Source organism: Balaenoptera musculus, chromosome 11 (assembly GCF_009873245.2).
Source record: "Balaenoptera musculus isolate JJ_BM4_2016_0621 chromosome 11, mBalMus1.pri.v3, whole genome shotgun sequence".
Taxonomy (NCBI): Eukaryota; Metazoa; Chordata; class Mammalia; order Artiodactyla; family Balaenopteridae; genus Balaenoptera; species Balaenoptera musculus.
The window spans coordinates 11,236,414-11,380,592 of NC_045795.1; positions in this window are offsets into that span (position 1 = coordinate 11,236,414).

A 144,179-nucleotide genomic window follows, 5' to 3' on the forward strand; every position below is an offset into this window, starting at 1 on the left:
CTAGTCTTTGAGATCTTACACGTGTATAAAGGACTAGGCTAGAAAGCAGAGAGAAGTGTGGTAACAGACATTCAGGAGGCAGACGTGCTTCAGGATGTGGAACGGGAGGAAGCTTCTCTAAGTAAGGGAGTTTCCAACAGGCAGGCCGAAGCGGAGGACAGGAGAAGCCTCAGGGGAAGGGCAAAGTCTGTGCATTTGGACACCAAGCACCAATCCCTGTACGAAGACCCTCTTATGGCAAAACAGGGTCACACAGAGAACAGGAAATAAACTCTTCTAGTGCAGCTCCCTTTGGACCACTGCCAGCTTCCTAAAAGGAGAAGAGGAACTAAAAAACAGTCGAAAAGCTCTGTCACTGTCCTGGCAGGGTGTGTCCTGGTATGGGGAGATGGGAGATTGGTAATTCCCCACCCACTCGCCCGCCCGCTCTAAGCCAGAGCCTCAGGGAACAGCATGAAGGGGAAACCACACAGGCTCTTCATTCACGAGGCCACCTTGAAGGAGACAGAATACACCTAGAGCAGCTAGATCAGCTGTGAAGGTGCTGGCTTTGGTAGCCGCGTCACTGTCAAGGCCGCTGACAAACACTGAGGGACTCCCCATTGGTCCCCACCCCTCCTACCAGAAGAGCCCACAGCACGGGAGTCCCAGGTATGAGATGCTGGGTGAATCAGGCAGCCACTGCGGGTCCTCCCCCGGGGAGAGCCTCACAGCCCAGCTGGATGGCTTGGAGAAAACCCAGTTACCCCTTCATCAGCCGGTTAACTACAGCCTACGTGAAGGGTTGGGGAAGGACGGCATTTGGACTCCTGGATCAAGGAGACGCATGCATCCAGAGGTTTCACACAAAAGCATTCAGCGAGGAAAAATATCAAGGAGGAGAAGAAAAGGGGCATTTCTGGGAATAAAAGCCAATTAGATCACAAATACACACACGCACCCTCATTGTTTTTTCCCTTCCTTCCTGCAATTTTCCATACTTTTTATCAGCTCAGGGACAGAGCCTTGTCGGCCCTCCAATTTTTTTTTCCACAGCCCAGCTCTCTAGGGCTCATTCATCACAAATTTCAAAAGACTGTTGAAGTTCTTAAGTCATTCTAAATAGATGTAGCAACCCTCAAATACCTGCTCCTGCGGAATACCTGTTCCTGCGTCTGTCCCGTTCACCGTCCCTATTTTAAATTCACCACCACACACAGCCGAGTTTCCTTTCTTCCTCTGCAAAGGGTTTCTCCTTGTTGTTAGTCCCCTGGGCTATGAAAGCTGGGGACAGATCTCCTGTCAGGGCAGGACGGAGAGGCGGGGAGGGCAGACCAGGGGTCTCTGGCCTGAAGTAAGGGCCTCCTTCTGGGATAAGGCAGGTGTTAGAGGCTGCAGGCGCTTAGAAGGGAGTCAATGTCATGTCCTGCTCTTCGAAGTGTGGTCTGGGGCCCAGCAGTGTCCGCATCACCTGGGAGCTGGTTAAACAGGCAGGATCTCAGGCCCAGCCCCAGAGTGACTGAACCAGGATCTGCATTTGAACGACACCTGGGTGAGTGGATCTGAGAGCATAGTATTAAATTACAGACCCTCCACCTAAACTCTCTCTTTTAATCCTTAGAACAACCTGATGTCTTATCTCCTTTGTACAGATTAAGAAACTGTGGCTCAGAGAGGTTAAATAATTTGCCCAAGACCACACAGATACTTTGTGACAAATCATAAGTTTGAGCCCCAGTCTGGTGGATTTCAAAGTTATTGTCTTTTCCACCTCATACTTGAAGTTCAATTCAGAGGGAAGAAAGGGAAAATCTAGCAACAGGCCACACTGGGAGATGTGGGAAGGCATGCAGCTAGGCCATTATCTGCCCATCTGTCAGCAGGTAACCAAGGCTGTGGGCTAGGGACCAGGGGCAGGAATCCGTTTCTGCAAGCCACAAAGAGACCGGCATGAAGAAATCCAAACCCCAGTTCTCCGGGGTCTGGAGCACTGAGTAGGGCCGCCGGGGACAGACCTGTTCCATCTGGCATCAGGAGAAAGCACAAGCCCAGTAACCAGTACTGGACCCAACTCAGCAGGCAGGAAGCAAACTGAGGTCTGGTGGCTTCGTGCCAGAGCATCAAACCAGAGCTCCTTAAATCCTTCCTGCCTTCAATCAACCTGGGCCCAGAAGGAAGAGGCAAGGGATGGATGCTCCCAGTGGGGAAGGGGCTCTGAATAGATGCTGGTTGAAGTCACTTCCTTGCTGGGGTGAGGGGGGTGGTGACAGGTTCTCAAAGTCACGGGCAGCTATTGGGTCTTTGCTACACTGTGGGAAACGGCCTCAGCATCTGCCCTCACAGGCCAGGAGGGCCGGGCAGAGGTTGCAGGGCTCTGCGAGGGGTGAACCCAAGGTGTTATGGGAGCACCCCCCTCATATAGTCTCCAGGGAGCCCCTAGCCTTCCCAACTTACTGCAAATGCACAGTCTCGGTTTTAAAGTGAGACCCTCCATGCATATCTGTTTGTGGTTGAGCAAAAGTTACTGAAAAACTATTTCTTCCTTTCTACTAAACATCTAGAAAGCAACAGAGGGATGGTAGAAAGCCACATGACAGCCATTTGGAAAAGCTTTTCAGAACTGCTTTTCTATTTTTCTGTTTTGCAGGCTCTGGGGGTCCACTGAGACTTCCACAAACAAGCAAGGATCCCATTTCTTAACCTTTGGCCAGTCTTCCTTTCAAATGCCAGAACACACGCCTTGGGCAGAGCCATCATGTTCTGAGGCTTTTTCTAAGGCATAGATTGCAACAGCCCCCAGCTGGTCTTCTGCCCTATGTGTCCCTCATGTTGTCGCCAGATACGTCTTCTTAAATCAGCACGTTCACCCTGTCACTCCCTTGCATAAGGACTTCTACCGCTGGTGGGAGCAAGTCCGAACTTGGATTTGCTTTTGAGGCCCTCCATCAGCAGGCCAGCAGGTCCACTTCACCCGGGAATGCTTGGCACTCGCCGTTCCCTCGCCCAGAGCAGATTTTAGCTTGGCCAAGCTCCTTGGTGCCCCTGAGCTTTTCTACCACAATTGCTCCCACCATCAGTGCCCTTCTAGACAAGCCAGATCTACACAGGAGTGAAACCAAGCCAAGGCCAAAGTCATATGGCAACACACCCACAAACTGGGTAGCCTCTACTCAGCTGCGAGTGTTGCATGGAGGTTGGGGGCATGGCGTGCTGGTAAATGTTCAACAACAGGCTCTCCAGGGGACATGGGTATGTGTATATGTATATATACATAGGTCTGTTATAAATACACACAAATAAATTCCCTATAGCCAGCTGATTCTCACAGATGCTTCCACTGATTTTCCACAAACTCTCATGTCTGTTGCCAACCCTACGGTCGTCACTGACGAACAAGGATATTTCTGACACATATGCTGAACAAGAGGAGAGCAAAATGACAAAGATCTATGTCAGAACTTCACTCGTTTGTCCATGATAAGAGCAACTTCTCTGCAGAATCAGATAATAGTTTTCCAATACTGGAAGCATATTTTCTCAATTTTCTGTGCTATCACAACGTAATGGCTACACAGAGGCACACTTTAAAGTTTTATCTGTGTTTTTAACATTGTCCACATCACTTTCTTAACTGTAGGCCAAAGGTCAGCAGACTTTTCCTCTAAAGGGACAGATAATAAATATTGCCAACTTTGTGAGCCCCTTTGCCCTTTTAGTGTGAAAGCAGCCACGGACAGTACATAAACGAGTGAGCGTAGCCACGTTCCAATAAAACTTTTACAAAAACAGGAGGGGGCCCAGGTTTGGCCCACAGGCTGTACTTTGCCTACCCCTTGTCTAGACAGCCAAGGAAACATGAATCAAGCCCTTATTTGCGGGGTTTGTTTACAAATCAGCCTACTCTGGTAGATTTCAAGCTCTCAACATGAAGTCAAAGAATGAGGAGCTGGGGGAGGGGGAGCGGCAGGGAGCGATGGGAGTGGCACATCCTTCGTTACATAGCACAGCGTTTCCACCTGGATTCGCTTCCTGGGGCTATCTCACAGAGCACCACAGATGGGGCGCCTTCAATGACAGAAACTTATTCTCTCAGAGTTCTGGAGGCTGGAAGTCTCAGACCAAGGTGTCAGTTGGGTTGGATCCTTCCGAGGGCTGGGAAGGGTAATCAGTTCCAGGCCTCTTTCCTACCTTCTGGGGATTCGCTGCCCATCTTTGGCATTTCTTGGCTTCTGCAGCATTGCCCTGATCTCTCCATATTCACATGGTGTTCTCTCTGTATGTATGCCTGCGTCCAAATTTTCCCTTTTTATAAGGACATCAGGCGTATTGGATGAAGGGACCACCCTAATGATCTCATCTTAACTAATTACCTCTGCAAAACCCTACTTCCATATAAGGTCACATTCTGAGACTGGGGGATTAGAACATCACATATAAATTTGGGGGGACATAATTCAGCCCATAAGACCACCAAACAGCTACAACAGTTGTAAGTAACCTGCAAAGCATAGATAATAGAAAAATGTAGCAAATACCAGGGAAGTGATGAGTTTCAGTTTTGATTATCTTTGTTTTAATAGAGTTTGTTAAATTGTAAGTTTATATAAGACTTACACCGTTTAATTTATAATCCTAATAGATGGGTTTAACAGCTGGCTACAACATTCCTGAAAACGTGTCCATCAACCCTCTCAAGCCAATACAAGTTGACTGCAGCACACCACTGGTAGAGGGGAATGTGTGCTATGGACAGAGACCCCCAGAGGGGTTATGTCCCCTCCAAGGCCTAGAACAAGGGAAACCAACCCTCAGGCTCTTCCCGCTCCGTCCTGCATTCCTCTCCCAGGAGGAACCCAGTGAGAACAGAGTGTAAATACCAGTCAGTGATTTTCCCCACCCCTCTGGCCTTCTCCAGTCACCTCAAATCCTCAGCTTTGCTTGGCCAAACCTAACTCCCTTGCTCCAGAGAGAAGAGGATGGGTTCCTTTTGTGCTAAGCAGGGCATATGAGACTTCACATCACTCTGGTGCCCAGACTCCCTTCTAGGCCACACAGAACCCTTCCATCTGCTAATAGCTTCTCCGACCAAGGCACAGTCCACATGAATCTTTCCCTTTGCTGAATTCCTACAGAATATGTTTACATATGGCATCATATTATCCTCTAGTTGATTTCTGTATGGATCTCTTGATTCTCTATTTAATTTATAAAATTTGAGAAGAAAAACTGGATTCTTTGCTATTTCTCTTAGTCCCGGCCCAGGGCTAGACAGACAGCAGGGACTTAATTAACGTTCGTCACTTACATAGAGAACAGCAAATGGTGGTCAAAAAGCAAGTTTATCTTAGGCCCGGGTTGGAAAGAACCAGCCTTTGGTTCAGGGAAAGGCAGAAATGAAACTCAAGGGTATCAAGCATTTCTACTCACACGCTTCAGCAAGTTTGAAGAGGAATGAACAGCTGAGACCAATGAGAGGTCTCCTGACTTTTCCTCACGGAGGGGTAAGCCCAAGGTGGAAGTAGTGGTCAGCAGCCCGTGAAAGACTAGAAATGCCCTGAGTATGAGTTCAGCTAACACTCCCTGTCATAAGCAACGTGCTACAATTTCTCAGAGCCTTAACAAAATATAGAGTTGTTGAATTTTTCTTACATAAGCTCCGTGGTAGAACTAGTGGTGGGGGGCAGGGGACACAGTGGGAAACAGAGGAGTCAGACCTCGGCTCACACAGCCACCGTGGACACAGTTCTCAGGGGCTCTTTCACACCTGGGTCCCATCCCCTGGCCCTGGGAGTTGACATCAGCCAGCATTCTGAGAGAGAATGCACACACGGGATCACTCAGCAGGGGCTGGGGGACAGATCTGGAAGTGGTTTCATCACTTCTGCCCATATTCCATTGGCTAGAACTCAAATGGTCGGTCTGATGATTCCAGCTAGATCTATACGGACCGGGAAAGCAACAACTCTACACTGTAGGATGGGCACACAAATCACTGAGGGGCTGGTGCAAAATCCTCCCTAAAAATGGGCCTGGTTAGGGCTTCCCACAACCCCTAACAAGGAGAGACCAAGGTGGAGGTTTAATCAGCTCTGATACATAGGGTTTGGCTTAGAGTTCAAAAAGGGGACCAAAGTCAGAAATCATCCACGGAAATTGTCCTAAGCCAGGAAAGAGCCTTATTTAGCTGGAAAAGGTCATTTAATAAATGACAATAGACTTGATATCTCAGATTCCTTTCAGCCCTGGAAGAATCCATATCTTACTTCCATGTGGCTGGAACACCCTTCAGTTCAAGTGAAGTGGCAAGAACTGTAAATAATCTCACAGCTTCATGTGATCTCCCTTCAGATGGTTCTCAGTTGCACTGAGCCAGAAACCAACATCCTACTGAGGTTGGTAGCAGTATACAGGCTCAGTCTTTAATGAACGCTCAGGAAATTCATCCCGCAGACCCAGAGATGCCAAAAGCTATCGGTATTCTAAGGGCATTCTCCACGCTTCAGCATCTCAAAAAGGGAAACTGATACCCAATTTTGATTTTCTGGACTAGGATGGAAATTTGACTCACTCTTTGCAAATAGTCTGGAAACCCACTGGACGGAGCCATCATATGACTTCAAAACATTTACCACCGAGAGTCCCCAGGAATGCGATGCTCTCAAATTGTTTCTTCTTTATGAGCCATGAAACCAGAGTTAGAAAAACAGCTAAAGTGGGGTGGACACATCAATAGAATAAGTTCTTCCAAAAATGCCAAGCTAGGAGATAAAAGAGCAATGAGAGGAGATAATAAAATACTAAGCTTTAAACAGCATCCATATGTGGAAAGAAGTGGAACTGAATTAAGAAAACTGTTGCACCATGTCCCTTGAAGGGAAACAGAAAATAAAAATAAACATTCGCACACACCCTCAAAAAAAAAAAATGTATATGATAAGAATATTGGGCTTGGGGCTTCCCTGGTGGTGCAGTGGTTGAGAATCTGCCTGCTAATGCAGGGGACACGGGTTCGAGCCCTGGTCTGGGAAGATCCCACATGCCGCGGAGCAACTAGGCCTGTGAGCCACAGCTACTGAGCCTACGCGTCTGGAGCCTGTGCTCCACAACAAGAGAGGCCAAGATAGTGAGAGGCCCATGCACCGCGATGAAGAGTGGCCCCCACTTGCCGTTAACTGGAGAAAGCCCTCGCACAGAAACGAAGACCCAACACAGCCAAAAATAAAATAAATTAATTAAAAAAAAAAAAAAAACAGAATATTGGGCTTGACAAATCCTAAGCCTGCAGTTTAGAAACTTGCATATATTCAAACTGGTTTTACATTAGAAGGGGAGAAGGAAAGAGATAGAATCAGGAAGACAAGCTTTATAGGAAAAAGATACCAATTTTAAAGCTGCTTTATTTACCAACAGAAGAAGTGGAATGCCTGCAACCAGCTCAAAGCAGACAGATCACCCAGGTCCTTGGGAAAGCAGAGATTAGATATTTATTAGTTGAACAACACACAACAGCCTTATAGGAGACCACTGGGTGGGTGACAAACGGCCTCCCTTCTGAAATACTCTCCTCTTTTTGTCCCAGCAGAATGCCAAAAGTAAAACATATGCTTTGGGTGTCTGAAAAAGATGATGAACGGTATGGCATCCTACCATGGCTTTACTTTAGACATATGAAGCTCTCAAAACAAAACCTAAGGGGGAGAAACCAAATCAAACAACTCAAAGTTCAGCCTATGTTTAAAAAATAAAACCAAATAAAAATAAAACTCTGGGGCTTCCCTGGTGGTGCAGTGGTTAAGAATCCACCTGCCAATGCAGGGGACATGGGTTCGAGCCCTGGTCTGGGAAGATCCCACATGCCGTGGAGCAACTAAGCCCGTGCGCCACAACTACTGAGCCTGCGCTCTAGAGCCCGCAAGCCACAACTACTGAGCCTGCGAGCCACAACTACTGAGCCTGCGTGCTGCAACTACTGAAGCCTGCGCGCCTAGAGCCCGTGCTCCGCAACAAGAGAAGCACCGCAACGAGAAGCCTGCGCACCGCAACCAGAAGCCCGCACACCGCAACGAAGAGAAGCCCCCGCTCACTGCAACTAGAGAAAGCCCATGTGCAGCAACTAGAGAAAGCCCATGTGCAGCAACGAAGACCCAATGCAGCCAAAAATAAAGAAATAAATTTTAAAAATGAATAAATGAATAAAATGAATATTAAAAAAAACAAGAAAAGAGGCTTCTGCTCCTTGCCTTAGGACAGAATAGTTTCTACATTGGAAGGAGACAAAAGTACGCCACTGGGGTCATTACATTGGTTGGTCTCCAATAACCTAAGCCTTCTGATATTCACAACCTCGTGTAGATTCCTCCCACATTGATGCTGGGCATGGCCATGTGACTTGTTTTGGCCAGTGAAAATGGGCAAGGATGGCATAAGCAGAGGCTTATCCTTTTGGAAGGAATGCTTATCCTTGGAAGCCTGCGCCACCATGTGAAAAAGTCCATCTAGCCTACTGGTGAGCCCGGTGGAGAGAGAAATGCCTAAAAACACCCAGCTCTTCCAGCCACCCCAACGGAGGCACCAGACCTGTGAATGAAAAAGCCATCTTGGATGATCCAGCCCCATGGAACAGAATTAATGCCCAGATGAGCTCAGCCCAGATTGCAGAATTGTGAGAAATCATAATTTGTTACTGTTTTAAGTACTATTTGAAGTAGTGTGTAATGCAGCAATAGAGAACAGGAACGGCTTCATATGACAGGAATTCTAGTCAAATGCTTATGATCTTGGGGATTAAGTGGACTTTAGCTCACTTTAGCTCAAATCTTATAACTACCATTTACTAGGTGTGTGGTCTGGGTAATTTCTTTAACCTATCTTTGCCTTCTTAATGATAAAGTGGGTCCCTGTGGCTTGCTCTCCAACCCTAGCATCCATGCTTCTCTCTGCTAGGGCAGCCAACTCTACCATAGCTCCAGAGGTGGACCAAGGACCTAGGAAAAGCCAACTAGTGTATTCCATTACTTGACCACAACAAGATGGGCCAGGGCGAGATTTGTGACCTAACCCAGTCCAATCAGAATGAATCTTGGGACTTCAGTGGATGACATGAATACTTTTTGTCCTGGAAGCTAGCCTGAGGATGAAACTAACACTCACAGCAGGAAATATCTAACAAAAGGAAATAACAGAGAAAAGGGGCTTGAATCTAATCAAAATGTTCCTGAAGCTAGGTTCCTTGAACCTAATCAGAATGTTGAAATTTTTAAGTCATGTGAGCCAACAAATTGCCCTTACTGTTAGGATTTGTTACTTGCAATCCAAAGCATCTTACCTGAAACCATGGATACCTAGTGCTTTTCCTGCCTGGCCCCCCTTGCTTCTTCCAGAAATACTACTCCCCTTCTTTGGGGGAACTGTTCCTCCCCAAAAAACACATATTTCTAAAGGAGGCTGCCAATTAAAGCATACCCCAGCATTCCTTCCCAAGCCACAAGGGGAAGTATAAGCCCCCACAAGACCAATCAGAGCCTCCCCCTAATTTTAGGGACTGAGGAAGTGAGATGGCCCCTCTCTGGTAGTGAAGCTGAGATGCCTACTTCCGCTTTGGGAAGCAAGTCTTCTGAGAGGAAAAAACCAACTAAGAGATGAGTAGAGAGTCCTGGAACATTCCAGACCAGGTTTCCAAATGATCTTAAGGCTATCTGCCGCCTAACCTTCAACAAATCGACTTTGTAAACCAATGAATTCCCCCGCGCCTCATCCCTGCATCTTTGGGTGAGGTGTACTTCTTTCTCTACTTTGACCAGGACTCCTGGTTCTGCCTTTACAAGCTGAAGTAGTCACGCAGAGGCTCCCAGGGACAAGTCACAGAACTCTCTACCTTCTGTGTGCTAAATGAAGGGATTGAATGGAATTTTCTAGGGTTCCTTTTGGCTGTATTCTGTGCCTGAAGCCCTCCCAGTCTGCTGTTAGGCCTCTGTGGCCTCCAGGGAGGATGAAAACAGTACCCACTTGGACTACGTTCAACTTTTCACACACCTTTCTCTTTCTTATTAGCATATCCCATTTTTGTTACACATAAATATTGATTCATAAAGTTAACAGTGACTATTCAGTGTGTGCATAATAATATCCCCCGCTTCCATTTATTGGGTGCCTATTTGGTGCCAAGTTAGGTGTTTCATGTATTGTTTCCAATCCTCATAACCCATGCATAACAGGCTTCTCCAGGTGGTGACTACAAATGAAGGCAAATGTACAGGCAACCCCTCACACTTCAGGACTCAGGTCCCTGTTCATTCCTCATCTCCAAATATTTCTGAGAATCCCCTGTTGTGAGTCCTACGACAATTACCATAAGAATTTGCCCCTAGTTCCCTCCCATGAAAGAGTCTCAAACTTACCCCTTCTTGTGTCTTTCCATGGATCCTCAAAAGGGGAGGGGGCCCCCAATTGGAAACTATGCCCCAATGCCCATGAACAGAGTGGATGAAAATGTTGTGCTATGCAATACATTTACTCAATGGAATATTAAGCCACAACGAGAGTGAATGAGCAACTTGCACCCACAACAGTATGGATAAAGAGCACAGACACACAGCTGTGCAGAAGGAGGAGGACATAAAAGAAAACACAGGAATGATCCCATTAATATAAAGATCAAAACTGATACGCTTTAGCAATCTCACTTCACTTCCAAAGGAAATGAAATTACTGTCTTGAAGATATACATGCATCCTTATGTTCATTGCAGCATTATTCACAATAGCCAAGACATGGGAACAACCTAACTGTCCATCAACGGATGCATGGATAAAGAAGATGTGGGGTGTGTGTATGTATACATATATATGTGTGTGTATATGTATATATATATATACATACATGTACACCATGGAATATTATTCAGCCATAAAAAAGAAGGGAATCCTGCCATCTGCAGCAACGTTTGATGAACCTTGAAGGCATTACACTAAGTGAAATAAGTCAGACAGAGAAAGACAAATACTGTATGATCTCTTTTAGATGTGGAATCTAAAAAAGCCAAAATCATAGAACAGAGAATAAATGGTAGTGGCCAGAGGCTGGCGGGGATTGTGGGTGGGGGTGGTAATGGGGCCATGTAATGGTATACCCCATAATGGTAATGGGGCCAGAGCAATGGGTACAAACTTCCAGTTACAAGAGGAAGAAGTTCCCAGGATCTAATGTACAGCATGGTCACTACTTCTAACAATACTATATCATGTACTTGAAAGTTCTTATCAGAGTAGGTACCAAATCTCCTCACCCTAACAATAGCAACAAAACGGCACTTATGTGAGGGGAAGGATGGGTTAACTAACCTTACTGTGGTAAGCATTTCACAATATATATGTGTACCAAACCATCACATTGTACACCTTAAATTTACACAATGTTATATGTCAATTATATCTCAAAGCTAGAGAGGGAAAAAAGCCCATTAAAGTGGGGAATCTTTAAAAATGATATGCACATTAACATTTTATATTAAACCCTAAAAATGTACTTACATACACCAGTATTTTGATGTTGGGCTAAGCCTTATTTACTTTTTTAAATGTGGATCCCCTCGTTGGTGCTCTAAGTTGGGTTTTTTTGCTTCAACCATAACCATAATGCATTATCTATGATTTCTAGTGTTAGCTTCTTGAAAGCCAAACAAAAGTTTAAGGCTACTTGCAAAGCAATCTCAGTGTAGTATCCCTTGAGATTTTTATTCTTTTCCCCAATCTTTTATGCTTGTCTCACCCACACTAACTTTGACAGCAATTTTTTGCAACCACCTTTGTCTTTACCAAAGCAGTCAGTTTAAATTTCATTATACTATACATAGAAAATCGTAAAGATGCCACCAGAAAACTACTAGAGCTAATCAATGAATCTGGTAAAGTAGCAGGATACAAAATTAATGCACAGGAATCTCTTGCATTCCTATACACTAACAATGAAAAATCAGAAAGAGAAATCAAGGAAACACTCCCATTTACCACTGCAGCAAAAAGAATAAAATACCTAGGAATAAACCTACCTAAGGAGGTAAAAGACTTGTATGCAGAAAACTATAAGGCACTGATGAAAGAAATCAAAGACAACACAAACAGATGGAAAGATATACCATGTTCTTGGATTGGAAGAATCAACATTGTGAAAATGACAATATTACCCAAAGCAATCTACAGATTTGATGCAATCCCTATCAAATTACCAATGGCATTTTTCACAGAACTAGAACAAAAGATTTTACAATTTCTGTGGAAACACAGAAGACCCCGAATAGCCAAAGCAATCTTGAGAAAGAAAAACGGAGCTGGAGGAACCAGGCTCCCTGACTTCAGACTATACTACAAAGCTACAGTAATCAAGATAGTATGGTACTGGCACAAAAACAGAAATATAGATCAATGGAACAGGATAGAAAGCCCAGAGAGAAACCCAGGCACATATGGTCACCTCATCTTTGACAAAGGAGGCAAGAATATAATATACAATGGAGAAAAGACAGCCTCTTCAATAAATGGAGCTGGGAAAACTGGACAGCTACATGTAAAAGGCTGAAAGTAGAACACTCCCTAACACCATACACAAAAATAAACTCAAAATGGATTAAAGACCTAAATGTAAGGCCAGACACTATAAAACTCTTAGAGGAAAACATAGGCAGAACACCCTTTGACATAAATCACAGCAAGATCTTTTTTGACCCACCTCCTAGAGTAAGGGAAATAATCAAAAATAAACAAATGGGACCTAATGAAACTTAAAAGCTTTTGCACAGCAAAGGAAACCTTAAGCAAGACAAAGACAACCCTCAGAATGGGAGAAAATATTTGCAAACAAAACAACTGACAAAGGATTAATCCCCAGAATATACAAGCAGCTCATGCAGCTCAATATGAAAACAACAACAACAACAACAACCCAATCCAAAAATGGGCAGAAGACCTAAATAGACATTTATCCAAAGAAGACATACAGATTGCTAACAAACACATGAAAAGATGCTCAACATCACTAATCATTAGAGAAATGCAAATCAAAACCACAGTGAGGTACCACCTCACACCGGTCAGAATGGCCATCATCAAGAAATCTAGAAACAATAAATGCTGGAGAGGGTGTGGAGAAAAGGGAACCCTCTTGCACTGTTGGTGGGAATGTAAATTGATACAGCCACTATGGAGAACAGTATGGAGGTTCCTTAAAAAACCAAAAATAGAACTACCATATGACCCAGCAATCCCACTACTGGGCATCTACCCTGAGAAAACCATAATTCAAACAGACACATGAACCGCAATGTTCACTGCAGCACTATTTACAATAGTCAGGACATGGAAGCAACCTAAATGTCCATCAACAGATAAATGGATAAAGATGTGGCACATATATACAATGGAATATTACTCAGCCATAAAAAGGAACGAAACTGAGTTATTTGTAATGAGGTGGATGGACCTAGGGTCTGTCATACAGAGTGAAGTAAGTCAGAAAGAGAAAAACGAATACTGTATGCTAACGCACATATATGGAATCTAAGAAATAGTATTGATGAACCTAGTGGCAGGGCAGGAATAAAGACGCAGATGTAGAGAATGGAGTTGAGGACACAGGGTGGGAAGGGGAAGCTGGGATTAAGTGAGAGAGCAGCATTAACATATATACACTACCAAGTGTAAAATGGATGGCTAGTGGGAAGCTGCTGCATAGCACTGGGAGAGCAGCTCAATGCTTTGTGACGACCTAGAGAGGTGGGATAGGGAGGATGGGAGGGAGGTGCAAGAGCGAGGGGATATGGGGATATATGCATACTTATAGCTGATTCACTTTGTTGTACAACAGAAACTAACACGACATTGTAAAGCAATTCTATTCCAATAAAGATATAAAAAAGAAAAAGAACTACATCTCTCTCTTTTCTCACACATATTTCATCAGTTTACAAAAATTTTAACTCAATAAGGCAATTAGAATAAGAGGGAGGAAAAAAGATAAAAATTAGGCAAAATGAACCAAAGGCTTTAGATGTCAGGATAGTGGTGTCCTTGGGGAGGGATGACAGGGGGCTTGAAGTTACCACTTGTACTTGAAGTACAAGTGGTACTTCTGGGTGTTGGTTACATTGTGATTCTTGATCCTGGTCACAGGCTGGGATCAGTCTATAAATGTTCATTGAACTGGACACATGGTGTGTGCATTTCCCGTTTCTTTCATATACTCCGATAAGAAGTCTTAAAAAGAGGAAAAGGGAATGTGTTATTCTGGTATCTGGCTATAGATCTGGGCTGCCAGCACCCTGATTCCTCACTGTCATCTACAGACCTTTAATAAGGAGCCAACACTGCATTTGGGCCACCTGGTCTACCCAGCCCACAGAGGTCCTGGCTGCCATGCCTGGTCCCTCCGCTGTGGCTGCTTTCTGAAAGCCTTACACTCCCAGCCTGCCAGTGTCCAGGATTTACCTCTCTCTCTCAATAGGGAGAAGCCCTTTCCTCCTCAGATGTCTAACTCTTTTGATGCAGGGGCAGGGGATCTCTCATGCTATAGTGACTTCTGTTTTATCACCCAACTCTCTGAGAAAGCTTTCCCCAAGAGAGTTATGTTTCCAGTAATAAAGAGTCCCGATTTTCACCACTGCTTCTCCTGCTCTGGGTGTGCTGGCACTGTGGAAGGCAGTTAGTTCAATGAGAGCCATGTGGTGTAAAGTTTAAGAGCCTGGCTCTCAAGCCCAGCTCTGCCCCTTACCAGCTGTGTCACCTTGGACAAGTTACTTACATTCTCTGGACCTCAGTTTCCAAATTCAAAAACTGGCCTCCTTCATCGGGGTTAGGAAGATTAAAAGAGCCCTTACGCTTTAATTGCTTAGAATGGAATCTGACATATAGCAAGATGATTTCAGCCAGTCTTCAATAAGTAATCATTTGTCCCTACCTGCAAACTGGCTTTTATTGCTTGTCCTGCCCTGCAGTCCATCAGCAGTGTCTGTTTATTTCTGAGCCCTGGTTATAGGTGAAGTTCATGTTCGTTCATAAGAAACTCCAGGGGCCCATGCAAACCAGAGGATGGAGCTGAAACTCCATCTAAGGGTCCCCTAACATTCTATGCCAGTTAGAGAAGTTTTATCTACACAAAGTGCACAAACAACCTTCCTGAGTGGGCCACCTAACTCTAAATGCTGGTATTGCTATGTCTTAAGTCTGAGCCAGGCAGGACACCATCAAACTCCTAATAACCCTGTGGAATAGGTAATGTGATCCTATGGTGCAAATGTATCGACCTCGGAGAGGTTGAACAACTTGTCCAAGTTGACGTGGCAGGTAAAGAGCTGAGTTGCATTTGAGCCCAGCTTTTTCTGACTCTAAAACCCAGCCTTCCCATTAGGCCATGCTGTCACCTCAGGCACCAGGCACTGTGCATGGCAAGGAAATGAAAAGCACTATTTACTTCCCATGAATTATAATCCAGTAGGGGAGGTAAGACACAGACCTGCATCAGAAGTTAAACATCAGTGCAGGCCATAGATTATTAGGCCTAAACACGCAGGGACCCTTGTTTAGTAATGTTGTCATCAGTCAACCATCTGAGGTTGGATATTTTCCTCGCCAGAACAAAGTCTCCAGAAAACAATCTTTAGATCAAGCAGAGAAAGCAACATCAGTCATTGGATCCAAAGGGTCATAACAGGGCTGTTAAGGATGGACAAGCCAAGAATCAGAAGTTGAGTAAAGATGGAACCAAATTTACTCTAAGCCAGGCACTGAGCAAAGTACCTTATACTCTTTATCCCTGTTTTGGGGGTCCTCACAACCACCCTAAGATTCAATGATTTGCCAGAAGGACTCATACAATTTGGAAAAACTGTTTTAGTCACAGTCACCATTTATTCTAGAAAAAGGATACAGATTAAAATAAGCAAAGGTAAGAGGCGTATAGGGCAGAGTGCAGGACAGACCGGGCACGAGCCGCCAGTTGTCCTCCCCCATTGAGGCTGCACAGACAGAGCTTAATCATCCCAGCGACAATGCATGACACGCACAGAGTATCGTCAACCAGGGAAGTCACCGAGCCTTGGTGTCCAGGGTTTTATTGGTGGTCAATCATGTAGGCATGAAGTGCCAGCATGGCTCAACCTAGTTGCTCAGTCTCCAGCCCCTCCAGCATTCAAACAGGAATGGTGTGACCCACGGCCTCCATCATAAATCATACTGTTAGCTTGAACTATCTGGCGTGGCCTAAGGTCCCAAGTAAACAGACACTCTCAATTGCCAGGATATTCCAAGTGTTTAGGGGTCATCTCCCAGGAGCCGGTCAAGGGCCAGTTTCTTTGGAACAAGGTTTGAACACTCCAAACCTGCTGAGTGAAACTTTTACTGCAAGTCCCATTTCATCTTTACAGTAATCCTATATATCAGTACTATTATCCTCATTTGACAGATGAGAAAACTGAGGCTTAGACAGTTGAACCCAATTCCAAGGTCACACACTAGTTCACGGAGGAGCCAGGGGTGCATTCCAAGTCCATCTGGCTTCAGAGCCCATGTCATGCACTTTACTCTGCCGCTGCCCTGTTCATGTCTTACTGGTCTCAAGAGGGACTAAATAAAGCTTGTGAATAATTCTGTGCTCTCCCTTCCAGTGAAGAAAGAACTTAAAGCCAGGCTTAGTTCCATAGGCCTGGACTGTCTGCCTGGAACAAATCTCTGTCCTAGCACTCAGCACATGGCATTGCTTATCTGTCCCTCCCACCAAACCCTGGAGGCTCCAGAGGAAGGCTGTGGCATGAGTCACTTACTTGCCTCAGTGTCCCCTATACCTGGCACATGTACTGTGAACACAACAATTATTTTCTAGCTAAACTAAATGTCTTCCTGATGGTCACTTTGAAAAACTATCTTCACAGGTTACAGACAGAATATTTAATTCATATGATTGACAATTACAATTATAAAAGAGCAAAATTTAGGACCAAAAGTCATCGATATAAGAAAATAATACGACTAACTTTGGACCACTAAAGAAAAAATAAGATAGATGATTTTCAAAAAGTGAAAGACATGCAACTTTGACACATGTAAAACATGTATCAAAAACTTATGTAATCCAATCATGAGGGACGATTAGAATAGAAGAGCTAGTTCAGAGGAGAATTCAAGGAACAGAGGTTTACACGGTCAGTTTAAAAAGGCCTGCCAAAATTACTTTCTTGAGTTAGAGGCCAAACTGGTTAATGACCTATGGGACAATAAAACTGTAAGCATCGGGGTTATCTTCTCTGTCATTCAGAAACCATCTGTACTCGAATGAACAAAAGTCTCTAGGTTAACATGTAACGTCACAATGTCTGAGCCCTAAGCAAGAGAAAGTAATAATTCAAGCAAAAGTACATTCTCTAGTGAATTAAATACCCCTTGGATGGGCTTGTTGGACAATGTTCCAGGATGACATTGAAAGTCTTAGATAATTTTTCTTAATAATTGATATAATTTTTAACATAAAAATAGCTTAGAGTTTCACATCAACAAATCACAATTAGATTGATATCTTCAGATTCTCTATCTTAGGTCTAAAGCAATTTGCAAACAACTATTTTGTCATTTCCCAAGCTTACCTGATACACTTTTGCATGGCAAACAGAATTTCATATTCTGTACTCCGGGTATAATGTTAAAATGCAACACATTAAAAGACTATTGCCAAAGCAAACAGAGGCATCAACTGCCAAGGAAAAACAGGGATTATCAAAAGAATATCAGCTAAAGCCCCATCAAAAATAGAGCCCTCCAAAAATACTAATCCTCTAGTATTATAGTTAACTATTTGTTTAAACACATTTAATCCATCAAAGATACTGTTTTGATTGTCACTTGTCCTTATGAATAAATGGTAATGGGCTTGAATTTCCACTACACTTTTTAGACTCTTTAGAGTCCAATAATTGCTATTTTTTGAAAATCCAGCAGAGGCTGTTCTGAAGTTTGTTTTTCACTATGCATGAAAAAATAGTTTGATAAGAAGCTCAGTAGTGGCAATCAAGTTTAGAGAGCAGGCTTAGGAAAGAGTACTTTAACTACTTATTAACTTTTAAAATATTGCAAACCCTTTAGAAGAATCTATTTACATAAAATCAATGCAGTAATTAGAGATTATCCTTATCTTTTCATTAAGATAAGTCCCTGAGAATCTCAATTCTTCACTTTGTGCCAGTCCCTCATCTGGCTTCATCTGGAACACCTGGAAAATGCTTTAAAAATAGAAACACACGGAACTCAACCCACTCCTGAGATTCTGTTTCAGTAGAAGAGCCCAGGAACACACAGAGGAAAACTCCGCCAATGAGTATGACGCACACCCAAGTATGGGGACGACTAACAAGAAAGAACATTTTCCTCTGGTGGCCTTTTCCATATGAAAGGGCATCCTTGGCAATACTGGCTCCCGGAGACTAAAAATAACTTAGAAAACATGTAGCCTGATATACTTGTAGAAATTCTCTCTGTATGTTCTACAATTCTGACTTTTAAATGAAGTGGGCTGGACTTAGCCCCCAGATAGTTCTACTTAATGAGCTTTTACTCTATATTTTAACCTTGCATTTCACAGAAGGAACTCAGGTTCAGTCAACCCTATCAAATGTTGGACACTGGAGCCTAAGTCAAGGGTTGGAAAATGATGGTCCATGGACCAAATTCATCCCTCTGCCTGTTTTTTGAAAATAAAGTTTTATTGGAACATAGCCACGCTCATTCATTTATATATCATCGTATACCTCCAATGCAAAACACTAAGAAGGACACAGTATCACTTCTGTGGTTTTCCTACCAGATATGCAGAATCCAAATGGAAGCATGAGAAAATACCAGATAAAAATTAAGAACATTCTATGAAATAACTGGCCTGTACTCTTCAAAAAATGTCAGAGTAGTAAAAGATTTTTTTTTTTTTAATGAAAAACGATTCCAGATTAAAGGACATAAGATGACATAAGAACTTAATGCAATGAGTGATTATGGACTACATCCTGAGCAAAAAAGGACATTATTGCAACAATTAGCAAATCTTGAATAAGATCAGTAGATTACATAGTAGTATTATTAATGTTCATTTTCCAGTTTTGATGACTTACTGCAGTTGTGTATGACAATGTCCTTATTTTTTAGGAAATTTATTCTGAGGTATTTAGTGATAATGGAGCAATATATTTGTACCTTATTCTCAGAAAAAAATAAAAACATGTATTCAATAGATGTAGTAGTGTGCTGGTGTTCAATAACCAGCTTGCCAAAAATATGTGCAGTATACACAAAAGTTCAGTATAAATTTTACTGATAAAGAATGTGTAGTATACAATTTACAAAAAAAGTTAAATATGCAGTATACTTTGTTGTCAATTCTATACAGCCAGTTGATTCTCACAGAATGCTTTTGGTGATTTTTGCCAAACTCTTACACCTGTAACTAACTTGAGGTTGCTACTCATATTCAGCTGCAGACACACTACACATTAACCTGCATTATCATCAGCGTCTCAACACTTTCTTAAATCCAGATAAACAAACAAAAAAGTAACTCAAGCCCTGTTTGTCTCTACGAGAGCTCACTAGATGCAGTTGGGATGAGATGAACAGTAACACTCCACGATATCATATTTCTACTATAAATAAAAGAAAATCACCTCCAGAACACAGACGGTAGTAAAATAATCAGAAAAAGATGTTTTGAGTATGGATCTATTGTGTATTTATTTGAGTTTGGAATGTGGAGGAGGCATTGGTCACTACAACATCTGCCTCTTTACTTTTACTCTTTGTTTTTAATACTGAATTGTAAGCTAAAATAATTTAATGTTTAACAACGGCCATGTTAAACAACTAGCTCACAAAGGTCCAGAAATTTTATCGACGGGCTTTTTCAAGCCAGAAAAAACTGGTCCCAGAACACCACTGTGAGAGAGAGCGATGAAGCAAACATGGTAAAATTTCAATATTCAGGAGATATGGGTAGAGGGTATATAGGAATTCTTTCTACCATTGCTACAACTTTTCTAAAATCTGGAATCATTTCAAAACTCAAAAGCTTAAAAAATCAATCAACAGAACCAATTCATGGAGGTATGCTGGTTCTCTCCTCATATAGACATGACACAAATTACATCATTATGGCACTGCTAAAAAATGAAAGGGAAAAAGTGCATTCAGGGAAAGGTGAGAACCGACTTTGCAGGGACCATCCTCAAGTCCCTCAGCCGCTTCGTTAACGGCCCATTATTTTACAGCGAGGTCAGTTCAACTTGTCTATGTTTATGTTTTCCCGCAATGCAAGCAAAGTATGATAAAGCAGGTATATACGAGGTACCGTGGGAGCATGGTGATTTCTGACCTTTCCTCCCCTTCTCCTTCACATACCTTCACCTGTTCATCCCTGTCCTCTATTTATGAAAGAAGCAAAATGACAAGAAAGCATGCGTGATAAATGACAGTGGGTTAGCATGCAGCGAGGAGGTCTCATCGCCCTGTGGGGCATCTGTGTTTCCTCTGTAAAATTGGAATGGTGGGTCTGGTCTCTTCCCAGTCTGACATTTTAATGTCCTGTTTTAGACATTAGTGTCCAGACAGCTTGGGAGTGGAGACTTGGCATCTATACCACCTACGATAGTTGCCCCCACATCACGGTGGCACGCCAGACTTCACCCCTCCTTCCTCGGCTGGAACATGGCCATGCCTTGATGTGAAGCAGCTGTCCCATGGCGCAACAATGCAAGGCAGTTTGGGACAGGAAGTGAAAGATACCACATCCTCTTGAAACTGCAAGGAAAATTTATTAGGCCTATTATCATGGCTTCACAGTTGTTAAGAAGTAGCAGTTGGGCTCTCCTATTACGAGGCAGTTAGAGGGAGGCCTTGGTTTCTGTGGTGTCTGCCTCTTGACTTTCATCTGGAGAGGAATGTCATCACCCACCCCAAAGCTTGACCGGAAAACTTCTAAGACAATCACTCCGAAAGCCCCCAGAGGGTGGTCATTGTAAATATGTATTGAATGCTTGCTATGCCACTAGGGGCTTGGGTGCACATTAAGATGAAGTCACTAAGATTCTGCCAGAGCTCTTAAAATACATAGAATCTGAGGACTTCCCTCGTGGCGCAGTAGTTACGAATCCGCCTGCCAATGCAGGGGACACGGGTTCGAGCCCTGGTCCGGGAAGATCTCACATGCCGCGGAGCAGCTAAGCCCATGCGCCACAACTACTGAACTTACGCTGTAGAGCCCGCGAGCCACAACTACTGAGCCCGCGAGCCACAACTACTGAAGCCCGTGCGCCTAGAGCCCGTGCTCCGCAACGAGAGAAGCCACCGCAGTGAGAAGCCCGCACACCGCAACGAAGAGTAGCCCATGCTCACCGCAACTACAGAAAGCCCGGGCACAGCAATGAAGACCCAACACAGCCATAAACAAATAAATAAATAAATAAATTTTTTAAAAAATAAATAAGATACATAGAATCAGAGAATTCTAGTAGCCTTGGAGCTCATTTCACCCAATCTGACAACTTGGTTGGAGACAAAATACACACACTGGCCAAGATCCCTTGCAGTTCAAGGCTATAAATTAAAGGCGTCAGATGCATGCTAGGGATAATAGTGCAGGAGGGCATAGGGAAGGGGTGATTATGGAAGTCTTCAGGACACCCTGCCCTACCCAAAGAGAGGAAGCTGAGGAACCTTGCCTTCAAAACCTTAATTTCTAGAACAAGTCTTTCACCTGATGAAACAAGAATTAACAGGCAACAAAGATAAAAGGAGAAATGGGCTCAGGGTCTTAGGGCCAGGGAAGGAGAGGAACAGGTGGAAGTTAAGGGGGAAGGTTTAATAACATGAGATTCCATTGGCTCAATGAAGAAGGTCCTAATCTTAGAGCTGACTCTCTACACATACAGGTTTATAATCAGAGTCCCCAAAACAGTAATCAGTCTTCAGCCTGCAGCAACACAGACTTGGTGCATTGGAAGAAGGAAGTAGGGAAGAAGTGTCTGCCTTTGTTTTTGGTTTCTGGGTTTTGTTTCCTTCTGGCCTCCCTACATCTGTTTGTGTGCTTAGCCCAGCGCCCATTGCCTGCCAGACTGTTGGCCCCTCTTCCTCCTCTGGTTTCTCCCCACTACACTCACCTTCCTTTTGCATCCAGAGCTCTGGATGTAGGCTTCAATAGGTGCATGGCAACCAACAGCACTTACACTACATCAGACATAAGGAGGAGAGCCTGTTTGGCAAGCCACCAAGCTTGGCTCTCTCGGAGGTTCTGGAAAGGGAGATAAAATGTGCCTTTGCAGTGAAATGTTTGCGGACTTTGTATCAAATTCAAGTCGTAGACAGCCGGACACAAAGCAGAATCCTGAGTCCTGCTCGCTGCCAAGGCTGGCCTCCCACTGTGGAGGTGAGGAATTGTGCAGCCCTGGCCTCCGGGGGTCTACAGAGAAAGAAGGAGTCGCCAGGAGGTCTGGAGATGGGGGCCTGTTACCCACCCACAGTGGTCACACAGATGACATCTGACAGAAGTCCACGGGTGCTGCCTGGCGGCCCCCCCACCTCTGCACTAACCCGTCCTGGGGTAACTGGCCAGTCCAAGCAGGTCGGGGCCCTCCAGTTTTCAGTCGGCAGTGACTTGTTTACAAATCTTCCCCATTTCTGAAGTTTAGTTAACAGACTCCCGCTGGAGCACCATGAGGGTCTCCCAACCGCATAGACCAAGGTTAAAGCCCTCCCAACCTCAAGCTTGAAGGAAGCTCTCAGGTCAGAAATGAGTCATGGAGAGACCAATAGCAATCACAGCTCCAGGCTCCCTGAGACCTTGTGACAGTCCACTCGAAGGCAGGGCTGAGGTTGACCTCAGGCACCTCTAGTAGAGCAGCTGCTCTGCCTCAAAGGCCAGCATGTCATCTTGCCTCCAAGTCATCTGATGCTGGCTTCTCTTTCCCCTGTCAGATCAGGTCCAGGTCTAGACAAAACCCAAATATCCCTTTCCCTCCCAGTTTTTGAGCTCCTGTAGTTACCAGGGATTAAACCAATTCATGTCACCTCGCTCAGATTAAGATGTCACCCTGTAAAACTGCAAAGACGTTACCTGTTCTTGCTCTGCAAGCTAATTTCTCAGGAAGAGCTTGCTTATGCCCAGCAAAGAAAGATCTGAGGGAATCACAGTGGGAAAGGTACGTTATGTTAAGGAAGCTGAGGAAAGGGAACTTCAGCTAAAAAAGAGTGAGACAGGGAGACAACTGGATAACAGGGAAACAGGATAAAAGAAGAGAAAGATCAAAGCAGAATTAGCGTGAAAAAGTGGCACAGCAAAGGACATACTGTTTACCTCTTGCAATTTTTGCTGGAGTCAAACTTTAAAAACTGAATAGCCTCCCAACAGCTGCTACGTCTCTCTTCCCTTTGCTTGAAGTAGCATTTGGAAGAGACTTATTCGCACTGTGCTCTCAATAAAGCATATGAGGTGATGTATCTGTAAGGCTCAGACCTTGAACCGCCTCAAGTCTACACTAAATCAGCCCTGACTCACTCCTTCTGCAGATTCAGAGTTGCAGCCACTTCCTAGGGCAAAGGTGACCCTCTGGGTGGCCTGCACTCTCATCCTAATTGGTATCAGCCGGCCTTTGGGGAAAGAGAGTGGAATGGAGGCATAGGAACACTATGGATGGCAAAAACTATCTGCTCTGATTAAGAAAACAATTCTATTTACAATAGCCTCAAAAAGAATAAACTATTTAGGAAAAAGATTAACCGAAGAGGTGAATGACTTGTAAAACCACAAAATGTCACTGAAAGAAATTAAAGACACAAGTAGAAAGACATCTTGTGTTCATGAATTAGAAGACTTAATATTGTTACAGTGCCAATACTACCCAAAGCAGTCTGTAGATTCAATGCAATCCCTATCGAATCCCAATGACATTTTTTGCAGAAAAAGAAAACTCCACCCTAAAATATATACAGAATCTCAAGGGACCCCAAATAGTCAAAACAATCTTGAAAAAAAGAACAAAGTGGGAGGTCTCACAATTCCTGATTTCAAAATGTATTACAAAGCTACAAAATCAAAACAATGTGGTACTGGCATAAAGACAGACTTATAAACCAGTACAACAGAATAGAGAACCCAGAAGTAAACCTATATTGCTTATGTGGTTAATTATCTTCAGCAAGGGTGCCAATACCATTCAAAAGGGAAAAGACAGCAATTGATGGGAAAACTGGATATCCACATGCAAAAGAATAAAGTTGAACCCTTACCTTACATCAAATACAAAAATGAACACAAAATGGATGAAACACTCAAATGTAGGACTTAAAACTATAAAACTCTTAGAAGAAAACATAGGAGAAAAACTTCATGACTTGATTTGGCAATGATTTCTTGAATACGACACCAAAGACAGACAAAATTTTAAAAAGACATATTGGACATATTTTTGCATCAAAGGGCACTATCAAAGACTAAAAAGGCAACCCCCAGAACGGGAGAAAATATTTACAAATCATATATCTGATAAGGGTCTAGTTTCCAGAATGTATAAAGAACTCAGAACTCAACAACAGAAAACAACGTGATTCAAAAATGGGCAAAGGACTTGAATATTTGCAAATCACATAACTGATGAGATTAGTATCCAGAATATTTCCTCAAAATATAGAATTATCATATGATCCAGCAATTCCACTTCTGGGTGTATATCCAGAAGAATTGAAGGCAGGGTCTCAAGAGATATTCATAGCAGCATTATTCACAATAGCCAATAAGTAGGAAGCAACCCAAATGTCCACTAACAGATGAATGAATAAACAAGATGTGGCATATATGTACAATGGAATACTATTATGCAGTCTTAAACAGGAAAAAAATTCTGACACAAGCTACAGTGTGAATGAACCTGAGGATATCATGCTAAATGAAATAAGCCAGTCACAAAAAGACAAATACTGTGTGATCCTACTCACATGAGGTAGCTAGAGTAGCAAAAATTCATAGAAACAGAAAGTAGAATTGTGGTTGCCTGAGTCTAGGGGAGGGGAAATGGGAGTTGTTTAATGGTTATAGAGTCGCAGTTTGGGAAAATGAAATGAACTCTGGAGACAGAGGGCAATGACGACTGCACAACATGAATATTCACGTTACTGAACTGTACACTTAAAAATCATTAAGATGGTAAATTTTATGTTATGTGTATTTTACCACAATTAAATATTTTTAAGTTTAAAACTTTTCATTAAAAAAACTTTAACTGTCTGTCTTGCTACATTTGATTCAGGGGAATGAGTTTTAGTTCATCCTAAGAAACTTACTCTAAGCTTGTCACTCCCTCCAAACCCACAATCGATCACTCACAGCTTTATCAACTTGGCTTGATCCAAGTCTCATCACCAGCTGATCTCCAATCCCTTCCACAGGTAATCTTGTCTCATCTCTTCCTGGTCCTCATACAGGGCATATCCTTTGGTCCAACCAAGGCACTGTTCCCTGGTCTTTCCTCCAGTTGTGCCAACTACCTAATATACCCTCCTTCTAACCCATTCAACCTCTTTCCACCCTCCTTCCTGACCAGGCTCATGTCCCCACCTCCTGCACAAAGACTACACCAACTATTGGCAACACACATCTCCCCATCCTCTGAGGTCCAACTGCACCATCGTCTGAACGCCACTTTATTTGTCTAAGAGCGATCAAGTTCTTTTCACACTAGACTAGAGATTAGGTCCATCAGCTACTGCTCTCCAGTTGACTCATTCATAAATCTTGCCTGGACCACCAGAGGGTGAGTTTCTTACGGATGATTCTACACATATCTTCCCATGCTTCCGCACATGAGATAGTGCCAGGGCCAACATAAGGAATTCATTGGTTTTCATTGCAAATTTAATAGCAAAGTGGGTATACTAATGAAAGGACTTTAAAGTCTTAGAGTCTGAACAAAAGTTCAAGAGTTGGAAAGTTTGCCAGATGTTAACTAGACATCGTCGTGGTCATTTCACAATATAATCAAATATCAAATCATTGTACACCTGAAACTAATATAATGTTATATGTCAATTATATCTCAATTTTTTTAAAAAAAGCTTTTGAGAATTTGAACATAAGCATTTATTTATGCAAAATTCCTCCTGGTACTCCTTCCATCCCCCATTCTAAAAAACAAAATCAAACTCTCATAAAGTGAGTAATAGAAAGGGAGAGGCATGGAATCAAGACAGGTGTTTTGAAGGAAAAACTGCTTGGAGTTTGTCATATTTCATTTGAATTTAGTCTGAAGGCAGTACATTAACAGTGTTAGCAAAGGAAGAGAGTTTAAGGACAGAAAAAATGGGCTAAGAATCCTTCCTTACAATTTGAGTTAGCAAACTTCAGCTTCATCTCCTGCGACAGTAACTAGACATACTGTTTTTAATCCAACCATCCTCCAAACAGCTCACAAGCACAACTGGGAAACCACACCCTGGACTCAGTGGGCTTCTACTTCTGACATAGCCCGTTTGGAACATTTGATTGAATTTGGGATTTCCAAGTGGAGCGGTCCCCTCTCCGATCCAGTGAGTTCATACTGAGTAAATATAATTATGTGTGATTTAAGATTTCTTTTTTCGGGCCTCCCTGGTGGCGCAGTGGTTGAGAATCTGCCTGCCAATGCAGGGGACACGGGTTCGATCCCTGGTCTGGGGAGATCCCACATGCCACGGAGCAACTGGGCCCGTGAGCCACAACTACTGAGCCTGCGCGTCTGGAGCCTGTGCTCCGCAACAAGAGAGGCCGCGATAGTGAGAGGCCCGCGCACTGCGATGAAGAGTGGCCCCCGCTTGCCACAACTAGAGGAAGCCCTCGCAAAGAAACGAAGACCCAACACAGCCATAAATAAATAAATAAATAAAATTTAAAAAAAAAAAAGAGTGTTTGCAACTTCCTATACAATAAAAAAAAAAAAAAAAGATTTCTTTTTTCAAAAGGAACCAACTCATGAAAATTTCATAGAAAGGAAATAGAAAATCAAGGACAGGATGTAAAAAAATGTGAACAATCATAGAAGCAAATGTGTTAAGTGGGAACTTCCTAAAGGGTTTTTACTGTCTCTGGTTATATATTCTACTTATCGCCAAAATTGAGACTAACAAGCTTCTGTTTTCCTTAGCAGATTTCCTGAAGGAAGCAACCAAAGGAAGCGGTGTTCAGCGTGTCCCTTGTGGAAGCTGCTCCGGGCATATTTACCCCTGTCCAGCCCACCTCAAAGTACGGCTAATACTGGATCAATCCTGAAGGGTCTGGCAGCAACAAAAGGTGTTGACTACTGCAATGAAAGACCTACTTAACCCAAGCGCTCTGCACATAGACATGCTTTTGCCCCTGCTTCTGTTTGCCCGGCATCCATGCCAGGTCAGGCCCTTCAAACAAGCCCCTAATATCCCCAGGAAAAAGGCAGGGCAGGCCCAGGTGGGAAAGGGCCCATGTTTAGACATCCACAATCTATCATGCCAAAGGGAAAACAAGGAAAATATTTAACCGACAACCACACCAGGGCAACTGGGCCAGAAGGCAAGCAGCTGAGGTGTGCTGAGGGATCCAAGGGGCTTTCTCCACTCCAGTCGCTGTCGGAAGATTAACTTTCCCTTGCTGTCTTTCCTCCTTCAGAGTCCTGCCTCGCTAACACTGGCTCAGAGGGTTCTTCTGAAGGCTGTGGTACTGAGGACACTGGGTCTGCACAGAGCTCAGAGCTGGTGTACACTGTTGAAAGGCAAATGATCGGAACGTGAGAGGTAGACCAGGCAGTTTTTACAGCACAGCCAGCTTCCGTGGTTTCTACTTTATCTCCCAGGATTTTTGTTCAATTAAAAGAAAAGATTTTTTTAACAGGATGCATGTTCCTATTTTATTTCCTAAAGATGAGTGAACTTTTCAACCATAAGAATCCCTTTTAGGTCAGATAATGTCCTCAACTACCACGTGCTAGTAATTGCATTTTAATTTCCTTTGATGGAGAAAACACGCTGACAAAGGCTATTATAGATTATGTAACTCTATAAATATGTATAATATCACAACAGCCTCTACAGACATTTGAAAAACTCACGTAGAAGACGTTTTCATTCGCCATCCCCGGTCTCCACCCTGCCAATGCTGTCCCTCTGTTCCTGGACCTCCTCTTCAAGGATTAACCTCACAGGTTGTCCTAGGCCAGAGCTCACAAATCCCCGAACTAGCTCTCAAGGCAGACAGAGATTTAAGGGAGGAGAATATTATTTTGCCCGTAACTCATCTCCTCCCCTCTTCTTAACAGCAGAGACCAGAAATACAGCAGACACTAGAGGCAGTCAGTCTCGAATGCACATGGCTTCCCAGTGCCCACGGAGGGAGCAACGGCTAAAAGGCCTAGGAGATAAAAGGGCTAAATTTTCAACGTTGGTTTCTCAAGAAGAGAGTGACCAACTGAAATCCAAGACTCTCCATTTATAAAACTGGGAATAGATGGCATCATCTGTTGAAAAAGCCAAAGCCTGGAGCTGGATGTTAGCTACCCCAATGGGTAAAGTAAGACAAAAAAAAAAAAAAAGGTTCCCTTCTTTTCTCCAGAGCCAAGCATTCTTTCTGACATCTATCAGCACAAATGTTGGCTATTGAAATAAAAAAGGCAAAAATGTTGGTGATGCAGTCTCTTGTCCGGTCTTAAGCAGGCAATCAATTAATATTTAACGACTGAATGGAGGAGAAAAAAGTAGCCGTGGCCGCCACGCAGGGGACAACACAGGCTGTCTGAGTCTCCTCACACAGGTTCTGTACCTCGGGGCCTCTGGACAAATTAGGTCTGCAGGTTGGGCGAGTCGGGGCCACGCCTACGCTCACTTCCCATCTTTCATCCAGGCAGGTCCCAAAACACTTGTCTGGCCCAGCTGATGGATGGGCCTGGAATGGCCTTGTTTGCCGTCCGGGTGAGGCGCGGCAGCTGTTTAACAGCCCGGCAAGTGACCCTGGTCAGGACTTTCAAGGCAGGAAGTGCAGAAGAATAGAGTGTCCACTTAATGTGACCACAAAGGCAGTGGGAGGAGGGACTTCCTCCCCTTGGAAGTGGCCGGCAGCCGGGCACTCTAATTACATACACACAAACTGGGGAGGGGGAGCACGGGGAAGGGAGGGGGAAGGGATCAGAATTGCTCCCTGGGCATCCTAGCTTGGCCCTCGTTCCCCTAGAAGACATAGGAGCATGGGGCCCCTGTGAATTGCACGCAGATCAGGAACACTGAACCTCCACCGGTGAGGCGTGTAACAACATCCCAGTCTTGGCTACTCTCTGGCTCTTCCTCATGGCTCCTTCAATTGTGCCTCTTCTGAGGAACTATCGTGTTATGTATCTCCATAGTCCATGGAAGCCTCACACAGGCTGGAGTCTCTTCCTGGGCCCTGCTCCCCCTGGATGCCCCACTACTCATTGGCTTCTCACCCCACTTCCCAGATGTCACCACTGAAAGAAGGAAAAAAAGGAAGTGAAAACACTGATTCTAAAAGATACATGCACCCCAATGTTCATAGCAGCTTTATTTACCATTGCCAAGATACTGAAGCAACCTAAGTGTTCACCAACGGATGTATGGATAAAGATGTGGCGTGTTTATAGATACACATCAAACAGAAAGAAATTCTGCCATTTGCAACAGCATGGATGGACTTGGAGGGCAGTGTGCTTAGTGAAATAAGCCAGGAAAAGAAAGACAAATACTGTATGATATCACTTATATGTGGAATCTAAAAAATAAAACAAGCTAGCGAATAAAACAAAAAGAAACAGACTCACATATATAGAGAACAAATAAGTGATTACTATTGGGAAGAGGGAATGGGGGAGAGGAAGACAGGGGTAGGGGATTAAGAGGTGTAAACTATTATGTATAAAGTAAATAAGGATATATTGAACAACACAGGGAATATAGCCAACATTTTATAATAACTATAAGTGGCATATAACCTTTAAAAATTGTGAATCACTATATTGTACACCTGAAACTTATATAATATTGTACATCAACTATACCTCAATAAAAAATAAAACAAATTAAACATAAAACACACACACACAAAAAAAGAAAGAAAAACGGAAGCCCACTTCCAGTGGCCTCTCATTGCCCTCACTGGTAGCACTGACATTTGTTTAAGCGTGGTGGGCAGCAGGAAGGTTCCATGTAGGACTTCTCCTATTGGTGCACATTTTCTGTTCCCTCTTCCTCCAGCCACCTGCGCCATGAGGCACCCCCTAGCTTTGTGCCTTTTCCCAGCCAGGTTTAATGAAAACCTAGGAGATACTCGTCTACCAAGGGCTATGGTTTCTTGTTGCAGAGGCAGATGGAGGAGGGTCCACATTTTGCAAGACCTGAAGCTGGTATAATTTTTTAAATGCAAAACATATAGAAAATTATAAAAACATATTAGGGGGCTTCCCTGGTGGCGCAGTGGTTGAGAATCTGCCTGCCAATGCAGGGGACACGGGTTCGAGCCCTGGTCTGGGAGGATCCCACATGCCGCGGAGCAACTGGGCCCGTGAGCCACAATTGCTGAGCCTGCGCGTCTGGAGCCTGTGCTCGGCAACGAGAGGCCGCGATAGTGAGAGGCCCGCGCACCACGATGAAGAGTGGCCCCCACTTGCTGCAACTAGAGAAAGCCCTCGCACAGAAACGAAGACCCAACACAGCCATAAATAAATAAAAATTAAATTAAAAAAAAAAAAAGTAACCTACCCATTAAAAAAAAAAACAGGGCTTCCCTGGTGGCGCAGTGGTTGAGAGTCTGCCTGCCGGTGCGGGAGACGTGGGTTTGAGCCCAGGTCTGGGAGGATCCCACATGCCGCGGAGCGGCTAGGCCCGTGAGCCACGATTGCTGAGCCTGTGCGTCTGGAGCCTGTGCTCCGCAACAAGAGAGGCCGCGATGGTGAGGGGCCCGCGCACCGCGATGAGGAGTGGCCCCCGCTTGCCACAACTGGAGAAGGCCCTCGCGCAGAAACGAGGACCCAACACAGCCAAAAATAAATAAATACATAAATGTAAAAAAAAAATAATCTGTTAAAAAATATATTAAAACAAACAAACAAACAAACAAACAAAACAAAAAACATATTAGGTGAAGGGTCTGGAAAGAGGCTAATGCAAGTGATGGGCCCCAAAGCTTAAGTTTCCTTAGCTTCCTAGTAAATCTGCATCTGGGTAGATGTAAGTACATAAATGCTCTTCTCAAGTTTCAGCTTCCTGAGAAGGTGCCAAGTCAATCTAACCCAAATCCCTAGTAGGTACTAAGGAACCACTTACAGGGTCAGGAGGAGCCACCCTCTATGTATCTTTCTTCTTTATTTTGCTTCCTCACTCCCACTTAAAAGCTGTACAAATGGATGCAGATAGGTACTGAGTCTGAGCCCTCCTAGGAGAAGCTGTAATGGGTCCACCTTGACTGATTGGCAAATGAACCCAGCCTCCTGATGAGCTCCTGGCTGGAGCAGGCAGCCTACCGCTGAGTCACCAGCCCAGGCAGCCTTGGACAAGCACGTATCCGGGGCCTCCTGAATGCACTGCGCCCAGTGAGGAGCTATGAAAGGACAGTAAAAGCGGAAATAGTAGCTAGTCCTTTCCTCCACGTAGGAGCTAAAACTCTTGGCCCAGGGACCATGGAACTTGGCAACCCTTGGTCATGCAGCATTGTGCTGGGATAATTTAGCATGGCCTAATGGGCTTAGGCCACAGAAGAATTCAGTGCCCGGTGCTGGAAGTAACTGTGTGATGTGGATAAGCCAGAACCGTGTGCTCTGGGCCTTGATTGCTTCCTCTATGAAGCTACAGAAGCAAGCTTGCCTGAGGTCCCCTCTCATCCTGTGAATTCACACGATTTCCATCTTGGGATTTGCTCTATTTATTTGAGCCATCATATTCCTCATACAGTCACCAAGACCTGTACCTCACTTGTCCCGTCTTCCCAGGCTACCCCTGCCCTGTCCCCGCTCCTGCCCTAAACAAGACTTCTAGCCCATCAAATTGCAAACAAACAATTGTGTACGGAAATGGGAAGACGGCTTTCAGTGCTCCAGTATGCAAAAGGGCATATGGAGACATGATAGAGAAGCAGGGACGAGGGAACAGGTGAGAAAAAAAAAAGACCAAGGGCCCTCCTCTTTTGAGGAATGTGTCCTGTTGGTTCCATGATAGCTATTGCACCCAAAAAAAAAAAAAAAAAAAAGCAAAGGAACCAACGCCCTTTGCAGAGGCCAGTGCCAGGGGTAAGAGGAGGTGCCCAGGGAGTGATAACTTCTACCAAACCGGATGGGCAGGCTCCTGTGATACCAACCAGCCAAGGGAAATAGTCCAGGGCAGGGTCAGCCTTAGCTAGTTTCCTCCAAACTATAGTGAACTCAGGTTGTTCCCGGGCCCCCAGGGAGTCCCCAGTTGCCCCTAGAATTGCGTCCGTGCTTCACCACCGCTCATTAGTCGTAAAGCAAGTAAGGAGGGCCCAGTTCATTTCTGCTCCAAGACCCCTACAGTCAGGCTGCCTTCCAGCAGGCCTGTTCTTCCTCATGCCCCCTTGCATCTCACGAGATCCTTTCCCCTCTTGCCCTCAGTTTCAGGACGATCCTTGTCTCTTATGGTCCAGTGGAAGCCTTCCTGTCCCACAGCCGGAGCCTGTAACGCTGTCCGGCCGCAATCTCCTCTCCAGCGTCCTCATTCTCAGGTTCCCTCTGGCTCCTTCTCTGGCTCTCCTCCCCTCGCCCCTACCCAGCCACCTCCAATAATGCAACTCCTTGCAGGGGGAACTTCAGGGTGTTTAATAAACAATATGGATCATGACCCTGTCCTGAGGCCCCCGGTGACCGAGCTTCATACGGAGCTGATTTCAGGGGCTAATATTAGGTTGAACCATATGAAATTGACGTTATTCAACCATGTTGACATCCAAAGAGAACGACAATTTCGTGAGCTTCAATCTAATAAAGGAGGCTGGTATTCAAATATTAAACACATCTTCTCTGACTTCCCACCTGCTCTCTTCCTGAACGGTACATACAAATTTGGAGGTGGGATGGGCGAGCGGTGTTTACTGCTCTCTGCGAAATGCAGTGCTTCCCAATGGCGGGTAATTCCGCCCCAGCAGGGGATGTCTGGCAAGGTCTGTTGTCACCATGGGGTGGGGGACCGTTAGTGGCATCTAGGAGGCAGAGGCCTGGGAAGCTGCTAAACAGCCTCTAATGCATAGAACAGCCCCCACCATAAAGAATGGTCCTGCCCAAATGTCAACAGCACTTACCGAGGTCGAGAAACTATGCCACCAAGTGTCACTGGGGACCTAGAGCCTTAGCTGTGCGGTGAAGCAACTGCGTTGAAAATATAGCTTTATATGCCATAAAGGGCGGGGTCAGCATCCTCTGTTCTGAGGTAGTCAGAGCTGCAGCCTCCGGCTCCTACAACCTGCCTCTGGTCTATAACTGCCCTCCCAGCCCCTGGCCAGGACCAGCCACCTCTCAGCTCTGCTCCGTAGCCTGACATGATAGGCGTTTTCTGAGGATCCCCAATCCACAGTCCAAGCCCCTGCGTTAGAAACTGGACTCAATTCCCGAGCTCTTGGAGTTTCCCTGCAAAGGACAGGCGGTCGACCCATTCCTCCCGCCGGCTTCACCCAGCAGCATGCAGAACTTACCACAGGGCTGCTGCAGCCGGACTGCTGAGACCACTGCCCAACCTTCCAGACCAGAAGAGAAAGCTCCCCGTGGCCAGCTGTGGTGGGCTCACGTTGTTTCCTGGAAGAGATCGTGTGTCGCTCTCGGTGACGGAGAAGAGGCTCCCCAGCGCAGTATCACTTACCTACCCCAGCTGCCGCTGCCCACCATTAGGCAATGCGCTGAAGTCGAAAGAGGCTGAGTAAATACAGCTCGTTTTCACTGTTCGTGAAGCTATATTTGCTCTTAACGTGCAACCGCCCAGCTCTTTCCAGCTCTTTCTGCTTGCTGAAAATCTATACAAGGCTGAAGCACACTCACATTTATTTGTGAACTTGAACCCAAGGTACAGCCACAAAAATCACCTACTCAAAGAAATGGAAGGAATGGCGAGAGTCATCTAAACAAGGCTAAATCGGAATTTCCAAAAATAACACAGTTGGAATATTTTGCTCCAGAAGATTCCTGATGAAAGACATTCCTTAACCTCCTTGGAAAACCCACCCCGGCATCATGTGAAGCTCTGAGGCAGAGCCCTCTTCCTCCTGTCTCAGCCTCCGTGGCCAGCTGCAACTCAACACTCAGCAATAAAATGGGGGGAATATTTTTGAAAATAAAAACAGGAGACATGTGATCCTGTTCCAATACTTAGCCTGTTCTCTGCTTTTCGGAATTTAAACCCTGCCTGCCGTTCACCAAATGACAGAGAGTGCTGGCAGATGGGGCTGAGCGAGACGGCTGAGTGTATTTTAATGGGACCATTAGGATTATGTCAAAAGGTGAGAAAAAAAAAGCATTCGCCAGGTGAGGAAAAAAAAGCATTCGCCAGCCGAGAAAATAAGCATTCTGCCTAAAAGAAATATAACGTGATCCATCTCTCTTCCTTCCACTCCCTTTTCTGCTTCCTATGAGAAACTCATTCAGCAGGAGAGTCCCTGTTTCGTGCATGACAGGCAAATGCACGGTTTCTTAAACCAAGAGTTGTGGGCAGAAATATCTGTAGGCAAGAAAAGGATAGCCCATTGGAACAGGGGAAGCCAGACAGGATCAGTGCAAGTTTCAGACAAATGCAGATTTACACTTCGACCTTACTTTTGACAAACAAACCAACCATCATATCCTCAATGCCAGCATTAATAAATAATCTTTTCTCCGTGCTTCCTAATTCTGGCTATTAAACCTTGGGACTACACGTAAACCTCAGAGCAGAACAGAGACCTTCACTTGAACCAGAAAATGTTCTATTTCTGATTACTTTCTAAGACCTTGCTCAACACCGCTGAGGGAAAGACAGGAAGGACTAAATTCGCTCTGTGATTTTAGCAGGTACAGGTGATTTAGTCATCCATCCCAGGAAGAGACAGTTCCCAACAGCCTTTGCTTCTATTTGGGCCTTTGTCGTAATAACAGCAAAAGCAGCTGGCATTTCTATGGCTTTTCACAGCTTACATGGCAATTTAACACACGTTTTTTCCATGGGCTCCTCAAGGGGAGAAGAAAACCCACAATTTAAGTGAGCTTACAAGCCCCATTTTACAGATAAGAAAACAATCCAAGAAATTAATGAGGAGAGCCTGTCTGTGACTGGCTAGGCTGGCACAAGTCATGATAGCAATATTGTGAGGACACCAAGCCACCAGGAAAGTGGCTTCTCCTTCTCCCTCTGGGGGTCAGGGACCTGGAGCAACAGCTAAAACCCAGACGTCTGCCTCTGCTGACGATATTCCTCAATTCCAGAAATATTACACTGCCCGTGTGGTGATTTACTCTAAAACATGTCAGTATCAACAGTGTGATATTTGTGTGTGTGCGTTCATTGTAGGCTAGCGGTGGTTAGATCAAGAGTCCACCAAAGTTGCTGCAAGTGTGCATCAAAAAGCCTAAAGAAAATGTACACCAGAGGACTCATGATTAGCACCAAGGATTAAAATTTGTCTTTCTGTTGCTGAAGCATTTAGTGTGCAATATATTGCTTGAAAGGAAAACTGCTCAGATACTACCAACCAGTATGAAGAAGGCAAAAAAACCCGTAAACCCTAATCTTAATATTTTAGAGGCAGCACAATGAGTCTTCAACTCTGCTTTGGCCTGCATCTATCTATTCACTGGGGACACTGTCACCTGACCCCAAATCAGGGCAACTGTGTCACTTCAGAGTGAACCTGGGATGTGAGGTGCTTGTCCACGTGCCTGAGGACAGAGGGGACCACTTCACCCACCTATGGGAACTTGCTATCAAGTGTTCTGTCTTAGACTTGGCTTTCAACTTGGCGATGAGGCCAAGGGGAACAAGCTATCCAACCCCCGACCCGTCGCTAATTCCAAAGGCAGCCAATATCGCCCGAGTGACTCTGACAGTGGCTGAGCTTCCATACTGACCAGCTCACCTCCACTGTTAGGGACCATCCTGTGTGCTAACCGTGGGCCCGGGCTCTGTCCATGATGCAGGGATGAGTAGCACAGGCCCAAACCTGTATGGCCTGGCTCCCCCGGAGAGAGGATAAGGCAGATAGGTGATCAGTGCCTGAGGGGAGGTGCAAACACATGTTAAAAATGTTCAGATGCTGGAGAGAACACGCCTGCCCCCCACCTACATTCCTGGCCCCGGTGCCCCGTCCAGCACTCCACAGCAAACTGCAGAGACAGCGGGCATAGGCTGTGAAAGGAAGCAAGAGGAACTTTCTCATGAAGTAATATTTCATCACCTGAAGAAAGAAAATCTCCCAGCCACAGAGACTGGTGGTGGAGGAGAAGCTGGTAGCAGTAGAAAATACCCCTCAAGAACAGGAGGGGTTAAGAGACGATCAGGAAAGGAAAGAAACAACCGCAGCCACCGTTCCCCATCTACAGTGCCCCGCACACCTCCTCCAGAATTCACGTCACATCCAAGGGCTACCTACCTGCCACGTAATATCTTTCTTTAAAATCAAGTCACATTTTATCTTTATTCTCACGTTAAATAAAATTTTGACACCAACTGTGAATTGAAAACCAGTATCACTTGCCATAAACAGAAGAGAATCATGAGAATAAACACAGCAAATACAATGTTATGAATTCCAGTTGATGATACAAAAGGCTGGGAGCCTGGGCCTTGTTCCCTCTTTGTTTCACGCTGATAATGAAGAAGAGAAAGAGGAATAAAACTGAGAAGGAGAAGAACTGCAGGGAGAGAGTGTTCAAGACATTTTAGGACCAAATTGAGACTCTTTTGCTGCATCAGTGGGCATTAAACAGCTATGAAAAGGTAATGCTTTCTCGCCATGCAATTCAATACATCATTTAATGCCAAGTGTGGGTACCACCTACAACCACCTCCCACTCTTCAGGAAACACGTTGTCCCCCCAGTGCTGTCAGGCAGGATGACCTTGAACTGATCTCAGAGGACCACCACTCAGAGAGGTAGAGTTCATCATTACCCACAATAACCACTATCAAGTTTTGTTTTCTTATGAAATGAAAGGACAATTTCGATATAATGACATTCATTCTTTAAAATAAGTACGAAGTCAACTTTTAACCCCGGAAGTCTCCCTTTAAGATGATCTCCAACCCCTTGCAGCTGTAAACTCTTTGATAATATATAAACTGATTATATATCAATGGGGGCAGGAGAGGAGAAACCCCCATGAAAGTGTCATTTTTCAAAATATCTGAAAACAGGCATTATCAACAGGAGTTGACACTGGCAGGCAGTTAAGCACAACAAACCCACAAGGAAGAATTGACAGAATGAGGACAAACGCTTACCTTCTGGGCATGGCCAGTGGCAGAACCAATCACAGGTCAGAGGTAAGATTCAAATCACCGTCTCCCAGAGGTAACTGGATGCCCAAACACTGGAAACTTTGCACTTGGCTTTGAAACCTTACAACTCCCTGGTGCCCACTACAGATAAGGGAAAGGTCTGATTGCCCTCTGGTCAGCCCGCTGAGTGCTGGGCCAAGAAACTCCAGGTGAGAAGGAACACACCTAGAATTACAAAGTGAGGTGTGCCTCAGCTAAATTGCTAACATACCGAATAGGCACACAACCTCATCTCACATCCCATCTCATACCCAAACTCAGGACCTGCACACAGAGACTCACCCCCCTCCCTCCAAACTGCATCTCACCCTCTTCAAAACCCCACCACTCAGACTTCCCTGGTGGCGCAGTGGTTAAGAATCCGCCTGCCAACGTAGGGGACACGGGCTCGAGCTCTGGTCCGGGAAGATCCCACATGCCGCGGAGCAACTAAGCCCGTGAGCCACAACTACTGAGCCTGCGCTCTAGAGCCCGTGAGCCACAACTACTGAGCCTGCGTGCCACAACTATTGAAGCCCACACGCCTACAGCCCGTGCTCCGCAACAAGAGAAGCCACTGCAATGAGAAGTCCGCTCGCCGCAACTAGAGAAAGCCTGCTCACAGCAACGAAGACCCAACGCAGCCATACATACATAAATAAATAAATAAATAAATAAAACCCCACCCCCACCCCCCTGCAGCTCTCAGCTGAAGTCGTGTGTGACTAAGACACAAATTGGTTAGGACCACTTGTATTCATTTAAATGCTTTTACTCAGAGTGACATATTCAGCTTTCATTTACCAGATCTTTTTGGCAGACCTAGTGGGAGCCAGGGGCTGTGTTTAGGGCTGCCTGGTGTCCTCAAAGACTTCCCAAGCTACAGAGAGGTCTTGGTAAGGTGAAGGGGTCTAGAATAAGCCACGGTGGCATTAAAAATTACTTTGAGCTGAAGTCATTTGAGTTCCTGAAATCCCTTATCTGCCTAAAAGCAGAGCCTTCCAAAGAATTCAATTGTCATAAATTCCCTCCCCAGAGCAAACCTAATCTTCTGTTCTCCAGAGAAGTCTGTATCACACCTAGACAGACACTGTCACAAACTATGATACCTCCTGCCTATTCTCCTAAGGGCTCGTTTATCTTTCCAAAAAGTCATTTGCTTTCCCATAAGTGACCTTTCTCCCCGCTCCCTTCCAAGAAGTCCTCCAGAAGTGCTCCTCTGCCCCTCCCTATCCCGTATTAAGATGGTATGTAAGCCCCAAATTCTAACCTCCTCCTTAAGTCCCATTTCTTTGTGAATTCTCATGCTTATATATATAATTAAATGTCTTTTTCCCCCTCTTGCTAATCTGTCTTTTGTCAGTTTAATTTGCAGGCCCCCAACGCTGAATATAACAGGGCAGAGGAAAAGTTTTTCCTCCCCAACACAGGCAATAACCACACAGGGCAGTTGGCGCAGGGAAGGCCAGACACTGGCCACCTTCAGCCTTCTCACAAACACCTCCCTGGCTATTGCACACGGGAGAGCACTGCAGGTCACAGCACTTTACAGTAACTGCAGGCTCACGGGGGCCTCCAGGACCACAACCTTAACTGAACACAGGCAGGGAAGGCTGGAGGTGACAGAAAGGAAACGGCTCCACTTGAAACAGATGGACAGCACGTTGGGAGAGCCTTCTCTCCCCAGAGGGGGTGCCACGCTTCCACCTCAGAGGCACACATGACCAGCCAGCCCAGTGGGCCTCTTGTCTGGGGCCGTAAACAGAGAATTTCTGCCCTCCAGTCTGTCAGGCCAGTACTTTTTGCCCACATGAGTTTAATAGACTTTAAAAAAGAAAAGAAAACCGGAAGGGGCCACATGCGTGCCCTCCCCGCCCAGCCTAGGAAAAGCGGGAGTCCCTTCTTCTCCTTATGCCAAAAGTTGTTTTGCTGGGAGAAGCTTCTTTTCACCAAGCCTCTAGGCTCTTTAGCAGCCAGGGTCACACAAAGAGAACCACAGAACAAATAAACCAAAACAGCCCACAGAGAACAAGGAGAGGAAAGCCCCCAGCTGCAGATGGAGCCAACTTCCCTCCTAACCCCCCATCCCTCCCCCACCGACCCGGCTCCTCTGCTCAGCCCAACGCAGCCCCTAGTGAAGCCGGTGAGGACAGCTTCCTCCACCACCAGCCCCTGCGTCAGGACGGCGAGTGTCAGGCAAAAGAATAAATCCAGAGAGCTTGTCTCTTTTCGCCCCCTACTCCTTCTTAAAATTATTAACATCCACTTAAAAGAAAGGGGGCGGGAGTGGGGTGCGGAGCTCGCCCTCTTTGCAAATTGCTTGTGAAGCGAGCGTTGCTTATCACAACAGGTGCACCGGCCACTCACAAAAAACAGAGGCAGAGTGGAGCTGAAAGGCTAAGAAATTACTTGTTCCCTTTGTCAGCTGCTCCTACAGGCTGTGCAGAGCCTGCTTAGGAGGGAGATATTGTGTCCCTGTTTAAAAAAAAAATAGGCGGGAGAAAGGTTTAAGGTTGCCAAGAGCTAAGAGAAGGGGAGAACAGTGTTGGAGGTGGGGGAGGCCACGAGGGGTGGGGGGGGAGGGCTCCTTTCGGAAAGGCAACGGAGCCTGAGGCTGCATTTTAAAAGTCTGTCCCAAACTTTCCGGAAAACTCTGGCGGCATATTCCAGACCCCCTCAGCAGGATGGAGACAAAAATGACACCCAGGCTGGTTAAAACACATATCAGGGTGACCAGAGAGCAATGTATGTAGATGATGTATATAGTATGCCATAATATATTACATATATTAAATAAAAAGTATTGCTCAGAAACCACCTTGTACAGCAGGCAAGACAGAGCTGGTTTAGTCACTCCTTAGGAGGGACTATGTCTTCGAAGCTATGCTCCTCAACCAACCCTTCAGACAAGCAATTTACTTTTAAATTAGAGAGTTGCCTGCGTGGTCCTGGCCAAGCGACCTCCAGCACCCAAGTCCTCTAGCGTTCTCGTCCTTTGCTCCCAAAGCTGTAGAAGAGCCCCAGTCAGCTTCCCCCAAGCTGAGTCCTGATCGATCCAAGATCTGTAAGATTTGGATAAACTGAAATTTCTTCCCCTTGCGAAAGTTGCCATTATCATCTGGGAGATTTATTTGTTTTGCTTAAAAATAAAGATAGGGCAGTGGAGATGACGACAAAAGAATCTGTCCCATTGTTCCATGTAAGTGATCAGAAGACAGGGCCACAAAACCAGCTGGGTCTCTAAGTCTTGCAATGATTCTGCCATTAAAAGGAATGACGTAGATCTGAATATAGGACTTGGAAAGGCAGCCACGATAGATCATTAAGTTAAAAAGAAAGCAGGACTTCCCTGGTGGCACAGTGCTTAAGAATCCGTCTGCCAATGCAGGGGACACGGGTTCTATCCCTGGTCCGGGAAGATCCCACATGCTGCGGAGCAACTAAGCTCGTGTGCCACAACTACTGAGCCTGCGCTCTAGAGCCCGTGAGCCACAACTACTGAGCCCGCATGCCACAACTACTGAAGCCCGTGGGCCTAGAACCCATGCTCCGCAACAAGAGAAGCCCCTGCTCGCCGCAACTAGAGAAAGCCCATGTGCAGCAATGAAGGCCCAACACAGCCAAAAATTAATTAATTAGTTTTTTTAAAAAAGCAGCAGGAGCAAGCATGAATCCCATTTTTGTTTACTATATGTCAATCATATTTTCCTTTAATCTTGCGGTGAATTCTGAGAACCAGAACCCCTACACACAGGCTTTGGACACTGAGGACACACACCCACCAACCCCTACCGAACATTCTCCATTAACTTGCCTTGACTATTCCACTGGCTCCATTAGCGTAATGTCACTATTTCTGCAGACTCTAGTCAGGAACTTCCTGAAAACCCTATTAACTCTTCAGTGGAAAACAGACAGTATGAGCCCTAAAGTGTCAGAATCCCTCACCTCGAAATCCTCACCTTGCTGTTTCCACCAATCCTGGACTGTGGGATCGTGATCCTTAGCCAATCTCAATCAAGTCTCTGCACTGAAAGACATGCCTTAAACTAAATTTCCAATTCTCTGTCCATTTCAACCTTGCCATTCCCTCTGGAGACACTGCCAAAGTTCTGAATGGTGTTTCGCTCACCTCGGGAAACACAGGATGGGGGTGACATTTGGGAAGCCTGCATTCAACTGAAGGAATCCAGAATATAGCACTGAGAAGAGAGGTTTGGAGTTTTTGTTGTCCCACTCCCCCCCACTCCCAACTCCACTTATCTGCCTAAAAGCAGAGCCTCCCAAAAGAATTCAACTGTCTTAAATCCCCTCCTTGGGAGTTTCAAAACCAGTGAAAATTGACTCTTATCACTAGAGACAAGAAGCCCAATGCTGGGATAAGAAATTACCTGAACAGACATTATCACAAAACTATCATATCTTCCATCTATTCTCTTAAGGGCCCCTTTCTCTTTCCTAAAATTCATTTGTTTTCTCATAAATGCCTTTCTCCCCCCTCCCCTTCTCCTATTAAGATGGTATGTAAGCCCCAAATTATAACTGCCATTTTGAGTCACATTTTTCTGTAAACACCCTCTTATGTGAATAAAAATCTGTCTTTTCTCTTGCTAGTCTGTCTTTTGTCAGTTTAATTTGCAGACCTCCAAGCACTGAACCTAAGAGGGTAGAGGAAATGTTTTTCCTGACATGACAAATCAGAGAAACGACATGCAGAAAAAGCCTCTATCCACAATGACAGTTAGTAAGATACTAGTACATATCAACTCACTAAAGTCAAATTTACTGAACTCTAACTGAAAACAGTAAACGCTTGACATTCACAAGGGACATATATTCCCAGATCTCCATGACCCAAATATAATTTCGCCCAGGAGAAATTATGTCTGCTTAAGAACCATATTCCTTAGACCTCTTGGTCTAGTGCTACCACCCCACTGGTAACACTAGCAATTACATTTCTTTCCAGAAGCTTTCCTTCTAATTAATAGACTTTGTTTTAGAACAGTTTAGATTTATAGAAAAATTGAGCAAATGTTACAAAGAATTCCATTTGTCCTCCACCCTCACCCCACAGACAATTTCCCCTATTATTAACATCTTGCATTGGATGGTATATTTGTTACAATTAATGAACCAAGATTGATACATTAATATTAACTAAAGTCCATACTTTAGTCAAATTTCCTTAGTTTTTACCAAGTGTCCTTTTTCTGTCCCAGGATTCCATCCAAGAAACCACATTACATTTAGTTGTCATGTCTCCTTAGGGTTCTCTTGACAGTTTCTCACATTTACCTTGTTTGTGATACCTTAATAGTTTTCGAGAGTGCCCGTCAGGTATTTTGTAAGACATCCTTTTGTGGGAATTTGTTGGCATTTTTGCTCAAGATGACTAGAGTTATGAGTTTTGTGGAAGAAGATCACAAAGGTGAAGTGCCATTTTCATCACGTCATGTCATGGTACATACGATCAACATCACTTAGCACTGTTGATGTTGATCTTGATCACCTGACTGAGATGGTGTTTGTCAGATTTCTCCACTGTAAAGTTACTCTTTTCTTCCCCTTTTCCAGACTGTACTCTTTGGAAGGAGGTCGCCATGTCCAGCCCACATTTACAGAGTGAAGAGTTAAGATCTTCTTCCTTGAAGGCACAGAACTTACATGAATTATTGGGAATTTTTCTGCACAGGTGATTTGTCCCTTCTCCCCCATTCATTGATTCAATCATGTATTTCATGTATTTATATCCAGATGGACTCATTGATATTTATTTTATCCTTTAAGTTAGAATCCAATACTCCTTGATGTATTTTGTGGCTCATTATGTATTTTGTGGCTCAAATGTTCCCGCTTTGGCCATTGGGAGCTCCCTTGTCCCTCTCACACACCCCCATCATTGTAGTGGGTTTTCTCGTGTGTTTTGTCGTGTTTTGTCTAGCACTTCCTTACTTACTGGCACTACAAGATGCTCCTGGTTCACCTTGTACATTTTCTGTTCCAGCCCTAGAACCAGCCCCTTCTCCAAGGAGCTCCAGGGCCATTTTTCACAAAGAAATTGAGTTTCTGTCACAATTCAAAAGAGTTAGAGTGCAGACAAGACGAGCAGAGAACAAAGCTGAATGGAGAGGCTGATGGAAGCTGGCTGACGGATCCACAGGGCACCCTCCTTTGCGCTGCCTATTGCTGCCCACACCCCTGGCCCCCCAGACTGATGACACGCGAGTCACGTTCATGCCTCAATTTTTATCTTATGTTAGTATTTTTCAGATGAATGCATTTGTACAGAATTATTTTAAAAATTTATGCCTCAGTAAAACTACAACACGCTATGGGGTCATGGTTTGTCTAGAATTGTTTGGGAATAGCTAAAGCCGCAAATGTTAAATTCAGAGACCCCAAAAAATCACGACCTCCCAGCCATTCTAGCCTGTGGTCATGGTCTGCATCTCACTGCGGCAACATCCTTCGGCGTGAGGGCAGCACCTCGCCTCTCCTCTGACGAACCGTTCAGTCTGCATCACAGATACTGTCCTGCTCTCACTTATCTCATCTCCAAGTTCAAAGCCACTTTCCCAATTGATGGGTTTTCAACATTTTAGCAGCAGAGCCCTTTTTTCATATGAAATCATCATACAGAAAATTTTAACACGTGAAAGTAACAAAGGTGATTTTATTAATACGCTTTTCTTTTATAAACTCAAAATAACGATATTTACCTAGTATAAAGTCAGTAGGAACAACGGTGTTTTGATGAACATATTTTTAAATTGTGAGTCATGGAAAATGGTGGCAATCTTCCATCGACCTTATTATCCAGTTTATTTCTGTATTTAGTTTTAGATAGCAAATATCAAGAAATTTTTGATTACCGAGGATTTCTGTAAAAACAGACCCCAGGCTTCCCTGGTGGCGCAGTGGTTGAGAGTCTGCCTGCCAATGCAGGGGACATGGGTTCGAGCCCTGGTCTGGGAAGATCCCACATGCCGCGGAGCGGCTAGGCCCGTGAGCCACAATTACTGAGCCTGCGCGTCTGGAGCCTGTGCTCCACAACGGCAGAGGCCGCGACAGTGAGAGGCCCGCGCACCGCGATGAAGAGTGGCCCCCGCTCTCCGCAACTGGAGAAAGCCCTCACACAGAAACGAAGACCCAACACAGCCAAAAATAAATAAATAAATTAATTAATTAAAAAAAAATTAAAAAAAAAAAAAAAAAACAGACCCCATTTGCAACTACTTCCCAGTTTGCCTTACAGTCTAAAGATATTCTTCAATTAAATAGAGGATGCAGAAGAAGCTGCATTATAAAGTCCACACAAAAATGCATTCATTTGAAAAGAATGCTCAGCATCACTAATCATTAGAGAAATGCAAATCAAAACTACAATGAGGGGGGCTTCCCTGGTGGCGCAGTGGTTGAGAATCTGCCTGCTAATGCAGGGGACACAGGTTCGAGCCCTGGTCTGGGAAGATCCCACATGCCGCGGAGCAACTAGGCCCATGAGCCACAACTACTGAGCCTGTGCGTCTGGAGCCTGTGCTCCGCAACAAGAGAGGCCGCGATGGTGAGAGGCCCGCGCACCGCGATGAAGAGTGGCCCCCACTCGCCACAACTAGAGAAAGCCCTCGCACAGAAACGAAGACCCAACACAGCCAAAAATAAATATAAAAAATTAATTAATTAATTAATTAAAAAGATTACTATTAAAAAAAAAAAACTACAATGAGGTATCACCTCACACCAGTCAGAATGGCCATCATCAAAAATTCTACAAACAACAAATGCTGGAGAGGGTGTAGAGAAAAGGGAATCCTCCTGCACTGTTGGTGGGAATGTAAATTGATACAGCCACTATGGAGAACAGTATGGAGGTTCCTTAAGAAACTAAAAATAGAACTACCATATGACCCAGCAATCCCACTACTGGGCACATACCCGGAGAAAACGGTAATTCAAAGAGTCATGCACCACAATGTTAATTGCAGCTCTATTTACAATAGCCAGGACATGGAAGCAACCTAAGTGTCCATCGACAGATGCATTGATAAAGAAGATGTGGCACATATATACAATGGAATATTACTCAGCCATAAAAAGAAACAAAATTGAGTTATTTGTAGTGGCGTGGATGGACCTAGAGTCTGTCATACAGAGTGAAGTAAGTCAGAAAAACAAATACCGTATGCTAACACATATATATGGAATATAAAAAAAAAAATGGTTCTGAAGAACCTAGGGGCAAGACAGGAATAAAGACGCAGACGTAGAGAATGGACTTGATGGGGAAGGGTAAGCTGGGACAAAATGAGAGAGTGGCATGGACTTATATATACTACCAAATGTAAAATAGATAGCTAGTGGGAAGCAGCCGCATAGCACAGGGAGATCAGCTCGGTGCTTTGTGACCACCTAGAGGGGTGGGATAGGGAGGGTGGGAGGGAGAGGCAAGAGGGAGGGGATATGGGGATATATGTATATGTATAGCTGATTCACTTCGTTATAAAGCAGAAACTATCACACCATTGTAAAGCAATTATACTCCAATAAAGATGTTAAAAAAAAAGGTAAGAACATTGATAGCTACAAAAAAAAAAGCATTCATTTGACAACAAATGATAACATGTTGGTACTCCAATTTTTTAAAATTTGGCATTGTATACATATTGTTTTTCAGCACATATTTTTAATAGCTTATAGTATTTTTAAATGAAATGTTATAAAACATTTATGGACCCCTTAAGTGCCTTCCCAGAACATTAAGTTTGTAAAACACTGCTAGAGTCTGGCAACTGTATTTTCCGAAAGTCCCTCCCCCTCCAGATAAGTGACTTAAGTCCCTCCCCCTCCAGATAAGTGACTTAGCTGTACTATTACTAATTCTCCTTATTTGGCATTATATAGCCCATTTCCTCAGGCTCTGTTAGGTAACGGAATTCTTGCTAAAGCGTTAATGACTGATATCCTATAACTGGCTTCTAATTACACCTGTGTTTTAGTAATGGCCTTTGAATTTTTAAAGAAAGCCTTATGGAAGAATTTCAGACAGTAGGGCATGCAATGGGAGACATTTTCGAAAAGACTGGCTTTTCCCTACTATGATGATATACAAAGCCAGTAATAATTATTATAATAACACAAATAATTAAGAAATATAGTGCTGACTACAAAACAGGCACTACTCTAAATTATTAGTGTTTTGCATATGTTAACCCACCTAATTTAATCATTGTAACAAACCTGTGAGGCAGGTATTATTATCATCTACATTTTGCAGATAAGAAAATTGAGGTCCAGGAGAAGTTAAAAACCTTTCCCAGGTTGCACAGCTTGTATGTAGGAAAGCTAGGATTTAAACCAAATCCATGCTCTTAAACAATATACCGCCTCTGGACACCATAATTTCTGTAGTCAGTGGACCCACAGCACACTTACGAATTGATTCTACAAATTTATTCTGCCTGTTTGCAGAGTGCCTGTTCACGGCCACGTTCTCTCTTAGATGGTAGAGGAATGCATCAAAGCACCACTCCAGGGCTTCCCAGGTGGCGCAGTGGTTGAGGATCTGCCTGCCAATGCGGGGGACATGGGTTCGAGCCCTGGTCTGGGAGGATCCCACATGCCGCGGAGCGGCTAGGCCCGTGAGCCACAACTACTGAGCCTGCTCATTTGGAGCCTGTGCTCCGCAGCCGGAGAGGCCGCGATAGTGAGGGGCCCGCGCACCGCGATGAGGAGTGGCCCCCACTTGCCGCAACTGGAGAAAGCCCTCGCACAGCAACGAAGACCCAACACAGCAAAAATAAATAAATAAATTAATTAATTAATTAATTAATTTAAAAAAACTAGTAAAAAAAAGCACCACTCCATAGGTGATCAAAGCCCTCTACCTTGCTTTTCAACCTTAAGCCTCCCATCTGCAGCTCCCACATTTCAGCTGCAGTGGCCTGTGGGCCATTCCTCATCATACCCTTATGCTCTCCAGCCTCTACGTGTTCACTCAGGCTGCAACTAACACGCCTCTGCCTCTCCCGCTACTCTGGTGAAATTCTTCTTCTTTAAGGCCCGGCCCCAACCCTATTTTGTCCATAAAGTTTCCAGAGCCCCTGGATGAATTTCTCTCTCCTTCCCTTGCGTGTATATATACTTTTCTCAGTACTTCTATTACAGCAGCTCTCATGGATGGTGAGCTTCTTAAGAAAAGAAAGTACGTCTTTTTCATCTTCTACATCCCCAGCATTTATTTATATGTATATATTTTTAATTAAATATATATTTAAATTCATATATATCATTATATTCACATATATATGTAAAATATAACGCTCGAATATAATGAGTGCTCTAAAAATGTCTGTTGAAATGCATGAACAACATATGCTGGGTGCCCACTGGGAAACTAACCACAGCCTAGAGAAGACATAGTTCCTGTTTTCAAGGAGCTTATGGTCTAACTGCAGAGACCCTGGAGAAAAGAACAGCCACAAATCACTGATAGGTAGACAGTGAGATGGGGTTGAAACATAGCAACTAGACTTTAGAAGACCCGAAATGTAGTCCTGGCTCCAACACCACCTGTGTGAACTTGGGCATGTCGTTTTATTCTTCTGACCTTCAGTTTCATCCTCAGAAAAAGGCAGATGGATGGTGTAAAGGTTCCTCCTGGTTCTAGTAGCTATAGCAAGTCTACGAGCAGACTAGTGATCACCAGGAATGCTTTCTGAAGGAGTGCATCCTATAAGACAGGTGGCAAACCCTAATCTGCGAAATGAAGGTGCCTCTCTCTTTGGCATCAAGAAGCAACCAACTGTGATACACGATGAAATCAGTAAAATCCGGAAGAGGACTCTATTGGGAAAGTATTGAAGTAACAAAGTGTTGTGATGACAGATCAAAGAGAGACGGGAAGGTCTGAATGGAGTGCAGAGGGAGAGCTGGGAAGGAAGAGATGGTTAGGGTTTACCCATCTGTGAATCTGGCCACAGTCACATCATCATTAAAACGACACACTGCGGCATAGCAGAGAAAGTGCCAGGCCTGCCTTTCACTTAGACTGAAATCTCCCCCAGAGCCATCCAACTACTTTCACTCTGATTCCCTGAATACCAGCTGAGCAACGTTCTAATGACTGGTTTTGCTTTCCAGTTTCTGGTGTAATGAGATGGAGGAAATTTTCCTTCTTTAGCCGCTGGAATAAGGCTTCCTCTTGGGGACAGTCCTATATTTACCAGGAAGAAATCCATTGATTAACCACATGGGTTGCGGTATGAGACCACAAGCAGTAATAATAGTGCTGATCTGCCTTCTAAAGAAGTTGGGTCTTACCACCTTAAGGTCCTTTATTTTGTGAGCACCTCAATGGGTTTGGGTCCGTAAACTTGACTGTGAGTTTGGTTACAAATGAATTGCTCTGCTTGACAAAAATGTGAAGAACTTGAAAATTACAGGAATATCCAGGTGAGGGGCTGGGAGACCAGCCAAAGAGCTTGGGCAGTGGGGTGGATTAAAGGGACTTTGGAGAGAACAGAATACTTAATGGGAATTTTAAGTTGTTTGCTGTTGAGTATACGATTTAAGTCTCCTCCTCCATCTCCCTTACAGAGAATTCAATAACGTCTTTACTGCTCTTTTGAAGAAACCTGAAGAGGTTCTAAACTCTGCATCCAGCTTGGTGCAGAGGCTGCATATAGAGCCATGTAATCGAGAGCAGAGGGCAAGAGGAGATGCCTGTGTTTCCCCAGGAGGAGAGAGGCTGGGGCAGAGAAGCCCTGGGTCATCGTCACAAATATAGCCCCAACGTAAAGTAGCTCCTCAGCTCTCTGCGGCATACATCACCCTGGTGGGAGTGAGGTTAAATTGCATCAGCCTCTCAGAGGATGATCACCGCTGGTGAAGTCATGAAACAGAGTTTCTAAACTCACCCAGCTGGGGAACAGGCAGAAAAACCCAATGGCCTTACCATCCTCAGTGCAGTCTTATTCATTATCCGCTGAAAGACTCCAGGGATCTAAAGTCTTGTCAACAGGTGCCACACTCATACTCCTGAATTGTGACCTTGGTATACTGAACCACAAGGCTAGTAGAAGACGGTAACTGATGTAACACCCCGTAACAACACCCCATAACACCCCGTTCAAAACTTTTATGTTCCCCCAACACTGTTCTTCTCATAACACTTGCCCATCTTTTTCAGAGCAAGTCCCCTACTGTAGCTTTCTAACTGGTACTAACTTGATCAGTTCAACAATCCCCTCCCCCCACCGGCATCACCAGCAGCAAAAGGAGAGTAATCACTCCCCAAAGTAATCGATCTGTCCCCAGAAGTCACCTCAGAATCCAGGAGTCTGCTCTCGAGTTTTGCACGTAGACAAGAACATCAAAGCACAGAAGGCAGAGAAAGAGATCAGAGCTGGAATGCCCCCACCTGCACACCCTCACATCCTGTCCCATCTAAATTACTAATTACCTTAAGAGAGTAAATGAAATGGCACAGGGGAGGGAGTAAAGGCCAAGAGAAGACGGTAGACACTGGATACCTCAGAAGATCTAAGCCTCTGGCTCTGTGTGTCCCTTTGGCAAGGGAGGACCACACCGGCCCAGGCCAACAGCAACAGCAGCTGTAAAGAGAGAAGCCGACTTCAAGGAACTACAACAGGAAAGAAAAAAAAGGGAAGCATAAATCAAAAAATCCCCAGGAAGGATCAGATAGTGCTTTCCTGAGCATGCTCGATCCCCTGCCCAACTGCCTGCAAACTAGCCTTAAAGACAAGTCACGATAATAGAAACCAGGTGTTTTAACTTCCTACCATAATGGCTGGCAAGACCGTCAGTGGAGAATAATAATAACAACAACAACATCTGAAGTGCATCTGGGTTTAAACACATAGCAGGCATCTTTTTTTCTTTCTTCTCCAAGTAGGTGTCTGTTCTGCATTTATATTGTGATAGCATCAAGGAGACAAGGGACCAAAGGACCAAGGGACCTTCTTAGAAACAGCTCCCCCAGACTTGAGAGTAACACTGGTGTTTTGTTTTGTTTTGTTTTTCGTTTTAAAAGAAAGAAAATACTGATGACAGGAGATGCTGCTTCAGGGAGGCAACTGGAAGTCTTAAATTCTGGGAGACAGGGATGCTTGGAGGTGACCCCAGGCAAACATAAAAACTAGAAACTTAGGAAGCACCAAAAATAACCTTTCCCTGATACAGCCTCTCAGGCTGCCCTCTTCCATAAAAAAAGAGCCCCCAAAGATGTCCTCGGGAACACAGGCAACATTTTTTCCGAAGTAATACCTCAGGATTGAATAAAAACCCCTTCTCTTTTTTGGAGCAGTGTCTCCGATTAACCTGTTTGAGGCTGCAAACTGAGATTCTTCAAAGAAAAGAGGAAAGGGTATGGTAAGAATTCACCAGGGAATCACAGCGCCTCACATAATTCAACTAAGGCTCAATCAGGCTTCAGAGGGACCCAAACTGGGAACTGGAGAATAGAGTCACACTTTTAGTCCCTCAGCCCATCTCTGTCTCTTTCCATTTCTCTCTCTCTGCATCTCTGTTCTCGTCTCTTCTCTTCAAACAAGTTTCCTCTGCTCGCTCATCTGAATCCTAATCCAGAATGTCGACCCCTGGCCTGTGTCTCCAGAACCTTTCAGTCCCAGGCCCTATAGCCAATGGGAACATCTCAGCACAAATTTCCAGGAGACGACCTGACTATGGTTTGGTTCACTTGTTTGGACCAAGCCATACAAGTCACAGGGGGCAGGCCAGGCCTTCCAGCCAGGGGTCCCCCCCCCCTGGATCCAATCAGCCGTGGCCTATTCCAGTCGAGTGGTCCTCGGTAGGGACTGCTTCCTCAGAAGCAGACATGAGAGGAGGAAAAAGATCACACTGAGCAAGTGCCTTCCTTTTTATTTACTTGACCACTTCCCTATTTATATCATCTGCGTGATACTATCTCGTTACTAGTTACAAGCCCCATAACAAGACCACAGGATGTAGGGCTGGGCTGGGTTTTTGAAAGAGACCCTTTTGTAATTTCAAGGCCTAGGACACAAGCCTGAGACCCACAGCCCCGAGCTTACCTGGCCAAAAAGCAGGAACACTTTCTGCAAGAGTGGGAGCCTCTGCCCCATCTCCTGAGGGTGGCCACAAAGCTGAGAGCGCTTCTGGGTAAGAGGCCCAATGGCTCTGGGGAACTGAAAAGGCTCAAGGGGTCCCACAGCCCAGAGACAGGGAGGCATGGGGAAGTGTAGCTCACTAGGGCTGTTCCTGGCCCGCGGGGCGGAACCACATTCGTGAACTGGGACAGAACCACACAGGTTTAGCAGCCCCAGCAGCAGCCTAGCAAGTGCCCACAACGCCCAGACACCGCGACGATGACAACAACGAATGACAACCGTCCCCCACGTGCTTCTGAATGCCCTCCTGTGGGAGTACCACCCCTGGAAGAAGCCTGGAACCAGATGCCACAGGGCAATTCTCTAGCTTGAGAATAGCTGTTCTCCGGGAGAAAGAGAAGGAACAGATTTACGCCCATCAAAAAAATTCAGGTTTGACCTGGGCAGAAACCTTTTTGGAGTCAATTGTAAAACACTATAGGAAACTGCAAAACATGGGTTAGACTTTTTGGAGTTACGAGGGTGTGTGTGTGTCTGGGTATGTCTTTAATAAATAAGACAACCAACCATCTTCCTAAAACAGTTTAAGTACAACCCCACTCAGACATAAGAGAATAGATGAATTGACTGCTGGGGGCTTAAGGTTCTACCCGGAGAATTGTTAGTGAAGAGTCTAAGAGACCAGAATTAATGTCCCATATTCTGTTAAAAGACATGTAAAAATATCATTACTGACAGACACAATTACACATTCTGATGAGGCACTGTCACATGTTAATAGTAGTTATGGTCACTTTAAAATAATTAGCAGTAAGGCATAGACAATACATCATTACAGTATGCAAATACATTACTGTCCTGTAAGCAGGCATGCAACGTTGCTGCAGACTCGCTTAGAGGAATCTCACGTTCAGAGCCAGCTTTGCCCACAGCATTCCTCAGCTCCCTATTGATTTTTCCTTCCGCATAGGCCAAGCCACAATTCCCCATGATAAGAATAACCAGTAGCCTTCTCAATTTCCCCAGAAACATGGTCGGTTGGATTTTGCACAGCTATGAGGAGGAAATTAATATAGGAGCCAAACAGGTCTTGTTCTGTTTGCTCACCCACTCCATCCCGACCTGACACTTTAATCAACTCAACCTGTTTAAAAATAAATTTGATTATATCAGGAAAGAGAAGCAGCCCAGGCCTCCATGGTCACTCAGAGCAGAAACTCCAAGGCATTGCCTCATTTTTCAGGAGTTTGCTTCTTGCATGTATTATTTCTCTGTATTCCCAGTCCCAAAACAAAGCCCAGGGGGTAGCGGGAAGTACCTTGCCACTAGCCAAGTGGGTTTGCTTCCTAATTCCTTCAACGGCTAGTTTGTGAATTGGGGCAAATATTTAACTTTCCTGAGGATTCTGCAAGGCAGTAGAATGGGCCTAGTAAAACCTTGCTTGCGTACTTTGTGAAGCTGTAACGAGGAGATCAAAAGAGCGTATGTATGAGACAGAAAGGGTGCTGATCACTGCAAACATAAAACATAGTAAGATGGCTGCTGGTGACAGAGCAACACTGAGCCCACAGTTTTACTGAGGGCACCCCGAAGGTGAGGCTGCTTCCTGGGTTTGAGGAAGCTGGGATCTTTGGGGCAATATGGTGATTCTGACCTAAATCCTCCCACATTTAGCAGGCACTCATGACATGCACTCAGTCAGGGCTGGGGGAACACAGCAATGATTGGGTGCAAATGGAGGGGTCCCAGAATATGCCAACTCAAAATATGCCCAACTATGTCTCTTTGGCATATGGGTTCTTTTGAGCTAAAGGCCTTTGAGAACTAACAGACTCAGAAAAAGCTCTAAAAACAGGGCATAGTTTTCCTTTTGTAAAGGAAATTTACAGTTATGAAGGAATTTTCCTTCTGTAAAGATGCCTACCTCTCCTATACCAGGAAGAGGACTCTGATCAAATTTTATGGTGAAGAAGGAACCAACTTACACCTGCACAGCAAACCTCACTAAACAACTTGTTTAGGGGACTTCCCTGGTGGTCCAGTGGCTAAGACTCTGGGCTCCCAGTGCAGGGGGCCCAGGTTCGATCCCTGGTCAGGGAACTAGATCCTGCATGCCACAACTAAGACCCGGCGCAGACAAATAAATAAATAAATATTTTTTAAAAAGAGAGAGAGGGCTTCCCTGGTGGCGCAGTGGTTGGGAGTCTGCCTGCCAATGCAGGGGACGCGGGTTCGAGCCCTGGTCTGGGAAGATCCCACATGCCGCGGAGCAGCTAGGCCCGTGAGCCACAACCACTGAGCCTGCGCGTCTGGAGCCTGTGCTCCGCAACAAGAGAGGCCGCGATAGTGAGAGGCCTGCGCACCGCTATGGAGAGGGGCCCCCGCTTGCCGCAACTGGAGGAAGCCCTCGCACAGAAACGAAGACCCAACACAGCCATACATACATACATACATAAATAAAAAGAATGTAAGCAGACAAAAATAGCATTAAAAAAAATTAAAATTTAAAAATTTAAAAAAAAAAAAAAAAAAGAGAGACAAATCTGATTACAAAAAATAAAAAAAAAAAAAAAAAAGCAACCTTGTTTACCTTACTTTTCCTGGTCACCGTCCCATAACTTGCCTCTCCCACCCAGAAGCCCAAAACCACTTTTTCTTTGTTTCTTTGTTTTAGCATAGAAACCTCCCCTTTGGGTTACTCACCACCAGGTGCTCCTATGTGTACACGCACGCTGCAAATGTTAATAAACTTCAGTTTGTTTTTCTCTTGTTAATCTATCTTTGGCCAGTGTCATTTACAGAAACCCAGCTGGAGAATCTCTAGAAATTCTAATCTGAAGCACTCTGCCTGCTGCAGTTTGGGGTGTTTAGTCTGATCATTCAGGGAATCCCAGAAAACCATAACACTTGCCACTGCTGGGACACTAGTTGCTCTGAGTCATTCACATGGATGCACAGACTGTCGGAGCTAGAAAAAGAATCCAGATTTCTCATTTTAGAGATAATAAAACTGAGGTCCAGATAAGTGAAGAATCTCATTCCTCAAATAAGAAAGCTTTCTCCTGAAAATTGCCTCCTTTATAAATCCTCAAATGAGCAGGTGATATTCGAATGCCGAATGATACCGCAAGACAGATGAGCACTGATTTAAACGCTGCTATCTGACAGATCTGGCCATCAATCATAACACGACATCCCAGGAGAGTCATCCTTTAGAAAAGGACTTGGGAATAACACGACCAGAATTTGCAGCTGAACCAACTGTGCGTCATAGCTGTCCTTTCTCCAACTGCTAAGGTACTGGGTCTCAATCCGAAGCCTCTGTCAGAATCACCTGAAGGGTTTACTGGGTCCACCCCACAGTTTCTAACTGAGAAGGGTCTGGGGTGGGGAGCGAGAATTTGCATTTGTAACCAGTTCATGCTGGCGCTGGGGAGCTGGTGCCATACTTTGAGAACTCCGTGCTAAGACAAAGAGGGCCCCTACACGTTTAATTTATAGAAATTTTAAGAAATGGGTCATTGCATTCGTCAGTCTTTTATATAGTGCTATGGGCTGAAATGTGCCCCCTACCCACATGCCACCCAAAAAATTTCACATGTTGAAGCCCTAACCCCTAGTACCTCAGAATGGGACTCTATTTGGAGATAAAGCCTTTACAGAGGAAATTAAATTAAAATGAAGCTATTTGGTATGCCCTAATCTGATACGACTGGTGTCATTACAAAAAGAGATTAGGACACAGACACAAGAGCGTGTGAGGACCCAGCAAGAAGGCAGCATCTACAAGCCAAGGAGAGAAGCTTCGGAAGAAAGCAGTCCTGCTAAGACCTTGATCTTGGACTTCTAGCCTCCAGAACTGTCGGGGGATACATTTCTGTTGTTGAAGCCCCCCAGTCTGCAATATTTTGTTATGGCAGCCCTAGCAAACCAATACACAGGAGAGGCAGGATGGCATGAAGGCATATATTATACTAGGAACCGAGAGATGTGGGTTCCAGTGTCAGCCCTGCCTTTAGGGAGAAAGATTCTTCCCCTAGACTCTCCGGACCTCCACCTCAGCTAGTAAACACCCTGTCGAACGGGAATAGTGACCTGTGCCCTTTCTCCCACACGGGGTTTTTGTGAAGATTAAAAAATGGGAACTTATGAGAAAGTGTTTTCTAAACTGCAAATTTTTCGGCTCTGGCTCTGAACAATTAAAAAAAAATCCAAAAACTAATTATCTGTTTGCAGACACTGGAGAGCTGCTGAACTCTCCAGAAGTGCCAGGATCCAGAGAGAAAGGAAGCTCGTAGAAGTGAACCAACACTTCATTTGCTGGTTTTTAAGTAGTTTTGAGCTAGAGGCTGAGAATCATTGCAGAGCTTTTGGCAACCCCTCAGGACTAAGGCAACACAAAGTGGAGTTGGAGCCAAAATGCCAGAGAGAAGAGAGGAGCAGAGCAGTGAGCCTGACTGAGCCTCTTCACTGGTTTTGCCCTCCAGTCGTTTGATAATTCTTAAACTGTGAAGGCAAGAAGCTCAGAGACCCAGCTAAACGCAGCTGGAAAGCTCAGTGGAGCTGTCAAGTCTCCAGGTGCTGGGAAGACAAAGATTCGAGTTTGGGATCCACCAAGAGGGGGGCACTGACAAAATTCCAGGCTGTCAGTGGGATCTGTGTGCGCTGGGAGGACCCAGAGGCAGGATGAACCTTGCAAAGAATGCAGCCCAGCCCGAAATCTGTTTGGACACTGACTGATTAAAGTAACATGACACCTCTAGCTGCCTCCAAGAGGAATGGGTGAATCCTCTTTGGAAGAAGGGAATATTATTCAGAACCTCTACAGTATTTTATCCATAGTGTCTGGCAATCAAAAGATGACCAGGGGAAACCGTGGGTAATTATGAGTCACGTCCATTTCACCTACCTTCGCTAATCAAGGTCGTTTCATGGCTTGCACGTGGCCTGAACAATCAATAAGATGTTTGCCGGAGGTGTTTTCCAGGAACTTGGAGTCAGCTGTGTCCTGTTCCAGCGAGCTGGTCAAGACTGAGTAGGACCGCCGACCCTCCAACTGGGCATGCGTGAGTGTCCGCCCGGTGACATGGTGACGTCAGAGGGCCCAACACTCTGCCCTCAGCTCGTGCTAAGGCCTCCATATTCCAACGTGGGGAGGCCCATAGCTCATTACGCCTGCGCAGAACGTGGATTACGCACCTTTTCTCACGCTCCCGTCGCTCGCCTCGCGTCAGAGCGCCCTGCTTCTTTGTTCTTTATCCCAAAATGCCTGCAGCCCCTTGCCTAGCGGGAGGCGGCGGAAGGTATATCTGAGACTTGTTTTCCCATCTCCTTGGTTGGCTGCCCTGTGAGTAAACCCTCTCTTTGCTGCGAACCTCGGCGTCTCAGCATTTTTGCTTGCTGCGCATCGGGCAAAAGGAACCTAGTTCCGTAACCCGGGCATAGCAAAATCCAGGACCAAGAGAGAAAAACAGACAATAGAAGCAGTCCCCCAGGTGGCTCATTTATGACCCTGTTCATCTGTGTGATGACCAGACACGAACTTTTAAAGAGCAGTGGCAATGTATTCAAGAAAAGACAGGCGTAAACCAACTCTACTTCAGTGATTTTTTAAAAAGAGAGACTTAAGAACTGGACTCAACAAAAGAGAAACTAATGGAAATTATAGAACTAAAAGATACAACTGAAATTAGGAACTCGATAGGTAAGTTTAACAGCAGATTGTACACAGCTCTAGAGGGTACTAGTGAGGAGGAATATGTCAGTAGAAAACATCTAGCCTCAAGTTTAGGGGGCAGAAGGGGTGAAAACACAGAAAAAGAGCATACGAGACATATGGAGCATATGTCCCCTAAAAAGACTTAACCACCAATGTAAGGTGATTAAGGTCAATGTCATTGGAATCCCAAAAAGGACGAAAATGGGGTAGCAGCAATAGTGGAAGAGATAATGGCAAAGAATTCTCCAAAACTATCAATAAACATCGTCACAGAATCCAAAAAATAAAAGCACTACAAATCCTGACAAGGATGTGGAGAAAAGGGAACCCATGTGCACTGTTGGTGGGAATGTAAATTGGTGCAGCCATTGTGGAAAACAGCATGGATGTTTCTTAAAAAACTAAAAATAGAACTACCATATGACTTAGCAATTCCACTCCTGGGTATATATCCTAAAAAAAAAACCAAAACATTAATTCAAAAAGATATACACACCCCAATATTCATAGCAGCATTATTTACAAATGCCAGCGTATGGAAATGACCTAAGTGTCCATCAGCAGATGAAGGGATAAAGAAGATGTGGTATATATACATATATATATATATATATATATATATGTATATATACCCAATGGAATACTATTTAGCCATAAAAAGAATAAAATAATGCCACTTGCAGCAACATGGATGGACTTGGAAGGCGTTATGCTAAGTGAAATAAGTCAGAGAAAGACAAATGCTATATGATATCACTTAATGTGAAATCTAAAAATTACAATAAACTAGTGAATAAAACAAAAAAGCAGACTCACAGATATAGAGAACAGACTAGTGATTATCAGTGGGAAGAGGGAAAGGGGGGAAGTGGGAAAGGGGGGGAAGAGGGGAGGGAGGAAAAGAGAGAGAGGGAATGGGGGAGAGAGAAAAGGGGGAAGGGGGAAGGGAAAGAGGGAGGGGGAGAGGGGAAAGGGAGAGGGGAAGAAGGGTTATTATGGGATTATATGCAATCGTGTGTGTGAAACTTTTGAAGATTGTGAAGCACTATAGAATTTAAAGAATCATTCAATTAAAAAAATTTTTTTTAAGCACTATGAATCCCAAGTAGAATAACTATAACACAAAGAAAATAGTGAAAAGCTATACAAGTACATATAAAGTTTTGTTGTGTCCTAATTACACATACAGACTGGTGAAAAAAGAAGAAAGTGTTGGGATTGTTTGTTAAATCCAAAGGGTGAAAAAGAGCCAAGGAGTAACAGCCCCCAAGAAAAGGATGTCACAACCAACTGAGTAACAAGCTAATACTAAGTTATTCTTTGTAGATATTAATTCCGTTTTACTCATAAATAGTTGTAAACAATTAATTAGTATACATAAGGTACTTGGAGCAGTACCTGACACATAGTAAAAGATATATGTCTTTTTTAAAAAAATAGTAAAAGTAAAGTAAATAAATAGAGTTCAATGTATGTTTAAGACACTCTGCTTAGGACCTCAGAGAAATACCAAGATAAGAAGCAGATATTTTAATCAAAACAGGATTTAACAATCTAAGAATCTACAATTTTCTAAAGCAAGGGTTCTCAACCTGGGGTCCTTGGACCCTCAAGGGGCCCATAGACAGAGCTCAGGGGATTCAAAAATTGGCGGAAAAGAAGATTTTTTATTCTTATTTTCACTCGCTTCTAACTGAAATTTAGCATTTTCTTCTATTCTGAATGTAAGCAACAGACCACAGTAGTATGAGCAGTAATGATGACTTTGTCACCAATAAAAATCACATATCACATACAGTTTTTTTAGATATCACAAAATATTGTTTACACATTACTATTTTGGAATCATGGTGGGTGTTAGATCTGCCACTAGGTCTTGTCTGATGCACTAATAGAGGAGCACATATATTACTATGTGGTAATTTTGGTTTTTAAAAATATTTTTATAAAAGTAGTTTAATATAATTGGTTTCCTTTGTAATTCGGTATTTTTTTTAATTTTATGCACTTAAAGACATTATACTGAGAAGGAGTGCAAACATTTCAATCACCTGGCAAAGGGTCCATGACGTTTAAAAAAAAAGGTTAAGAACCCGGCTCTAAAGGAACATTGATCAGTTTCTCAAATTCTCAAGATCAGTTTCTCAGAGTAATTTTACTTTATGGAATGTGAAAAAGGAGAGACTCTAATTCCATAGAAGGGAGAGGGTCAAAAGCCCCCAAGATAATTAGGAGTGATTGTACTTACCAATTAAAGGATCAAGACAAGGTAAATGTAAAAGAAGTTTTTGTTTTTCGGCTCATAATTTCTGAATGATTCATGAAACTGGGTCCCTTGATTTACACTTTTAATGCTATTTCCCCCTCTCATTTCCCCTTTCCTCCTCCTTGGTGTGCCTTTTGTGGAAAGCACCTCCTGCAAGCAACCACCAAGACAAGCTTCAGCAATCAAAACCAGGTGTTTCCAGCTCTCAACACGGCCCCCCTTGTCTGAGGATCCTCGCACTGAAAGAATGTTATCCAACCAGGAAGACCCACTGATAGGCATATACTTGGGATTTCCAACACCTTATCAGTCCCTCACGCCCACCCCAACCAAGCCTAACTAAGACCTCAGGATAATTACCCAGTTCAAAGCAAAGAGCTCATCCACCCTATAATTGAGGCTTCTCTGCTTTACGTACCTCGAGTTGGCTTCAAGTTTGGGCTCTAAAATATATATATATATGTAATTTCTAATCAGGAAAAATTCAACTGATCAAAAAAATGTATGAGGAATAGAAAGAAAGCAATACCTTTTCACCACTGTCCCTTTATGTCAGCTTCTGAATATGAAGGTTGTATTAAAATTAAATTTTTCCTCATAAATGAAATAAGCTCTTCTGCATCCAATAAGACACTAATTCCTAATTCCTAAGTACACACAAATTCGTAGCCATGTTTAAAGTGTCTATATGAAGAGATTATACTGTGACATAGAGAATAAAATATAATGGAATAGTAATATTTATTTGAGTTGAAGATTCGATTGTATGTGTTATTATGTGGGGAAGAGGGAAGAACTGACCTTTTATGAACACATCAACCTAAGGCCAAAGAAACCCAGAAGCATGCTGAATTTGGGGGAAAATCAGCCAAAAACCATCCTCTGAGATGTATCCATCCATCCTTCTTTGGTGACGGCCCTCAAAATCGTCCCCTCTCCATTCCCTTACCATTGCCATGGTGTATGCCCATCGCTTCAGCCGTGGACCCCAGCATCAGGCTCCTACGCAGTCTTCCTGCCACACCCCTCCTCATCGTCATCCTTCCCCAGAAGGAGTAGTGCTGTATGCACCCAGTGACAGGGCCTCCCAGAAGTGGAGAGAAGCCTGGGCTGCTTTCATTCTTTGCAACTTCCAATATATTATTAAAAAGAGGAAGAACAAGAAGGAGGAGATAAGAAAGAAAAGGAGGAGAATGTACAGCAAAAAATTAACAAAGAAAGCTTGACTGCTGTCTTTTTTTTTTTTAACTATTGAGGGTTTTTTTAAATTAATTAATTTATTTATTAGCTGCGTTGGGTCTTCATTGCTGTGCACGGGCTTTCTCTAGTTGCAGCGAGCGGAGGCTACTCTTCATCAAGGTGCACGGGCTTCTCATTGTGGTGGCTTCTCTTTGTTGCAGAGCACAGGCTCTAGGCACACGGGCTTCAGTAGCTGTGGCACGCAGGCTCGGTAGTTGCGGCGCACGGGCTTAGTTTTTCCGTGGCATGTGAGATCTTCCCAAACCAGGGCTCGAACCAGTGTCCCCTGCATTGGCAGGCATGATCTTAACCACTGTGCCACCAGGGAAGTCCCTTGACTGCTATCTTTAGAAAGATCTGCTTGCAGGGTTGGTCCCTGGCTGGCATCTGGGAACTTGGATTTCTGGGGATTCCCACCAGTCCCTGAGAAGAGTGGCTCATAATGCCTGTCAACATGGTTTATGCTTTCCTTCTGGGGGTCTGGAATTTGGGAACATACCAGTCAAAGGTGCCTACATGACCAATCCCCAGTGAAAACCCTGGACTCTGGGTCTCTGATGAGCTTCCCTGACAGATGCCATTTCACACATCTTGTCACTTTTTGCTGGGGGAATTAAGTGCATTCTGTGTGACTCCACAGGGAGAGGACTCTTGGAAGCTGGCGCCTGGTTTCCCCCAGACTTTATTCCATGCACCTTTTCCTTTTGCCAAGTTTGCTTTGTAGCCTTTCACTGAAATAAACCATAGCCATGAGTATGACTATATGCTGAGTCCCGTGAGTCCTCTTAGGGAATCACTGAACCTGGGATGGTCTTGGGTACCCCTGGCACAGAGAAGAAGCAGGAAAGTAATACTGAAAAAGGGAAGCCACATTGCGGGTTATCTTCAAATGTTTGGTAATGGTTTTTATTTTTATTTTATTTATTTACTTTTTTTTTAATAAATTTACTTTTTTATTTATTTATTTTTGGCTGCACTGGGTCTTCATTGCTGCTCGCGGGCTTTCTCTAGTTGCAGCAAGTGGGGGCTACTCTTCTTTGCAGTGTGCAGGCTTCTCATTGCTGTGGCTTCTCTTGTTGCGGAGCACGGGCTCTAGGCGTGCGGGCTTCCGTAGTTGTGGCTCATGGTCTCAGTAGTTGTGGCTCGCAGGCTCCAGAGCGCAGGCTCAGCAGCTGTGGCGCACGGGCCCAGCTGCTCCGCGGCATGTGGGATCTTCCCAGACCAGGGCTCGAACCCATGTCCCCTGCATTGGCAGGCGGGCTCTCAATCACTGCGCCACCAGGGAAGCCCCTGTTAATGGTTTTTAAATATCATTTTACAAATCAATTCATAGATCATATATATAAAATAATTTTGTTATTCATGTGCTAATTATAACATTTATACAACATACACATGAATTCATGGTGCACTAGAAGCATTGTGGTCCCGTGATGAGCCCTGAGGGCCTCTGGTGCCTGGTTTGCAAGCCTTTCTCAACTGGGGAGCCTTTCATGAAACTCAGGAGAGTAAAGTTCCTCTAGTTAAAGACTTGCTCAGCTTCCCCCTTCGAGGCCCCCAGGGAACTCCTCAGAACCCCAGAACCTAGAGAAGGACAGACTGAAAATAGCTGATCTGACATAACCCTTTCATTTGGAGGTGAGAGAGCCCAGGCTCAGAGCAGAATGAAGATTTGGAAATGAATTCAACCTTTCCTAAAGTATTTTTAATACCAACAAAGAAATGAATGAAAGCCCTCTTTATAACCTCTCCTTTTTTAACTTCTCTTAGTTTTTTTCTAGCCTTGCCTGCGCCCCTGGGCTCTCTCCCTGCTCTTTCTCCTGCAGGACCTCAAAGAATGTGCTGCCACACACAGCCGACATATTCAGTGGGTAAACTTCAGGGCCAGCCAAGTGACTGCCACTCTCACCCTTGGGGTGCCCAAGCCACAAAAAGCTAGAACTTGCAGAGGGAAAGATCGAGTGCCACAGAGCATGGTATGACCGTGTGAGTGACCAAAGGGTGACCATGGGAAGGACGTGAGACCCATGACTCAGACCTAACCAGCCTGTGACCACAAAACAGTGTCATACAGTCAGCCCTCTGTATCTGCGGGTTCCACACCTGCGGATTCAACCAATCGCAGATCGAAAATATTCACAGAGAAAAAAATTTCAGAAAGTTCCAAAAAGCAAAATTTGAACACACCAGCAGCTCTTTACATCCCATTGACATTGTATCAGGTACTGTAGGTAACCTAGAGATGATTTGAAGTATATGGATGTTGTCAGTAGGTTATATGCAAATACTACCCCATTTCATATGAGAGACTTGAGTATCCAGGGGTTTTGATATCCACCAATACCCCAAAGATATGGAAGAATGACTGTACTTCCTTCTTATCCCCAAACCATCCCAGCAGGAGCCTCACTGTGCTTCGCTGCAGGAAAGCACACCTTTCACCAAGTTCCCTTCCCCAGATCTCTTTGGGAATCCTCAGGGACAGCCCACTTGTGCCACAAATTCGTCCTGGTTGTCCCTTGCCATCCCAACCACCATCTGGCTCTAGGAGGGCCCTAAGCGACCTCTCTACCCTTCTTGCTGCCCCGAAATCTACTCTCCAGGCAGCTGCTGTTGCCTTAACTTCACCCCAAACCTAGCTACTCTTAATTCCCCCCGGGGTCAGTTAATAACAGACTGTAACATTTGAGACTTTATCAAAGGCCAGGGCATGACCAGAGAATTATAACTCCAAAAATCTAAAACTAGATTCTCCATAGGGCTGCTGTTCAAGTCCATGGGCCCTGGGCCAAGAACTGTGACCATAATCGCTGGTCTTGGGCTTATTTTTCAGGAGTCAGTTCTCCCCATCACCCCCCAGGAGTCTAAGCCCCAACCTCCCCGAGATCAATTAGAGAAAAGATTTTCCTAGAAAAAAAAAGTCTGCAGAAATTTATTTTCACCTGCAAAGAAGACAGACTTTTAGATCATTAGCCTGTCTTGTCTCACACTTCTCCATTTCTGAAGAGGAGCATAGAATTACTATATGATCCAACAATCCCACTTCTGGGTATGTATATATCCAAAGAAACTGAAAGCAGTGTCCTGAAGAGATACCTGCACTCCCATGTTCACTGCAGCATTATTCACAATAGCCAATGGATAAGCAAAATGTGGTATATCCATGACATGGAATATTATTCAGCCTTAAAAAGGGAGGAAATCCTGACACAAGCTACAACATGGATCAACCTTGAAGACTTTATGATGTGCAAATAAGCCAGTCACGAAAGGACAAATACCGTGTGATTCTACTTATATGAGGGACCTAGAACAAATTCAAAGAGACAGAGAATAGAATGGTGGTAGCCAGGGGGTGAGGGGGAGGGGAATGGGGAGCTACTGTTTAGTGGGTATGGAGTTTCCGTTTGGGAAGATGAAAAAGTTCTGGAATGGATAGTGGTGATGGTTGCACAATCATGTGAATGTACTTAATACTGCTGAACTGCACACTTAGAAATTGTTAAGATGGTAAATTTTATGTGTTTTGCTACAATTTTTTAATTAAAAAATATAAATACAGGGCAGGGGGTGGGGACGTCAAGGTGGAGGGGAGGACCGCCTTGAGGCCCCGTCTCAGACAGAAACCTCGTAACAAATACATCTATCCTTCTCATAGAACATGAGGTTTGGGGGGACCTTTAAGTCACTGTACTGGGGAGACTCTTTCCAATGGCAAAAAAGAGAGGCAAGTCAGGTTATCTCAGTAAAGACACATGGGGAAGGAATGAGTGTGGAAAGCTATAGATCAGCACTGTCCAGCAGAACTTTCTGCAATGCTGGAAATGTTCCCTGCGCTCTGCAATACGGGGGCCACATGCCCCCTGTGGCCACGGAGCACTTCACGTGACAAGTCTAACTGAGGAGCTGAATTTTTCATTTCATTTCAGTGATTTCAAGTTTCAGTAGCCACACGTGCCTGGTGGTTACACGGGACAGCACAGATCTGCACAGCCACAGACCCCAGGCCCTCTTTGGAGCACACAGAAGCTCTGGCGGCTCAGTTAACAACCGCAGGGGCTCAGTTCCAGGCCAGACCCTAGGGCCAGGCTCCACCAATGTGGTGGCGCAGCCCTGCCCCAGCTGCTCTGCTCCCACCTCTGTGAGCTCAACACACCCTCGCTGGTGGGTCACATGGCTTTGTCCACCTCCTTCTGCCCAGTGTTTTCCCTGGAGGACCCTTTAAAGTAGGCCACCCCACCATCTCCCAGCATCTAGTCAAATCCTTCTAAGTACCCAGCAACTCGTCACTTAAGAAGCATCTCGTTTAAGCCTTTGGACTGTTCTATTGCGAAGGTTTTTCTTCATGAGAGACTAAAATCCGTCAGAGAGGAAGATCTTGGACAAATGCCTGAAAGTGAAAAGACTAGCAAAGTTTCCCATCTTTCCGTCATTCTCTGCACCACGAGGTGAGCCAATGGGTCACTCCAACGCAGACCTGGCTTGCAGATGTATTTGGGGTTGGCCTGTAGAGTTTCCAACATTGAAAAACTAGGATATTTCACATAAAAATCCAGATCGCAGACTCCCTTTCAGAGATGTGAAGTCCTGGCAGTGTTGGGCCTTTGGGCCTATGTTGTGGTCCAGCAGCCTCTGGAGCTGAGTCACTGCCCCCAGGAACCACTGAGCACATGATCTCCATGTGTCATGGTCCCCCACAGGCCTGTCCACTCATCCCCAAGATGGGCCTGGCCCCCAGAAGCATTTGCGTTTGAGACCTTCCTTGGAGAGGAAGAATTGAGGAATCAATTGGAAGGATCCATTATATGTCTCTCTCCCACCCCCAGCCCACCTGAGGTCAGAGAAAGCCTTATTCCTCTTTATCTTCCCAACACCTAGAGTAAAATCTTGAACGTAGTAGGTGCTCATGATATATTCATTAAACCTGAGATTTGAAAAAAGAAAGAGAGAATTCTGAATCACACAATGTGCCTAACTGGGTATCTAACCTAGAGAGGATAAATGGCCCAGATGTCATGGATGGAACAAGAATCATGTCCCTGAAACATTGCTTTCCTCTAAACTGTAGCTTACCTGTGGTCTCAAAGGACATTGTTACGACAGGGTCATACATCCAGGGTGGTCCTGCAGCCTGGACCCCCTAAGGTCAACATGCTAGCAAGGTTCCAACACAGCAGCCTTCCCTGCAGGGGGCCCAGCCTTCTCCAGAGCCCACAGCCACAGCCCATGCGAGAGAAGCCATAAAAGGTTGTGAAAGCTATTTTTAAACTTCCAAAGACCAGACTGTACATTGATAATGGGAGCGTCTAAGTGCCCTGGTGTTATGGCCCCAGTCAGCACGCCATCTAAATGCTGAAGATAATAATCTTGCCTTTAATAGTAGCCCCTTGAAAAGAGCCCCGTTCAATGCAGTGCTGCATTAAATGGAAGTGCTTTTGAATAGGCTAGGCTCTATTTCTTTATGAAGAAAATCTCTGTGAATCACCATCTCCCTGCAGTGACACATTCGCGTATCAACTGGATGCTTCACTGGTTTTTTTGTGTAAGCTGAAGCTGAAAATATTTCACTAAATATAAATATCCCTATATGGTTGTAGGTTATTTTCTGTCTATTTTCTCCCTCTTATTCATTCCCTTTCTCTTGCCGAGCTCTTACACCTACCATTTAGGAGCTATCTCTTCTTTTTTATACCTTGTCTAGTTTTCAGTGTTTGTTGAAGACTTAGTGTAACCACTGAGTGCTCTTAATGGTTTGGGGATCCTGGCCGTAAATCTCAAACAATAATAATTACCATCGACTGAGCATGTACTGGGATGCCAGGTTCCAGATCAGGAACATATTCTTTTATGCACGACAATATTCCGTTTTTAATTGTAGAATTAAAATGTCAGCAGAATGGAAGCTGTGGCCAAATTATCAGACAATTATCAAATAATGAGGCAAAGCCAAGAGATATGCAGAAAGAAGTCATATATTATTTTAACACTGTATGAGTTGCTTGGTCCTAAGAGATAATCATTTTGTGAAAGAGAATGCAGGTTTATTTTCAGTTCAAAGGTCCTTTGGAATTAGACGGAAGAAACATTTCTGTTACTGTAAGAGCTAAAGATATACAAAATCCGATCAATTGATCACCATGGTGGGGTCCACGGACTGTAAATAGGCCTCCATGTGCTCCATCAGGGTCACAAACAAGAATGTACTCAGTGTTCCACCTGAAGTCTCTCATCTTCATGAATCAGGGGTCTGAGAATGTGTTCCCAAAATGGCTTGAAGTGCACAACTGTTTCTTTAGTGGGTCAGCACCTTCTAAATCTTCTTAGGGAGATTTAGAATTTAGCATAGAAACTGCTAATATTTTTCTGTTAGGGAGTAAGTTATAGATATTTTTGGTGTTTGTCTTATTCTGTTCAGGTTACTATAAAAGATTACCACAGACAGAGTGGCATATCAGCAAGAGAAATTTATTTCTCTTCTCACAGTTCTGGAAGCTGAGAAGTCCAAGATCAAGGCACTGGCAGATTCGGTGTCTGAAGAGAACCTGCTTCATAAGGTCACATACAGCTGTCTTCTGGCTGTGTCTTCCCAGGTAGAAGGCGTGAGCGAGCTCTGTGGTGTCTCTTTTATATGGACACTAATCCCACTGATGAGGGCTTTACTCTCATGGCCCAATCACCTCCCAAAACCCCACCTGCTAATACCATCATATTGGGGTTGGGCTTCAACAAATAGATTTTGGAGGACACAGTGTTCATATACACCTTAGAAGTGTTTTAAAATTTTGCAAAGTTTAAGATAACATGGCCAATAAGAGTGACAGTTCAGCTTTGTAACTGCGATTTAGAATGCGTAGTTGAATAATTGATTCAGGTTTGTGATTTTAAGTTGAAATCTTACTATTTATACAATATTGGAACATTTAAGAGTATTTAAGTTCCACTATATACATTTATTAGATTTACAAACATTACTTAAATGTTTGAAAAATTTTTCAGTCGGATAATTTAAGGACTTAATAAAGAAATGTGACATGTTAAATTTATAAATGCAGTTTAAAATACATAAATGATATTCAATTAATTGAGTTTATGATATAGAACAAACATAATTCAAAGGCCATTTTAAAATGACTGTTAAAACATTCTAGGATAACTAGAATACTAAGACTCTTAAAAACTTAAGAAGGTGGGACGAAGTGAGAGAGTGGCATGGACATATATACACTACCAGATGTAAAATAGATAGCTAGTGGGAAGCAGCTGCATAGCACAGGGAGATCAGCTCGGTGCTTTGTGACCACCTAGAGGGGTGGGATAGGAAGGGTGGGAGGGAGACATAAGAGGGAGGAGATATGGGGATATATGTATATGTATAGCTGATTCACTTTGTTATAAAGCAGAAACTAACACACCATTGTAAAGCAATTATACCCCAACAAAGATGTTAAAAAATAAAAAATAAAAAAACTTAAGAAGGATCTGGATTTTTTAATTTGTAACTGCAGTAAATAAAATGTTAATTCATAAAACTGAAATAAACTACAGAATTATCTTTCATATACAACATAAATAGCCCTTGAAGACATCCAAAAACTTAAATGTAAAAGATCGATATTTGGGGCCCTGCTCCTGACATCTAAGATGGATCCTAAGGACTTGCCAGATACTATTCCAACAGCGTGAGAAATTCCTTTTTCCACACATCAATGTCACACCAAAATCCTCCCCCTCCGACCCCCTGAGGGCGCTCAGGGCCGTGGATCTGAGAGTGAGCCTTCCACACAGAAAACCTGTCAGAGGCTCGAGCAGCAGCATTGCAAGTTCCCAACACCTTTCTGGAAGGAGAATTCCTTCTCCAGTGCTCAGGAATCAAAAGTTTTCCTAAAGGCTGGGGGATGCTTAAGGCTCCTAGAGATTAAAAAGACTAAGGAGATAGGCAGGTTTATATACCTGCCTGTATCAGGAAGGAAAAACTTTTCCTCTACCCTCTTAAGTTCGTAACCTGGAGGCCTGCAAATTAACTTACAAAAGACAGATTCACAGGAGGGAAGGAATACAAATTTTATTAATATTTTATGTGCACGGGAGTTCACAAAACAGAAGTGAAACTCAAAGAAGTGAGGCGACCCAGGGGCTTCCATACCATTTTAAGAAAGGAAAGGGGGTTTGGGCTTCAAGGGGTGATATATTGTGGAAAGGTGACTAGGAAATATAAGTGGGAACTAATGGGAGATAAGGATTATTTTAGTAAGATTTGTTTGTACAGACTCATCTCAGAGCCAACTCTCTGTCTCCCCTGATAAGTTGCTCTCCTCTTCCTGGTATGAGAGAGGGGGACACCTTCACAAAGGAAAATTCATGCCTGCTTTTAGGGCAGAAAAGGGGAGGGAAGATTAACCTTCCTGCATCTGCTGATTCTCAATTGCCTTCAGCTCAAAATAATCCTTACGCCAAAGTGGCACATTTGGGGTGGCATATCCTGATCTCCTTCACCTGGTACACTGTAAGGGTCTAATAAATGTGTATTTATTGAATGTATGAAAGACCTAAAAACTCCTTCGCCAATGCCCAACAAATATTAAACGCGATACGGAAACCTGAATCACGCCATGGTAACTGACACAGAGTATGGAGAAGGCCACGGTGCCTTCATGTGGATCTCTGCAAGGGTTAATGACTGCTTCTTTGAATCTCAGTGTAGCAGCTGCAAATGACATCAGATTTTCTGCCACAATGGCTTAAATCAAAACAATGAATCCATCAAGAGAAAGGCCAAGGCGACCATTTGGGGCTCACAGGGAAAAACCAGGCAGAGGGGTCCAAACAAATGAGATAGGGAGAGATTTTCACTGCTGTATGAGAATACCTCAAAATGTGAATGTTTCAGGCATTTTCACAAAAGAGTAACTGCCTATCTCACTGGGAAAAAGACATCCAGGGCAGACGTCAAGAGGCACAGGATGACTGCACTTCGGCCCAATGAGGGGCCCTGACAGAAGGTTGGGAATTTGCTTAATTAGTTTGAGCAGCAAATGCACATGTACTTCCTGAGGTCTTTGTCCTCCAAGGTCCTCTCATCAGGTAAAAGAACTGCCACATGGTTGCAATCATCACATTCCTAATAAAACACACGTTCTGGAATATTCAATAGTCCTTTTCCTAGAGACACCCAAAGCCTAGGAAACAAGCAGAGCCTTCAGAATTGCAGCGGGAACAATCCTGACATGTTGATTCTTCAGTGAAACTCACTGAGGAGCAGCTGACAGGTTGCAGGAATGTTTTTGCCTCTTGGTACCCTCCATGCATATGGATGCGGGTGTAGCCTAGTGCATGACGACATTTCCACCGGCTGTCTCAGCAGCCCCACAGACCAAAACCCTAGAGAAAGCACGGCAATGTAGAGTGTTCTTTTCCAGAAAATCTCAGGACAGGTATTTTCTTAACTACTCTGGGCTTATCATATTCAATTAATTCCCTACAGCCAACGACTTCACTTTCTGTAATAACTCTGAAGAGACCAAGGAAGTGATGCAATCCCACCGCCTTCTCTATCAACCACCTACAAAGCTTTCAGCTGCTGCACTCAGCAGCCGTTCCCCAGGCTCCAGAAAGTGTGAGCAGCCCGCGGGTGGGTCCCAAGGGCAGGAAGGAAAGTGATGGAGGGAGGGAGCAAGGATGGTGAGGGGAAACAAAATCACATTTCTCTTGCAGAGTGAAACAGATGCCCAGGTGGTAAACATAACTTCCAATTATTTGCCTTAAACCAACCCTGAAATTTAAAGTTACTGTATTTCCTCAACAGACAAACAGGAAGAAGATCCAGTCTGTAAATAACAAGGACTTTAAGCTCTTAAATTTGGGATTTTTATGTGAAATTCTACCTTTATCCCAGCATTTCCTCTTTGTTGTGAAATAAGCAGGCTCTTATCTTGAATGCTCTGCAGCCCTTCCCATAAAACGCAGCACCAGGCTAGAATGCAGTAAGGACTAGGGTTCTCAAAATGTGAAACTAGGACCACCTGTTTTGGAACCACCTGAGCAGCTTGTGAAAAATGCACATTCCTGGACCACACCCCACACCCACTGAATCAGACTCTCAGGGGGTCTCTGCATTTTTCATTGGTGCCCTCAGAGGAGTCTCCTGCACAATAAAATTTGAAAACTACTGATATAAAAAGTATATCACTCTAGGGCAAGGGTCATGGAGTTCTCACAAGGAGGAATCAAGACATTTATTGTTTTCACCTGTGGGAGTCCATCCTCCAATGCCCCTGGGGAAGATGCAGACTGCTTCTCAAACTGGAATGGAAATGCAGATTCTGATTTAGTTGATTCTGCTCCTGTAGCCTGAGGTGAGGTGGAGAGTCTGTATTGCTAATAAATGGACCAGGAGCTGCTACCACCACCACTGCTTTGAGTACCGCTGGAAGATTCGTTTACAATCCCAGGAGCCTGAATTAGATCAAAAGCACCAAGAAGTCCCTCAAACTCAAAACCCCTCTTATCAACAGCCTACCAAGCAGAGTATTTTAGACCACCAAACTCCCTTTTATTTATTTATCTTTTAAACTTTATTTATTTATTTATTTATTTTTGGGTGCGTTGGGTCTTCGTTGCTGCGTGCGGGTTTTCTCTAGTTGTGGCGAGCAGGGGCTACTCTTCGTTGCGGTGCACGGGCTTCTCATTGCGGTGGCTTCTCTTGTTGCAGAGCACGGATTCTAGGCGCGGGCCTCACACACAGGACAGAAAAGAATTTTCGCAAATTACATATTAGATAAGGGAAAAATATACAGAGGACAATAAATAACTCCCAACTTAATAATGCAAGAAAGATTTGAATAGACATTTCTCCAAAGAAGGTATGCAACTGGCCAGTAAGCATACGAAGAGATGCTGAGCATCATTAGTCGTTAGGGAAATGCAAATCCAAACGACAATAAAATGCCGCACTCACTTGGATGGCTGAAATAAAAAAGACAGCAATAACAACTGCTGGTAGGTGTGTGGTGAAAGTGTAGCCCGCATATATTTCAGCGTGACTTATTTTAATCAGATTGCTATCTTCTTAGGCTGAACTCAGGCCCACCCAGACACTGGAAGTTTTTAACTAGAGGGGAGGAAATAATGGTAAGGGGGCCTGAATGGGATCTGCCCTGAGGACCTCGGAGAGAAATAGGGCAGCAGAGGGTTTTTTGCTCCCACAGGAGAGAGAACAACAGGTGTGAGCGGGCTGCTGGGTAGAAGAGAGTCAAATTCAAATTTGCCCCAGTTGCAACAGTACAAATCTTAATAATAGGAAGCCTGCTGTCCGCCAAGCACTGGCCAAGGCCCTGGGGATGCTCACATAGACGAGAGGCAGCCCTGCTCCTGCAGGATTGGAGGCCCAGCAAGTTGGCCTCCAGATCGGATTGAGGAAACCACTCCCTGCCACGGTCTCCAGCTTTTGGCATGGTGCCATTGGTTGCTGATACCAGCCCCAAGCCATGGTAGGGCAAGATCTTAGTCAGTCCTGGAATGTTCGAAAACAACGAAGAATATAATAAATGCACAAGAGCCAGCCTAGATTACTGTCCATTTGACTCCCATTGATAAAGCCTTTGAAAATTATAATCGCTACCTGCCAGCTAACACTGTGGGGTCTGCAGGCTCCACTTTAGTCATGAGAGTTCATCAAATATCCAGTCCTTCTTTAAGACAAATCTCACACATGGAATTCCCCATAGAACGATGACAGTAAAAGAACTTAAGGCAATTAATTTGGGCCATCTAAATTAAAATTTTAAATTAAGAAAAAGGCATGTAAGGGAGGGACAAAAGCTTTTCCTCTACCTTCTTAGGTTCAGTATATGGGGGCTGTGAATTACACTGACAACTGACAGGTTAACAGAAGAAAAGGCATGCAATTTTTATTGATGTTGATATTTTTATGCACACAGGGGCCTCAGAGAAAAGAAGTGAAAACCCCATTTTAACAAAGAGTGATAATTGTGGAGAATGGAATAGAAAAAGGAAAGGGGGTCTCGGCTTCTAGTTGTGATAAATCGTGGGAAGGTGACTAGGAAATATATGGGGGAAACTAATGGAAGATAAGGGTTATTTTTAGTAAGGTCTGTTTATGTGGATTCACCTCAACCTTGACACTCCTTCTCCAGTGCTGAGTTGCTCTCCCCTTTCTGGTACAAGGAGGGCATCGTTCTCACAGGAAATTTATGTCTTGCTTTTAGGCAGATGGGGGAGGGCAAGGAGATTTCCTGTGTCTGTTGTTTCTCAATTGCCTTCAGCTCAAAATAATCCTTCTCCCCAACTGACATATTTGGGGGTGGCATATTCTAATCCCCTTCAGTCATTAAAATCTTCTCTGTACCGCATAACTCAAGTTCAAAACCCTCAAGCCGTTACCCGGGTTATGAGGGTGACTCAGCCTACCTCCTTCACTCCCAGAAGAATCAATTTGTCCAGTCACCCTGCTGCAAGCCCCGGCTTTCTCCCACGGTGCACCTGGGCCTTGGACAGCCTTCCCCAGCTCAGCCGGTGCCTTCCCTGTCTTGCGATCTGTTGCACATCCAATAACCACACCAAGTTTTTCTTAACTTGTTGAGTTATAAGGTGACGTCTCCACTCCTGACCCCCTCTTTTCCCTCCCCACCGTCATGACTCAGCGAACTTGCTTTATAAAAGTTTCATCCTCCCCAAACGCACTACAGCCCTCGCTGCTTCGGAATACGTTCAAGTCCTCCCTCATCCACTGACCTTACGGAAGTTGTTTAAACTTGTTAAATCTATTTCAACTTACAAATGGGAATAAGAATATCTAGCTCATAGGGTGGATATCAGGAATGGATCAGCTAATATTGCAAAGTGTTATGTATAAGGCTTAGTTAATTTGGTATGATGGAATCTGTTTAAGGTTTTAGATGTCTTTCTTGACGCCCTGCTATGTTCCTGGTGCTGTTTGAAAGGATTTAGAGCACTTACTATGTTCAAGACAGTGAGCTAGATCAGGAGTCAGCAAAATCAGCCAGCTACTTTAGTACAGCCGAGAGCTAGGAATGGTTTTTACACTTTGTAGTGGGTTGAATTGTCTCTGCCTAAAATTCATGCTCATCGGGGACTTCTGAATACAACCTAAGAAATAGGGTCTTTGCAGAAGTAATTTGTTAAAGATCTTGATATAAAATCAACCTATGACCCCTAAATCCAATAACTGGTATCCTTTTAAGAAGAGGAGAGGGCACAGGGAAAAGATCACATGAAAACAGAGGCAGAGATTGGAGTGATGCAGCTGTAGAACAAGAACATCAAGGATTGCTGGGAGTCACCAGAAACTAGTTGTCTTTGTTTTAATAATTTTGATTTGTAAACTTTTAGACACCCCCTTTTTTTTTTTGGCCACACCAGGGACTGAACCCCGGCCCTCGGCAGTGAAAGCATGGAGTCCTAACCCTTGGACCACCAGGGAATTCCCATAGACACTTTTATTGTAATTTGTATTTTTGCCTTTTGCTTTTAATAATTTTGAATTTGGGGGTAGGGAACCTAGGTCCAGAGAAATCCTGGAGAGGCCAGGGGACCAATGTGGGGGACATAGCAGGATGTCGGGGAAGCAGAACTTGATGGGTCACCTTAGGACCATGGCTCGGGGGCCCAGACTTTAGCACTGTCAACCCTCGGTGGTGGACTCAAACTTCCTTGCAGATCCCAGCTGCGGGAAGGAAAAAGCCCCCATTTCTAGAGTGGGAAACAGGGTTCAGGAATGAATGCTCCCTTTCAAGCCCCCTTCCAGTCCTGCCCTCTACCTACACCCACCCCTCCTCTGTGCGTGCTCTGACCTTTCCCTGCCCTGGGCCCAGAGCTCAGCCTCCACCGTTCACCCCCGAGGGCATGTGTCTGATGGTTCCGTCTCTGTCTCTCTGCTCTCCTTCAGGAGACGTTCTTGTTACCGGCGTGCTGGCCTCTAGGAGGTAGGGGAGCCCACCTTGCTCCTGGACACATTGGACAACCACCGACTAATGCTTTGAACGTGGCGAGTCTTTTAACCTCCCTGAGACTCAGAGTCCCTGCAGGCAGCGTGGGGATGATAAGGGCGGTCCTAACAGCTCCGGAGCTGTTTTGAGGACCATGTCGGATGACCTGGGTTAAAACCTCTTACAAGTCATAGAGCCCAATAACGAAAGAGACTAAGAATATCAACTGGGCCCGGCCAGACCTGTGGATTCAACTCTATCGACTGTGGCAAGTGTCAGGGAGCACGTGCACTGAAGCAGCCCAACATGGCACCTGTAAGAGGTGGGCGTGTGAATGCTGACGACAACAATGAACACGTTGGTGGAGATCACAGCTAATCTACCCGGAGGCCACAGACAACAGCTATTGCTATCCCGCCCACCCATCTATTCCCAAAGCCTCCCACTCACCTATGGATTTAGACTGCTCTTTGAAAAATGGATTTTTGTTCTCATTTATCACCAAATGAAATCAAATACCCCTCTCTCTTTAGTTGGACAGCAAGCGATCCTGGCTTTGCCGGTCATGGCGGCAGGGTCTGTAACTTGTGGGGAGCACCTGGACGGCTAGTTCACACCTGTGCCACCGGGGCAGCGAGCACACTTGTAATGCAAGAACACAGCTCTCTTCTGAATGAGACAACGTGCACGGGTGTAAGGGGAGGTGTACCGGCGAGAGAGCGGTTGTTAGGAGGAAGAAGAGGTGCCTGTCAATTTCTCTAAGCCTCTTGGAACCTGAGAAACAAATCGTTCAACTTCCAGATCCATTTCAATGATGCCAGCTCAAATAACACCCATTTCCCCCACGTTTTTCTGTGATGAGAATGGCAAAGTAAAGCTTCTGAAGTAAATCCTTTCGATTTTCAAACGAATCCTGTTGGCATTAGGGCTTGCCAAGCCAGCCTCTCCTGGGAGTCAATTCTCATTTCTGTGTTGCTAATTATTATCATAATTGGCATTAATAACTTGCATTTATTGAGTGATTATTACACACCAGGCAGTATGTTAAGAATTTATGTTTGATCTTCCTAATGACCTGATAAGGTATGTACCATTACCTCCGTTTTACAATGAGGAAACGGGCTCAGATAAGCTGTCAGTTACCCAAGTTCTCACAAATAAGACGCAGCAGAGCTAGGATTTAAACCTAGGTCATCTGTACTAGTTTCCTGTGGCTGCTATAACAAATTAGCACAAACTAGGTGGCTTTAAACAGCAGAAGTTTATTCTCTCACAGCGCCGGAAGCAAGAAATCCAAAAACAAGATGTTCGCACAGTTGTTCCCGTGTGGAAGCCTGAGGAGAATCGGCCCCACGCCTCTCTCCTGGCTCCTGGTGGCAATGCTGGTGCTCCTTGGCTGGTAGATGCATCAGTCCTGTCTCAGTCTCTGCCTTCACATGGGTGTTCTCTCCATGTGTCTCTCTGCCTCTTCTTGTAATGACACCACTGATTGCACTTAAGGTCCACCCTCATCCAGCATAACCTCATTTTTTTTAAATTGTGGTAAAATACATATATAACGAAATTTGCCATTTTAGCCATTTTCAAGTGTACATTTCAACAGCATTAATTACATTGACCATCACCACTGTCTATTTCCAAAGCTCTTTCATCACCCCAGAGAAAAACTCTGTACCCATTAAGCAATAACTTGTTTCCCTCTCCTCCTAGCCTGTGATAAGCTCTATTCTACTTTCTGTCTCTATGACTTTGCCTATTCTAGGTCCCTCATATAATAGAATCATGCAATTCTTGCTCCCTTTGTGTCTAGCTTATGTCACCTAGCATAATGCTTTCAACGTTCCTCCATGTTGCCGCATGTATCAAAACTACATTCCTGGGCTTCCCTGGTGGTGCAGCGGTTGAGAGTCTGCCTGCCGGTGCGGGGTACGCGGGTTCGAGCCCTGGTCTGGGGGCATTCCACATGCCACGGAGCAACTAGGTCCGTGAGCCACAATTACTGAGCCTGCGCGTCTGGAGCTTGTGCTCCGCAACAAGAGGGGCTGCGACAGTGAGAGGCCTGCGCACCGCGATGAAGAGTGGCCCACCCTTGCCGCAACTAGAGAAAGCCCTTGCACAGAAACGAAGACCCAACGCAGCCAAAAATAAATATAAATAAATAAAAATTTTAAAATAAAAAAAAAACTACATTCCTTTTTATTGCAGAATAGTATTCCATTGTCTGGATAAAGACATGTTGTTTATCCATTCATCTGTTGATGAACACTTGAGTTGTTTCCACCTTTTGGCTATTGTGAATAATTCTGTTAGGAACAATGGGGTACAAGTATCTGTTTATTTTTTCAGTTCTTTTGGGATATATATACCTAAGAGTGGAATTGCTGGGACAAATGGTAATTATAAGTTTAACTTTTTGAGGAACCACTATACCATTTTTTACAGCAGCTGTACCATTTTACATTCCTACCAGCAATCCATAAAGGTTTTAATTTCTCCACATCCTGGTCAACACTTATTATGTCCAGTTTTATTATTATTATTAATATAGAGTACGACCTCATTTTAACTCAACAAATTATATCTGCAAAGATCCTATATCCAGATAAGGTCACATTCTGAGATTTGAGTAGACATGAATTTTGGAGGGACGCTATTTAACCCAGTACATCATCTGTTTCCAGAGTCCACACTCATGAATCCTAACAATACTACCTCAAAAATATATTTAGTCTTCACAACCCTCCAATGAGCTAGGTACTCTCATCCCCATTTTACAGACGGGTAATTAAAGCTGACTGGTGAGGTAATCTGCTCAAGAGCATATATTCAAAACAGCTGCTTTATCTACCACCCCATCCTACTATCCTCCTCATATTTTGTATGAAAACTGCAGCAACCCTTTAATCAAATGACACTTTCTCACTAATACCTTCATTGGACCCACTCTGGGGTGGGTTAGGAACTCTACTATGTCCTTTTCTAATAACCTGGATACATTTGCTGTTATTGCATTTAGCACATATCCATATAATTTTATTTTATTTTTGTCTATTCCTCTTGGTTAGGAGCAATTAGCTTTATGATTATTATTATTCAACATGGAAAAGGGGGGGAGTGGTCTTGAACCCTTTCAAAATGTGGTGACTAGCATTTCCCAGGTTTTCTTTCCATTTTTATTTAAAGGTACCACTGCCTGGCATCTGATCAAAGAAAAATCTAGGAAACTTATCGAAGTTATCAATTTTTCTGTATTGTCTAGCATTAGGTAAGCCCAGGTGAAGAATTTGCTTCATATCTTTAGTCTTTATGTATCCCTCAGTTGAGGGCCATGTGACATTAGTCCTCTGATTCTGTGCCTTTGTAACATGCTCAAAGTAATGTTCAATCCTCCAGATTATGAGGCTTGTAATAAACCTAAATGAATTTTTTTAAAAAAAGAAAGTATTTTCTCAGCAGCATCGTCCTTCTTGTGCATGCTAGTGGGAAGAACCTGAAGAGAGTGCAGTGCTGAAATTTTTAATTTCAGAGATCCAAAATAATGAATGAGCCACCCTCTTTGTTGTATAACATACTCAGAGTTACCATCAAACTAGTAATATTATGAATATAATTTCCCTTCTCTCCCTCCTTTATTACCTAATGTACAGCTTAAAACTCCTATTAAGTTCTATAATTTATTTCACCTTTATATGATTCTAAGAATTAGCCAACTGCCTCAGCAAACTTGAGGCTATTCCCAAAGCCCTTAATCAGTCCATGAATAATAAAGGTATTATCGGTATGTATATACACAGAAAAACTCAAATATACTAATAATAATGGAACTATCATCATACAAAGCAGCATAAGGAGTTACTAGACAAAAACTATGAATAAGTTCTATTTCTAGCATTGGTATAGAGCTGCTTTCTAAACTAAAGCAAGGCAATTTTGATCAAATCACTTAAAACCCTTCCTTAATTCTCCTTTACCTAAAGGAATCAAGTCCAAAATCCTTAGTTTGGCTCTACTGTCATCTCCCATAGGGCAGTCCAGTCTTAGAGTCCCCTAATTACCACATGAAATTCCGTACCGATAATGTCCTGCTTTGTCCAACTGGTGACCTCCTATTTATGCTTTGAGACCTAATTCAAAATTATCGTCCCCCTAGGAACTTTAATTACATAGTCCTCCATTTCTGGATAAAGTTATCTGTGCTTTATTCGTATTTCTATCGTAATTTTCATCATGTTCTATAATCCACTTACCTGAGAACTTGAGGGCAGGAATTCTGTTTTATTCATCTCCATGCTCCCAGTGCTGGACTCATAGTAACTGCTTGATAAATGTTTATCATTATGAGTCGTTCATTTGACTGCCTCCCCCCAACCCCTTTCTTGATGTTCATTTTGTCTGCTTGGAAGTTATTTTTAAACATAGCTCAGGGAACTTGCAAATTTGTAAGCCCAACTTCTTTAGGTTCTCAAATCTTTTAAAACATCATAGCAGGGCTTCCCAGGTGGCGCAGTGGTTGAGGATCTGCCTGCCAATGCGGGGGACATGGGTTCGAGCCCTGGTCTGGGAGGATCCCACATGCCGCGGAGCGGCTAGGCCCGTGAGCCACAACTACTGAGCCTGCGCATTTGGAGCCTGTGCTCCGCAGCCGGAGAGGCCGCGATAGTGAGGGGCCCGCGCACCGCGATGAGGAGTGGCCCCCACTTGCCGCAACTGGAGAAAGCCCTCGCACAGCAACGAAGACCCAACACAGCAAAAATAAATAAATAAATTAATTAATTAATTAATTTAAAAAAAAAAATAGTGCTCCTTTAAAAAAAAAAAAAAAAAAACCTCATAGCAATACTGGGTATTCTTGAGGGAGTAACCTCACATTTAATCCCCTGTTCAGGCGCGACAGGACGGTGTCCCTGTGCTTTTGCAAAAAGCAAGAATTGCATTTATCTCTCCAACCCATCTTGCTACCAACCATTCACCTGTCATTCTCTGAATGTTCACCTTTGTCCTTGGAGTTTGCTCTTGAGTAGCTTAAAGGAAACCACTCTTCAGAGAGAAAAATAAATAAGACCAAACAATTCAAAGACCCTGACATTCTTGGCGAAAGATATTGATCAACTCTCCTAACCAAAGCTGGATAATCTTCAGAAAATGGAAACATCAATGGAAAAATAGATGGCTGCAAGGCACCACGGGAATATGGCAGTGACAGGGGAAAGGTTAAGGCAAGGAGGCGCCAGAGCCCTTCCGTCAGGCATTTCAGGTATATAGGCTGATAGGTTTGCCTGGAGGCCAAGGATTGGCTTATATTCCTTCTGTCCCTCTCCTCATCAGCAACAGGTTGTCATAGGAACTAAGATATGTTACTCACTAACAACTCACTAGTCAAATGGAAGTAGTAAGTCTCTAAACTAAGCTGTCGGTGGTGAGAGAGAAAAAGTAAAAATGAATAAGAAGAGCAGATACTGCTAAAGGAAAAACTTCACTACTCAAAAAAACTGAATAGCAGAAACTACAGAAAGAGACTTAAAATTTTTTTTATATTAGTGGCATGTGGATGAAGCTAAAAGATAGCCTCTGAACTGAACGTTCCTGGCAAATAATTTGATTGTGATATGAACATTAAATTTTTTTAAAGTAGAGACCAATACCTTGCCACTGGGTAGGTGGGAGGGAGCAGAGAAAAAGGGTGCAGAAGTCCACGTGCAGACTTGTGCAAGGTTCTGAGGAATGGGAGCTGGCAAGGCTGAAGATCTGGAGGGAGGGTGCTAGAATGAACAGGCATCTGGGGAGCAATGTGTGGATCATTCTGACTTCAGAGGGACAAAGTGACTTTCTTATAAAATGGGTTAATTCTATGAAAGAAGGGGGAAATCTAATCTAGTTATTTTGCCCAGATGGCTGGGTCAACATCTGAGCCATGGCCAAATTCACTCAAAGTGACCTCAGACAGTGGACCTCAACTACTTGGGATAACTTTCCTTAGAATCAATACGGAGGTTCAAAATCCTAAGGTTTTAGGGCCAGTATATCAACATTTCTCCCCTAATTTCCCAAAATGAGGAAGAGCAGTTCTAGCAGACACTTACTTTGGAAATCCTTTCCCAAACATCCCTTGATCTCGACTGATGCCCCCTGAGCAGTGAGAGGTAACAGGCTACTGCAAACTTAGCATAGAACCGTGATGTGAAAAAGGACATGAAAAAGGGCAGGATCGCAGTTCCCTGACCAGGTCTGTGTGACCTTGGGCAAATCTCTGGGTTTTAGCCAGCTCCCCACTCTGCAAAAATAAGTAAATAAATAAAGAGGAGAAAAGAGTCGGACCTAGTGGGGGAGGAGGAATGAATAAATGATTGCTAAGCACCTTGGAAACCGAAGTGCTATTTAAATGCAAAATAAACTGCAGGATAACAACCTCACTTTGGCAAGAACTGTCAACTACAGGAGCCATTAAAAGTCACAGGCTATAAAACAGGCAGTAAAGTGGGCTTTGTTCAGCTTTGCCCTGCAGAATCATATAACCTTGCCTGAAATTCACTGTTTATCCCAGTTCAAGAGTGATCAGACAAACCACAGTTCATCCACGACCAGAAAAGCCCAGGCAACTCAAGAGGAGAACTCTGCCTGCCCTTCAGCCTTTACCTACTCTCAGTACCACGACGGTCCCGCCATCCCCTGGGCACCCACGTGGTCTCAGGTACTCCTGTGTGTGACATCATTCCAACGAAACAGCCCAGTGAAGGAGATATCATTATTACCCTTTCAGAGGCAGACTCTAAAGCTTAGTCCAGTTAAATAACTTGCCCAATATCAAACAATTAATTAGTTAAGGGCGGAGGCAGGAAATGAAGGAGGTCTGGTCCTGTTGACTGTCTTTCTGTGACAATGACAACCTTGTGTCCCTGCCCCCAGTCCAACCCCCACTAATCCACTCTGGTCACGTCAAAACACCAATGCAGCGTATGGTCGTTGGGTTACTGGAGCACTTAGAGCAAACTCCTGCCAAAAAAGCAAAAGAGAGCGTCAACTTCTTTCATTTCCACAGCTCCTTCTGGGACTCTCTGGTTTGCTTGCAAGTCTCTGGACTAGAATTTAGGGAAGGGGGGATGGGGGAGTAGATACATATTTCGCGCTCTATGATGTCATCCTTAACTTCTAATCCTGTGGAGAATGTATTGAAAAAGGAAAAGGTATATATTCCTGAAGTCAGTCTGAAACGTTAGCAGGTCAGGGATGAGCTTCTCCAATCAACTGGATAGAAAGGACCAGGTTCCCAGGTAATTAGCAAATGAGTGAGAAAATTCAGAAGGGGTCAGAGGTATCCTTCAGGCTGCCCCTGAGGACTTCAGAGGGCTTCTTGCCGCTATAATGCAAAGCCTGGATAGATTAGAACTTTGAAATTTCTGTCGTTGCACAGGACTGCGGTTGGCGTGTCTTCAGAAGGGCGTGCACACTGATGAGCTAGTGAGAAGTACCCCTTTCCTCCCCAAGTGGAGTGGGAGGGAAGAGTTTGGAGGAGGCATCTGCAGGAGTCGGAGTTGTTTTAAATCATCAACGTCAAGTATTTTTAAGAGACGGAAGAGGCATCTGCAGGAGTTCCTTGGAAAATATGGCCATTTGTTGGTTACCTGGGAAGGGAATGATGTAGAAGGATTAGGTGACCTAAAAACAGCTGGGCCAGGTGAGGGCAGATGGCAGAGGGGTTCATGGCCCTTGGGGGAGGCAATGAAAACCTAGACAAGAGGACAGACAAAACCAAAAGGTGGGAGGGGGTAGTTTGATGCTGAGTGGCTGGGGAGAGGAGCAGAAAAGGAAGCTGAATCTCAAATGGCAGGTCTAAAATGCAGCAGCTGCTACAGTACAAAGGGGAAAAAATAAGAAAAGAAGAAGAAGGAAGGAGCAATTTCAGACCAAACGACAAATAGGATCTCTGTAAATGGGCTAAGAGAGAATTATCCTACTATCAACAGGGTTCCTAGTGGAAGGGGAAGAATCACTGTCCTGATAAAGGCTCTCATTTATGAATACTGACCCTGTGTCCTATCTTTTAGCCTTCAGAACAGCCTTGCTAGATAGGTTTCCTTATGTCCATTACACAGATAAGTAAACTGATCTTTGAGGAGAAGGGGCTGACTTCCCAAGAACACAATGTAGCCTAAAACAGGAGCCAGTCAATGCAGCACAGGAACAAGAAGGAAAGCAACATGAAGGAAAGAGAAGGGATGTAAACACCATGACCCAACCTCAGTGAAAAGAGAGGGGGAAGGGAGTTCTAGATATAGGGCATGAAGACAAAGGGAGTGCTTGTCAGGGATGCTTCCAAACCTCGGCTGAGCAGCCTTGAGCACGCTGCTCCCACACAGATGATACTTCTCAGCTACAGAAAGCTGTCATGAAATCAGCTCACCCTGAGATGAAGTTTAATTGTTCTACAGAAACATTGGCATGTTCCAGCCAGGAGCAAGAGAGCTTTGTTATCAAATGATTGACTGGGGTGGAGAAGACTCCAGAGAAGCAAGAAAGCAAGATAAGGGCCAAGGAGATCAGGACCAAAAAAAGGAAGCTAGTTTTTTTTTAATTGGATAAAGTTTCCAATTACTCTTTTTTCCAAAGTACTCTTCGGAGGTTAATAACGAGGAGGGGACCCAAGTCCCAGCCCAAGATGCGAAACCCAGAGTAGCGATGCTGTGATACTGCTACATGGTACCATTCCAGAGGGGCCCTTACAGTCAGGGACCAGAACACCCCCCCCCGCCCCGCAGAGCCCAGTATTCCTCTGTCTAAGGTCACGTAGTCTAGGAATTTAGAGCTGTGTATTTGAGACTCAGTACTTCTACTTACTAGCCATGTGATCCAGAGCAGCTTACTTCATACCTACAAGCATCAACTTGATTATCTGAAAGGGGGAGTGTATTATTTATCCATTGCTGTGTAACAAATCACCCCAAAACTGAGCAGCTTAAAACAACACTAGATATTTATTGTCTCTCAGGGTTGCTCTGGGTCAGAAGTTTGAGAGCTGGGCAGTTCTGGCTCAGAATGGTTTATAGGACTGGAGACAGATGCTGGCTGGGGCTGCAGTCATCTGAAGGCTTGCCCAGGGCTGGAGGATTGAGGACCCACATCTAAGAAGCCCTGCCCCTGGCTGTTAAGGGGAGGCCTCAGTTCCTCTACACGTGGCCGCTTCACAGGCCTGTTTAGTGTCCTCACAACGTGGCAGCTGGCTTCCCCCAGAGTGAGTGATCCAAGAGAGAAAGCCACACAGAAACTAAAACTGTTTTATGACCCAGCCTCAGAAGTCACATTGCATAACTTCCGCCACATTCTATCTGTTAGAAGAGAGTAGTAAGCCTGACCCACAACGAAGAGGAGGGAAATCAGGCACCATCTTTTGAAGGGAACAGTGGCAAAGAATTTGCAGACATATTTTAACTTCAGGGGAAACACCTTCCTTCATGCTACGCATGTTTACTGTGCATACACTGTATAGCATCAGATTAATGCTGGAGTTACCACAAAGGATAAGAATGAATTCTGTCCTCAAGGACTTTATAGGCCATTTGAGGAACACACATGAGACGAGAGTGAAACCCCTCACACTGATTAAGGTGCTACTAACAAAAAGATCTGGAAATAAAAGTGCTGGCGAGGATGTGGAAAAGTCAGAACACTTGTGCACTGTTGGTGGGAATGTAAAATGGTGTAACTGCTATGGAAAACAGTATGGAGGTTCCTCCAAAAAGTAAACAAAGAATAATCATATGATTTAGCCATCTCACTTCCGGATATATAACCAAAAGAATTGAAAGCAGGGTCTCGAAGAGATACTTGCACACCTATTCATATTCACAGCAGCACTACTCAAGATACCCAAGAGGTGGAAGCAACCCAAATGTTCATTGATGAACAAAAAATCAAACTGTGGTATATACAATGAAACATGATCAGCCTTTAAAAGGAAGGGAATCCTGTTACATGCTACAACGTGGATGAACCTTGAGGACACTATGCTGAGTGAAACAAACCAGTCACAAAAAGACAAATACTGTATGATTTCACTTATCTGAGTGATCAAAGGTGGTCAAGTTCATAGAAACAGGAAGTAGAATGGTGGTTGCCAGGGTCTGGGGGAAGGGAGGAAGAGGGAGTTATCATTCAGTGGGTCTAGAATTTCAGATTTGCAAGAAGAAAGAGTTCAGGAGATCTATTTCACAACAATGTGAATATACTGACTACTGAACTGCACACTCAAGAAAGGTTAAGATTGTAAATTTTATGTTATGTGTTTTTTATTAAAATTTTTTTTAAAAAAGAAAGAAAAAGAAAAAAAGAGCAAAGTACAAAATAGTACATCCAAGTACAAAACTGGATGCTATGGGGCCACGTCGGCCACCTACAGTAGTAAGAGTTTTCCTAGAAGAGGTGCCTTCCTAGCAGAGCCCTGAAGAACATACTAGGAGCCTGTAAAGGGAAGTGAGATTTTCAAGCGGGTGGAGCAATGTCGTCCAAACATAGTCATAACTCATTAATGAGTCACAAAATCAACTTAGGGGGTCCTGTCCAGCATTTTTACTTAAATGGAATAGAATAGCATGTATCAGAGTGAATTGCACGCAAAAAGGATCTTTTTGTAGAGTTTTTGTTTAATTTTTGCATGTATCTGTATATCTATGAGGTGAGGAACAAGTTATGATGTAAAATATATTTCTTATTGTGGGTGGATTAAAAAAAACGCTTGAAAGCCACTGGATTAGAGTACAAGATGAAAAGAGGCAATGGCAAGAGATAAGGTTGCAAAGGTATATCAGTCAGGATAGAGGAGGTTATATCGCAGTGACAAATGACCCCCAAATCTCAGTGGCTTAGAACAAGGGTTGATATTTCCCTAATGTGATTCATCCACTGAGAATCAGCGGGTATTCTGCTTATTTCGTATTCACTCCAGGAGCTGGGAGATGGTAGAAATAACCTCTATGTGGAACATTACTGGTCTCATGAGGGAGGGAAAGTGAGCTGTGCACTGGCTATTAAACTTCTGCCTGGAAGTGCCATTGCTGCTCACATTTCATGGGCCAAAGCAAGTCGTGTGGCCAAGCTTGACGTTAATGGGGCAGGGGAGGCATAATCCTCCCCCAGGAAGGGGCAGTGGATGGTTAAGAATGATAACACAGTCTGCCCCAAGAGGTAGGAGATGGGGGAGAAATCAATCAAGATGCGTCTTATAAATGACCTCAAGATACTTGGGATTTCTCCTGAGGACAATGATGATTCATTGGAAAGTTTTTAGCCAGGTGATCACACTGGTTCTTTAGAGAGCTCCCTGTGTCAGCAGAGCGGTGAGTGGTTTGGGAGGAGGTGTCAGGGAACCAGTGAGGTTGGTCTTCTCAGCCAAACCAACTGTCTTGCTAAACAGGCAAAGGACCAGCACTTCCCTCCCCAGGAGCAATAAACCTCAAAGCCCCATCTCAGAAATTAAAGGTCGAGAAACATGACCTAAGAAAGAAATTTAAGGGCCTCCATTTATTATTAGCAGAGATAGCAGCCCTTTTACAAAGTGAAATGTTCAGGCACTGTGTGATGATGTGATCACATTTGTGCATTAGTGGAAAATCATATATGTATACACATACACACACGTATACTCTGTGTGTGTGTATATATATGCATACATAGGCATGTATATATATGTAATATTTGAAACTTGGCTAGAAGGTGATGCTGAGGCTTTTGTTCTTGTTTTTTTCCTTTCAAATGTAGAAACTTAGGTTGGTTTAAATTCTGATGGGAAGGACACACTAGGAAGGACAACACTGGAGATGCGGACAATTGCCAGAGCAAAGCCTCGGTGAAGGGGCAGGGGGTGGACGCTGGAGAGAAGCAGAGACCCGGCTCAGGGGGGAGTTGGGGCTCCTGCTCCATTGGGCCTGACAGCAAGGGGCAGGGCCAGCTATGCACAGGGAGGGGCTTAAATTGGGTGGCTAAGGCTGGGGGGCCCCTACCTGCTCTGAGAAGCAGGAGGCAGGGCATCTTTGGAGAATGAACGGTAGGTAAGTTGGGAGAAAATCTTTGAAGGGAGTGGGGACATTGTAGAGGACACAGGAGGAGTTCTGCTTAGCACTGAGGGCCCGTTGAAGAGACGGCCTGGGGGCACCCTCCTCAGTGGTCGGGATGGAACCTCCATCTTGGCAAAACTTTAATTTTGCCAAGATAAGAATGGAGGGAAGGACTAATACAGCGAGCAAAGACACAGCCTCCCGTTGTAAAGGGCTACAGGAACCAAGCTGAGAAGGGCTGGAACAGATGAGCGGGTCTCGGGCGCTTTAGAGGAAGGGTAAGGCCAAGAGCTTTGGGCTCAGACTGACCGTTTACTAAATGACAAAGGCAGGACTGGAACCCATTCCCCCATTCATACAGCAAATCATAATGCAGTCTCTACTATGTGTCAGAAACTGCTGTAGGTGCTAGAGCCACAGCAACGAGCAAAATAAAGACAGAGCCCGTCTGGGGCTTATATTCCAGGGAGAGAAACAGACACTAAACAAATCAATATACAGTAAGGTAGATGGTGGAAAGTGCTATAGAGAAAACAAGTGGAGGGGGATGTGGGAGCAGGAAGGGGGTGGCTTTTTAATGTAGGATGACCTGGGAAGGCCTCGAGATGAGATGACCCAGATTTCCAGCCTTCATACTATGCATGTTCTTATTTTTTAAATTTTATATAACTACAGCCCTTTTCTTTGGTGCGTTTCTTCTTTTCTTTTCTTCTCTTTTAGCATTTGGAGCAAAGTGTGTGCAGAACAGTGGTTAGACTGTGGATTTGGACATCGGTTGTCTGCTTGCTTGTGAGATACAGCTCCACCTCCTCCTTCCTGTGTGATGCTGGGCAAGTTGTTCGATCTCTCTAGCCCTGGGGTTTCTCTGTCTGCAAAGGGGGGAAAATAATAAATTCCCCACATGTTTGTTGTGAAGATACAATGAGATCGTGTATGCAAAGCGGCTTTTAGTACACTAGCAAGAACAGGAGTGGCCAAATTAAGGCTCACAAGCGGTAACTCTTCTTAGGAGCACGTTCTGTGCGTTTAGGTTTTAACGATGGGTATTCCCAGGCCCTGTCCCCAGGAGCACCGGCTCTCTGAGGGCTACTCCAGTGATACTCATTGATCTGCCTCTCTTCACCCACACTTTGCCCTGCTCCTCCTGTAATTCTGGCGATACACGAAGCCTCATCAAATTAAAAAGGTGCAATATTTTCAAATTTTTGCATCTCTGATATCACCATGCATCCTAGAGTTGATGCCATCTTATAATTTATAGATTATTTTCTTTTGTAGTCGTATATTAAAAAAAAAAAAAAAAGTGATGCGAGAATCGATGGTGCTTAGTTATGACAAGTATAATGACCTGCAATAAACCACAGCCAACTGGTACCACCAGAGTTCCCATTGTCACCTAGGCATCAATTGTTTTAATGAACAGAATCAGCAGAGCACATCAGAATGAAGAAAAGTTACTGGATCCAGAGTCTATGAAATCCTCCGAGTTTTTTCGAGAGGTGACACACAGTATGCCCAATAGTGAAAGGTCCAAGTGGTGCTGGAAACTTGGAGAAAGTTCCATTGATGGGATATATCACCATGCCAGAGACCTGAGCTTTTTATTCTACTCACTCTTAAGTGTTAATGTTAAAAACTTTTGAACCTACAGTTCCAAAAATAGTATAACAAACACCCACACGTTCCTCATTCAGATTCACCAATTGTTACCAGTTTGCATATTTGCTTCCTTCCTCTCTCTCCTCTCTCTCTTTCTCTGTCTCTCTCTGTCTCTCTCTCTATGCATACACACACATCGTTTCAATTATTTCTATTTACTTTAAATTGTTTCTTATTTTCAGCTGAGTCATTTAAGAGTTTCTTGCCGACGTCATGACTCTTTACTCATAAAAACTTCAGCACTTCCAGGAACAAGGGCCTCCTGCTACAAAGCCATAGTGCAATGATCACATCAGGAAAGTTAACACAAATACAACACTAATATGTAATATCCAGCCCACATTTAAGTTTCTCCAGTTGTTTCAAGAATGGCCTTTCTAGCTGGACCAGTGCTCTTGAAATGAGAGAACATTCCTGCAGGCGTTTTTTATCTGTTGGCTTTTTGCAGTTTTCTACACATTCAATCAAGTAAATAAATGTTCGCCTGCCAACTAATTCATTTGATGAGAGAAAAATAAATTCACGTGCCACTAGAAATGACAAAAAGGTAACAAGAATTTTATAAAAGGATAATTTATAATTTCTCAAGATATACATACTGATTCATCCATTTTCAACTGATCTAGATCTATACGTATCTACTCTCTAGCTAACCATGTTCAGTTTTACTAACTGGTACAAGACAAGCTTTCTAAGAAGTGGATAGCAGTATCCTTAGATTTCTTTTTGAATTACTTTTAAATTAGTTAAAGAAATTAAATTTCTTTTTAGATTCGTAGTCTGATTCCTCAGAAATAGCACCATGTTTAGGCTGTGGGCTCATTTAGGTCAAGCTTATGGATCGTGTCACAATCATCTTTTCATCCTTAGTAATTATATCGCGGCTGGTACATAGTAGAAACTCAATAAACGATGATGTGAAGGAGCAAGTGAATGCTTTTTCTGGCCATTCAGAGCAGGTTCTGCTCCCCTCCACATCTCTGCCGGTTTGCAGATATGAACTCTGTGCCCTTTTCCAGGTTGGCTGCAGTCATATAGAGAAGACAGTTTAATAAGATGATACAGGGAAAGAAGACCAGACCTTGGTCCTTCCTCGGCAGAGGCAAGATATTATTGGAATCACAACAAATCTGAATCATGGCGGGTTTTAACTACAAATAAGATACACAGGGAGACTGGGAATCCACAGGAAGTGAGATTATTTGCCCTGCACACCTCCATCCTTCTTTGAAATACTAGAAACTTTGTGTTAGGCAGCAGGTGGTGAAAGCTAGGGCGGGCTATAAAGCCTTCTTTAAAAAAAAATAGTCCACTCACTTTCCTTCTGGGCTTGAGGGAAACCCTCATTCTTGGACCTGTCCAGCTAGATGAGTGAGGAAGTAAAATACCTTCTCTCAACGTGAGATGAATGCCTTTCACTATAAAGTCTCAAACCTCCTTGGGTCAGGGTCTGCCTGTTGTCAAATGTGGCTTCTTATTGATTAAGGGAAGAGGAAGAAAGAGCAAGGGGGTTTCTGTTAAAGGCACCTTCAATCTTGTGTCAGCTTAGCCTTGAAAGACTCACACTAGGTCGATACATATAAATAAATCAGAACTATACGGATCAAATATCTCAAAGCTACTAAAGATGTGCCACGTGCATATATATATGTAAGAAGTAACTTCTTGTTTGATCCAAACAAATATACTCTCCCAACAGGCTCTGAGCTGATAACTGAAATTCTCTCATTATAGACATATAGGCTTTCAGAGGGTCTTTTTTAATTCCTTCTTTTCCATTTATTTTATTTTATTTTTGACTTATTTTGTTTATTTATTTATTTATATACTTCAATTTATTCAGTAACATCTAAATTCATGAATGCTGGAAAAAAAAAAAGAAAATTCAAGCAGTTCAAGATGAAAGCCTTCCTGATTTCTTCTCTCTAATTCCTCTGCCTTTCCTACAAGTGTCTGTTCTCACAGGTACTGCAATTCCTCTAGTTCTTTCTCTGGACGTTTACATACACATGAAGCAATAGAAACGTGACAAGTATAGGGGCACCATACATACCACGTGCACTATTCTGTCCCTTACTTTTTGCTCTTAATATGTCTTAGAAATCTTTCTTCATGCAAGGAATTTCAAAGGTGACCTGAGCCAATGCTTTGTAACTGGGCTCCCCAGGGCCCCAGGGGTCCTGTAGGGGGTCCTCACGGGCTGCCCCAAAGAGGAGCAAACAGAACAGCTCCAGGCTCCCTGGAGACCCTGCTCTGGCCAAGGGGCCGCCCATTCAATCTTCTTGTCTTTGTTGATTTCCAAATAAATTTTAACTTAAATTTTTTTTAATGTGTTGCTTTAAGAAAGGGGGTGAGAAGAACTGATCTAGTTCAATTCTGCTGTCGGTGCTTTCTGCTAAGATGTAAATGCTTCTGAACAGAGTCAGACAGGCAGTCTCAGATTTCATTGGCTTATTTGTTTTTTTTCTGAAAGTAATTTTAAGGCAAAAGTGGAGAGTAACACTGAATTGCCTCCATTTTCCCAATGTGATCAGTCTTTAGAAGGCTGGAGACAGAAAGGATTGGGAAAGGCCAGGAATGGAAGCAGACAGATTCCCTGGCCACTTTCTCCCTCTTCCAGGAAGGAAAATAGCCCACGTGTTCATCTTGGGTCTTACGTATTTCTGTGTATATGTTACTATGTATCATCTGTACAACCAGAAAATCACTACTCATGTGCCCCTTGAATCTTCTACGGCTTTTCTCTAAGTCTTAGATTCTAGACCTTTCTGTTCTGCTGGGTCCAAACCCAAAACCCCTTGAATGGTCAACATTGTACTCATATCCAGAAGGACTGGGAAAAAATCTGACCAGACAGGCCTGCTCCAGCCTATGGGAAACGTGCTTTCTGACTCAGGTAACCTGATCCTCTGAGAAATCTCTGAATCAAACAGAAGCGTAATAAAAACCATCGCTAAAAAGCTAACATGCGAGAGGGACCAAGAAGTAAAGTCCCCCCTCCAATTGTCAAAGTGCCTGGTTACTTGCAAAGGCAAGTAGTTGGAGCACGTCTCCTCAGTTGGAAAACCCAAGCAAGTTGCTGAATTCCTCTGAAGCTCAGAGTTCTTATCCATCTAACGTAGATAATAACACTTTTTTTTTTTTTTTTTTTGGCCACGCTGTGCAGCATGCAGGATCTGAGTTCTCCGACCAGCGACCAAACCAGTGCCCCCTGCATTGGGAGGACTGAGTCTTAACCACTGAACTGCCAGGGAAGTCCCTTGAAGATAATAACTATTAATCTCATAAGAGATTAAGTAGAGTAAGGAGTAATTAGATGCTGAAATTCTAGCTCAGTGCCTGACACAAACTATTATGGGTTGAACTGTGTACTCCCTAAACACATATATTGAAGCCCTAGTCCCCAGAATCTCTGAATGTAACCTTATTTGGAAATCAGGTCATTGCAGATATAATTAGTTAGGTTAAGATGAAGTCATACTGGAGCAGGGTGAGCCCTTAATCCAATATGACTGGTGTCCTTATAAGAAGTGGAGAGGAACACACAGAGGGAAGACAGCCCTGTGATAACAGAGGCAGAGTTTCTTCAACAAATGGTGTTGGGAAAACTTGATATTCACATGCAAAAGAATGAAGCTGGACTTAATTAACTCAAAATGGATTAAAGACTTATACATTAGAACTTAAACTATAAAACTCCTATAAGAGAACAAAGGGGGAAAGCTTTATGACATTGGATTTGGCAATGATTTCTTGGATGTGACACAAGAAGCACAAGCAACAAAAGCAAACATAGACAGGACTACACCAAACGTAAAAACTTCAGCACAGCATAGGAAACAGTCCACAAGTGAAAAGTCCAGAATGGGAGAAAATAATTGCAAATCATTTATCTGATATGGGGTTAATAGCCAGAATTTATAATAAAAAAAAAACAAACAAGTAACTCAATCTAAAAATGGGCAAAGGACTTGAACAGACATTTCTCCAGAGAAGATATACTAATGATGAACAAGCATATAAAAGATGGTCAACATTACTAATCATTAGAGAAATATACACCAAAACCAAAATGAGATATTACCTCATACCCTTTGGTTAGGGCACTTTCAAAAAAACAGAAATTACAATAATAAGTGTTAGCAAGGATGTAGAGAAATTGGAACTCTTGGGCACTGTTGATGGGAATGTAAAATGCATTAAATGCAGCCACTATGGAAAACAGTATGAAGGTTCTTCGAAAATCCAAAAACAGGATTATCATGTGATCCAGCAATCCCACTTCTGGATATATCCAGAAAAACTGAAAGAAGTTTCTCGAAAAGATATTTGCACACCAGTGTTCATTGCAACATTATTCACAATAACCAGAAGTTGGAAGCAGCCCTGATGTCTGTTGACAGACGAGTGGATAAAGAAAATGTGTTATATACATATAATGGAATATTATTCAGCCTTTAAAAAAGGAAATCCTGTCACATGCTACAATATGGATGAATCTTGAAGGCATGATGCTAAGTGAAAGGTGCCAGTCACAAAAGGACAAATACTACATGATTTCATTTATATGAGGTATCCAGAGTAGTCATACTCATAGAAACAGGAAGCAGAATGGTGGTTGCCAGGGTCTGGGGGAGGGAGATATGGGGAGTGGTTGTCCAATGAAAAAGTTAATGAAAAAGTTCTAGAGATCTATTACACAACAACATGAATATAGTTAGCACTACTGAACTGCACATTTAAAAATGGTTAAGATGGTAAATTTTATCATCTTTATCATTTACGTGCTTTTTACCATAATGCAAACATATGTACATATATAAATGCATATATCTATGTTCTGTGAATCCACCATGATTCCTTAACAATAGTATTAAATATAGCCATTTAAATGGAAATTACTGGAGATTTGATGCTTAATTTTTTAACTTAATAAATCAGAATTTTAATAAACAGTAACATTTAATGTCTAGTCATATGCCTTTAAAATATGTAAACAAGCATATTAACATAGTTGATTCTTACAGTATCTGATTTAAAAAAAAAAAAAAAACTATGAGAAACTATACATCCTGACCATGTTTCCATAATAGCATTAGCTAGTATTCCCTGGAAGCTTACTCTGTTCCAGGTACTATTCATCTTTTTATATCAATTAATTCTCACGTCAATCCTGTGACACGGGTATGAAACTAAGGGACTGAGTGTTATAGTGATTTTCCCAAGGTCACACAAGTACTGGACCCAGGCTTTGAACCCAGGCTGACTAACACCAGCATCTAATCTTGTCCCCCAGGCTATTCAGCCTCTATCATAAGCTCTGCCCCTGGTTTGCTCTGTATGTCACTGTAGACATTGCAGTGTGAGCCTGGGTTTAGAATTAGCCATCCACCATCCCCAGGTGAGGGGAGTTGAGAAGAATGATGTGGTCAAGTTACCATTTCATCATATGGTGTCACAATCCAATAAACCCTAAATCTGCTGCTCCCCTGCTCTCTCCTTTCCTGGTAAGTAGCTCCCCAGTGGGCTTGCCTGTGGGACATACTGGCCTTACTTCAGAGCCCGGAGGAGGCACGCTCCCTCAAGAAAGGCTCTAACAAAAATGTGGCTCCTGCTACTTCAGAAGGAGAAGGAAAGTGTGCATAAATGAACATATTTACAGATTTGATTTGAACATTCAATTTCATCTGCATGTAGCATGTGTTTCATTATACAGGCAACTGAGTTCTGCTAAAGACAAGGCTCCAGAATGCCATTCCTGTTTGCATAATTCTGGGAAAGAAGTTCCAGAACTATGTTCCTCCATGCATCACCACAAAAATAGCGGTATGTATACATACATATGTATATACATGGATAAGTACAAGGTAACACAGCATAAATACAGACGTGGAATAGGCGAGCACATGTTTAGCCAGACTTCTATTCTGTGCTAGTGAGGGGGAGCGTAGGCAAAGTCCTAACACGCTGACACAGACACACAAAACCCTAAACAGGGCAGGCCCTCTCTGACTGCAGGATAACGGTGATGATGACGCATGCATCCACAACCAGGATTGCATGTTTCCATCTTTTCTCAACACTTGGCCCAAAGGAAGTGTCACCATTTTTCTAACTACCTTCCAAGATCCCAGCCCAAGAGAACCTGACAGTTTTGCCCACCACTCTTCCTCCAAGTAGCTCAACTAAGCAGCTTTCCCTCTCTCTCTGTCCTGCGGCAGATTTTTTTACCTCTCCCCCTCCCCTGGCTGAGGGCTTCCTGCAGACCAATAGCAAAGCCATCCCAGAGAATCAGTGGCGAGCCCGTATGCAAAGCAGCACCGTTCAGCCCAAGGAAGGGTCCCTTTGAGAAATACGAAACTGTCAGGAAGGTGGATAGAATGAACCTGATTTCCCAATATTTTTTCAAATAAATGGAGTCCAGTTTGCCTCAGCTATAATCCAGGCATAACATTTATATGAGAACATAAAATACTACACAGCTGTAAGTAAAACAATATGTGTGTTCCTGAATAATAGTGATACCACTTGCCAGTAAGACTATATTTTGACCAAATAAAAGATGACCTAAATTTGACTCAGTGGGATGGGATTTACTACATGATTGCTTCTTGAAAATGAAGGGATAGAGATAGAGGGGATTTCCTGAGGGTAGAAGGAAATGGACAAGGAGAACAACAGAAAAATACGATGGAAAGTTATATGATGAGGACTTGATTTGAGAGCTCCGATTGTATAAAGAATAAAGGGCATTTAACTTTAAATGTGTAGTGTGTCCCCCCCCAAATAAAGCCTCCTTTTATATCAGACATCCATATTGCAAAGTCCCACATGGGCCAACATCGAACACATAGAGAAGTGAGTTTTCAGCCACAGCGGGAGACCATCATTATAAACACCACACTTTACAATGGTTTTTATGTATTCCTCCATTTCTTCCTTCACTCCCATGTATGATCACTTTACATATATGCCTGTGGACTTCATATGGAAGAGGCTCAGCAGGAGACAGCTCTGCCCTGAGGGAGTTCACAGCCCTGCGGGGAGGAGGAATGGGGCCACTGCAATCCCGGGTGGTAAGGGCCATTACAGGGAAAAAAATCTCCACACAGGGTGCTGTTCCAGTGCAAAGACATGCACAAGGGGTCCTAAGACCACACACAAGAGGACACTGAGTGAACCAGAGGGACCAAAGTGAATAACGCTGGAGCTGTGTTCTTAACAAGGAAGAGGAGAGTAAGTCAGAGAAACTGGAAAAAAGCAAAGCAGCAAGTTTCATCCAAATCACGAACAATAACAGGTCAAGCTCCATGTGCACGGCTCTTACACACATTGTCACATTTGAACAATACACAGACTGTTCCCAGATGCTTCAGTAAGTAGATGCATTAGCCAGGACTTAGGTATGGCTGATGTAACAAATCTGAAATAAGAGTGGCTTAAGCAGGTAGAAGTTTGTTCTTTCTCACAGAACAGTCCAGGCTTGAGAGCAATCAAAGCTGTCTGGCAGCTACCAGCTCGATGACAACAGTCCTTCCGGTTCATGGCTCCATCATCTTTAGGATGTTGTATTCGGACCATTCGGTCCATGCGCATCTCAATTCCAGCTGGAGGGAAGGGGAAAGGAAAAAAGGGGAGGACACAACATTCTCCTTTAACAGCACTACCCAGAACTTCACTTCTCTCCACACACTATTGGCCGGAACTCGGTCACATGACCACACCTGGCTACAAGGAAGCTGGAAATATAGTCTCTATTCAGGGCAACCATGAACACAGCTATAGATGCATATTGCATAGAAGAAAGAGAAATGGATACGAGGCAGAAACTAGCCATCTCTGCCATCCCAAATGAGCCCTCCTCTTCTTCCCATCCTGAGGCAGCCACAGATTTTAAAAGACTTCCCAGGAAACCACTGGAAAATTTTGTGCACAACCATGTGCGCGCACACACACACACAAATGTATTACATAGCTAACAATAAGTTTTTCATTTAAAGAAGGAAGATAAAAACTGTAGAACTTTATATCAGAAGATACTGTAGATTAGACCCAAGACTGTGGCCCAGAGGTTGGGGCAGGTTCTTTCTACAGGGACACACAGGGCGGAGGAATCACATGAAGAGGTGGGTGGAGCCCTCCATCACCACCCCCTCTCCTGACTTCTTCCCCTGCAACATTCTGCCCCTTAGTCTCACCTCCCCCATTGAACCAAACATGATAGAAGCATCGCCCTGGTAAGGAGAGTGTGCTTAAGCAAATCAGGATGTGCAGGCTATGACAGAGCCAAAAGTACATCACTATAAGGGTCAAAAGAACCAAGCTACTCCCAGCTCTGATTAATGAGTTAAATAAACTGGAGCAAGTTGTTTAATCTATTCATGCATCAATTTCCTCAATATCAAAAGGAAATAAAAAATACTTGCCACACCTGAAAACAGTTTATAGAGAGAACCAGCAAAATGGAATATATATATATTATTTGTATTATTTTCTGTTGCTGTGTAACAAGTCACCACAACTTAGTGGTTTAAAACAACACCCACTTGTTATAGTTTCTGTAATTCAGAAGTCTGGGCACAGAGTAACTAGATTCTCTGCTCAGGGTCTCACTGGGCTAAAATCAAGCTGTCAACCAGGGCTACATTCCCATCTAGGGTTCAATCTTCTTCCAAGCTCACAGGTTGTTGGCAGAATTCAGTTCCTCGTGGGTGTAGGACTGAGGTCCCTGTTTTCCTCCTAGCTGTCGCCAGGGACCACTGTCGGGTGCTGGAGGCTGTCCACAGTTCCTTGCATATGGCCCCCATCAGCCAGCGTCAGCCCTCCTAGGCATTTCACATCACGCTTGTTTGTTTCTTCCAAGTCAGCCAGAGCAAATCTCTCTGACTTCCTCATTTACAACCAACCAGAGAAAACCCTGCTTTTTGAAAGGGCTCGTACGATTAAGTCAAGCCTCCCTGAAAACCTACCTATCTTAAGGTCAACTGATTTGGCACCTTAATTATACCTGCATAATCCCTTTTCTGGAGCACCTAGATTTCTGTTTGAGCGAATAAGTGGGAGATGGTGTATATATACCAAGGACCAGAATCCTGCAGGGCTATCTTAGGATTCTGTCCTTTGGCCCCGGAAGATTCACATCCTTCCCAAATGCAAAATACGTTCACCCTCTCCCAAGGTTCCCAATAGCCTCATCCCATTAAAACATTTTCTTTTTTTTAAATAAGCGTAAATCCTGTTGCTTTGTGGATCTAAGTATTCCGCTAAGGATCTCCTGCATTTTCCAAGCTGACATCACAGTACTCTACCTGCTTGACTCTTTTCTCTAACTCAAGGATTCTTGCTGTGCTATTGTATTCTTACATCTGGTTTTCTCCAGGGATGTTGCAAGGTACCTCCTCATTCTCTCTCCTTTTTCTGTCTAAATTGACTGTATTCCAAGTGACGTCCTTCTGTTGGCATATGTTTAAGCTGGCTGAGATAATGGGCTCCACTCTCTGTATGCTTTTCTGTCCCCTGGCATTTTCCACTCACCAGAAAGATAGTATGGGCTCGTGGCAAGAGGAAGGACTTGGAGTCAAGTCAGTATAGATTCAGATTTTCTCACCAAGCACTTTTTAACTAAATATGCTTGTCACTTAGCCTCTCCACATACCCACTTCCTCCTCTGTACCTTTGAGATGATACCTACCACACAGGGCTATTGTGAGAATTCAGTGACATCATATTCTTGAGAATTAAATGATACAACATTCATAGCATAGAGCAGGTGTGAATTCGAGACCCTTCCTCTCTCTCCCATCTCCTACCCCACATCATTACTCCCCTTCCTTTCTCCTTTCCTTCTTTATCTTCTTTCCACCACCATCTCAAAGAACATCTAAAACTGGTGAAGCAGTGGTGACCACAGTATATCACATTAAAGGATAACTGCCTTGTAATTTTATCCAAACATTCCATTTGAATGCCAACATGGTAAGTGGGTTTTGATACCAATTTTCTCCATGCAAGACTTTTGTGGAGACAGTGCTATTCTCTCATTTTCCTGACACCCGTTTTTGTACTTTACTTTAAAACTGTGCTTGGACTGTGTTCTCATACTATTACCAAACTCTAACAGATCTGTGCTCCTTAGGAACGGAGGTCTGGTCTTGAAAGTGTTCCAGATCTCTCCCTTATCAAGATGCTTAGGATAAAAGAAGGATTAATGGTCAGGAGTAACTTAACGGAAGAGCTGAGGCTGACCAGAGGGAAATGTTAAGGACCGCCTGGCACAAGTGAGCGCTTTCTGGCAAACTTCTGAAAGTACTGAAATAAATAAAGGGTCAAGAGTCATCTGCTAAGTGACATGGACTTAACACAGAAATTGTCACGAGGCTGGGTTTTTTTTTTGTTTTTTTTTTTAATGCCAGTGCATGATTCTAGCTTGGTGGTGTTTTGTGCAAATGTGATGTTGGTCATATGAGAAGGGTTTCAGAAGCAAGTCTCCTTGTTAACATTTCTAGGCTCCAGCAATCACCAGAGCATAGATACAAACACCACTTCTGGAAAAAGAATAGAATTGTCAACCAGTGGCCTCAGTCCCCTGCTCCATAGGTCAGATGCCTTTCTCATCATGGGGCTGTGAAGCAAGGATGTAAGGAAAGGATAACACTTGCGCTGAGTTCTCAAGATCAAGACAGAGCGAGCTCATCGGCACAGGCAGATCACGCCAAAGTCAAGCCCCCTTCTGTAAAAAGGCATATCTATAAATCATTAGAGATTCAGGGTGCCAGGAAAGCTACTCTCTTCGCTCAGTATTATAGGCAGAAGGCTTGCATTTGCCAGATGCTTTACAACTATTTTTATGAAGTATTACTCATAATACCCCGGGAGATAAATGAACAATATAATCTCCATTCTATAACTAAGGAAGCAAATAGCCATGGAGGCATTCTGGAAGTGAGTAGCAAGCTAATGTTAGAAACATGGGCCAAACTTGCCAGGTCAATGATCTTTCTAGTGAATAAGTTTGCCTGGTAGCAAGAATGGTCTTAAGTTGATGTAAAACTAGCATCTAAGTTTAAAATCTGAGCCAGAGCAAAACTGAGCTTGGTGAAATGTAACTTGGAATTTAAAAGGAGATGATCTACTTCCCATTACAGTACAGGACTGTTTGAGCAACATCAAGTATATCAGGTGAGGGTACAGTCACAGTTGCTGTAACGAGGGGACCCTAAAACACAGTGGTATAAATAAAGACATAATTTTATTTTTGCCACTTACAATAGTCCAGAGGTAGACCATGCAAAACCAGAAGGGCAGCTCTGCCATCCTCAGTACATGGTTTCCATCATTTGAGTCCAAGGTGTCTGCTCCAGTCTCACCATTCCCAACCAGCGGGAAGAGGATGGGGACCAGGGCATGACACAGAAGCTATACCCACTCACACCCCATTGGCCAGAGCAGTCACTTGGCCATACCACACTGCAAGGGGGGCTGGGAAATGTAGTCTGGCTGGGTAGCTAAATGCCCAGCACAAACTTTGGAGTTATCAAAAGAAAAGAAGAACGGATACTGATAGAGAAGCAGTGGTCATGGTCTCACTACACTTAAGAGGCAAAGATACAATCCTCAGACCCAGTGTTCCATCTTCCCTGCCCCAGCAGGGGGAAACAGAGCAAGGTCAACCATGAGGTGATTAAGAAGAAATCTGGTGTAGTGACAGAGGCCTGATGTTAGGACCCAGAAGAGCTGAGTTCTGGTACCTGCTCTGTCATAGGTAAGCTATGAGATCTTGGGCAAGTCATTTGAATTCTGGGTCTCAGTTTCCTCATCTATAAAATAAGAAATTGGACCAGGTAATATCTGAAGTTACCTCTAGATCCTACACTTAATGATGTTAGCGTAGAAACTTAACTGGGTACATTTTCTAATGTAACATATCCCCTCAAGCTGACTAATAAATGACCAGAATTTACATCATGACAAGGTTCTAGTCTTAAATGGAATATAGAAAATGAGTCCACTTTATGAAAATCATGGCATGATTTAGTATGTAAATGAGTTTTATGTGTTCGTAAAGTTTTTTATCTGACCAAAATAGTTACCAGTCCTACTCATAGGTAAAACACACACATACACACACACACACACACACACACACACAAACAACAAAACCAAAAAAAAACCTGAATTTTATCTATAAGCGTACATTACCATGAATACCTTACAAAAGTTAATTCAAAGCACTTTAGCTTGTACTAATCTTCACAGTTAGTGCAGATATGGTTTACGTGTACTTTCCTCAGTTATGTTCATATAAATATCTCCCATTAGTGTGGCAGTTTGGAAGTCTGGCTTCTGGAAATAGGAGATAACTGAACTAGAATTCCCAATAGAGTCTGCTGAACATTTTAAACATATTCTTACCAGTCAACAACCATCATCGTTTGAGTGTCCTTTGAAGCTAATTTTATTGAATACCATAGATGAGAAAGGTGATGGTAGTGAGATGTAACCAATAAAGTTGTTGTTCTTATATAAATAGTAAATGGCTCTGAAACTATTTCTAACAATAGTAATAGAAAATTAATGGAAATGATATGTTGCCTTCCAAGATCTTGAAGGCAAAAGCATATAAATGTTATTTAATTAGATTATTTTTATAAAAGTCTCACTGTTTACAATTAGATAATAATCACGTATTGTGTGCCATGAATGTTTCCCAAGTGCCAGCCATTTTGCTAAACACTTTTATGTGGATTTATCACCAACTTCAGGAAGGTGTGTCTGTCTCTGTCTCCTCTGGCAGAATCTGAAAGTTGCCTGCCCAAGAGCTATTCTCCCTTTCTTCCCTAGAAGTGAGCCCCCTTTCTATGTGAAACTTCAATGTACCCAACTAAAGCACTAATTTACCAGCTTACCTTGCAACTAGCAGTGATCAATGAGATGAAAAACAGAAGATGTTGAGTAAAGCTTGCAGAAAGGCAGGGAGACAAACTAAAGGCATGTGCCCCTTTGTCCTTTCTTATTTCTCCTGCTGCCTGGAATTTAGAAGAGATGGCTGGAGCATCAACTGCCATCTTGTAATTTATGGATGGAAACCACAAACTAAAAATGACAAAGGAAAAAGTTAAAAGAAACCTGGGTCTGTGGTAAAATCATGGAGCTGCCATCCCAGCCATGCCTGTCTACCACCAGATTTATTCTATACAAGAGAAAAATAAACTCATATATGGCTGAGCCACTATTATTTGGGATTTTTGGTTTATACTTTTGAACCTAACCCTAACCAATATACCTTTCCTCATTCTTATATATAAGAGAATTGAGGCTTAGAGGCTGGTCTAAGGTCTAACAGCCAGGCAAATGGAGAGCCAGGATTCAAGCCCAGGCAATCTCTCATAGTCCACATATTCTTTAGCTGACTGACTAAGAAAGAAAGACACAGCATTTGTCCATTCACTTTTTTTTTTTTAATTTTTATTTATTTATTTATTTTTGGCTGTGTTGGGTCTTCGTTTCTGTGCGAGGGCTTTCTCTAGTTGCGGAAAGCGGGGGCCACTCTTCATCGCGGTGCGCGGGCCTCTCACTATCGCGGCCTCTCTTGTTGCGGAGCACAGGCTCCAGACGTGCAGGCTCAGTAATTGTGGCTCACGGGCCCAGCTGCTCCGTGGCATGTGGGATCTTCCCAGACCAGGTCTCGAACCCGTGTCCCCTGCATTGGCAGGCAGATTCTCAACCACTGTGCCACCAGGGAAGCCCTGTCCATTCACTTTTATCTAACCCAACACAATACTGTAAAATCACACAAGTGACAGAAGATAAAGTAAGGTAGATGGTCTAATAATCCAATATACTAAGACTATTGGATTGCTGAGTATGCATATAATTTATCTGCTACATAAGTTAATGAAACTGATGTAAAGACCAATATTTAATAGTGAAAGTCAACTTCCCTCCCACACCAGACTTCATAAAAGACCTCTCAGGAGGCCAGTGACGCCATACAACTAGGCCCTGTATGCCCCTCCAAGGACATGCATATCTGCAGGTATGAAGCCGTCTTGCCAACCCTTCTCTACAACAGACTCATTCTCATTTCCTGGACTGTGTGACTCATGAGAAAAGAAAGACACAAGTTAGCAGTGATATATAGAAGATATTCTGTACCTGCAATTAAATAACGGTCATGCATGTAAGAGCTATGTTTCACCCACAGGAAAATACTAGGGAAGCACAGTTTTTCCATTTGAAACCACATTCTCCCATGACCTCAGATGAGAGCCAAGAGTAACCAAAATCTCATGTATGGTTTCAACGCCCAACCGAAGTGAAATTCTACAGTATCCACCACATGTCACTGTACTGATTCCAATGAACCCCAAATAGTTTCATTAAAATTAAGGCCTTTAATGATACAGGAAATGTAGCCAGATGGCAACATGAGCCATCCTGTCTTCCCAGAAATTGTGGTAATTGACATAGGCTACCACCTAATCAGGAGAGTCAGCTTGATCGTGAAATCGCTGAAAGAGACCATGACCAGTTCAGAGCTTTGTGCAGAAAGACCAAAATTCAGGGGCCTGCTCATATGAAAACAAAACAACCATGGACCAAAGACCTCAGAAATTGAATCTGGGCTTGGGGAGCTATGGAAGACTACACATCTAGATTTTTCTCTTTTTCCCTGGGCAGTTTGAATTGCACGTCTCAACTTTTGTGCCGAGGATATGTTTTACCCCTCTAGATCCACTCTTTTCTATCCTAGAGGCTGATCTGTAAGGACCACATCAAACTCTGGCTTCTGGGTGGTCTGGCCAGTGGGGAGCCCCAGCAGGTGACGGAAGGAGGAGACCAGTGACTCAGTCAGCTCAGGCTGCCGAAGCAGAACACCACGGGCTGGGGCTTCACCAGAACAAATGCATTTCTCAAAGTTCTAGAGGCTAGAGGTCCAAATCCAGGTGCCAGCCAGTTCAGTTCCTGGTGAGCGCTCTCTTCCTGGCTTGAAGAAGGACGCCTTCCTTGCTGTCCTCACTTGGCAGAAAGAGAAAGACCCAGCTCTCTGGTGTCTCTTAGAAGGACATTAATCCCATCAGATCAGGGCCCTCCCTTGTGACCTCATTTAACTTTAAATAGCTCTTTATAGACCCTATTCCAAATACAGTCCCATTGGGGGTTTGGGCTTCAACATATGAATTTGGAGGAAGCACAATTCAGTCCACATCAGTCATCCTAGCGGGCCACTGAGACAGAGATGGCTGAGCCCCTCAGCCGAAGTTCACGGTTCCTATCAGGTGGGCCTCTTCCTAGAGCTGTCTCTCTCCAGGTTTCCTTAACTTCTTCCTTATCTCACTCCTTCCACCCTAGGGGTCACAGTGGCTCCCCACAGGTATCTACCCTGGCGTCCTGCACTCTCCCTTAAGGTTCCCTACATCCCTCCATCCCGCCCTGCGATTACAAACTCTCCTCGCACAACCCAGTTGGAGTGTACTTTTCTTTCCCTGCGCAGGTACCAAAATAACTTTTTTTTTTTTTTTACGGGAAGTCATGCCCTTGAATCCTTTAAGGTGGTAGATTTTCTTTTTATTTATTTATTTATTTATTTATTTATTTATTTATTTATTTATTTATTTATGGCTGTGTTGGGTCTTCGTTTCTATGCGAGGGCTTTCTCCAGTTGCGGCGAGCGGGGGCCACTCTTCATCGCGGTGCGCGGGCCTCTCACTGTCGCGGCCTGTCCTGTTGCGGAGCACAGGCTCCAGACGCGCAGGCTCAGTAATTGTGGCTCACGGGCCTAGTTGCTCCGCGGCATGTGGGATCTTCCCAGACCAGGGCTCGAACCCGTGTTCCCTGCATTGGCAGGCAGATTCTCAACCACTGCGCCACCAGGGAAGCCCCCAAAATCACTTTTGAGCCAGTGCAAATAGGTATGTGGAAGTCCAGAGAGGCCTGGAATGGGAGTGCGGGGACCTTGGAATTTCAGCAGCATCCCAGCGCTCACACACTGCATGGCAGGACTAGCACCAGCTTCTCTGCCTCTTGACCTTCTTGATGAAATGAAGGGCTTAGATGGTCCCTAAGATCCCTTTTAGCTATAAGATCGTTCTACAGATCTCCTTCGCCTTCCCTGCCCTTCTTCCCTCCTCTTCCTCTTACGCCCGCTTTTCCTTTCCGCATATATAGTACCTGCCCGCCTCAATCCATACCACAAAACTCCCAGTGTCAACTGATGAAGAATAGAGGACGATAAGGTTAGAAAGTAAACAAGGAAACCATTTCTTTTCTCCTCACACATCACAAACTGAGAACCACTATGAAAACAGACTCAGGAAAATTCCATTTAAAATATTAATATTGATGTAAAACTATTTGGCAATGTGATAGTTGGCATAAATTACAACTTCATAGTTAAACAACCCAGGTTAAAACTGTTTTTGAATATTGACATGCCCAAGGTTAAGGAACTATAAATAGGTCCCTGGTCAGCTAATTCTAAAACAATCCACCCTGGACTTCTGTTAGCATTTAATTAACACAAAACTGCAACAAATGCAGAGCAATGTTGCAATCTGGTGTCCAGAAAAGGATTCAGCCAATTTACGGTTGTCAGGCACTTGTGTAACTTGAGCCTCTGATGAAACGAGCTCCAAGCCTTCTCCATTTCCAATTCTGTAAACTACAAAATCAGCTGCTGCCCAGTGTGTGCATAAATTAGTCCCCAATTTTCCATACAAACTGGGTGTGTACTTCAATGACACAGATACGGCTGATCCTCAGGATGGGGTGGAAATGGACACAGGCTCCACAGCCTTCTGCCAGTGGGACTTTGGGCAAATTACAGGAGTTCCCTGGGTCTCAGTTTCCTCATTCAAAAAGCAGGGATAGGGCTTCCCTGATGGCGCAGCGGTTGAGAATCTGCCTGCCAATGCAGGGGACACGGGTTCGAGCCCTGGTCTGGGAAGATCCCACATGCCGCGGAGCAACTAGGCCCGTGAGCCACAGCTACTGAGCCTGCGCGTCTGGAGCCTGTGCTCCGCAACAAGAGAGGCCGCGATGGTGAGAGGCCCGCGCACCGCGATGAAGAGTGGCCCCCGCTTGCCGCAACTAGAGAAAGCCCTCGCACAGAAACGAAGACCCAACACAGCCAAAAATAAATATAAATAAATAAAAATTAAAAAAAAAAAAAAAAAGCAGGGATAAAAATGCCTACCTAATCCAGCAATTCCACTTCTGGACATATAACCAAAAGAAATGAAAGCAGGGTTTCAAAGAGATATTTGTACACTCATGTTCGTAGCAGCATTATTCACAATAGCCAAGAGGTGGAAGCAACCCAAGTATCCATCAGTGGCTGAAGGGACAGACAAAATATGGTATGTCCATATAATGGGATATTATTCAGCCTTTTAGGAAGATTATCCTGCCGCCTGCTACAACATGGATAAAACTTGAGGACATTATGCTAAGTGAAATAAGCTAATCATAGGAAGACAAATACTGTACTTAGAGGAGGTATTTAGAATAGTCAAATTCATAGAGACAGAAAGTAGAATGGTGCTTTCCAGGGGCTGAGTGGGAGGAAGAAAGAGTTTTGTAAGAAGAAAAAGTTCTGCAGATCTTTTTCACAGTAATGTGAATATACTTGACACTACTGAACTGCACACTGAGAAATGGCCAAGATGGTAAATTTTATGTTATGTTTTTTACCACAATTTTAAAAATGCTTACTTCATTTAATCTTTGAGAGAATTAAATGATGTAAGTGAAAAGGCCTGGCACACAGTAGATGCTCAATGTTCCATCTTTCTTCCTCCTTCACCTCATTTGACTGGCTTATAAATTATTTAAAACATTAAAGAGACTCCTAGCATCCAAAACACATGGACACGGGTAGGAAAGGGGGATCAAGCCCTATCTTACTTTCCTTACCTCCCTTTTCCTTCTTCAATTCTTTGAAGCTGGGCCAGGTCACCATCCAACTCAAAACCTCAAAGTACCAACTCGAGGCACAATTTGTCACCCACTCAGGAGGTGCCTGGCATCTCTCACCTAGTACCTCCAAGCTGATCTCTGGGACCCCGGAAGCATGCCCTGCCTCTCTTTGTTCCAGAGAGAAAGGTCCTGAGACAATTCCTTCCGTGTTCTGCGTAAGTTTTTAAAAAGTAGTAGTATATTCATTCATTCACACAGCTAACAGTAGATGCCTCCAATGTGCCAGGCACTGTTCTAGGCACTGGGGTATGGCAGTAAACAAGAAAGACAAGGTACTTGCTTTCACAGTAGTGCTTATCTTCTACTGGCTTCTTTTGGGGGCTCATACAATTTGTCAATTCCCACCCCTGTACCTCTGCCGATACTGCCTGGAATTCTCTCCCTGCTTCTCCTTTCCATTCAAATAATAACCCATCTTCTTAGAGTCCAGCTCAAGTCCAATATCCTCCTTCAAGTTCCTCTGATCTTGACTCTGCATTCTCCTTTCCCTAACAGCTCTTGCACCTAGATCCTACCCCACATCATTCAGTACTGGGTCGTATAGCTCTCTCAACATGGCTTGGGATTTGATCTTGTTTCCTAACTAGATTATGGCCCCCGATGGTCAAGGCCATATTCATTTGTCCCCTCGCACCCCTCCCCCATAGGACATAGCACAGAGTGTTTGTCAAGAGAGGGTCACACTTCTTAGCTTCTTGAATCTCTGGGTGTGATGTGGAACAGTTCTTCTTGGTGCCAGGTTGGCACAGAAATCTGTTTCCTGCAGCCGTGTCTATAAATCCCTGCCTTCCTTAAATTATATCTAACTCAATATGCTAAAATAACTTCTATCAGAAGTATAATTTATGGGATAGGGTTAAATACATATGTTTAAAAGAACATCTATATTGATTTTTCCAAAAAGTCCAATATATATTTTACACTTAATCAATCACACTGTAAACTGATTAAAAAAAAAACAAAAAAACACCTCTCATATGTCTAGCATTGTGTGCAGGGGAAGAAAGCTTTCCTCTACCCTCTTAGGTTCTACAAATAGGGCCTGAAAATTAAACTGACAAAAGACAGATTAATAGGAGAAAATGTTTATCTTGTAGGTATACGGGATGTCTTACAGAAAAGAAATGAAAACCCCAAAGAAGTAGTTAGACCTGGGGGCTTATATACCACTTTAACATAGGGCAATAAATTGTGGAAAAGTAACTAGACAAAGAAAGGGGAGTGATTGGGGTTTCTAGGGGTTGTAAATTGTAGGAAGCTAAATATATAAAGGGAAATAATTAAAGATAAGTGTTGTTGAGGAAGATTTGTTATGCAGACTCAGCTTAGTGCCTTTCCATTGATGAGAGTCATCTCTGGTGATTAAAGGTCCTCCTCCTCTTCCATGTATGGGAAAAGAAGACATGTTTATAGATGAAATTTATGTTACCTTTTACAAAGGGAAATTTATGTTCTGCTTTTGGACAGAAAGAGGGAGCACAGAGAGTTTATTGCCTTCAACTCAAAACAATCCTGTGGCATACTGTGGGGTGGCATGCTTTAATTCCCTCCACGTGTAAATGACAAGGGAGGAGGGGGACTGGCAGTGACAAGAGAAAAGATTAGGCAAGACAACAGGTTTGTCAAAAGATTTAGGAAATGTTTGCATAACTGCATGGAGAGTTGAAAAGCATTACTTAAAACTAACCTCCCTCAGTTCTTGAAGTTTGATTTTAGAACCCGTATTTTCTTGTTGTTTTTGTTGTTCTGGGTCTTTCTGAGGAGGAGACAAGAAGGACAACTTGACCCATAGTGGTAATGATGCATAACAGCAAAAAAATAACTCCAAGGAAGCACCTCAGGCTTAAATATCTGTGTGCAATTATGCAGTAAACAATCCTCCATTAGCTATGGAAGACACAGACTATATGTCTTCAACGAAACAAAAAATTATCAAATCAATAATAATACTGTCGCTTTAGTAATGCTTTACTACCTAATTCTAGAAAAGGAGAATTAAATTTACCTTTAGACATTCTCCATTTCAAAGTACTAGAGTGCAGAGAGAACACTGGATTGAGAATCAAGACTTGTATTCTAGGGACTTCCCTGGTAGCACAGTGGATAAAACTCCACGCTCCCAGTGCAAGGGGCCCGGGTTCGATCCCTGGTCAGGGAACTAGATCCCACGTGCATGCCGCAACTGAGAGTTCACAGGCCACAACTAAGGAGCCCGCGAGCTGCAACTAAGACCCAGCACAACCAATAAAAATAAATAAATAAATATTTTTAAAAAACAAACAAACAACCTAAAGACTTGTATTCTAGACTGTGGTGTTCCAAGGACAATGGTGCTTCAAGGACAAAGGACGACCCTGCCTGAAAAAGTGTCAGCGTTACACCCCCTACCGGACTCCCCACCATGTTGCCATGGTTACGAAATTCCTGAGCCCACCTGGGTGATGGGACCTGTCCCAAATAAGGAAAGGCATCTGCCTTGTCCCACTCCCACGCTATAGGAGGAAGGCATATGTGCCTCGACCAATCGAAATTTTCACCTCAGACCATTCCTTTGTTTTCTGGCTGTAAAAACTGACTAATAGCACATGTTCGGGCTCGACTCTCCCAGACTACTAGGAAGTTAGTCCACTGTTCAGGCAGCGACCCTTCCCTCTAATAAATTCTATCTTCTTTACATTCTGCCTTGTGTCTGGAGATTCTTTTTTTTTTTTTTCCTTATTAGTTATCTATTTTATACATATTAGTGTATATATGTCAATCCCAATCTCCTAGAGATTCTTTTCCAACCCACATTCAGACCACAACATACCCCAGTGTTGTCCAGTAGGAACATAAAGGGAGCCATATATGTCATTTTTAATTTTCTAATAGCCACACTAAAATGAAGCAGGCTAAATTAATTTTAGCTCAATATATCCAAAATTCATCATTTCCACATGTCATCAATATAATTATTTAGATCTTTTACATTTTTTCATATCTGGAGAAAAAGATTGTCCAAAATCCAATGTCTGTTTTACACGTACAACACATCTCAGTTTAGCCACACATCAGGTGCTCAACACCAGCGTGTGTCTGGTGGCTACAGGACTGGACAGCTCTCCTCTAGACTCTGATCCCTTCAGACTAGCTGCATGACCTTGCTTTTAACCTCCCTGTTCCTAAGTAACCTCACTTCAAATTGAGAGGGAGAAATAAATGTCACCCAAAGTTTTTTCTAGTTTAAATTCTGTTGTGTCCATAACTTGTATACTAATGGAAAGACAGCCATTTCCCAAATGTAGTCCATGACATTTATTAATAACACGCTACTTTTTAAGGTAAAATTAATACATGTCCATTGTAGAAAAAGTTTTAAAAATACAAAAAAGTATTTAAAAAATCTATAATCTCCAAACATATCTACTATTAATATTTTGATAAATTTCCTTCCTGATTTATTTATTTTTTTAACTCAAGAAACAAAGTTGATTTCTGTGCGAGGGCTTTCTCTAGTTGCGGCGAGCGGGGGCCACTCTTCATCGCGGTGCACGGGCCTCCCACTGTCGCGGCCTCTCTTGTTGCGGAGCAAAGGCTCCAGACACGCAGGCTCAGTAGTTGTGGCTCACGGGCCTAGTTGCTCCACGGCATGTGGGATCCTTCCAGACCAGGGCTCGAACCCATGCCCCCTGCATTGGCAGGCAGACTCTCAACCATTGCGCCACCAGGGAAGCCAACACAGCCATAAATAAATAAATAAATAAATAAATAAATAAGAAACAAAGTTGAAACTTTGGGAAGCAATTAATGTATTGCTATACTCTTCCTTACATATATTAGGAACTTTTTAAAAGTCATGTAATTTAGTTTCCAAGAAGACAGATCTACCTTGTATATACTTTTTCTCTCTGCCTCTTTTTTCTTTTCTTATTGAGATATAATGGACATATAACATTGTATGTTTCAGATACACAACATAATATATGTGTATATATGGCAAAATGATCCCCACAATAAATTAACATCCATCACCACATATAGTTACAAAAATTCTTTTTCTTGTGATGGGAATTTTTAAGATCTCCTCTCTTAGCAAACTGCAAATATACACCACAAATTTGTTCACTATAGTCATCACGCTGTACATTAGGACTTAATTTATCTTATAAATGGAAGTTTGTACCTTTTGACCCCCTTCACCCATTTCATGTTTTTTTTAATATAAATTTATTTATTCATTTATTTATTTATTTCTGGCTGCATTGGGTCTTCGTTGCTGCACACAGCCTTTCTCTAGTTGCAGCAAGCGGGGGCTACTCTGTTGCCATGTGCGGGCTTCTCCTTGCAGTGGCTTCTCTTGTTGCGGAGCACAGGCTCTAGGCACGCGGGCTTCAGTAGTTGTGGCTCACGGGCTCAGTAGTTGTGGCACGTGAGCTCTAGAGTGCAGGCTCAGTAGTTGTGGCACATGGGCTCTACAGCACAGGCTCAGTAGTTGTGGTGCACGGGCTTAGTTGCTCTGTGGCATGTGGGATCTTCCCAGACCAGGGATCGAACCTCTGTCCCCTTCATTGGCAGGTGGATTCTTAACCACTGCACCACCGGGAAAGCCCTTCGTGTTTATTTTTGACGTGAAAAGCATCCAAATCATTTTCTTTCAAAATCATTTTGTTATAGGGATCTTTCTTTGATCCCTCATGTCATTTTTGTAGCCTTTTGTTTATTTCCATGATGTATCTTGGGAGTCTTTAGTTTCCATCAATTTTCTCTCCTTTCTTGTCATCTGTATGCAAGATCACCGGGGTCTACATGTCTATTTGCGGTCCTCTCTGGTCAAACCACAGAGGCAATCCTCTCCAAGGGATGATTTCCTAGGCAATGCCACAGTCTCTCCTTAGGTAAGAGTAACCAGGCCATTGATGGGTCAGCTTGACAGCTTGACTATCAAGGGTTGCGAGGACTTTGGATTAGCACCTGAGGGCAATGGTAATATTTAGTCTGAATTGCTTCCCCATCCTTTCTGAAGGTTTTTTTTTTTTTTTTTTTAACCCAGCAATTAGTCAAAACGTAGGCACTAAAATAACTTTTGAATACTTAGCATATTTATCTGTGGGAGTTGTTGGATTTTAGAAAGGCATGAGAAGAAAATAGGGTTTATCTCCCTTAAAATGGCTCCCTTCCCTTTTCTTTCTTTTTTTTTTTTTCCATTTCTGATTCCTTTCTGTCTTTCAGGAAGGAGAGTGTGTGTGTGTGTGTGTGTGTGTGTGTGTGTGTGTGTAATTGTCAACGTGCACAGCCGGAAGAGGAGAAGAAATGGAATTAGAGGTGAAATGAGTAACCACCCTGGCAGCAGGGCCCGTGTTAGCGAGGCCCTATATCTCCTTACACCCCACACGTGGGCCCAAGCGCCCCTCCTACAGCCCCCATCAGGACAACCCCCCACTCTTTGATATGCTAATCGTGGCTGTGGGTCGGTACTAGCTGGCAGGAGAGCAGAAGCTTTCAGAAGGCTGACACGTTACAAAGCTGCAAACTTCAAAGCCCGCTTTAAAAGGGTCTGTTCTCATCCAGCAAAATAAGTTTGCTTTTTACAATGCCTAAGAGAAAATCCCAACAAATTAGAGTGGAATCTTAAACAATGAAGCAGGCCCAACTCAGAAATAAGGAACCAATTAATGCTATCAACATGGCTTCTATCTGTCCTTAGGACTTTAATCACTTCAAGATGAGCGCATGCATCTGATTAGGGTCCTCTGGCAGCTCTCTCCTCCATCAGGGCTCAGTGAAAAAAATGAACAGGGGGCTCGGAGGCTGGAGTCCAAGATTTGGACTCATCAGCAGGTCCCACTCTACCTTGAACCAGGTTGACGTGGTTTCTGGCAGTAAGTCCAACAGAGTGTAGGACTTCAAGGAATGCAATTCCTGTCTTTTAGAAACACATATATGATTTGTTGGGGGTTATTTCAGCTCCCAACAAAAATCGATGTACCTCACCAGGGTTGGCCCTGGAAGTCCATAAAGTGCCTGCTTTCTCCCATCATCTTATTTTGTGACGTGTCAATCCAGGTTCTGTTACCAAAGGCAAGTTCACGTCCCTGATGCACAATGAGGCCAAACCAACCGAAACGTCGGAGTTTGGAGCAGAGAAAGGTTTATTGCAGGTCCCAGCAAGGAGAATAGGTGGCTTGTGCTCAAAAACCCCAAACTCTCCAATGGTTTTGGGGGAAAAGTTTTTATAGGCAAAATTTGGAGTGAGGGCTGCAGGGTGTGTGACTTTGTTCTGATTGGTTGGTGGTGAGGTAACAGGGTGGTGCTCCAGGGATCTTGGGCTCAGCCTGAAGTTACCATCCTCCACCTGGGTGGGGCCTTAGTTCCTGCAGAAGAACTTGAAGATGTTGTTATGTATATCCCTTGAGGAGGAACCAGGACCCTGCTTTAATCACTTCACTATAGTTTCTTGATTGTTCCTCCTTTGTTTCTGCCTTCCCTTACTTCCCTGATTAGCAACTGTTTGACTCTGCCCTTTGGAGCTCAGGGAAGGTCTAAGAGGCAGAAGCCTATTTCCTACAAACAAGAAGTAGGGGGGAAGGGATGATACAGAAATGATTTGTACCTGGGAGGGCCCCACAGGGTCCTGCTCGGTTTCAGTTCTGACCCCAGTCTACAATTCTACCATTTTTTTAACTTTATCTCTTAGGCTCTTGAAGACTATTTTAGTCTTTGTCCTAGTTGGCTTGGGCTACCATAACAAAATACCACAGACCAGGTGGCTTAAACCACAGAATCTATTTTCTCACAGTTTTGGAGGCTGGAAGTCAAAGATCAAGGTGCTGGCAGGATTGGTGTCTGATGAGAACTCTCTCTTTGGATTGTAGGTGGCCTCCACCTTGCTGTAGCTCATAGGACCTATTCGTTGAGTGCATTGGTGGGAGTGTAGGGGGTCTCTGGTATCTCTTCCTTCTTTTATAAGGACAATAATCCTATTGGATTAGGGCCCCACCCTTATGACCTTATTTAACCTTAATTATCTTAGTAGGGGCCCTGTCTCCAAATACAGTCACATTGGGGTTAGAGCTTAAAAGGGATCAGAATATGCCACTCCAAAATATACCACTTTGGCATAAGGATTATTTTGAGCTGAAGGTGACTGGAAATCAACAGATGCAGAAAGAAGCCTTCCCTTATCGGACTAAAAGCAGCAAGTTCTGGGAAATAAGGTTGCTGTAATTCCCTCTCCAGGGTGAATCTACTCCCGGAAGGGAAATAAAACCTTCCCCAAATCCCTTCTCTACAGCAGTTTAATGGCCCTGAAAGAGACAGAAATATCACTCAGACCTGTATAGACAAACATTATCACAAACTTTCTTACCTGTCCTTTGTTCTCCTAAAAACTCATTTGTCTCTCCTAAAGAAACCTATTAGTTCTTTCCATAAAAGCCTTTTCTCCCCCATCCCTTTCACCTACTAAGTTAGGTATATAAGCCTCTAGCTTTAACCATTTAACCAGCCAGCTACCTGTTTTGTTAACTCCCGTATGCATAAGAATAATCTTTTTATTGTGTTTATCTGTCTTTGTTCATTTAACGTGCAGGCCTCCATTTTTCAGAACTTAAGAGGGTAGAGAAAAAATTATTTTCTCCCTTACAGGCTTCAACTTATGAATCCGGGTTGTAGGTGATGGGGGACAAAATTCAGTCCACAGCAGTCTTCAAGCTTCCTCAGCTAGCCAAAACCCTTATGCATACTTTTGAAGAACGAACACAGCAAGCCAGGGAAAGAGCTGTGTCCTTGAGGAGAGAATGGGAGGGGAATGGGGGGTGACGAACTCTGACCAAGATGGCACGTGCCTGCCTCCCTCCCTCGGTTGTACCTGGGGTCTCCACTACCTCCAGGCTTTCCGTTTTGATCTTAAAAGGACCGTCTTTTCCCAGTGGCTAATGGGTCTGACATGTGTGTTGACCTGTATGAGTTGGGGGTGGTAGAGGAGGTTGAAGAGGAGTTGTCCTGGCTTTGAAGGGGAGCAGAATATGCCACCCCAAAATATGCCTCTTTGGCATATGGATTATTTTGAGCTGATTATTCTTGAGAGACTTGCAGACACAGGAGAATCTCTGAAAACAGTAGTATTTACCCTTTTGTAAGGGATATTTACATTTACAAAGGAATTCCCCTCTTTTCAGGGTCTCCCTCATTCTACCAGGAAGAGAAGAATGACTCTAAATCACAAGAAACTTTTATCAATGGAGAAGGCCCCGACTTCATTCTGCATAACCACTTTCATTCTGCATAACAACCTTACCCTTGTTTACTGGGCTTAACTCCCTTAGCTGGTCTCTACCCACAACATCCTTCTTTTGTCTTTGGCTGAAGACAGTTTTTAAGGTGGTGGCATGTGGGGGAGTTTTATTCAGTTTTCCTGGGTCTCTCTTATGTATACATGTTTTTAAATTTCTGTTCATTTTTCTCTTGTTAATCTATCTTTTTTACAAGGGGTCTCAGCTACAGAACCCAGAAGAGTAGAAGGAAAATTACTCTTCCCCCCGTACAGTTGGAACAGTTCAGGACAGCCCCGCCCTCCAGGAACCCAACAGCTCGAGAGGCACCAGGCAGCTGCAGTTCCAAAAACTTGATCTCTGCCTGGCACTGGCGCTAGATGGTGGCGCTGGCAGCAACAGAAAGTGGTTTCCACCTCCTCCGAGGTCCGATGCCGCCATCAGGAAGCACAGCCATCAGAGGGGAGCAGAATATGCCACCCCAGGCCCTCTTTGCTATTGGGATTATTTTGAGCTGGTTATTTTTTTAAAAAACAGCAGACACAGGGGAAGCTCTGAAAACCACACAGAAGGTGAGCCCTTTGTAAGAGACATTTTTTACATGTGTAAGGAAAATCTCCATTTGTGAAGGCGTCTACGTCCCTGCACGCGGAAGAGGAGGATTACTAAATCTCTAGAAACCCTTATCAATGGCGCAGGCAACAACTTAAATGTGCATAACAGGCTTACCCTTGTTTACTCTGCTTTTCCTGGTAACCTCCCATAACAAGTCTCCCCTCCCCACCCAGTATCTTCTTTTGTCTTTAGCTGGAGGTGGTATTTGAGGTGGTGACTTGGGCCATTTCCGGGAGTTACTCAGTTTTCCTGGGTCTCTCCCAGGTCTACTGGAGGGACACATGCGATTACACTTGTTTATTTTTCTCCTGTTAATCTGTCTTTTATTACAGGGGGATCTAGCCAAGAACCTAGAAGGGTAGTGGGAAAACTCTTTTCCACCCCCTATACTATATACAGCAAGATGAAGTGCATTTTAAAAACGCATAGAAAAAAATACTGGAAGGAAACAGAGCAAATGGTTTTCTTTCCTATGTAGACAGCAGCCTAAATAATTGCATCCTCTGAGATTTACATAAATCCCACTCAAGCCCCCTCTCCCAGGTCCAGAAGGAAGTCTGGGACGCTCCCCCAGGTCTCCTGAATTCCGGAACGCTCGGCCTCTAAGACGTGCGGCTCGGGCGTCCCGTCCCCCTTCACTTTCAGTCCCACCAAGTCTCACCACCCTCAGCTCTTCTCCCCGCCTTTCCCACGGCTTTGGGGGTAACAGCCTTCACTGGAGGTGTGGGGAATGGGGGTGGGGACGGGGGCACAGAGGAGGGTGCCCGTCTCCTCGTACCACTTCAAAGTCCTCCAGCCCCCCCACCCCGCCCACATCTGCACAGTCCTCGCCACCGCCTGTCACACCGCAGCTCCGCCCACGATCCCTCCCCGTTCTCCGGCCGAGCTACCGGCCTGGGGGACCGACCCGTCTGCCCTTCACCCTCGGAGTGTCTGGTTCAGGGATTTTACCAAACGAAAAGGCCACCTACTCCAGAGAGGAGTTCTGCCACTCTCTGACAGGCAGAAGCAGCTGCCACTGGGCTTTGGTTTAAAGTCGCATTTTTTACCTTTACTACAAGTATTTTCCAAACTTTCCCGACACATATTAATTTCAAAACATGTTTGCAATTTTTGTTATGAAACACGGGAGGAAATAATCCACAAGGGATGATAGCACACACGCAAAATAAAAGGATTAGAACCAAAAAAAAAAAAATTTTTTTTTTAAAGTGAGAGTTCACATGTGGACCAGTGGTTCTCAAGCCGGGATGATTTTGCGCCCCTAGGGGACATATGACGACGTCTGGAGACCTTTTTTGATTGTCCTAACAGTGGGGGTGAGGGTGCTGCCTGCAGTAGGTACTGACCAGGGAGGCTGCTGAACATCCTGCGATGCACTGGACAACCCCCCAGCAAAGAACTTTCTGGCTCAAAATGTCAATAGTGCCAAGGATGAGAAAACCTGCTGTAGGTTAACAAGCATCTAAAGAGAGGAACAGAGTGACTCTCTCTTCTCTGCTTAAAGTGGGATCAATTAAAGGAAACCATTCCCTTTGTTGACAGAATAACAACAGCTAGGAATTACTGAGAATTTGCTCTGTCTACAGTCAGACCATCCTGAGCGCGCCAGATCCCAGAAAGCTAAGCAGGGCGGGGCCTGGTTAGTACTTGGATGGGAGAATCTTCTCTGCTCCTAACAACCCTATAAAGCAAGTAGCTGGTCAGTTATGGTCCCCTTTCTAAGCATAAGGGAACCAAACTGTGTCCAGGAGGGGGTAAATAACTGGCCAAGGTCACACAGACGGTGTGATAGACCCAGGAGAACCTGAGACAGAGTAGTGTCAGGCACGGAGGAAATGGTGCTAACATTCACACTTTGGTCCTAAACTTGCCACACAGAGGTATTTCCTGCATTTCTACCCCACTGCTGAGCAAACAGAGAAGGTGTTAAAGGAAACATGAAGCTTTGGGCGCTAAATTTCATCCCAAAATTGTGAATGGCAATTTTGTGTTTTGTAAATGGAACTTCCAAAGTGTGTTTCATTCAAGAGGCTTGATTTTTGGCCTTTAAAATTAATCAATCAGGGAGTTCCCTGGCGGTCCAGTGCCATGGGCCCGGGGTTCTATCCCTGGTCGGGGATCTAAGAATCCAGAAGCCATGCGGCGTGGCCAAAAATTTTTTAATTAATTAATTAATTAATTAATCATATTATCAGTACACTGTATATACATATGTATGTATGTATTTTTAGAATACTTTTAAATGTGCATTTTTAAATATGGTGAGAGAAAGGGAGGAAGGCCCAGACGGCTTCACTGGAGAATTCTACCAAATGTTTAAAGAAGAATTAACATCAGTTCTACACAATCTCTTCCAGAAAAATAGAAGAGGCGGGAACACTTCCCAATTCATTTTATGAAGCTAGTACTACCCTAATACCAAAACTAGACGAAGATAGTACAGAAAATGAAAACCACAGACCAATATCCCTCATGAATATACATGCAAAAAATCCTTAGCAAAATATTAGCAAATAGAATTCAGCAATATATAAGAATTATTTACCATGACCAAGTGGGCTTTGTTTCAGGGATACAAGGCTCATTCATATTTGAAAGTCAATCAATATAATCTTCACATGATCAGATCCTTCAATAAAAAAAAGCATTTGACAAAATTCAACATCAAATGCATTCGTGATAAGAAATAACAGAAAAATAAGAACAGAGGGAAACTTCCTCAACTTGACAAAAAAAGTAACCACAAGAAACCCCCTACAGCTAATGTCTTACTTAATGGTGAAAGACTGAATGCTTTCTCCCTATGATAAGGAACAAGGCAAGTATGTCTGCTCTCATCACTCTCATTCAACATAGTGCTGGAAGTTCTAGCCTGTGCAGAAAGCCAAGAAAAGGAAGTAAAAGGCATACATTTCAGAAAGTAAGAAATAAAACTCTCCCTATATGCAGATGACATATAATAATTGTCTGTATAGAAAATCCCAAGGAATCTATTTAAAAAGAAAAGAAAAAATAAATAAATTCAGCAAGGTTGTATGATATATAAAGTAAATATACAAAAATCAATTGTATTTCTATATATTAGTAATGAACATGTGAACACAAAAGTTTTAAATATAATGGATTTACAGTCACTCAAAAAAAAAGGTGTAAATCTATTTTACACGCAACTGTATGCTGAAAATTAACACCGACTTTTTAAAAAATCAAAGATCTAAATCAATGGAGATAATTATATTCATGAATTGAAAGACTCAATATAGTAAAGATGCTAATTCTCTCAAAATTGATATACAGGTTTAATGTAATTCTTATTAAAATCTCAGATAATTTTGTGGATATAAGCAAGATTATTCTAAAATTTATATAGAAAGGCAAAGGAACTAGATTTTGGGGGAAAAAAAGAGAGAGAGAGAAATCTGTCTACTTGAATTTGAGGCTTATTATATAGCTATAGTAATCAAAACTGTGTGGAATTGGAGGAGGGATAGACATATAGAGCAGTGGAACAGAATAGAGACTCAGAAATAGACCCATACAAATATACCAAACTGATTTCTGACAAAGATGCAAAAGCAATTCAATAAAGGAAAGATAGACTTTTCCCAAATGGTCTTGGAGCAACTGGACACCCAAAGCAAAAACAGAACAAACAAACAAGAGCCTTCACTTAAGTCCCACACCTTTCTTATACAAAAATTAAATCAAAATGGACCATGCTTTAATGTAAAAATGTAAAGCTATAAAACTTATAGAAAATAACATAGGAAAAAAATCTGTAGGACCTAGGGCTATGGAAAGAGTTCTTAGATTTGATACCCAAAGCATGATTCATAGAAGGAAAAATTAATAAACTGTACTTCATCAAAATTGAAAACTTCTGCTCTGTGAAAGACCCTCTTAAGAAAATGAAAATGGGGACTTCCCTGGTTGTCCAATGGTTAGGACTCCACACTTCCATTGCAGGGGGCACGGGTTTGATCCCTGGTCAGGGAAATAAGATCCCGCATGCTACAAGGTGTGGCCAAATAAATTTTTTAAAAAAAGAAAAGAAAAGAAAAAGAAAATTTTAAAACTAGCTATAGAGTGGAAGAAATTATCTGCAAACCATGTGTCTGCCAAAGGACTAGAATCTAGAAAATATAAAGAACACTCAAAACTCAAGAGTAAAAAAATGAACAGTCCAATTAGAATGTGGGAAAAAGACCATAAAGAGACATTTGACCAAAGAAGATATGCAGATGGCAAATAAGTATATGAAAAAAATGTTCAACATCATTATCCATTAGGGAAATACAAATTAAAACCACAGTGAGATATCACTATCTCAACCCATCAAAATGGCTAAAATAAAGAATAGCGACAACACTGAATTCTTCTGAGGATGTGGAGAAACTAGATCATTCATATAATACAATGCTGGTGGGAATGTAAAATAGCACAGCCACTCTAGGAGATAGTTTAATGGTTTCTTTAAAAACTAAACACAGACTTATCATATAACCCAGCATTGCACTCCTGCTTATTTATCCCAGAGAAATAAAGATTTATGGTCACACAAAAACCTGTACACAAATGTGTATAGCAGCCTTATTTGCAATAGCCAAAACCTGGAAACAACCCAGGTGTCCTTCAATGGGTGAATGGTTAAACCAATTGTGGTACATCTATGCCACAGATATGATTCAGCAATAAAAATAACAGACTATTGATACAGGCAACAACCTGGATGAATCTCCAGAGAATTACGCTGAAGGACAAAAGCCAATCCCAAAGGTTACAAACTATATGATTCCATTTATATAACATTCTTGAAATGAAAAGAATTATAGAAATGAAGAATAGATTAGGGGTTGCCAGTGGTTAAAGAAGGGTTAGGGGTAGGAGGGAAACAGGTGTGGCTATAAAAGGGCAACCTGAGGGATTCTTGTGATGGAAATGTACTCTATCTATCTCAACTTTCAATGTCAACATCTTAGTTTTACACGGTGTTACCATGTGGGGGAAACTAGGTAAAAGGTATAGAGGATTCCTCTGTATTATTTCTTACAACTGCATGTGAAACTACAATGATCTCAAAATAGAAAGTTCATTTAAATAAACTATATTTTCATTATAATATAATAAACTATATCATAATTAATAACTATATTATATTAAGCCTTTTTAAATAACTGGATATCTCTATGGAATTCACCTTAAGCTTTTGAGAGAGCCATAATTTGAAAGAAAAGCTTTAATATGGTCTTTAGGAAAAGTTACGAACAATACAAGCCCAGAACAGACTAGCTCCTTGATTAAGGCTAAAAAGTACTCATTAACTGGAGGAGGCACCCCTAAAATGTGACCAGGAGACAAGTGGCCCACTGTCCTGAAGAGCCGGCACCTATAATCCATGTAAAATAAACTGTAGACGTAGAAATTGTAATGTGAGAAGAGAGTGGAAATGGAGGAGGGGATGTCGTAATGACAAGTGCAAACAGAGTCACCATGGAGTCTAGAAAGAGCTGGAGGGTGAGACACGAGGTGTTTTTCCAGCACTGACCAGGACAGAATACAGCTGGCCAACACAAACATCCAGTCCACTGGGCAAACATATTCCTGGCTGAAAGCAGATTTTTCACTTGGGGCAGTCACCATGTGATGAAAATACACCCTCTAGGAAATCCAATTTCCTTTGCTTGGGTTCTATAGTCATCAAGCAACCTTCTGATCTTAATTTGATTTTTGATGGTTTCCTCACTAGAAGAGAAGGAACTAATGGGATCCAATCTGTTAAATGATTATGTGTTTTCTTCCCTTATGACCCTCCCATGGTTTTTTGGCATTGGGTATTTTGTTCCAAATTGTTTTCTCTCTCAGGCATGATAGTATTTTCCCTCCAACACGAATATAACCCCCTTGAGCAAAGGGACTGAGTCAACAACCATTTATTAAGCACCTGCTATGTGCTTGGAACTGTGCAAGGAACAAAAGCAAAATGCAGCCGAGATATGATTTGCACCTCAGCGATGGCTAATTTCCTGGTGGTCCTTTACCAGCTGAGCTGGTATTTGTGCCATTACGGCGAAGAATGTGAGCTTCAGAATCAAACCAATGGAATTCGAATTCTGGCTCCAACATTTACCGTCTGTGTGATCCTGAGCAAGTTATGTAACCACTCTGACCCTCAGTTTCCTCGTCTATAAATCAGGTAGATTTCACAAGTTGTCGTGAGGATTAAATGAGTTAATCTGAACAAAGCATAGTACCAGAGGCATAGTAAGCATTCATTAAGTGGGAATTATTATGACTCTGCAATCATTCCCAGAGTAATAATTTTCAATTCTGTGAGATTACACTTCCCTCTACTGCCCACCTAACTTGCCTGGCCACCCAAGGTCCAATTATTTCCAGGCATCTGGGAACATCAGGGAATGCAGAGAGGTTCTATAAATCTACCTTGGCTGTCACTTGCCACCAACCAGCAACTGACTCATAGCATTGCTCTTTTAGGCGGTTTCACACCGGCTCCTCCCACCCCCGCCATGCTGCCTCCCCTCCTCCTGAAAATGGGCCACGGCCTGCCCTCATTCCTCACAGTGCTGGCTGGGGCCTTGACATTCATGACTTGACCTTCAGAAGGCTGGGGGTAACCAAAGGGACCTGCACCCAACTCTGAGTCTGGGCTTATCACTAAGTTTCAGAGGCTGCCTCTCTTCCACTCTAAAAAACCACACCATCTCCAGGCCCATAGAAAAGGGGGGGGGGGTGTTTCGTTCTGTTTTGTTTCATTTTAAACAGAAACTTGATCTCAGAGATGCAGCCCTGCGCACCAAGAAGACAGTCCTGTTCATTTTTCTGCAGAGCTGTTGAGCCACACGTCTCCAGCTTCCCACGCCCAAACAGGCTTTGCTTTACCTGTGCAGGACCACGAGGCCCAATATAAAGGGAGTCAGCCCTCCAGGGACCCCCGGCCCCCCTGTAGCAGAAATAGCCTGTTGCAGCATCAATGCCCATCATGACCCTCCTCCAGCCACCGAGGTTTCAAGAAACCTTGAGCTGTTTTGTTGATGGAGATGTCCTACCACACCTATTTTACATTATTTTGCCCAGCATAAAGCACAGCAGCTGAATTGGGGGCAAGAGTGGGGAGACAACTTTTCCACGTGTCATAGCCGCAGTCATGCCAAATGTCTGAACAGAGTCCTGAGCAGGACAAATACCCATCTGACCTCCCAAAACAATCGAGAAGCAATTCGAATCTGCTGTTAGGCTTCTTTTTCAAAAAAGTAAACACTAAAGGAAAATACAGCAAAACCTATTTAAATCCTCTTTGCCCTCCTTTCCTGGGCCACTGCCCCAGGATTTGCCCCTTCACCTATTCTTTCTCTCCCCCTTATGTAGCCCTTTCTAGAATAAATCTGTCAAGTCTTCCTCTACTTATCAGCCTGGATGCGGGCAGCCAAGCCAGCAGAAAGAAACTGAATCTTGGGACTTCCCTGGTGGTGTAGTGGTTAAGAATCTGCCTTCCAGTGCAGGGGATGTGGGTTCAATCCCTGGTCAGGGAACTAAGATCCCACATGCATGCCACAACTAAGGAGCCCACCTGCTGCAACTAAGACCTGGTGCAACCAAAAATAAATAAATGAAATTTTTAAAAGTAAAATAAATTTTTAAAAATAACTATACATATAAAATAATTCCATATCTTTTAAAAAAAAGAAAGAAAGAAAGAAACAGAATCTTTCCACAAAGTTCAGAGGAAACATATACCTGCAGAGCTGTGTATGTTCCTGCTTTAATTTTTGTTGTTGTCTCTCCCACATATTAGGTTCAGCAGTTTTCCCAGCAGTTATCATTAAGCACATCTTGTCTCCCACCAACGTGGCTATATATTCACCCTTGAACTTGACCAACAACTCAACAACTGCTTCGTTTTACAGAAGGAAAATAAAAGGATTTTAAGAAGAGAAGGATTTTAAGAAGGTAAAGGAGGAGAAGAGAATGAAGAAGAGAAGACGAAGAGATAAAAGAAAGCAGGTGAGGGAAAGTGAGAGAGGAGAGGACAGAGCCACCAGCCGGGCGGAGAGGGGGCCTGGCAGACAGTCTGCTGCTTCCCCAGCACATGCTGGTGATCCCAAATAAGATCAGCTGTGGGGCTTCCCTGGTGGCACAGTGGTTGGGAGTCTGCCTGCCAATGCAGGGGACACGGGTTCGAGCCCTGGTCTGGGAGGATCCCACATGCCGCGGAGCGGCTGGGCCCGTGAGCCACAATTGCTGAGCCTGCGCGTCTGGAGCCTGTGCTCCGCAACAAGAGAGGCCACGACAGTGAGAGGCCCGCGCACCGCGATGAAGAGTGGCCCCCCTTGCCACAACTGGAGAAAGCCCTTGCACAGAAACGAAGACCCAACACAGCCATAAAAAAAATAAATAAATTTAAAAAAAAAAGATCAGCTGTGGATGACAGGGCGCTTTCTCAAAACACCCTTCTGAGAACACCTCCCACAACGCGTCAAAACAAATGAAATTCCACATTCCGGCTTGTAAATATTTTCCCCCAGCGATAAATGAAAGCTGTGATTCTACAGATCCCTCTCAGCTTAGCATTCTTTATGAGGTGTATAAATAAGACCTACCGCCTGATTGGAGAGCTTCTACCCTGACAGTATCTTCTTACACTAGGGGCGAACGCACATTTACGTAATTCAATTCAACAAATACTGGTTGAATATACATAGTATTATATAAATATGTATCAATACATATGAGAACTAAATGAAGAGAAGCTGGTCAGGATCAGGCAGCGTGGGGGGCCCTGATGGCAGGCCCCCTCAATTCCTGCCGCAGGACTGTGACATCTGACTTTGGGGAACAGATGTTACTGGAGTGCCTGCCATCGCATTATTCACCTAGCGCTCGCCTGTGCCCAGCCCTGACCCCACAGTGCAGGGGATAAATACAATCTGTGCTCATGCATTAAATCAACATGCATTACACACCACGGAAAATACTTATAAGATGTAGGAATTGCATCTTTATTTCCAAACACATGTGTTATGAAAGTCTCTTAAGGAGATTGGGGAACGAGAGGGCAAGGTTAGCATTTTTGACGAAGGAAGGAAAGGTTTTGAGGTGCACGTTATGTGAATACTTAGGCTGAGTGAGTGACTTTTCAGATATTAGCAAATACCTTTCTAAACTCGATGACTTTTGCAGAGAAAAAGACATGCTGTGAATTTATTTATTTCTAAATCTGCACTGACGGAAAGATTAAAAACTGCTCAATATTAGCATGCTCAAGCTGCCAGAACAAAATGCCACAGACTGGCTGGCTTAAATAACAGAAATTTATTTTCTCACAGTTCTGGAGCCTGGAAGTCCAAAATCAAGGTGTCAGCTGAGTTAGTTTCTGGTGCGAACTCTCTTTCCGGTTTGCAGGTGGCCACCTTCACACCATGTCCTCACGTGGTATTTGCTCTATGTGGTCACAGAGAAAGAGAAATTGCTGGTCTCTCTTTCTCTTCTTATGAGGACACCAGTCCTATTGGATTAGCGCCCCATCCTTATGACCTCATTTAACCCTAATTACTTCCTTAAAGGTCCTGTCTCCAAATACAGTCACACTGGGCATTAGAGCTTCAACATACAAATTTTGCGGGGGTGGGGTGGGGTTGGGGGGGGGAGGGGATGCAGGGGGGAGGGCGGGACACACAATTCAATCCCTAACATGCTCCTAAGTGCTTTCAACTAAAAATATTGCTTATTTAAATACCTTCTGAAGCTAACATCTATAGGTACATTTTAGGAGTACTAAAGTTGAAAGTGACAAGCACAGAATGAACTTAATACGTGTTGCTACTCTGATTGTAGGTTGGTGGTGGTGAGGATTGTTTTGCTTTGCTTTTTTTCTCCTCCATCACTTTACACTGACTCTCTTAACTTCTCAACATCCAAAGTTCATTCATGCTAGGCTATGAGCCCGCTGAGAACAGAAGGCATTTCTTTTCAGCTCCCTACAGAGTCTGGCACATACCAGGAGCTCCATAAACGCTTGTTGCAAGAATGCACGGCTTCTTGGCTTGTAGACGTGGGGTTGGGAGGGGGAAGTTCACGGGAAGGGCCCGAGTGGGTGGAGGCAGGCTGAGAGGCACCCTTCTCTTGATCTCCCCGCCTCTCTGGAAGCTGAGGAAGAGAACCCTCTAAAATAAGCAGCCACCATGGCCTAGGGAGAGAAGACATGATACCCTAAGTCAATTCTCCGAGCACTGCATGCTCGGAGAATGTTGACGCATCAGTTGGGTAGTTAGTACAACCCAGCTACCCTTTGGTTCCCCTGGCCACACACCCAAAAGTTGCCAGGACCCAGGTCAGAGGTCATAAGAAACAACAAGCAAACATTACCAAGTACCTGCTCTTCAGTCAGTCCATAAATACTTATTGATGACATATTTTGTGCCAGACACTGTAGTTGGCACTGCAGACACAGAAGGTGAATAAAGACACTCTGGTCCTCTAGGAATAAGTATGGAGGTATCAAGAGACATGGCAATGCTGAAACTGCTAGACCGCTGTGCCAGGCTTCTTCTTATCCTTGACAAAGCATCATGTAATAGCTGGTGGTTCCCCAGTGTCTGGAAGTAAAGACCTATCCTATGTGTGTTCCCCTGAGCCAAAGAAAAAGTTTTTCATTTAAATTTGACTTATTTTTTACGGCTGCCCGTTGATTTGCCTGAACTAGGAGGTATAGGTCTGGACTGTTCCTGCAATTAGCCAGAGGAAGGACTGAACGGGATATCCAGCTCACAGTGATATTTTAACACTCCTGCTCATAAGGCTTAAGGTGACAAACGACAAGGTTAGGATGAAGATCTGCCCCCAGTGAGAGGCCATCAGGCAGCCGACAGGGAGCACAGACAGAGGATTAGGTACTTGAGTGGCAGCTCAGCTTGGTGACCTGGCCTCCCGCCAGGGCCACCCTCTCTGGTGGTTAAACTGCCCAGGACATCCCCCTTCTCCCACCTCCCCACAGGCCCAGCATCATCTCCACCCTGTACGTGAGATTATACCGGGCAGGACATTGTGACGACTTCCTTGCTTACCCTGTCACTAAACTGGCTCAAGTAAAAGTGACTCCGTCCTTGATCTTACCATGGACGTCACATGGGAACAGCAGAAGCACACAGACCCTCCCACGGAGCCAGCAGATTTTACCAGCAACCCCAGTGTGGGAGATAAGCCTTAAGCAAAGAGTTGCAGCAGAGCGGGGCAAGTATCAGGTTGAACTCCATGCAGTTACCAGTGCTGGATTGGTTTTGCCCTACAAAGACAGACATTTCAAAGGGAGGCACAAACTATTGGGCGTAAGATAGGCTACAAGTACGTATTGTACAGCACAGGGAATATAGCCGATATTTTGTAATAACTTTAAATAAAGTATAACATTTAACAATTGTATCAAAAATAAATTTTAAAAATAAAAATTCTTTCAATTTAAAAAATTTTGAAAAACGAATTTCTTGTGGTTCAACCTAATGTCATAATAGCTAACTCTTACACAGCACCTCCAAGCTCTTTACACACAAACTCACTTCATCCTCATAGCAGCCCCGCGAGGAGGGGGCTGAGTAAGTGGTCTGCTAGGAAGTGTCAAGGATACAAATGCAGGCAGCCCAGCCCCAGGATCCACACAGGATGAGCCAAGATGCTCAAGAAAAGGCTTCCAGAAGGAAGTCAACCCAAGAAGACTTGTGCCCTCTGACACCCAGCATTGCAACAAAAGGCCTTCATGTTGTTTTAACAGGGTCGAGTTTGCCGGGCCAGACATTATCCCTAAGGGTTCAATTCACACCACCCAAACTCACATCCAGTTCACCTAATCAACATCTGTTACATAAATGCCTGAGGGAGGAAAAGGATGAATGAACAATAGCAGAGAGCAAGCTTGTTCATTTCCATGGAGAAGTAACAATGCCCAAGCACCTGGAACGCTCAGGTGTGCAGAGTTGGGGCAGGCAGGAGCTTTTGAATACATTACCTGGTGTCATTTCAAAAAAGCAGAAAATTATGGAAAATATTATCATTTTCATTTTACACGTGAGGAAATGAGCTGGGAGAGTTGACTGAAGCCCCCTGCCCCCCTGATTCTGACCACACTCTTCTCAGCCCTGCTTCTGCCTTCCAAGATGCTCAGCACCTGCTCTTCCCAGTGGAAAAATTCACTTGGGAAATCCAATTAAGAGGATTCAACTGCAGAAGGAGTTCAGGTGCAGTTTAAGAGGAGTGGAGGCGTTTAGGAACCACTTCCATCCATAATATCCTGGTCCAGCTTTCTCCACAACGCAGCCGTACACCTACCCACGAGAAAAGAACACCGAAGTCAGTGGTCAGGGCATCTGCACCCTGGGTCACCACTGGAGAAACTAGAAATTGTCATTCCCTCACTGTGGCACCTTTTTCAATATTCCTTATCAGCCACCAAAAGCTACTGCCATTACAACATTACCTCATGATGGGCATATTACAATTTCCTAGATTACATCTTACCTGACAAGAGTTACATTTTAGGGTTGTTGCTTCCCGGCACTTTAATTTCATAAGTAAGCTATCTCCAAATCACAGAGGAGGATGAGTTACAGCCACTTCTATCCATTCTCTAAGCCTCATTTCCAGAAACTAACATTTTCTTCCCTTGGCCTGGATCCCAGGGTGTACTATCTACTGGTTCTATTGCTTTCTATCCATTAACCATAATAAGTAATGATGATGTTCTTTACCTCGCTTATTTTGTTTTCTTTTTTTGGTGTTTGGCATGAGAGGAACTACAGGCAGAATCTGATTGTGTAAAATTGTCATCTTTTTGCAAAGAATCATTTTCTGAGAGATGGTCATGAGGCCGCTAAGGAATTTTTCTTCTTATTGTTCTTAATTTTAATTACAGGGATTAGTTAGCCTATAGAGAGATACCAAAGATAGAACTCTCCGCAACATTACCCTATAATCATCAAGGGTTAATAAATATAAAGGGAAAAGAAGGTGTTCTTACCAAATGTAATAACTTACCCACATTTTATATCCTACCCCTGATGAGTCAGACAAAAATCTTCAAATAGAGCACATGAAGGGTGGATAAGGCACTTAAAACACTGTCTATTTGACTTCCCTCCACTGCCAGATGGCAAGATTCAGGAGTGGAAGAAAGGGAAGGAGATGGGACTTAACTCCTCAGGAACTCCTCAGTTCCTCAGGAAATCCACCTCCTTGTAGTACATGGCAAACCATAGAGGAAAAAGAACAAAGCGAAGGAATGGGCAAGTTGAGATTATTTAAAACCATGAGTTTAAAAGCATAATTGTGTTGAGTCTCTTTGTAGGGCAAACAGCTATTTTCCCTTGGGGAGGACCTTCTATAGAATCATCTTTCCAGCCCCATGGCCTTCATTTCTGCTGTGCCTCTCTTGGCCCCCAATTTAAGCCCTTTTGCAGTTGACTGCATAGAAGTCACCATTCTGTTCTTCATACATAAAGAAGACGTGTTAAATGATGGAAAGGGTGTAGAGAAAGGGAACCCTCCTACACTACTGGTGGGAATGTAATCCGGTGCAGCCACTATGGAGAACAGTATGGAGGTTCCTTAAAAAACTAAAAATAGAGTTGCTATATGATTCTGCAATCCCACTCCTGGCCGTATATCCAGAAAAAACTCTAATTTGAAAAGATACATGCACCCCAATGTTCATAGCCGCACTATTTACAATAGCCAAGATATGGAAGCAACATAAGTGTCCATCAACAGATGAATGGATAAAGAAGATGTGGTACACATATACAATGGAATATTACTCAGCCATAAAAAAGAATGAAATAATGCCATTTGCAGCAACAGGGATGGATTTAGAGATTATCATACTAAGTGAAGCAAGTCAGACAGAGAAAGACAAATATCATATGATATCACTTATATATGGAATCTTAAATATGATACAAATGAACTTATTTACAAAATAGAAACAGACTCACAGACATAGAAAACAAATTTATGGTTACCAAGGGGGAAAGGGGGTGGGGGAGGGATAAATTAGGAGTTTGGGATTAGCAGATACAAATTACCATATATAAAATAAACAAAAAGTTCCTACTGTATAGCACAGGAAACTATATTCAATATCCTGTAATAAACCATAATGGGAAAGATTATGAAAAAGAATATATATATGTATAACTGAATCACTTTGCTGTACACCAGAAATTAACACAACATTATAAATCAACTATACTTCAATAACAACAACAAAAAAAGAGGATTTCTTATTTCCCATGCATTGGGAAAACTAGCAGTCTTCGATGGATATTTTACTGAATGGATTTGCAAATTTTTCTTTAGCAATCTATCTTTACATATACATCCTGTGAGTTAGCTATTGGGAATAAAGTTATGATGGCTAGATTGTGTCTATTATTTAATGTCCTCAAGTTTTTGTGGCTGAATTTGGATGAAGGGATTAAATGCTAAAAATTACAAATCATAGCTTTAAAAAATAAGAAGAAGACTGGATTTAAAACAAAGCAAAAACACATCCTCCAGACATACAAAAATCTAGTGCAGGAAATTTGAGAGAACAGTGAGTAGAGTACGGTCATGACTGGAGATGGCCTGGCAGCACTGAGGACCCAGCTGAACGTGGGAGACCATGCTGACCATGGTTCAGCAGACCATGCTGAACGAGGGAGACTCCCTCGTGGGAGACGAGGCGACCAGGCCCCTGCGTTCTGTGTTGTTTGCACTCAGCATCCATTCTCACCTCCTTCCTTCTCTCCCACAGGACAGGGCTGAAGACTAACAGCCACATTTCTCAGACTCCCTTGTAAGTAGAACTCTGGATGTGACTGAGGCTCTGCCAGTGAGATGCCCCTGTGTGGTGCTGGGAAGGTGGGGGGAAGGCAGAGGACGAGCAAGCTCGGCAGATGTGGGCGTTTCCAGCACACTCTACCATCTGGTCACCAGCTTGCTGGGTGTGAGGTGGCAATGCATGTGACAACAAAGGTAGCAATTCCTTCCAATTGAATCCCAAGTACGATTGTGAATCCAAAAGCCCAGTGGTGCCCCGACCTCTACTCCTTCACATCTTCATGGTTTTATAAGAACCCAACATTAAATCCACTTCTGCTAGAAATCTCTAGAATGTCTTCCATTTCCTGCATCAAATCCTGATTAATATGTGTGTTTCCTCTAGGGCCAAAGCAGTCAAAGATTAGGAGGCTGAATAGTTGGACTGATCTTGGATTAGTATTTTGCAGGGCAAGTTTAAAGGAAGGAAAGGGGAGAAAGCATGATTTGAACAGCATTTCCCAAACCATGCCATGAATAGCTTTGGGGATTTAAGAGGTACAAGGACATGGCATTAAATAACATTGAAACATGTAATAAAAGAGTTATTCCCTTTTCAATTCTCTTTTAATCATTTAGGGAGAATTCTTAGGTTGGGACTTGATTTCTTTAACACCTCTCTAATACCTACTAATCCCCTTTACTTGCAAAGAGAATAGGCACAGAGCCTTTGATCAGGCAACAATCCTTAGCTAGAATAGAAAGACTCTGTTTTATTTTCAATATATTTATTTCCAGAGTTGTCCTCCGAGTATGGTAAGCAATAGAAGTTTCCCATTTATGTTAGTGAGAAAAGTGTCTTTTTAATTTCTACCTTTTATTTTGAAATCTTTAAAAAAAAAAAAGAATAGCGCAGTGAACATCCATACGCCCACCACAGGGATTGTACCACTGTTTTTTGTTTTTGTTTTTAATCTTTGGCCACGCCGCTTGTCCTGTGGGATCTTAGTCCCGGAAGCCCCACCCACTGCAGTGGAAGCGCCGAGTCCTAACCACTGGACCGCCGGGGAATTCTCTACCACTGTTGACATTTTCCAGATTTCCTTCATCTATCATGTCTTTTTTGTTCAACAACGTAAAAGTAAATTACAGACTTTGAGGCACTTGACCCCTAAAATATCAATACTTCAGCATGCAATTCCAGAAAACAAGAATATTCTTCTACAAAATTATAGCCATTATCACGCAAAACAAAATTCATAATTCCCTCAAGTTGTCTAGCCCGTGTTCAGTTAGGAGCGTGTTTTTTTCTTAAATAAGTTCACTTCTAAAATGTGAAATGATTTAAAGAAAAAATAGACAACTAATAGTAAACAATAATATAGGTATATATAATACAATAATATAGGTATACCTAAAATATAATATAGGCATGTGGTTATGGAGAAAAGGGTTAGGGTTAGGGTAAGGGTTAGGGTTAGGGTTAGGGTTAATAATAACAGTAAATAATAATATGGGTGTTACGTGGATATGGGGAAACATGATGATGGTGGATTTTAAAACTTTAGGTTGAAAACTAATTCCTGGGGAATGGTAAAAATGATGGAACATGAGATCTAGGCTGTGTAGGAAAAGGAAATAGAACAAGAAAGATGCTAATAGGTTGGGAAAAAAGTAAGTGGGCCAAGAAACAGAAGTTACTCCTGGTCAGAGAGTAAGTGTGCTGGGAAGATAAGAAAATGTAGGGGCTTCCCTGGTGGCGCAGTGGTTAAGAATCCGCCTGCCAATGCAGGGGACACGGGTTTGAGCCCTGGTCCGGGAAGATCCCATGTGCCGTGGAGCGGCTGGGCCCATGCGCCACAGCTGCTGAGCCTGCACTCTGGGGCCCGCAAGCCACGGCTACTGAGCCCACGTGCCACAACTTCTGAGCCCGCATGCCACAACTACTAAGCCCACGAACCACAACTGCTGCAGCCCATGTGCCTAGAGCCCATGCTCCGCAACGGGAGGGGCCACCGCAAGGGGAAGCCCACGCACTGCAACAGAGAGTAGCCCCCGCTCGCCGCAACTGGAGGGAGCCCGCGTGCAGCGGCGGAGACCCAACGCAGCCAAAAAACAAACAAATAAATAAATAAATAAATTTAGAAGAAGAAAAAAAAAGAAAAGAAAAAGTAAAGTGGAGGAATAATGAACTCCAGTGTAATTAGGGGTTATCCCTGGGAGTTGTGACAAGTGGTGACTTGTACTCTCTATGACGTAGTAGATGACCCTACAAGCTCTAGAGTCAGCCTGCCTGGTTTGAATCCCAGTTACGCCACTATTTGCTGTTGAACCTTGATATAATTACTCAAAATCTCTTTGCCTCAGTTGACTCATATACAAAATGGGAGGGAAATAGTAGTTCTTAGCTTGTATGCTCTTGTAAGGATCAAATGAATTAATACACTGTAAACCCTCCCTAACACACAAGTGACAAGCATTACCCCCAAAATTCAGTGGTGTAAAATGTGGGTTTCTGTTACGGCAAAGTTAACGAAAAACAGTATTTTTCAGTGGGTCTGTGTGGTCATGAAAACGAAAAAAGTAAAGCTAATAAAATATGTAATGTATACAACTAACCAGAAATGGTGCCTCAGGTACTGGGGCAGGGTGAGGGGAGGAAGTGACACAGTGGTGGGCAATCAGAAGTGGACAGGATGGGGGGACTTCCCTGGTGGTCCAGTGGCTAAGACTCCGTGCTCCCAATGCAAGGGGCCCGGGTTCGATCCCTGATCAGGGAACTAGATACTACATGCTGCAACTAAAAAAAAAAAAAAAAAAGATTCCGCATGTTGCAACTAAAGATCCTGCACACTGTCAACTAAGACCCGGCGCAGCCAAATAAATAAATAAAGTAAATTTTTAAAAAGTGGGCAGGAGGGCAGGAAATTTGAATTTCAAAGTCAGCAGAAAGGGGGAAGGGGAGGAGACAGGAAAAGGGCGGGATTAAGATCAAGGTTAACATCAGGACTGTGGCCTATAAAGGGCTCTCCTCCCCAAAAGAATAAAATTTTATTCAACTTCCATAGGAGAACAAGGGTCAGGCAGAGAACAGGAGATAATTACCAATAGCCAATTGTGTTTTATGGGATATTGATTTGTCAGTTGGTTTTACTATATATGTCAAGTGCTGAGAACAGGCCCTGGCACATCAAAAGCACTCAATAAATATTCAGTATCATTATTATCATCTCTCTCTTCTCTATTCCCACTACCTCACCCTATTTCAGGTCCATGGTACCACTTGGCTGGTTTATGTTAGTTCTTCCTAACTAGTCTCCTGTCCTGGGCAGGGAACTCAGAGAACCCACCAGGAACTCCCCCGCTTCGTTTCCAAGTGTCTGCCACATCCCAGCCCTTCCTAGAGCTTCTTCACACAAGTTAATATGCTTGGTACCGTGGTGACCACCGCTGATTGGACCAGGTGGGCATCTGACACAAAGGGAACTGTTGACAGGTTAGTCAGCAGCCAGTGAAGTTATCTGCACAACAGGGGTCTCTATACTAGCCTGTGGTTGACTGGACCAAACAATATTCTTCAATTTAGAGAACTGAATGCAAGATGGAGAGAGGGCCAGTGGGCACAAAGGAAACAGATACAAAACAACACGGAGACAAGGCAGTAAGCAGAACTTCTGAGGCAGGAGAAGCCATGAGTAAGCAGAGTATTTACCACCTCATCTCTGGTACCTACTGAATCTTTAATTAAGGAATTTAACACCTTGGTCATAGTACTCTTCTCTGGTCCTGCTCCCAACATTATCTAGGGCAATGTCAAGGTCCATGTGGATATTCAAGGGCTTTGGGTTTTAGAGTTTTCCAAATCCAATGACTTTCTCTTTAAGTCTCTTTTTTCCTCCAGCACAGTGTTAATACTTTCTAAATCTAGGAATCCCAGAATCCCAGAATTTTAAAAGCTGGAACAGACTTTATAGATGTCATTCCTCTCAACAAACAAACAAAAAAATTAATTGGCTTCCCTCGGTTATGACTGTTCAGATTGCTTTTCTGAAAATAACTATCTTGGAATTCCCTGGCAGTCCAGTGGTTAGGACTCGGCGCTCTCACTGGCAAGGGCCTGGGTTCAAACCCTGGTTTGGGAACTGAGATCCCACAAGCCACATGGTGCGGCCAAAACACGAAAGAAAATAACTATCAAAAGCCGTATGAGTATATGGCTTCCCTGGTGGCGCCGTGGTTGGGAATCCACCTGCCAATGCAGCGGACATGGGTTCGAGCCCTGGTCCGGGGAGATCCCACATGCCGCGGAGCAACTAAGCCCGTGTGCCACAACTACTGAGCCCACGTGCCACAACTACTGAATCTCGCGCACCTAGAGCCCGTGCTCTACAACAAGAGAAGCCACCTCAATGAGAAACCCGCGCACCGCAACGAAGAGAACCCCCCACTCGCCACAACTAGACAAAGCCCTCGCGTAGCAACACAGTCAAAAATAAAATAAATTTAAAAAAAAAAGGCCTTGTAAGTATATACCTTTGCAACCAGCAATTCCACTTCTAGTAACTTATCCCATAGAAAATAATTGGACAAGCACACAAAAATGATATGATGGAATATTCACTGCAGCATGCTTCAAAACAGCAAAAGTTTGAAAACTACTTACATGCGTAACAAGAGATTTGGTTAAGTAATTGTTACATACAGCCATTTGGTGGGACACTGGTGACTAAAAATTGGCATAGGGATTATAAATTTATTAACATAGAAACATGTTCTTGCATTATTATTGGGTGACAAAATGGGGTGTTGTGTTGTGATTTCATTGATTGGAAAATATTTTAAATATGTTTACATAAACAGAAAAAAATGTGGAAGGATTTTATAGAACTTATCTTTACATGGCGAGAATGTGACAATTTTGCTCCTTTGCTTATGTGTAACATCTAAATTTCTTCATTGAAAATACATTTCTAATGAAATAAAAACAAAACAAAAATCCTACCTAAGGCCCAGAACTGGTGACATCCCTCCTATAAATTATGTAGAGAGAAGCCCATCAGAAATGTCAGCCCCCTGCTCCTGCGTATGGATGTGTTTATATCTGTCTTCACAGCAAGCACACACTCACATTCGTGTCTCCTTGCTCTCCCTACGTGACAGAAAAGACCCTGGAAAGCATAGCTGCCTTTCCCTCTACAGTACCAGACTCGGGGTCTTACACATTGTAGTGGGTTATATATGTCCATGTCCCAGAATCTGTGACCATGACCTTATTTGGGAAAAGGGTCTTTGCACGTGTAATTAAGTTAAGGATATTGATATGAGATCATCCTGGATTATCCGGGTGGGCCCTAAATCCAATAAGAAATGTCCCGATAAGAGACAGGCGAGGAGACAACACAGACACAGAGGAAGAGGCCACATATAGATGGAGACAGACACTGGACTCAGGCAGCCACAGCCAAGGGACCCCTGGGGCCACCAGAAGCTCCAGAAGAGGCGAGGAAGCATTCTCCCTTAGAGCCTTCAGAGGGAGCACGGCCCTGCTGACACTTTGATTTTGGACTTCTGCCCTCCAGAACTGCGAGAGAATAAATTCCTGTTATTTTAAGGCACCAAGTTTTTGGTGATTTGTTACAGCACACATAGGAAACTAAGACACACATAGTAGGCATTTTGTCAATATTTCTGGGAGGACAAAAAAGAATTGTTTGAAGGGCTATGTCCTTGGTTCTAATAGCTTTGATTCAGAAAGAAAGACTATCTCATTAAAATACTTTTCTAAACCCTAGTTTCTTATGATCAAATGTGAATTCTTCCTCCCACCATGTATTTTAAAGGTAACCAAAATGGCAGGTGTTACTTGGTGATCTCTTCCCCTTGATGTGAAATGTGGAAATAAAAGTAATTGACTCACCCTTACAACATGGAGACCCAGGGTTCCCCCACACTTTCTCAAATGCTAAGCTGCTTATTTTACTGGAGTGTGACTTCAGTATCCATGGCTTTGCTCCTACTTCACCAAACACTGATGGTAAAGGCTTTAAAGGGACAATGACAGAGTTGAGAGGTTGAAAAATTTGACCTACTTTTCCCTTCTGTCTGTTCTAAAAAATCCATGTCATTTTCTTCCTGTGATTCAACTCAATTCTTTAATCCACACTCACAGTTTCTTTCCACGGAGGGCATAATTTGGCCTCATGTGTTTGCTTTTTGTTTTGTTTTTGAATCAAACGCTTCTGTGCTTTGATAACCAACGGTGAGGAGGAGAAGAAAATGCGTTTTTCTTCAGGTGTTAAAACAAACAGTGTTGAACACTCCAGGGATTATCATGTTAAAACATGGTGTAAAGAAATGTGAGTGGAGGGGGACTTTGAAACCTCATAAATTGCTTGTAGGATGATATCTGCTCTGGATGACAGAAAGCATCAGTCTTCAAGGTCGCTTCTCATCCATGTGATGTACAACTGCGTATGGTTCCAAATATAAGACAGCCCCTGCCTCAGATGCCAGCGTGGGGAAGGAACGCACAGACTGAATCCACACGGAAGTGAACACAGGGCTGGGGCTGGACAAGATCACAGATAACGAGGGATTTGCCCACGCCTCTCCACCCGCCCCGCATCTCTCTACCTGCCCTGTTGGTTTAAATAGGGGCTTCTCTCTGACCCAGAGATGATTGGTGACTTCAGGCTAGACCCGAGACCTTCTTCCTCCCCCTCCCCCTTCCCAAGCCAACCCCTCCAGTTTCCTGTCCCTCTGAGCCTGCACTGTGTTGGGGGCTGGTCTGCAGAGGGCCCGGCTCGGTTCTGAAGAAGAGGCTGCAGGAAGCATTTCTCACTGGGCTTGAGCTGTCCATTGGAGTCTGCTAAACTAGAGAGCAAGTCCCTTTCTTCCCCTCAGGTGAAGTGAAGCCTTGGCCTTCTCGCCTCAGAGAGCACACGGAAGGGCCTAGAAAAAAGGGAAGCCTTTGACTCTTGTACCAACCAGAACTGAAGGAATGCCTACAGCCCGGGGAGGACACATGTGGGTAGCCAGCCTACTCAAGGGAAGAGAGACCAAGCAGATAACCGCATTCAACCTGAATGATAATGGCAGGAGAAGGTATGGATTCTTCTTCTAAGGCACAAATTACATTTTAATGGTGGCTTTCAATGCCGGAAAAGAAGATAAACTAACATGGGAATGTTGACCAGTGGTCAGTGTGGGAAATATTCTTTAAAAGGAGGGCTGTCAAAATGCTTGTTTAAAATCACATCAACACATAGCTCTTACTCACTATGCACTAAAGAGTTTAATGAATGGATGGCTCTGAAAAATATTTCTCATACTAATTGGAAAATTGGAATACACTTCCCAATTTGCCTCCCTCAAAAGGACAGCAATGCCACAGGACTGTCAGTATTACAAATCAGCTGGAGTCACGTAAAAGGATGGTATCCCGTAGACTGACTTGATCAAATGGCGTAATCGATCAGAAAAGGCGGAAGGAATAACCGAGTCCAACAGGAGCACAACTTTTGTCCAGACATGGGAAACCAAACTGGCAGATTGGAAAGACTAGAATTAGCCCTCGCCTGGTGTGGCAGGATGCCTGGATCTGGTGACAGCTGGCATCCTGAAAGAGTGGCAGGTACACTGCAGAAAGAGGGGCTTTCCCTCACTCTACGGAGAGCAAGTTTTTCTGTGGATTGATGAGGACCAGAGATATTTCAGGAGAAAGCACACCTCAGCGCCTTGAGTCCCTGCCTACCGTGGGCTAGTAGGTCTCTGCCCCTGATGCTCAGTAGGGTCTGAATGGCAACTGGATGTGGCCCAATATTTCCTTCCAAGGGAACATAATTACAAAATACATGGTATAAACCTCTGACCCATACCTCAGATCTCAGCACATCCAAGTTAAATGCCCTTTATTGGTGTTTGAAATAGCGTTCTGTATCGCCCCCATCAGAAAAATTCTCACCTTTCTTTTAGGCCGCCTTGGAGCTGAAATCAGCTGTATATTTCTTTTTTTTAAAGATGCATTTAATTTATTTATTTATTTATTTATTTATTTATGGCTGTGTTGGGTCTTCGTTTCTGTGTGAGGGCTTTCTCTAGTTGTGGCAAGTGGGGCCCACTCTTCATCACGGTGCGTGGGCCTCTCACTATCGCGGCCTCTCTTGTTGCAGAGCACAGGCTCCAGACGCGCAGGCTCAGTAATTGTGGCTCATGGGCCCAGTTGCTCCGTGGCATGTGGGATTTTCCCATACCAGGGCTCGAACCCGTGTCCCCTGCCTTAGCAGGCAGATTCTCAACCACTGAGCCACCAGGGAAGCCCAGCTGTACATTTCACCATATGGACCTAGGAGCCAGCTGATTTTTGGGCGGGGGCGCGGGGAGGTGAGAAGGGAGCAGACACATGAAGGTCAGAGGCCAAGAACAAAGGAGAGCTCTGAGAGTGGGTTCTTGGTTCCGCTGCTCCTGGCGGCTGATCCCAATCCTGCCACTGGGGGCCAAGAGGTACCCCATAAACTCCCACTCTCGCTGATGCTGGGTTTCTGCTACTTGCTGCCCCAGGGGTCCTATGGCCACGTCCCCACTGGCACTGTGAGTCCTGTGAGCATAGGAGCAGTGACTGCCTCGTTCACACTTACGTGCTGAACAAAGTGATGTACAATAAAGAGCAAACATCTGAAAATCCTCAGAAGACATGGAAAACAGGAGGCTTGTTGGAGTCTTGGATTGGGAGTCAAAACCCTGTGTAATCATTTTGTCTCTACCACTATATAATTGTGACCATAGATAATTTACCGAACCTCTCTGGGCCTCTATTTGGTCCTAGAAATGCCATAACATAACACAACATGACATAACCTAAAACATAACATTAAGTGTTTGGCACACGTTAGAAAGGCATTTTTATTATTTCCCTTGTGTTCCCCCTATTTTCATAAAACATGTAATTTTTAATCTGAAACAAACTGCATATGCTAATCCATTTTTCCGTAAGATAGCCAGTATTACCAAACCTGGCAAATATCATTCTAGTAAAAGCAAAAAAACAAAAAAAACCCTTACCATTTCAGTTACGCTGTGCCCTCTTCCCCCCAGATAAATGATGCACAGTTTCTGCTAGACATCCTGAAATATTGAAAAGAGCTTGAGGACTCCCATTACTACACCCAGGGACTCCAGCCCTCTGGATATCCCAGGTGGAAACCATTTCTCTTGATGACTAATAAACTCTAAAATTCAATTATTCTGATAACTTAACAGATGCCTGCAAATTAGTACAAACAGACAACTGAAGGAAGCAGGCTGGACACCTATGAGAAAGTTTAGATTCCACTTACACGTGGAATCTAAAAATTTGCTACAAATTTACTTATTTGCAAAACAGAAACAGACTCACAGACGTTAAAAACAAACTTATGGTTACCAAAGGGGAAAGGGGATCGGGGGATAAATTCGGAGTATGGGATTAACAGATGTACAGTACCATATATAAAACAGATAAGCAACAAGGATTTACTGTACAGCACAGGGAACTATATTCAGTACCCTGTAATAAACTATAATGGAAAACAATCTTTAAAAAAGAATATAGATATATACAAATATATATGTATAACTGAATCATTTTGCTGTACGTCTGAAACTAACACAATATTGTAAATCAACCATACTTCAATTAAAAAAAGAAAAGAAAAGAAGGGCACTTTCAGTTCTCAGCAGTTTGAGAGTTGAATACCACTTTCAAATACATTGCTGATGTCGTGCTGATAACATTTGCAGGCCAGTAAACTATTCCTCCGCCTAATAATTGACTAATAACATTTACTGAGTGTCTCCTACATGCATACTAAGTACTTTTCATCTATTGTCTCAATTACCCTTCCTCCTTCAATGCCAGAGCCTTACATGGTAGGCACTAATATTTCATCACCCCCATTTTCCAGATGAGAGAATTGAGGCACTAAGGGTAGAGCTGGGATGACACCCAGACAGCCTGACCCCTAACCTTTTTTTTTTTTTTTAATTAATTTATTTATTTATTTATTTTTGGCTGTGTTGGGTCTTCGTTTCTGTGCGAGGGCTTTCTCTAGTTGTGGCGAGCGGGGGCCACTCTTCATCGCGGTGCGCGGGCCTCTCACTGTCGCGGCCTCTCTTGTTGCGGAGCACAGGCTCCAGATGCGCAGGCTCAGTAGTTGTGGCTCACAGGCCCAGTTGCTCCGCGGCATGCGGGATCTTCCCAGACCAGGGCTCGAACCCGTGTCCCCTGCATTGGCAGGCAGACTCTCAACCACTGCGCCACCAGGGAAGCCCTCCTAACCTTTTTTTGTTGTTGTTCCCCGACCAGGGATCGAACCCGTGCCCCCTGCATTGGGAGAGCAGAGTCTTAACAACCGGACCACCGTGGACGTCCCCGACTCCTAACCTTTACACTACACTGCTTCTCGACATCCCCGTCGGCTGTTAGATGACCCTGTTTGAAATCCTCAGTAGCACTGTATTAGCTTCCCAGGGTTTTGCTCTGACAAATTACCACAGACTTGAAATTTATTCTCTCACAGTTCAGGAGGCCAGAAGTCCAAACTCGAGGAATCTGCAAAGTTGATTCCTTCTGGAGGCTCTGATGGAGACTCCCGTTCCCCACCTCTCCCCTCACTTCTGGTGGCGGCCAGCAATCCTAGAGTTCCTTGGCTTGTGGCCTCATCACTCCAGTCTCTGCCTCCATCTTCGCTTCTCCTGCTCCCCTCTGTGACTCTGGATCTCCTTTTCTGCCTCTTAGAAGGACATCTGTTGTTGGACTTAGGACCCTCCCAATCCAGGATGATCTCACCATGGGATCCTTTCCTCAATTACAAAGGAATTCCTCAATCTACAAAGACCCTTTGCCAAGCAAGGTCACATTCACAGGTGCAGGAGTTTGGCACTTGGACATATCTTTTGGGGGACAGCCACTATAGCATCCAACAACCTTCGCCTCAACCTTTTCATGAGTCTTATTTTCACACAATCCTGTGGTTCTTTTTTGAAGGATGGTGGTAACTCCTATGTCCCAAAATGTAAACCATAGAAGATTTATCACTCTAATTACATAGATGTGACAAATTTAAAAAAGAGAAAGAAAACAGGAACAGAGAGAATATGTAGAAATGATAGAAGACATAAAAGTATTTATTCAATTAACGATTGTTTAGAACTCTGGGTCAAGCACTGTGCCAGATGCCAGTCCAAAAAAAGAAAGAAAGACATGGCATCCTCCCTGGGGGAGCCTGAGGTTCAACTTGGGGAGACAAGGACTCGAGGGCAATTGCAGTGCAATTAGAGAAGTGGCGTCAGGTGCACGGAAAGGCTTGTGGGATCACAGAGAAAGGAGGAGTTAGCGTCCCCCGGGTCAGGGTGAGGCTTCCACAGAGCAGGTGACATTTGAGCTGCATCCTGAAAAACGAGTGGGAGTGTGCCTGGGTGGGAAGGAGCCCAGGAAGGGCATTTCAGGCAAAGAACTGAGCAGGAGGTGAGCTGCAGGCACCGGAAGAGATTGACAAGTTCAGCACACAATGAGCAGTTCATCATCAGGCCCCGTTTTCATCCCGTCAGCCCTGGCACCAAACCTTTCAGTGACCTTACATCATTTAAGACATACAGCCCAAATCCTTTGTTTTAAATGCCGGCCCTCAATAACCCAGCTCAAATCACTTCTTCCCAACATGAAGTCCGTGCTGCAGTCCTCCTGTCCCCAGTCTGTCCCTTATAAGGAGTGACTGCTCCTGCCCAGTGGCTCCTAGGATCCTGCTGGAACTGCCACATGAGGGACGCTCCCAAGTCCCATCAGTCTACAAAACTCCAACCATTCTTGAAGAACCTGCCCATTGGCCAAAATTCCATATAAACCGGCTTTCATTATTAACATCTAAAGGCAATTCTTCAAGCTCAGAAAAATTGGCCTTCACATATGGAGCTGTATCCAGAGGGTGATGACACAGCATCTTTCTAAGGAAACAAATGTTGGCCATTGTCAACCCCAGCAAGCCAAAAAAATGTGTTTTGTCTTTAAGATGAACAAGGAGAAAATGCGGGTGGTGATGGTACAAAGAGGATAAGGGTCTGTTATTTTTTTATCCACAATTCTGAAATTCAAGGTGCTCCCCAAACCACTAGTGAAGTCCTAACTCACTGGGTGTCCAGGGCTGACCTGAATGGATGTGAGCCTATTAATAGTCTGTCTCTTTCACTGTGCAGTCTGTGCCTTTGGCTGCAGAGTTAATAAGATGCTTGATTACACAATGCTGCAGGACCTCTACCAGGGGTGTTAGGTAATATTCTGTGTCCTGAAACTCATTTGGCCCCAAGGATTTGGGATGTGAGACTGTGGGCCTGTGGTTGCTCCATCCTGCCGCAGGTGTTTTTAACGATCGTGTTCCCTGGGGCTGTGTTTATTCTTAGCTGGAGCTCACTTGAGGGATAGCCTGGTTAGGGTCACTGACAAATCTTTGTCCGGGGCAGGTAAGACAGACAGCCTCCGGCAAATGAAACAAGCAAAGCCAGCTGGAGAAGAGAGCCAGCACGAAGCCGAACTCCACCCCTTCTCTGGGTCTCAGTCTCATCACCATGAGGCCGTATATCAGCAAGTGGTCTTGACCAGTGCAGATTGAATTACACAAGATGTAAATAAGACAAGATGTTGAAGGACTTGGAACCTCCGCCTCCTGGCCCTGCCTCACATCACACCCCCAGATGTCTTGGGTCTACACATACTCTCACAGCTTCATTAGAATGACCGAAGCTCTCTGAAGGTCAGCCACTTGAGACATCAGCAGTTGGCTTCCCCATGCATCAGGGCCAACACACACACACACACACACACACACACACACACACACGTAGGATTTTTTAACATAGGCACATGGGCTTATCTCCCAATTCTTCTACCTGCCAGATTTGTGAATTGGAACAATTTAACTCATTCTCACCTGCTGCATCATTTAAATGGTTATAATTATAATAATTGCCTCTGACTCTTCTTTTCAGTGTCAAATAATAGACTAGACGTGATAGTCCCTGTAAGCAGTAAAACGATATACAAAATGTCATCACTGTGTTCATTATTATTTTTAAGGTTAGAATATTAATTATACTGGAATACTTATTCGTTAAGGCAATACTTCTCAAATGTATTATCAGGGGGCACTAATGTTCCAAAAGATGTTCAGCTATTAAAATTGAACAATGACGGTCTTTCTCACCCTCCAGGGGAAAAAAAAAACACTCAATCAATGACAGAATTTTCTCAATACTAAATTTACCATCAATTAGGTTTTTCTTAAACATTAGGGTCCAATTCTACTTGTCTTAAAAGTCCCATGAATCAGATGAGACTCATGTGTTTAAAGAATAACTTGTGCTTAAAGAATTAATCTCCGGTGCCATTTTACAAAGAACACCTTGCCAGGCAAGATGCTGAGTGCCGAGGAAGCACATATGAATACAAGGGTACAATTCCTGTATTCTAGAAGCTGAGTGGTAGGAGAGAGGTGGCGTGAGTGTAGAGAGGTGAACAAGCAGTTGTATTAAAATAAAAATAAAATCAGAGACACTCTGATACCTGTGTGTAAAGGTCTTACCTGGGCACAAAGGAGGGAGTGTTGTCCGATTCTTGGGGATAGAGGGTGGATTCAGGAAATGCTTCACAGAAAAAAAATGACACCCAGGCCAAGACTTAAGAAATGTTGAGCAGTATCATACTCTCCCATGGCCCCATCGCGTGGGTTCCCTATGGTGAGGCTAGTTAGCGGATTTACCAAAGGATGTTTTCTTCCGCAAGATTCAAACTCTGGATTTTGCTTTGAAATTCAACATTTTCTAAGTAGAAACCCCATTACCGCAGAGCCTAGCAGTCTGAGTTACAGCCAGAGTGCAACACGGAGTGGCTAGACAAAGATTAATTAAGGCAGCGGGTTTGAAAGGACAAATGAATCTTGACATACAAACATAACAAATGTGTGTGAGTCCAACACTAATTAGCAATAAAAAAAATACTTATCTTCTAA